The 144179-nt window shown below is 43.9% G+C and overlaps 1 protein-coding gene across 1 annotated transcript; it reads right to left on the bottom strand.

Moving 5' to 3' along the window:
- Positions 1–118057: 118057 nt before the first annotated feature.
- Positions 118058–121865, bottom strand: IGSF6 (immunoglobulin superfamily member 6). The gene is made up of 2 exons (XM_073608846.1): positions 121853–121865; positions 118058–118407 (listed from the first exon to the last, which is right to left on the bottom strand). Exons 1-2 carry the CDS (start codon positions 121863–121865, stop codon positions 118058–118060), a joined length of 363 nt encoding a protein of 120 aa, XP_073464947.1.
- Between the last annotated feature and the right edge of the window lie 22314 nt (positions 121866–144179).

The raw sequence follows: 144179 nt of genomic DNA, 5'->3' as shown, positions 1-144179 counted from the left end.
TTCGGAGGAAGAATGGGTCCCTCCCAAAAGGGCACGGCACTCTGGAAACCAGGATTATATTCCCAGGCCCAGTACCAGCGCTGCCACCACCAATAGGCCCCAGGAACAAATTCCCAGGCCCAGTACCAGCGCTGCCGCCAGCGTTAGGCCCCGGGAACAAATGCCCAGTACCAGCGCTGCCACCACCAATAGGCCCCAGGAACAAATTCCCAGGCCCAGTACCAGCGCTGCCACCAGCGTTAGGCCCCGGGAACAATTGCCCAGTACCAGCGCTGCCGCCGGCGATAGGCCCCAGGAACAAATGCCCAGACCCAGTACCAGTCCTGCCACATCACGCCTGAGTACCAGCACAGGAAATTCCAATCCAACTACTTGAGGTGGAAGGATAAGAGGGACGTGCACATGATGTCCACCATCCATGAAGACACTGCAATTGTGGCACAAAGAAGACAAGGTCCCATTGAAAAGCCAACATGTGTCCAAGATTATAATCTCTACATGGGGGGGGTAGATTTTAACGATCAAATGATTCAGCCCTATTTGTCAATCAGGAGGTCCCGATTCTGGTATAAGAAGGTAGCAATTTATCTCATCCATTTGGCCATTTACAATTCCTACGTAGTCTACACCAAATCCATTGAAAGCCCCGCCCCCTTCCTAAAATTCATAGAAGAAGTTGTCACGTCCCTCATCTATCACCAAAGACCCCCCCAAGAAGACCTTCACTCTGAGGCTGTTTGCCGACTCTATGAGCGCCACTTCCTCTTCAGCATTCCACCATCTGAAGCAGGCCGAAGACGGCAAAAAAAATGTCGCGTGTGCACCAAAAGAGGATTTAGAAGAGATACCAGCTACCATTGTCCCCAGTGTCCCTCCCAACCTGGCCTTTGCATTGGTGAATGCTTCCAAATTTATCACACATCCATAAAATATTAGCCCATATTTTTAACCATTTCCCCATTTTCATCATCTGTGCTGACCATTTTCCATTCTTTCCCAAATAACCATGCCACTGCCTTCTATGTGAACTGACCCTGGCCTGTTTTTTGACTATGCCTCTGCCTACCGTTTGGACTGCTTTCATGTGAACTGACCCTGGCCTGTTTTGTGACTATGCCTCTGCCTACCGTTTGGACTGCCTCCACGTGAACTGACCCTGGCCTGTTTTATCAACTACTCTACTGCCTACCGCTTGGACTGCTTACATGTGAACCGACCCTGGCCTGTTTTATGGACTATGCTTTTGCCTACCGCTTGGACTGATCTGTTGCCCTGCTACTGTAGTACACAGGGGTCTCACATATGTGAGGGGCTCCAGAATTGTTTTTCCGGTTGGAGAAAACAATTATTTTTGTTTTCTCCGGGTTTCGGAATTAGGGTCTGGAGTCCGGAGGCTTCATAGAGATTTGGGTGGGTCGAAGCCTCTACCCCTGTGCCCCTGTGCACAGGTCTTACCTGATTGTGGCCCTCAGCCTGCTGCTGACTTACTGCCACCATGCCCATGCCTGTCGCGGTACAATAATGAGTGTTTGCAGTTAACAGTGTACCAGGACCAATATTATGGCTGTGCTGGTTGTCTCTGCCTGGACAATTTCTATGGACTGTGCTGTGCCGACTATAGACAATATTCCTGCCTGCTGCCTGGATAGTTAATATTGCTGTCGCTAAGCACCTCCCTGCCTGCTGCCTGGACCAGTGCTCTCCTCTGTGGATACTACTAAAAGCACAGGTAATGCTTTTTTTTTTACCCTTTCTGCAATAGAATTTATTTTGGATTGTAATTCTTGGTATGTGCATGCTATGTGTTAGAAATATGAAGGGTTTTCAAAAATGATAGGTTGCCAGGAAATTATATATGTCATTTATGCTCCTAGAACGCCTGATGGTGCTACTTTGATGTTGGGCCTCTGTATGTGGCCAGGCTGTGTAAAAGTCTCACACATGTGGTATCGCCATACTCAGGAGGAGTAGCAGAATGTGGTTTGGGGTGTCATCTTTGCTACGTACATGCTATGTGTTGGAAATATCTGATAAATAGACAACTTTGTGTAAAAAAAAATGCGTTTTCATTTTTTTCCACATTTTCCAAAAACTTTTGGAAAAAAATGAACCGTTCAAAAGACTCATTATGCCTCATAGATTATACGTTGGGGTGTTTGCTTTCCAAAATGGGGTCATTTTGGGTGCAATTCCATTGTCCTGATGCTCCAGGGCCTTCAAAAATGCAATAGGTGGTTGAGAAATGAGATGTGTCATTTATGCTCGTAGATCGCCTGATGGTGCTACTTCAATGTTGGGCCTTTGTATGTGGCCACGCTGTGTAAAAGTCTCACACATGTGGTATCGCTATACTCAGGAGGAGTAGCAGAATGTATTTTGGGGTGTCATCTTTGCTACGTACATGCTATGTGTTGGAAATATCTGATAAATAGACAACTTTGTGTAAAAAAAAAATGTGTTTTCATTTTTTTCCACATTTTCCAAAAACTTCTGGAAAAAAAAGAACCGTTCAAAAGACTCATTATGCCTCATAGATTATACGTTGGGGTGTTTGCTTTCCAAAATGGGGTCATTTTGGGGGCAATTCCATTGTCCTGGTGCTCCAGGGCCTTCAAAAATGCAATAGGTGGTTGAACAATGAGATGTGTCATTTATGATCGTAGATCGCCTGATGGTGCTACTTCAATGTTGGGCCTTTGTATGTGGCCACACTGTGTAAAAGTCTCACACATGTGGTATCGCTATACTCAGGAGGAGTAGCAGAATGTATTTTGGGGTGTCATCTTTGCTACGTACATGCTATGTGTTGGAAATATCTGATAAATGGACAACTTTGTGTAAAAAAAAAATGCGTTTTCATTGTTTTCCACATTTTCCAAAAACTTCTGGAAAAAAATGAACCGTTCAAAAGACTCATTATGCCTCATGGATTATACGTTGGGGTGTTTGCTTTCCAAAATGGGGTCATTTTGGGGGCAATTCCATTGTCCTGGTGCTCCAGGGCCTTCAAAAGTGTAATAGGTGGTTGAGAACTGAGATGTGTCATTTATGCTCGTAGATCGCCTGATGGTGCTACTTCAATGTTGGGCCTTTGTATGTGGCCACGCTCTGTAAAAGTCTCACACATGTGGTATCGCTATACTCAGGAGGAGTAGCAGAATGTATTTTGGGGTGTCATCTTTGCTACGTACATGCTATGTGTTGGAAATATCTGATAAATGGACAACTTTGTGTAAAAAAAAAATGCGTTTTCATTGTTTTCCACATTTTCCAAAAACTTCTGGAAAAAAATGAACCGTTCAAAAGACTCATTATGCCTCATAGATTATATGTTGGGGTGTTTGCTTTCCAAAATGGGGTCATTTTGGGGGCAATTCCATTGTCCTGGTGCTCCAGGGCCTTCAAAAGTGTAATAGGTGGTTGAGAACTGAGATGTGTCATTTATGCTCGTAGAACGCATGGAGATGCTACTTCAATGTTGGGCCTTTGTATGTGGCCAGGCTGTGTAAAAGTCTCACACATGTGGTATCGCCATACTCAGGAGGAGTAGCAGAATGTATTTTGGGGTGTCATCTTTGCTACGTACATGCTATGTGTTGGAAATATCTGATAAATGGACAACTTTGTGTAAAAAAAAAATGCGTTTTCATTTTTTTCCACATTTTCCAAAAACTTCTGGAAAAAAATGAACCGTTCAAAAGACTCATTATGCCTCATAGATTATATGTTGGGGTGTTTGCTTTCCAAAATGGGGTCATTTTGGGGGCAATTCCATTGTCCTTTTGCTCCAGGGCCTTCAAAAGTGTAATAGGTGGTTGAGAACTGAGATGTGACATTTATGCTCGTAGAACGCATGGAGATGCTACTTCAATGTTGGGCCTTTGTATGTGGCCAGGCTGTATAAGAGTCTCACACATGTGGTATCGCCATACTCAGGAGGAGTAGCAGAATGTATTTTGGGGTGTCATCTTTGCTACGTACATGCTATGTGTTGGAAATATCTGATAAATGGACAACTTTGTGTAAAAAAAAATGTGTTTTCATTTTTTTCCACATTTTCCAAAAACTTCTGGAAAAAAATGAACCGTTCAAAAGACTCATTATGCCTCATAGATTATACGTTGGGGTGTTTGCTTTCCAAAATGGGGTCAGTTTGGGGGCAATTCTATTGTCCTGGTGCTCCAGGGCCTTCAAAAGTGTAAATGGTGGTTGAGAAATCAGATGTGTCATTTAGGCTCGTAGAACGCATGAAGATGCTACTTCAATGTTCGGCCTTTGTATGTGGCCAGGCTGTGTAAAAGTCTCACACATGTGGTATCGCCATACTCAGGAAGAGTAGCAGAATGTATTTTGGGGTGTAATTTGTTGTATGCATATGCTCTGAGAGAGAAATAACCTGTTAATATGACAATTTTGTAAAAAAAAAAAAAAATCTTCATTTTGCAAAGAATTGTGGGAAAAAATTACAACTTAAAAAAATTCACCATGCTACTTACTTAATACCTTGGAATGTCTACTTTCTAAAAAGGGGTCATTTAGGGGGTATTTGTACTTTTCTGACTTGTTAGTGTACCAAGAAATGAGATAGACCATCACTACATCTGTGTGATCAGATGTGATCAATTTTCAGTGATTGGCACCATAGTTTGTAGACTCTATAACTTTCACGAAGATCAAATAATTTACACTAATTTGGGTTATTTTTACCAAAGCTATGTAGCAGTATAAATTTTGGCCAAAATTTATGAAGAAAAATTACTAATTTGCAAAATTTTATGACAGAAACAAAGAAAAAGGCATTTTTTTCACAAAATTTACGGTCTTTTTTATTTATAGCACAAAAAAATAAAAAACCCACTAGTGATTAAATACCACCAAAAGAAAGCTCTATTTGTGTGAAAAAAAGGACGCAAATTTCATATGGGTACAGTGTTGCACGACTGAGTAATTGTCATTCAAAGTGTGAGAGCGCTGAAAGCTGAAAATTGGTCTGGGCGGGAAGGGGGTGTAAGTGCACTGTATTGAGGTGGTTAAAGATGGGGATGGCTAATAGATGCCATAGGTGGGGATGGCTGAGAGGTGCCACTTCCAAGAGAGACCCTGTGCTGCCATGTTTAAGTTGCAGGTGATAGAAATAGATGGAATTCGGAAGGTGAAATCTAGATTGTAATCCATGAAGGAGACCAGGACATCATCTTTAAAGATATGTCACAGGTGAGTTAGACATCACATCTGCCATTTGGAAACATACGGCAATTTAGGCTTTTTTACCAAGTTACTTTACTGCTTTTCTGTAAATAGTCTGTATTATGATCATACCTCAGCAGGAGCACAAATAACACAAACAACTAAATGAGCGGGGGAGGCAAGTCCCCTTCCCATACCCTGTGTTAAATATTTAAAATAAAAAATTTATACAAAACAATTACATAAAATATTAATTTATGTACTCATCAACTTCAAAAATTGTTACATTTATTATATTTAACATCAATGTAAACCAGTACAAACAGGTGACATATTCCCACACATAGCTTCACAAGTACATTGTATATCATCACATCTTTCAGAAAGGCACAAAGAGTAATTACATTCTAATAGGCATTCGTCAGTACAATAATGGCATTATTTATGGAACTGTACGGTCCTTTATTAAAAACAAATACTTTGTCACCTTTATTCCCCACCTACATGTATTATATGTACAACTTTGGATTCTATTTTTATAACTTCCATTATGCACATGAGATTAATCAAAGGATTAATACTTTATTGAACAACATTGAACAACAGATCTATCTCTTATATTCATACAGTTAACCCAGGCAACTTAATTAGTAGAGGGAGTGGCCCTTGTACTACACCAGCTTCACCTTCTTTCCTATTTCACAGGGGCTTATCTTTTTTTTACAGACACATTTTCAAAGGATAAATTAATACTTATCAGTAATCAGTGCCATATTAATAGCATCACAGGCCCCTGGGCAAAGTAATGCTCTTTGGCCTCTACCAGGGAGCAGTGGCGTCTCCAGCTTTCATATTTAGGGGGGGCACATGGGGGGACGGGGACAAAAGTAGGGGGGCAACTATAAAATGCAAAAAAAAAAAAAAAATTTATATATATATCTATATATATATATCTATATATATATAGATATATATATATAGATATATATATATAGATATATATATATATCCTGGGGCCCTTTACTACGATCCCACAATGGGCCCTTTCACATGTTCTGCAGTGAGCTCCCTTCCTACTGTATTGGGGCCCCCCAGGGTGGCAGAAAACAAGCGATATATGTCACAAGCATACCAAGAAAATATAAGGGTCCAAAGCAGTGGGAGAACTATCAGGGTTGCAAAGGTTGTCTTGCCACTGGGCCCTGGTGTTCTGCCAATGTGGGGTTCCCCAGCCTCCTCTTGCTGTCCTGCCCCTGCTATTGACAGCGCTGGTCTGGCATCTCTTGGAATTTACAGGCTGGTTCTCCTGTCCTAAGGATGGGAGAAATCAGTCTGTTTTTTCAGTAACTGAGAGTCCTGGTGGAGTCCTTCCTGCAACTCGCTCTTCTCCCTGCCAATGAGGATGCAGGGGAAGGAGCAGATCAGGCGGCTGTGGTTGTGTGAGCGCTCGCATTATGCAGTGTCAGCGAGCAGAGGGAGGGGATAGGAATCACCCTCAGGAGTTGACTGGGGACGCTCTCCCTCTCAATAGAGACTGTGTTACTCCGACAGCGGCCCAAGTAAGATGTGGTGCATCCGCTACGAATGCAAACAAAAAGACATTGCCTTTTTGTAAAAAAAAAAATAATATTTTTTTTAAATTGGGAGGGCACATGGTGGGGCATAGCATAATGTTGGGGGGGTCAGGGCCCCCTCTTGCCCCCCTCTAGTGACGCCTTTGCCAGGGAGATGTGACCAGCAGCACGCTACGTGTGCCGCAGTAAACAATGGATGTGGTTAAACTATGCTACAAATTGGGCATGGCTTTTTAGTCTGATTAGAAGTTTTAGATTGTTTTTTTACAATGATTTGTTTCACAATGCTTTTTGTTGGTGTCTTTGGTGAGCTATCAGGAGTCTAAACAGACCCCTGAAGTGTCACTTTTAAGAAATAGAAAGGGACCGAGTAAACACATTTCCCAGTCCATTTCTTTGCAGCCTCAACTGCACCGAAGATGAATAAACAGGAGACAGAGGCTCCTGTTCATTCATAAATAGAAGCATAGTAAACATAGTTTACTATGCTTCCGTTATGAATGAGCACAGTGAGTGACCGTACTGATCACTCAGTGTATTCATTCAGAAAAGGAAGGGGCCGGTAAATGACATATGACACTCTAAGGCCGGTCATAGAAGAATTTAATCTCGGCTGGCAAAGAAGGGACTGGCCAAAATTCAAACCATCTATGGGCAGGCTGGTTGTACCCATGTCCATCCATCGATGGACTTGGGTACAACCAGCTTGAAGGACCTTTTGCATGTGATTACTGCTTATAGTTGCTAGCAGTTATGATTGTGTTTTGCCAGCTGGGAAGGATCTTCACATCCCACCATCCCCCCCCCCCCCCCCACGAGCAGAATACAATAGCACTACGGTAGGGATTGCTCCATCACCACTGAATGCGTTGATGGGGGAATCAAGTAATATTTTCCTTTTATCCATGGTGGAAGGAAAGAAAATTGAATCATCCATGACTTGCTTTACTGATACATTTGCAGGAGAGCTTATTCTGTTTGAAAAAACAACAGACTTACTGGCCAGATCATCAAGTGAAAATAAAGGAAATATAGCCTAAAAAAAAGAAAATGATAAGCTGCAATATAATAAACGTTTGTTTTTAAATTTAACACCACTTTAAGTAATTCTTTATTTCAGAGGAAACTGGCCTGTTGGTAGCCTCTTAATCAAAGAATCTGTGTGATGACTGCAGCAGCATATTCGCTGCTGTTTCTTTCCTGAAAGTACAGGTGGACAAATATTTGAAGGTTCAGAGGAACTGTTCGGAGTTAGATCAATTTAAAAGGGAATCTTCCACTACACTCTTGGTTTGGTAGGTGCAACATCCTTAAGATGTGCATCCTGCCAAAGTTTCTATACCTCATACAGACCCTTCCGATCCAAATACCCGCCCGCTATTTTGACCAGACCAACGCTTTGTTCCTGGACTTTATATGGGCACACAAGAGACCTAGGATTAATAGACGACAGCTCACCTTACCCAAACTATATGGAGGACTAGCAGTTCCAGATCTTCGCAAATACCAACAAGCAACCCACTTGACCAGACTCATTGACTGGAACCGACACAACACTACCAAGCTATGGACCCAGTTGGAACAAGCCCAATGTACTATACCTTTAGACAGAGCTCCCTGGTGCCATGATTTATTACCTGGGAATATGAAGAACCACCCCCGATAGGAGTAACCACACGAACCTGCTCATCTCTTTTTGCTAGATTACATCTTACATCCCTTAGTTCCCCATTACGCCCGATTCTGGGAACCCCAGAATTCAGTCCAGGATGTACGGATCCAGTGTTCCGTTCCCTACGTAAAGCAGGGTACTCACAAGCATCCCATTACATCACAAATGGAAGATGGCCCTCCATAGAAGGGCTAATGAGATCGGAGGGACCGTTCCATCTAGACTTCTGGAGAGCTTTACAGCTTAGCCACTTCCTCAAGACGTTACCACCTCCTGGAAATTTTGTCCAGGCCTTGACTACATATGAATTACACTGCTCAGGAGAGGGTGCTCTACCTCACGCACTGTCAGCCACTTACCAACTGTTGATTACACCACTAGAGAGTTACCAAATGCCCACCCTCAGGACATGGGAAAGAGATATGCAGTGTAGCTTTACACCACGGCAAAAACAAAACATACTCTACTTCACATTCAAATCCTCAATATGCAGGAAACTAATTATAAATTAGCAGGGGCGTAACTAGAAATAGCAGGGCCCCATAGCAAAATGTTGTATGGGGCCCCCCTGCAAACAGCCCCCCCCCACAGCTTTCCTAATGTCAATGCAGCGTGACCTGTGCCACATACAGCGTGACCTGTGCCCACTGCAGCGTGACCTGTGCCCAATACAGCGTGACCTGTGCCCAATACAGCGTGACCTGTGCCCAATACAGCCCCACCTATGCAGAGGAAGAGGCAAGCCACCCGGATCAGCAGAGAGCGGGATTGCCCGCTGTAATAGCTTTCATTTGAATTTCCTGTCTTCCCGGGGCTGATCATCACATAGCCCCACCTCTTGGCCCGACGCCTTTGATGACGTCACATGTCCCGCATTGGATCGGCGTTCTGTCTATCAAAGACACCGGGCCAAAAGGTGGAGCTATTTGACGTGAGTCCACGGGAACACTGGAAGTTCTAATGAAAGCTCTTACATCGGGCAATTCAGCTCTCTGCTGATACGGACAGCTCGCCTCTTCCTTTCCTCTCTCTTCCCCTGGCTGGGAGACTGTGCCGGCGGTGCTCTTATCCTCACTGGGCCCCACTCAGCTGCGGGCCCCATAGCGCCCGCATGGGTCGCTATGGTGGTAGTTACGCCCCTGTAAATTAGTAACCAGATGGTACAACACTCCAGACAAACTGCAGACATTTTTCCCATCTTCTTTGGGTATCTGTTGGAGATGCGGAGAGGAGAGGGGCACGATTCTTCATGTGTTTTGGACCTGTCAGCGGTTGGAGCAGTTCTGGAAGTCCATACAGCAGACGATACAGAAATTTACGGAACGCCCTATTGTGGCGGACCCTAGTCTCTTCTTATTACATGCTTCTACCATGTCCAGAAAGAAGTATAAAAAATCCCTGATCCAACATCTCCTGGATGCGGCCAAAGCTTGTATCCCCCTGCTGTGGAAGACTACCAGACCCCCAACTGTGGGTATGTGGTTAAAAAAAGTAGAAGATATCAGGAAGATGGAGGATCTTATCCTCACAGCTCGTAACCAAACTGAACAATATAATAAAACCTGGTCGCAATGGCTTATATACATATTTTCCACTGAGGGCCAGCTAGCAAATTCGTGAATTGAAACAGACAGTGGAAGCCAACTGGCAGCAGCTTCTTTCCCGAAATATATGTACCAAGCAATAGATGGGCGCCGCCTCCGTGTTCCCCCCCTCCCCCCCACCCGTGTACCACACTCCTGCCCCTCCACTCTTGGAACTATTATTTCTCTGACTTCTTTCTCCTTCCTTTCTCTCATCTATTATTTTTCTATAACTACTATTTTGGAAAAAAGGAAAATGGTTGGTGGGATAGGGACAAACAGATCTGTTTGAGTTCCAATGCAGGATTGAATCTATTGTACAGAGTGTAATAACATGTATATGACCCTGTAATGGGAAACCATACTGTCATGCCCTCAGTCATGTTGATGTAAGAGGCTGCGTCCTCAAATCTTGTTTATGTTTATGATGATACTGTGGGCCTGTAGCCCTTCCTGCTTTTAAATAAACTTATATTTGAAAAAAAAAGGGAATCTTCCCAAATGTACAGAAGATTTAAAGAGTGATTTTACCCTCATAGTGTCTTGAAAAATGCCAAAGAAGAGCCTTATGTACAGAAAGAAATGGTCTATTACAGGCACAAGAGCTTAACCTGGAGGAGGAAGCTAGGAAAGCAGAACAATTAAGGTTTATAACAATATATGGATCCCAGTGGGAAGAGTTGAGAACTATCATGAAGCGACATTGGAATGTATTAACATCAAATCCCCAACTGGCAGAAATAGTGGGTCCCAAACCACTCATGGTAGCATGAAGAACAGATAATCTGAGGGACATTCTGGTTCACTTACTAGGACCTCACCACAAAGTTGACTTCCTAAGGATCAGGGCATATACCCCTGTGGACACTGTAATGTGTGTCCGTTTGTGGAAAAGACCAAAGTGTTCTCAAATGCAGAAAGATCAAAATCTTATGATATTAAACATTTTATTAACTGTTCAACTAGTAGAGTGAACTATATGATTAAGTGTCCCTGCAAAAAACTCTATGGAGGGAAAACTAAGAGACCACTCGGGGTCCGCATTGGAGAACACCTTTGTATAATTAAGAACAAGAAAAAAAAATCTAGCCAGGAGAACCAGGAGGAGAGGGTTAACCCCATGGTGCAACATTTCAGAGAGATCCACGGTGTTAAAGTAGATGGACTACATTCTAAGTGAATTTTTATTCCCTAAAATAAGAAGAGGTGACTTTTATAGGGTCCTCCAGAGGATAGAAAAGAAATGGATATTTAACCTAGGTTCTTTATCTCTGGGGGGCCTTAATGTGGAACTCAATTTTAGAGTTTTACTGGAAAAATAAATGCATACTATATACATTCCCCCTACCAAGGAAGTTACCTTTATCACTATGCCTATCCCTCTCCTTTCCCTCTCCTTCCCTTCATAGTTGCTATTATTGCTAATTTTATCCGAGTGAAACAAATGTTTCTGAGCAATTCTAAAGAGCAAATCTTCAGCAAGGTGATGTCACGACCTCTATCTATTTGTATATATTGAAAAGTTTCCATTATGGGAATTTCAATGATACTTAAAAATTCAAGTTTGTCAGATTGATGCATTTGTGGGTGGCCTCATTGCATGCCTATGCTGGTGGAACCTGCTGCAGCTTGATGGACTAACAAATTAATTCAAGAAACAGCTTAGGGGCTGCCTTATTTAACAGTTGATTGCAGATCAGCTTGGATGGGATTAGGGAGCTGTGGGATACGTCAGAAAGCTGAACAAGGGTGTGAGGACACTATCCCCTTAACAGTAACTTTTTAACACAGCCCTCCAAGTGACAGGGCATGAAGTGGGCAGCACTGGTACACCAATAGCAAATTTCATAGGCCAGGCAAGCCTTAACTGAGTGTGGCAGAGGTTAGCAGCAGTAGCACCCACAAGGATCCCTCTCTCTGGTCTGTACTCACATTGTCCCCAAACATGGATGCCTCCTTCAGACTCTAGCAGGCAGACTCCTCTGAAGAGTTCCCAGATAAGTTCCCATAAGGTCCTCAGTGGCACTCCTCTTTTGGCTCCCAATGGCTTGTGGCTGGATAGGCCCCCAGCTAAGCAAAGCTGAGATTTCAATGAGCAAGCTGAAACCTTCTCAGGATCTCTCCTCCAGGGAAAAGAACCCTGCTCTGTAAGGCTCCGAACTATTTAATCACTCCTCAACCACCATCTGGGCACACCTCCCTAGGGATTGGCTTGAGTGGCATAAATATTCAGGCTGCTCATTTGATTCTCCCACCCACTATGTTCTGGAAATCTCCAGAAAACAGTAAACTGTGTTCACACCAAAGGACCATATACTAGTTCACCTCCAGCCTTACAGAACGGTAGCAGGCCTTCCAAACAGGAAGCACACACTCCATTGGGACATGGGTGACACCATTACCCTAATGAAGATGTACTTTCTCTTTAGGATAGCATCTGTTAAGAAATTATACTCCCTACCTATTATTTCCCTAAAGGCACAGGCGTCAGGGATTTTCTGTGGTCTGTGCCACTTATATTTGTTTCTGTGATGCCCTGAATTTATCAGGTTATTATGGTTCTGTAGTATGCTGACATTTAGTGACAGTTTAGAGCCACTGCAACTTGTTTACTTATGTCGTTTGGCATCTCCTTCTGTCCTCCCCTATTTAGTGCTAGCTAGTTTAGTAGTAGCGAGACCCTCTTTATTTTTTCCAGATGTAGCATGCTGATGTTTAGGCAGGGTTGCTATCAAATTAAGTTGCCAGGCGCTAGTTGCCTTGGCCAATTGTTAGGAGATCAATTGATTCCTCTCTAAATCTGGACTTGTTGTACCCTTTCTCTTCTGTCACTAGGTGGCACTATGCTAGTGGCATTAGATAAGACAGGGGCTTTGCAAGCTCAGTCATGAATGGATGGGGTGTCTCAGCCAATGGGCAGGAATTTTCTTTGGTCCCTTGGCCTGCTGGGAGAGCCTATTTATTTGGGTGGAGTCAGGTGATCGGGGTTCAGTGCCACCTGGACAGCTGTCTGAGTTGACATGTGTTATGCTGCCTGGGCTGCTAGGCTGGAAGCCTGAGGCTTATCCTGGGGACACCTGGCTGCTAGGCTGTCTGAGGCCTATTCAGGAGCAGGACAAGCAGCGTAGGGCTTGTAGTCCAACCAGAAGTAGTGGTTCAGCTGGATGTGGAACCAGCTATGGCTAGAGGTAGAGGGAAAGCTGTCGCCACTAAGGGGCCATCCACCTTGTGGATACTGGATCTGAAGTCTAGTGAAAGACTGGGAGTTCATCGAGTGAAGATCCACAGCGAATGATTGTGGAGTAAGTGGATAACTGTTTGTGTTGCCAATAGTTGAATACAAATACCGTTAGTAAATGCTACAAGATTATTGCCATAGGAGATAGCGGTCCTACCTATACAGAAGTAGTGTCTGGCTGGAGGCCTTCACCTGTATTTCTGTCTTCCTATAGAAGTCTTGGAGTCTGCTACTTAAGAGTGTCCTGACCCTAACCCTCTCTCCCCCAGTTCTGTTCAAGAGACAATAAATCTCTTTACATTCAAAAAGTGTCTGGCACCCACCATTTCATCTTGCATTACACCAGGTCACCATTAGGCCTCAGGGGCCCCAAGACCTTGCTACACATGTTCCCTCAGTCAGTGTTAGTACCTAAGAAAAGGCATTGTCTTCTTACATGTAGCCATGCCCTCGTAGGGGTTGCTGAATGTAGTGGTTCACCTGTCACCCTGTCCAGCCAGACATCCATCTCACAGACACTCAGAGACACAGAACAGTCCATAACCTTTGTTTTTGTTTTTTTATTGAGGGGATTGAACTTGGATAGGAAAAGGGAAATTATGGGAAATTCACTGCAACTTTCTTGGGACTTCTATATACAGTCCAGTAAATACACTCCAGTCTTCTCTCCAGCACAAGCTCTTGCTTAAGACCTCTTATCCTTCACTCCTCCAGCACTTCACTTGCTGCAGACGATTACTCCACCAGCACTTCCCTTGCTGCAGACTGTTACTCCTCCAGACTAGCTAGCACCATATGGGTAGGCCTGACACTATTTTAGACAGACCTCAATGAACTGCCTTTTGCGGGCAGGGACCTTGGGCCCCTGTGGTGTAGAAATAGTTCAGGTGCTAGCTGTCCTCAGTTCAGCTACCAATCCCAGATAGCTCTCTTCAGGCCCTGCCAGCCAGCCTGGCTGTAATGATTTTTCTCCACTGCCCTTCCCACTGTCCTCTCTTCTGGTTCTGCACTCATCTTAACCACTTCAGCCACGGAAGGATTTACCCCCTTAATGACCAGGCAATTTTTTGCGATACGGCACTGCATCTCTTTAACTGAAAATTGCGCGGCCGTGCAATGCTGTACGCAAACAAAATTGACATCCTTTTTTTCCCACAAATAGAGATTTCTTTTGGTGGTATTTGATCACCTTTGCATTTTTTTTGTGTGTTTTTGCTCTATAAACAAAAGAAGAGCGACAATTTTGAAAAAAAAAACAATATGTTTTAGTTTTTGCTATAATAAATATCCCCAAATTAAAAAAAAAATGTATTCATCAGTTTAGGCCGATATGTATTCTTCTACATATTTTTGGTAAAAAGAAACGCAATTATTATTGATTGGTTTGTGCAAAAGTTATAGCGTCTACAAAATAGGGGATAGATTTATTGCAATTTTTTTAATATTATTTTATTATTATTTTTCTACTAGTAATGGTGGCGATCAGCGATTTTTATCGGGACTGCGACATTGCAGCGGACAGACCGGACACTTTTGACACTTTTTTGGGACCATTGACATTTATACAGCGCTATAAAAACTGATTTTGCACAGTTTATTTTGCATTTTGCACATTTATATCTGCACTCATTTTTACAGAAGAATTATTGTAGTGTCTCAACATTATTTTGCACTTTGCACTTTGGAATCAGTCACTTTACAACCCAACGTGGATATTTTATATATTATTGATCTATTTCTGTTCATTTATCTATTCATTTGCATGTGTACTGCTACCTTTAGCAGTACATTTTTTCATTTTTGACCGGACTACAGAAAAATTATTGTAGTGTTTCAACATTATTTATTTTTCGCTTTGCACTTTCATATTAGTCACTTTACCACACCGTGGTTATTGTTTACACTGTTGATCTGTTTCTGTTCATTCATGTGTAATGCTACCTTTAGCAGTACATTCTCTCCTCTTTTGATCTGATTACTTGGTTCTCCTTTAAACAGTGCAGCACCAGCCCCCATTTGTTTTAATATTTCTAGAATTATTGCTCTCACTCCGACATTTGTTGCGACACCTAACATGTGAAGGAATCATCGTTTATGTAAACGTGCATACCCTACGCACGTTTATTCACATGCAGATATTCAGGTTGGTGGGGATGGTTTTATTTTTTTTATTTATCAATTTTTTCTTTTTTTTTTTACTTAGTGAGAGAATCTGCCAACCTTCTGTGAATCAGAGTGTTCTTTTATTAAGGCTGAATCAGATGTGGAGCTTCAGTTCACTTACTTATCAGCAAACTCAGCAAGTGAACAGAAAAATCGATTTATGTATCGGTTCATTTCAATGAACAGTTCAAAATGAACTTATTCACATAAAAGATCCGAACTTCCCATCACTAATGAAGGCAGGAGGATGTGCTTTGCTGAGAAAACCCCCCTCCAGATGAAAGAAAAAAGATGTTCTGAAATGTCCTGCTTTAATAATGTTGACTTGTCAATGATTGGTCACAGAGATCATGTGGTACAGAGCCACTCTCATTAGCTCTGTACCTTTTGCCTGTGATCTGCTATGTCCAATCACAGTACAATCACAATACTATGAACATGTATTCCTGCACAGAAGCTCAGTTCTGGGAGGATATATTGATATGCTTCCAGTAAATGTTTTACAAATGTAAGACAAGTAAGAAAAGACTAAAAGTAAGACAAGACTAAAGAAAAACAAGAAACATGGCTAGTAACTGCAGAACATTACAACTGTGCCGTGAGTTCTGGTGTTGACTGCATTATGCAAACTTAAAAAAAAAATAGGGGGTTTTCAAACTATTTGATTTGTGAATTAGCCAGTACAAACAATACATGTTAGTTTTATACTAAGTATTATAGTGTATGTCAGAGCAACAATAAAAAAAAAAAAAAAATCAGTACATCTTTGCAATGACAATACATGTACTTTTCCAAGGTGTTATACCTTTAAAAATTCTGTAAATAGAAAATACCTTTTGATCTGCCATAAATCCAGTGTGCTCTTGAAATTCCTGCTGTATTGAAATCTCAAGCAATGTTGTCAGCCATGCCCTTTTAAATTCTGGTGGAGTACTCATCATACCCACAATGTATGGGGTAGGTGTTCTGTAGTCCAGGAGAGGAGAATTTAGGGTTTATAACATTGCTTGTGATTTCAGTGTAGGAGGGATATCAGCTCAACATGTATTTTTATTGTTCTTGCATTGTTTTTGAAAAGACAAAACAGGGGAAAATGTGCATGATGTGCATGTATCATCATGTATAATCAAGCACGTACTGAATATGCTTTTTTTTTTTTTTACCTTTACTTTGTCCAAACATACATTTGAAGCACTGGGGATTTTGCCATGACATATTTCATGCATCAGAATATATTTTGGGTCAGTTAACAATCATGCTGTATAACCATGAAGAAGCAGTGCCATCTGGTGGTGAAGATGATGTAGAGAACAGAAAGTTTTAACATTGCTCCTGAGCAGATATGTAGCACTGTGCACCATCACTCAGAGCACACAGGTACACAGCTGAATCTGACACTGACAGTCCATGGATGGTTAATGTCGTATGATTATCACTGGTCTCTGATTGGAACTTTCCAGGCTCCAATTCTGGGTTATTATTCTTAAAGTAAGATCTACTTTTTGCCCCCTGGTGAAGAATATACTGTATCTGATTAGGATACTGACGATACCAGAACAGGTATGGACCACTGCTACTAATAGAGTAGGTACAGGATAATGTTATTTTTTCTCCAATTTCTCCAAAAAGATGCTGGTCTGTTGAGTTTATAATATATCCATGGACAGAACCTGTAACAGAATAACAAATAATATTAGTTCAGCCAATATTTAATTTTCATTTTGTGTCATTTGTATTGTAGAATAATAAAAAAAATCACAGTGAAACCAGCATTGTAAGAACTGCCCCATACTTACTAGATAAATAAAGTATCAGTAAGGAGTTGAGTAATACAGATGGGATAAAGCTGATCATTGTCTCTGAATGTACAACATACAAGATTGCTGTGTGACTGATGTGTACCAGTGAGGATCCTTCTGAGCTCCTTGATGTATAGTAATGTGGGAAGGATGTGACAGGAACACAAACATCACCGACATCAACACACCCACATGTTGTATGAGGACAGGAACTGGGTGACATGTAAACACATCAGGATGTCAAATATCTTTTCATGAAGATAAGTCTATGATACATACAAGGCTCAATTCACAAAGCTAACATACCAGGATAAAGATCTTCATTTTAGCCAGGTGACTGTAATTTTTTTTATTTTATAGGACTAGCTAAAAATAACTGCCACTTTTTAAAATGACATATTCTTATCCTGATGTTGCCTTTGTGAAATGAGCCAATAAACGAGGATAAAAAAATAAAAAAATATGATAAAGTGCATAAGATTAAAGTGCATAAAGACCAGAATAAATATGGGTGGGTTTAAGTTCCCCATCAGCCATATCACCAAATAAAAAATATATACATAAACATGATTACATTATACCAAAAACATCATCATGTGTATATCGAAAAAAAAAAAGGGGAGGACCCTTAATTGTCCAAAAATATTTAGAAGCGCATGATAGGTATATCAATATTAATAATTTTTAATAAAAATACATATCAATAAAAGAAAGAAAACGGGAGGGGGAATCATCTGTAGAAACTTAATTTCAACTATTATTAATAAAAAGAGGGGAGGATCAACCATAGAAAGATTCCTTCAACTATTGTTAATAAAGCAATTAATATCCCACTCTATGTTCAACCCATTCGGGGCATTGGAACCCAATCTGTAGATCCAGCTGGTCTCGGATCTAGAGATGGTTCTTTTTCCATTACTACCCCGCCAATGGGGAACGTACTTCTCAATACCGATAAACACAGTTCCCTTGGGATTCCTATCGTGTACTGCATCGTAGTGCCTAGAGACACTGTGTTTATCGAAGCCCTGCTTAATATTGGTAATATGTTCCACCAACCTCACATTCAGTTTCCTAACAGTGCGGCCAACATACTCCAACCCACATGGACACCTCAGTAAATATACTACGCATTTGGTTGTGCATGTGATAAGTGATTTGATGGAGTATGTGGCACCTGTACCACTAGAGGTGAATTCCGTTATTCTTCTGTCTCGTAATGAGTTGATACTGCAAACATTACATCTCCTACAAGGGGAGAATCCTTTTAAGTCCCCAAAAAAAAAAGTAGGGCGTTTAGGTGGGACAGGGATATTTGGTGCCAACAAATGTCTAAAACTGGTAGCCCCCCTGAATAAAACTCTCGGTTTATCAGACAAAAGGGGTCCCAAGACTCGATCATTTTTTATAACGGACCAGTGTTTTCTTATGATTCTTTTAATGGCCCAGTGTTGGCTTGAATAGGTTGTGATGAAGGCTAACCCAAAATCCTCCCTATCTTCTACCTGGGGGGGTTTGTCACGCAGTAATTCCTCACGCTCCCTATTCCCTATATCCACAATTAGGGAGTCCAGCGCAGCAGCATCATAACCTTTGGTCAGAAACCTCGATTTCAAATTCAAGGCCTCCCTATGGAACTCATTAACATCAGAGCAATTTCGTCTCAGACGCAGGAACTGGCCCTTAGGCACGGCAGATAGCCAGGACTGATGATGACAGGAGTCAAGTGGTATAAAGCTATTCCTGTCCGTTGTTTTGAAATAAGCCGAAGTGGTAATGGCATCATTAACAATAGTGATAGTTAAGTCCAAAAAATGTATTTGAGTGGAGCTAGCCTCATGGGTAAGTGATATAGCTCTATCATTATTGTTAAGTGCAGATAGAAAGGTGGTCACAGAATTGATGTCGCCGTCCCAAATGAATAGGACATCATCAATAAATCTCCTCCACATGACCAACTGGGGAGGACTGTCCTTCAATACCACATCCTCCTCCCACTTGGCCATGAAGAGGTTGGCCATACAGGGAGCAAATTTAGCTCCCATGGCCACTCCCTTCATTTGTAGATAATGTGTGCCACCATACCAGAAATGGTTATGCTCCATCGAGAAGTCCAGTAGCTCCATCACGAAATTAGATTGCGTGATGGAGATACTGGAGTCTCGATAGAGGAAATGACGCACAGCCTCGTGTCCTAGACTATGGGATATAGAGGTGTACAATGATGCGACATCAGCTGTCACCAGCATATATGTAGCTTTCCACTCCACTTGTTTTAGTATATTAAGGACATGTTTAGTGTCCCTAAGATAGGAGGGAGTGCCCACCACCAGTGGTTGTAGGAAGAAATCGATATACTTCCCAACACGCGAGGTTACCAAATCAATACCACTGATGATGGGCCTCCCTGGTGGATTGGTCAAGGTCTTATGAATTTTCGGTAATATATATATTACCGGTAGCCGGGGGGCTAAAGGGACCAAATACTCCCTCTCCTTTTTATCAAGGATCCCTAAGTCATAGCCTTTCTCAATCAGAACCCTGAGTTCCCGCTTGAAACCAGAGGTTGGATCGGCAGGTAAAGAAGAATATGTATTCGTATCCGAAAGGATTCTCAGAATTTCGTTGTTATAGGAATCATGATCCATGATCACTATCGCTCCGCCTTTGTCGGCGGGGCGTATTACAATATGCTTTCTATTCATCAAGGCCTCCAAACCAACTTTAATATTATGTTGCGTCTGCACTGGCCTAATATTTAAATTGGCCAGGTCATTTAGCACCAAATCCCGAAAAACGGTCACATTCGGTGCCCCAGTACTAGGAGGGTTGAAAAGTGATGCATTTTTTAATCCTGAATGTGTAACCACAGAAGCTTCCCTACTTAGCTGCCTAGCAGGGTTACTTAAAACGTATCTTTTTATATTTAATTTCCGTGTGTATTTATGCACATCTATAAACGTTTGGAATTTGTTAAGATTCCGTGGTGGTACGAACTTTAAACCCTTACTAAGGGTAGAGAGTTCTTCCTTAGAGATTTCCTTGGTGCTTAAATTTATAATGCCACTTATATCCTCCTCCTTTTTGGGGTGAAGCTTCCTCCCCCCTCTGCACCCTCTCTTGCATCTCCGTTTCTTTTGTTCCTTCCCCTCCCGGCCAACTGAAAATCCCGATAAAGACGGTTGTCTCCAGTGTGCCGGTTCTGGGAGGAGTCTAAGGGATTATGATCCCTATTAAGATTTGATGCGTTATTGTTCATACCATCATATAAAGGAGAAAATCTGTTCGCAACATTGACCCCATATTGATCACATGCCTCATCATTATTACGTTGGTTTCCGAGGGCTAAAACTTTACATTTTTGAAAAGATTTACATTTTTTACTCAGGTATATGACTTAAATATTGCAATGCTTAACACTTGTATCTAGCAGATGTAACTTTATGTTTTTTTCTTCTACCAAATGACTTTTACTGCTTTTCTATAAATAACCTGCATTATGATCATTGGAAATAACACTCACCAATAGATGAGCAAGAGGAGGGACAATACCCCTTCCAATACCTTGTCTAAAAGTATATGTGATCCCTCACCTTGTAAAACAACCCAGTCCTTTTAAAATAGAAATACAAAGCAAAGCATATGTCTATTATACTGTATATATAAAATTATAAATACTTTTAGTAATACGTGATCACATAACCTCTGTTCATAGCTGCATAATGGGCTTAGAGGGGTGAGGCTGGACACTGAAGGGGAGGCAGAGAAAGAGAAATACAATGATCTTTCCGGGGGGGGGGCATGTCAGCACAAGTCTTGGCCATTGGAGGACAGGCAGACTCTCTGCCTTTAACACAAGTACATGGTACAACAGATACATGTCAGGAATATGAAATGTTGGGGTAACATACAGTACTGTATTCTTCAATTTTACCCCTCCAGTAAAATGTGGCATCAGGCAAAATCTCCAGATTTTCCAAGACGTTTCTGGAAACAGAAATTCTCAGTTTTATTTACATTTGACATATTTATTATGCCCAATTTTTTAATTAAATAAAGAGATTTTTAGATTACCACCAGGAGGAGCTCTGTATTTAATTTAACATCTCTGCTGAAGTTATGTGTAAAACTTAACAATGAACTGTTCTTATTTGGTCCCTTTTGGCCTGTTAAAGATCTGTTAAAAAACACCTGTTGATCCTGTACTTGTCGGTGTTACAGAGATGTCAACCTAAAGCCTCGTACACACGATCGGATTTTCCGCAGACAAAACCTCAGACTTTTGTCCGAAGGCATGTGCCTGGATTTTGTCTTGCATACAAACGGCAAGGAATTGTCGGCCAACAAACACGAACGTACTGACATACTACTTGGTTTTTCAGCTCCTTAGCACCACCCTTTGGGCTCCTTCTGCTAATTTCGTGTTAGTAGAAGTTTGGTGAGTGTTAATTTATGTTTTTCATTTTGCGCTTTTCATTTTGCGCTTTTCATTTTGCGCTTTTCATTTAGCGCTTTTCAGGTCACGCTTTTCATTTTGTGCTTTTCAGTTTGTTTCTGAATGGCCTTTGTCAACCAGTCATGTTGCGGAATCGGAGGAGATAACGTGTTATTTATTATTGGCCTTGGAGTTATTGCTTTGACCCATGTCCAGTCCAGGAACAGGAGGAGGAGGTTTTCTTGGACCAAAGATTGGTTGCTTTATTAATCGTGACCAATTATGTCATATGCCTTTGCTGCGGGAGCTCCAGGAGAATAATCCAGATGATTTTCGAAATTATCTCAGGATGACGGACCCCTGCTTTCACCAACTCTTGGCACTGTTGACCCCCTATATTAAGAAGCAGGACACATGCATGAGGCTTTTATTTTATTTTTTGGTTGAATAATAATGATTTGATTTGGTATATTTTCTATATTTTTGGATGCATAGAATGTACTTTTTGGTTAAGTTCTATTGGCAGATAGCATGTCTAATTTTATTTGTTTTCTTTTTTTTAATGCACAATAAAAAAATTGTGTAGAATAATACTTGGCTATGTGTTTTACTTCAAATGACAGTTTGGGAGTAGGCAGTTACATTTTCAAAAATACAATGTAAAATTGACAAGGAACACCAACATAGTTGTATCTTTGATCTTAAAAACTACAGGATAATGGTGTTGTGGTAACTTGCCCAATTAAAAAAAAAAAAACATAATAATATTATTCTTGATATCACTATAAAAAAAAGCCTTTGAAAATTTGTTTGCAATAACTCCATCAGTATCACCAGCAAAGCAGCTTCATTATTATCCCATTAAAGAAGAAGAGAATGTGCGCTGCATTTGGAGATTTCATAATTTGCCGCGTCACGAATGTTAATTCTCCATTACGAACGATAGTTTACAAGACCGACCGCTTCTGGCTTGGCCTTACTTCCGAGCATGCGTGTGTGTACTTTGGACTTTTGTCTGACGGACTTGTGTACACACGCTCGGAAAATCCGACAACAGACATTTGTCCGCGGAAAATGTTAAAACCTGCTAGCCAATATTTGTCCGCAGAAAAACCGACAACAATTGTCCGAAGGAGCGTACAAACGGTTGGATTTTCCGCCAACAGCCTGTCATCACACATTTCCCATCGGAAAATCCGATCATGTGTATGAGGCTTTAGGGGAAGCTTACCAGTGTAATGAAGCAATGGCACACAAATAGTGCCACAGTGAAAGGGGGGGGGGAGCATGGCTAATTTAATTAAGGGGTGTAGCAAACTGAAAGAAACTCACATCATGGTATACAATAAATGCTTCAATGCCCCTACAAAGCTTTCCCCATGTATACAATTTTTGTAATAACCAGCAACTCTGAAAGTACAATGCTTACCAAATCCTCTTCTTCAAAGAATAAATGCTGTAGACTTCATCTTTGCCAGCAGCTGCATAGAGACACAATCAGCACTGCATTGACACAGTGAGAAGCATATATACAGTGCCTTGAAAAAGTATTCATACCCCTTGAAATTTACCTCATTTTGTCATATTACATCCAAAAATTGTAATTCTTTTTATTGGGATTTTATATGATAGACCAACACAAAGTGGAACATAATTGTGAAGTGGAAGGGAAATTATAAATAATTTTTTTACAAATAAATATGTGAAAAGTGTGGCGTGCATTTGTATTCAGCCCCCCTGAGTCAATACTTTGTAGAACCATCTTTCCCTGCTATAACAGCTGCAAGTCTTTTTGGGGATGTCTCTACCAGCTTTGCATCTGGAGAGGAACATTTTTGCCCATTCTTCTTTGCAAAATAGCTCAAGCTCTGTCAGATTGGATGGAGAGCGTCTGTGAACAGCGATTTTCAAGTCTTGCCACTGATTCTCAATTGGATTTAGGTCTGGACTTTGACTAGGCCATTCTAACACATGAATATTCCATAGTAACTCTGGCTGTATGTTTACGGTCGTGGTCCTGCTGGAAGGTGAACCTCAACCCCAGTCACAAGTCTTTTCAAAACTCTTAACAGGTTTTCTTCTAATATTGCTCTGTATTTGGCTCTATCCATCCTCCCATCGGCTCTGACCGGCTTCCCTATCCCTGCTAAAGAAAAGCATCCCCACAACATGATGCTGCCACCACCATATTTCACAGTGGGTATGGTGTGTTCAGGGTGATGTGCAGTGTTAGTTTTTTGCCACACATAGTGTTTTGCTTTTAGACCAAAAAGTTCAATTTTGGTCTCATCTGACCAGAGCACCTTCTTCCACATGTTTCCTGTGTCCCCCACATGGCTTCTCGCAAACTGCAAACTGAACTTATGGCTTTCTTTCAACAATGGCTTTCTTCTTCTCACTCTTCCACAAAGACCAGATTTGTGGAGTGAATGACTAATAGTTGTCCTGTGGACAGATTCTCCTACCTGAGCTGTGGATCTCTGCAGCTCCTCCACAACCCTCTTGGCTGATTCTCTGATTAATGATCTCCTTCCCCGCCTTGTCAGTTTAGGTGGACGGCCATGTCTTGGTAGGTTTGCAGTTGTGCCATACTCTTTGCATTTTCGGAAGATGATGGATGATCTGTGAGATGTTCAAAGCTTGGAATATTTTTTTTATAACCTAACCCTGTTTCCAACTCCTCCACAACGTTTTCCTGACCTGTCTGGTGTGTTCCTTGGCCTTCATGATGCTGTTTGTTCACTAAGGTTCTCTAACAAACATCTGAGGGCTTCACAGAACAACTGCATTTGTACAGAGATTTAATTACACACAGTTGGAGCTCCTCTCTACAACCAATCAGGTAGCTCACAGCACACTGACAATCAACAATTGGATACAAACTTACAACAGAGTCAGGAGTACACAGTACACTGAGTCATAGAATCATATGAGTCTCCAGAACAGTTACAGAGTCAAAGAATCATATGAGTCTCAGTTAGAACACAGTACACTGAAAGAATCAAAGAATCATGAGTCACCACCAGTAGAACAATACACTAGATCAATGATCAGGTAGCAGCAGTGATGAGGCACAGACAGCCTTAGGACCAGTTCACACCACATGCAGTCCAGTGCGTTTTTTTTTTCTGCATCCAAAATGCATGGATAGTAGGTTATATGGTTTTCAATTGCATAGTTCATACCAGTGCCGTCAGTTCCAGTGCGGTCAGTTCCAGAAAAACAAATAGAACATGCTGCAGTTTTTTGTCTGCACTGGACTGCACTGGAACGCGGTAAGGGCCAGTTCAAACCATAGAAACGCAGTCCAGATGCGTTCCAGTGCATTTTTTCCCCCTCTTTTTTCTTCACCTTAAATAAGGACATGTGTGTTCCAATCCCTTTTTGGTGCATTTAGGTGCATTTTTGATGTGTTTTAAAGCATTCCAGTACAATCCAGTGCAGGAAAAATGCAGCATGTTCAACTGTATTTTTCTGGAACTGGAACTGCAAGCACTGGTGTGAACTATGCCATTGAAAACCATATAGCCTACTTCCCATCCGTTTTTGATGCAGAAAAGAAAATGCACTGGACTGCATGTGGTGTGAACTAGCCCTTAAAAAGGGAGTTTTTTGTATTATTGTTTTATTATTAAACAGTAAAGAAGCTACCACTCCGATTCTGACTTGGAATGTCCGTGGGGTCCATGACCCATTGAAACGCACTATGATCAACTCCTGTTTGAAAAAATTTCATCCGGCTATAGTGGGCCTCCAAGAGACCTCTTGAAGGATACAGTGGGTTCCCTGTGGTTTTCCTGGGTGGGCAAGGCATACCACTCCACTCACGTGCATAAATCCTTGGCCTACCAGGAAATGGATGCAGTTGTGGATTCACTCGGGAGATATGTCTTTCTGTATTGCAAGGTGTTTACTGTGAGGGTGATATTCGCCTTTGTGTATATACCTCCCCCTTTTTCTAGAGAAATTTTACAGCTTCTCCTGTCTTACCTGGTCGACAAACCTGATGTTCCCATTATGATTATGAGGGATTTTAATGGCTGCCTGGATCCCAGTTTGGATAGACATCCTCCAGCTCAACCTCCATTGGGGGGCAGAGGCACTGTTTTAAGCCGGCTATTGAGAGAGGTGGGATGGATAGATGTGTGGCGAGCCAGGCATCCAACATTTAAACAATTTTCCTGTTTTTCTAAAACGCATGGGTCACTGTCACGCATTGACCTTTGCATAGGATACCCGCAGCTGCTACACATGGTCCCAAAAGTGGAGTACTTCCCTAGAGGGGTATCTGACCATTCACTGCTGGCTGCTCACCTGATTACCCGTCCGGCTTCCTCCTTGCCTAGGGCACTGTGGAAGTTTAACGCCTTCTGGCTAAAACTTTTACCCTCACATGAGCATGTGGTGCAATAGAGAGAACAATACTTTAATGTTAACCAGTCATGTACTAATCCAACCCTGAGTTGGGATGCATTTAAGGCCTGTCTGAGAGGCACTTTTATAGCTGAAATAACTGCCATTAAACACAACTTGTCAGCTTTGTTGGAGCAGGTTGAGGACCAGGTGGGGAAACTGGAGCTCACATTTGTGACTGATCCATCTGATTCCGTGAGGGAGGCATGGATCTCGGGCCAGGACTCCCTGGACCGGTTGAGAACCTCCGCCGCGGAACGGAAAAGGTTTTTCACCAAACAAGCCTTTTATGAAGAAGGGGAAAAAAACTGGCCGACTGTTAGCCAGAGTTGCCAGATCTCAGCAATCGTCCCCTGCTATAGGAGCTATTCGTAGCCCTCAGGGACGGCTGGTGAATACCCTGAGCAAATCATACCAGCTTTCTACACTGACTTATATAAACCTTGTGATGATTACACTGATGAGGAACTACAACAATACATGGACACTGTGGCTCTTCCATCTCTAACTCACCAGGAGTGTGTGGAGATGGAAGCCCCGCTCACTCTTGATGAACTAAAGGAGGTGGCTGCCTCCTTCCCTACATGCAAGGCCCCAGGGAAGGATGGGATCCCTATCGAGGTGTACACTCAGTATGGTGAGGTAGTTTTACCTAAACTACTTGAAGTATTTAACTCATCCTTTAAAACAGGAAAGCTGCCTACAACCATGACGAGGGCCAATATCATACTTTTACTCAAAGCAGGTAAAGACCCCTTAGACCCTAGCTCCTATAGGCCTATCTCGTTGCTGCAAAGTGATGTTAAAATACTAGCTAAGGTGCTGGCCATGAGAGTTAATAATATAATTTTGTCTATCATTCATTCAGACCAGGCGGGCTTTATGCCAAGAAGCTCTATGGCAAGCAACCTTAGAAGGTTATATTTGAATATGCAGACCCCATCAGATTCGGCCGGCCACAGAGCACTGCTGTCTCTTGACGCCAACAAGGCATTTGACAGCGTTGGCTGGCGGTATATATGGGCTGTGCTGACCAAGTTTGGGTTCGGGCCCAGGTTTTTTAGGTGGGTGAGATTGCTATATGACACGCCGCAGGCGGCCATACGCATGTCAGATAGGATGTCACACACTTTCGCACTGGGTAGGGGGACCAGGCAGGGATGCCTCCTGTCCCCCCTGCTCTTTGCTATGGCTATTGAGCCCCTTGCGGCTCAGGTACGGAATTGCCCAGGGGTTAAGGGCTTCCGGTACGGCGAGCTGCATGAGAAAATCATGCTCTACGCTGATGACATGCTCCTTTTTCTGGCAGACGTAGATGACTCTTTGGTTCAGGTTATCTCCCTTATTACGAAATTTGGACGTTTTTCAGGCCTCACTTTCAATTGGTCCAAATCAGCTTTAATGTTTCTGGATGAGACTCCTGGGCCTGACGTGGGGCCCTCATGCCCGGTTCCCGTGGTGTCCTCCTTCAAATAACTGGATATTAATATCTCCCCCATAGTTACTGACTTCTGCAAGCTGAACATCTATTCCCTCTTGACCCGGTTCAGAGATAAAATAACATATGGAACAAACTTAAATTGTCTCTGGCAGGAAAACAAACCTTATCAAGATCAGACTATTACTGTGGCACATTAAACGCCCCAGGATCAAACTGGAACAGCTGCTATACCCGAGGGAGGGGGGGCCTTGCCCTACCCAACCCTTGGATATACTATCTGGCTGCACAGTTACAGCACCTGATAGGAGCCATGACACCCTTGTCTGTGAGCTCATCGGCCAGGTTCATGTTACTTGGCTCGGGAGCCGAATCGGTCCCCGAGGGACTAGAAGTGTAGCAGTTTCAAAAACCCAACAAGAGAATGCCCACATACTCACTCCTTCAGAAAGTGTGGAATAAAGCTAAACAGCTTCAGAATGTGAAGGGGTACACGGTATATAGCCCACTATGGGGAAACAACACATACATTGAGCTAGCCAAGATCCAGCAGGGGCCCAAGTGGCGCCCTCTGGATATAACTCACTTGAGACATGTCTTTCATAATAGGATCCTCCTTTCTTTTAGCGACTTGCAATCTAAATACGCAATACCGTCCAACATGCTATTCTACTACCTACAATTACAACATGCTGTTAGAGCACAAGGGGATGCAGTCCTGATTTTGGGACCCTCGTCCCGATTAAAGCTTGTCCCGATTGTTTTCCCGGGATTTTGGTTTTGTCCCGAGAAAAACGGAAATGTTTTTGGCAAAAAACAGCAACGGCTACACAAAAATGGCCGCCGTCACCTCCACAAGTGTATTTCCCCCTTGTGTTCAGTGCAGAGGAGAGGGGCAGCCAATCGGCTTCTCTCTTCAGTGTACAAATAGAAAATTCTATTGTACACTGAAGCCTAAGAAAAAGGGCTGCAGGGATTGGCGACCCCTCCCCTCTCTCCACTGAACACTAGGAAATGTTCAGTCTCCACATGCCGCCGCCAACCCTCCGCTCCGCCCCGTGTGTCTGAAGAGCTCCACTAATGGAAGGACTGGGGCTCGCTGGTGGGGACAGTGCACTGATGGTCCTGGCTCCCCCCTTGCGATGAGCGGGGGGGGACACAGTCACACTGATGGAAGGACTGGGGCTACGCTGGCTTGGGACAGTGCACTGATGGTCTTGGCTCCCCTTGTACCCTGTCCCCCCATGTCACCACCATACCTGCACCCCCCTCCCCCCATGGCACCACCATACCTGCACCCCCTCCCTCCATGTCACCACCATACCTGTTTCCCCCCTCCCCCTGTGTCACCACCATACCTGCTTCCCCCCTCCCCCCGTCTCACCACCATACCTGCACCCCCCTCCCCCGTGTCACCACCATACCTGCACCCACCTCCCCCCATGTCACCACCATACCTGCACCCCCCTCCCCCATGTCACCACCATACCTGCACCCCCCTCCCCCGTGTCACCACCATACCTGCACCCACCTCCCCCCATGTCACCACCATACCTGCACCCCCCTCCCCCAGGTCACCATCATGCCTGCACCCCCAAATCACCACCATGCCTCCACCCTTCCCCAAGTCAGCCTGTAACACCCCAAGTCACCATGCCTCCACCCACATACCTCTCCCCCTTGTCACCACTCTTGAGGAGATGTAGCTAGACTGCAGCCAACACTCCATCTGCAGCCAACACTCTGCTGGGGACACCTGACGTAAGAGGCACTCCGCTGGGGACACCTGACGTAAGAGGCACTCCGCTGGGGACACCTGGCGTAAGAGGCACTCCGCGGGGGACACCTGACATAAGAGGCACTCCCTTGGGGACACCTGACATAAGAGGCACTCCGCTGGGAACACCTGACGTAAGAGGCACTCCACTGGGGACACCTGATGTAAGAGGTACTGTACTGGGGACACCTAAAGTAAGAGGCACTGTACTGGGGACACCCAATGTAAGAGGCACTGTCCTAGGGACACCTGATGTAAGAGGCACTGTCCTGGGGACACCTGATGTAGGAGGCACTGTCCTGGGGACACCTGATGTAAGAGGTACTGTCCTGGGGACACTTGATGTAAGAAAAACTGTCCTGGGGACACCTGATGTAAGAGGTACTGTCCTGGGGACACCTGATGTAAGAGGTACTGTCCTGGGGACACCTGATGTAAGAGGTACTGTCCTGGGGATACCTGACATAGGAGGTACTGTCCTGGGGGCACCTGGCGTAAGAGGCACTGTACTGGGGATACCCGATGTAAGAGGCACTGTACTGGGGACACCTGATGTAAGGAGGCACTCCGCTGGGAATGCCTGATGTAAGGAGGCACTCTGCTGGGGGCACCTGATGTAAGAGGTACTGTACTGGGGACACCTGATGTAAGAGCTACTTTACTGGGGACACCTGATGTAAGAGGCACTGTACTGGGGATACCTGATGTAAGAGGCACTGTACTGGGGACATCTGATGTAAGGAGGCACTCCGCTGGGAATGCCTGATGGAAGGAGGCACTCTGCTGGGGGCACCTGATGTAAGGACGGACTCTGCGGGGGGCACCTGATGTAAGGACGGACTCTGCTGGGGGCACCTGATGGCATCTGGTGGCAGGTGACAAGCTCAGGGGTCCCACTGATTCTGCATTATGGTGAGTTGAATGATTTCATTCTATATTACAATGTAATATTAGAAATAATGCGCTTCATTCATCCTGACACCATAACAACCATGGTGCCGGGATGATTGAAGCGCTAACACCAGGTGTTTGGAGTATCTTTATCTGCTGATTGATAAACTCTGGAATACACATTGCTATTGTGGTGTAGAATCTAGGTCTGCTGTCCCTCCATCCCTCTCCCTCTACCCCCCTTTCCCCCTTTCCCTCTCCATCCCTCATTCATCTCAGACTCTAACCACACCCCTTTTTGAGCCATGCCCATTTAAGCCACGCTCAATATTTTTCCGTAAACTACGCCCATTTTTTGGCGCGGCGAGCAGGTTTTCTCTTTTCCCTATGCCACGCCTACACACGCATGCCCCGCCCCCAATTATAGTGTGACTCCGCCTACAGCCAAAAAAGTGTCCCGAAAACTTTTTTTACAATGTTGTCAACTATGCAACACATGGGTAAAACACTCATAATGGAAAGATACATATATCAGCACAGGGGGAACGCCGAGAAATTTGAGAGATTATGGGATGCATGGCTTGCTACACCAGGTATAAGCCCTATGGAACTGGTACAGATGAGGTTGTTGAGAGACATATAAATTTTGACATTATAATGGGAGTCATCCGGATGGTATGATGACTGTATGCAAGATGAATAAGGGAGCGTGGGGGGAGGGGAGTGGGAGGCAGGGGGCAGGACTGGTACATGCTATGGAATACACTGAAGGTAATCTACGTGAAGGGAAAATGAGCAAAATGTGTAATGTATATATTTGTTGGTGCAATTAAGACTAGTGAATAGGCCATTTCAATGTCTGAATGCAGTGTATTGTGTTTCATTTCTTTAAATATAAATGTCACTCCTCACGGGACAGAACAGGGATTTGTGTGTTTACACACACACTTCTGTGTTCTGCCTCTCATGTCCGCGATCGCTCGTGGTCGGCGGTCGTCGCGACAGTCGGCCACGTGCATCGGCACCCCCTGCGCGCCTGCTGTCCTGATCCCACGAGCCGACGTATAGCTACAACGGCTCGTGGGATCGTGCCAACCTACTGCAGTACGGCGGCTGGTCGGCAAGCTATTTTATTTGTGAATTAGCCAGTACAAACAATACATGTTAGTTTTATACTAAGTATTATAGTGTATGTCAGAGCAACAATAAAAAAAAGAAAAAATCAGTACATCTTTGCAATAACATTACATGTACTTTTCCAAGGTGTTATACCTTTAAAAATTCTGTAAATAGAAAATACCTTTTGATCTGCCAGAAATTCAGTGTGCTCTTGAAATTCCTGCTGTATTGAAATCTCAAGCAATGTTGTCAGCCATGCCCCTTTAAATTCTGCTGGAGTACTCATCATATCCATAATGTATGGGGTAGGTGTTCTGTAGTCCAGGAGAGGAGAATTAAGGGGTTATAACATTGCTTGTGATTTCAGTGTAGGAGGGATATCAGCCTTAACATGTATTTTTATTGTTCTTGCATTGTTTTTGAAGAGACAAAACATGGGAAAATGTGCATGATGTGCATGTATCATCATCATGTATCATCATCATCATGTATCATCAAGCACGTACTGAATATGCTTCTTTTTTTCTTTACTTTTACTTTGCCCAAACATACATTTGAAGCACTGGGGATTTTGCCATGACATATTTCATGCATCAGAATATATTTTGGTTCAGTTAATAATCATGCTGTATAACCATGAAGAAGCAGTGCCATCTGGTGGTGAAGATAATGTAGTGAACAGAAAGTTTTAGCATTGCTCCTGAGAAGATATGTAGCACTGTGCACCATCACTCAGAGCACACAGGTACACAGCTGAATCTGACACTGACAGGCCATGGATGGTTAAAAACGTACGAGTGTCACTGGTCTCTGATTGGAACTTTCCAGGCTCCAATTCTGGATTATTATTCTTTAAGTAAGAGCTACTTTTTGCCCCCTGGTGAAGAATATACTGTATCTGATTAGGATACTGACGATACCAGAACAGGTATGGACCACTGCTACTAATAGAGTAGGTGCAGGATAATGTTATTTTTTCTCCAATTTCTCCAAAAAGATGCTGGTCTGTTGAGTTTATAATATATCCATGGACACAACCTGTAACAGAATAACAAATTATATTAGTTCAGCCAATATTTAATTTTCATTTTGTGTCATTTGTATTGTAGAATAATAAAAAAAAAAATCACAGTGAAATCAGCATTGTAAGGATCGCACTATACTTACTTGATAAATAAAGTATCAGTAAGGAGGTGAGTAATACAGATGGGATAAAGCTGATCATTGTCTCTGAATGTACAACATACAAGATTGCTGTGTGACTGATGTGTACCAGTGAGGATCCTTCTGAGCTCCTTGATGTATAGTAATGTGGGAAGGATGTGACAGGAACACAAACATCACCGACATCAACACACCCACATGTTGTATGAGGACAGGAACTGGGTGACATGTAAACACATCAGGATGTCAAATATCTTTTCATGAAGATAAGTCTATGATACATACAAGGCTCAATTCACAAAGCTAACATACCAGGATAAAGATCTTCATTTTAGCCAGGTGACTGTAATTTTTTTTATTTTATAGGACTAGCTAAAAATAACTGCCACTTTTTAAAATGACATATTCTTATCCTGATGTTGCCTTTGTGAAATGAGCCAATAAACGGATACCATATCTCTTTTTTATCCCGAGGGCTAAAACTTTACATTTTTGAAAAGATTTACATTTTTTACTCAGGTATATGACTTAAATATTGCAATGCTTAACACTTGTATCTAGCAGATGTAACTTTTATGTTTTTTCTTTTACTAAATGACTTTTACTGCTATTCTATAAATAACCTGCATTATGATCATTGGAAATAACACTCACCAATAGATGAGCAAGAGGAGGGACAACCCCCTTCCAATACCTTGTCTAAAAGCATATGTGATCCCTCACCTTGTAAAACAACCCATTCCTTTTAAAATAGAAATACAAAGCAAAGCATATGTCTATTATACTGTATATATATATATACAAAAAATTATAAATACTTTTTGTAATACGTGATCACATAACCTCTGTTCATAGCTGCATAAGGGGCTTAGAGGGGTGAGGCTGGACACTGAAGGGAGAGGCAGAGAAAAAGAAATACAATGATCTTTTCGGGGGGGGGGGGCATGTCAGCACAAGTCTTGGCCATTGGAGGACAGGCAGACTCTCTGCCCTTAGCACAAGTACATGGTACAACAGATAAATGTCAGGAATATGAAATGTTGGGGTAACATACAGTATTCTTCAATTTTACCCCCTCCAGTAAAATGTGGCATCAGGCAAAATCTCCAGATTTTGCAAGACATTTCTGGAAACAGAAATTCTCAGTTTTATTTAACTTTGACATACTTACTATGCCCAATTTTTTAATTAAATAAAGAGATTTTTAGATTACCACCAGGAGGAGCTCTGTATTTAATTTATCTCTGCTGAAGTTATGTGTAAAACTTAACAATGAACTGTTCTTATTTGGTCCCTTTTGGTCTTTTAAAGATCTGTTCAAAAACACCTGTTGATCCTGCACTTGTCGGTGTTACAGAGATGTCAACCTAAAGCCTCGTACACATGATCGGATTTTCCGCAGACAAAACCTCAGACTTTTGTCTTGCATGCAAACGGTAAGAAATTGTCGGCCAACAAACACGAATGTACTGACGTACTACATGGTTTTTCAGCTCTTTAGCGCCACCCTTTGGGCTCTTTCTGCTAATTTCGTGTTAGTAGAAGTTTAGTGAGTGTTAATTCGTGTTTTTCATTTTGCACTTTTCATTTTGCGCTTTTCATTTAGCGCTTTTCAGGTCGCGTTTTTCATTTCCTGCTTTTCAGTTTGTTTCTGAATGGCCGTTTGTCAACCAGCCATGTTGCGGAATCGGAGGAGATAACGTGTTATTTATTATTGGCCTTGGAGTTATTGCTTTGACCCAAGTCCAGTCCAGGAACAGGAGGAGGAGTTCTTCCCCTGTGGGGAATTCCCATGCCGTTTTTATCAATGAACTTCTATGTGTATTATCGGCAATGCAATAGGGTTTTTTCCTTCGAAATGTCATTTTGCTGTCAGACTGTTCTAAACACAGGAAACATGCGCCCCTTTACAGGCATACTATAGACACTCCCCAGCTACGAAATTTAAAGGGATATTACACTTTTATTGTTTGACTTTAAGCATTATTAAAATCACTGCTCCTGAAAAAACGGCCGTTTTTAAAACTTTTTTTTGCATTGATCCATGTCCCCTGGGGCAGGACCCAGGTCCCCAAACACTTTTTTATGACAATAACTTGCATATAAGCCTTTAAAATTAGCACTTTTGATTATTCATGTTCGTGTCCCATAGACTTTAACGGTGTTCGCATGTTCGAACTAACTTTTTTCCTGTTCGCATGTTCTGGTGCGAACCGAACAGGGGGGTGTTCGGCTCATCCCTACTGAGGACGATAGATTTGCAGCACTTATGCAAGCTATTAATGGCTGTCAAGCCGCACTTAACAATAAAATCGGCTCTTTGCAAATTGAAATGGGACTGATGCGGAAGGATAGTGAGAAGCTCCATAGGCGGATGAACGAGTTGGAGACCCTTGCGGGAGACACGGAGGACATGGTGAGAGATCACACGGCCACCTTACACACGGTCCAGGTCTGGTTGAAACACCTAGAGGCCAAGTCAGAAGATGCAGAGAATCGGTGTAACAACTTACGGATCATCGGTCTCCCGGAAGGGACAGAGGGACCTGACACTCCGGCCTTCACTGAACGCCTCCTTCGCACACTTTTCCCGCAGGCGCCATTCTCCCCACACTTTGTTGTGGAGAGGGCGCATAGAATGCCTCCCACCCGTGGACCCCCCAGAGTGCCACCTTGCACATTTATATTCAAATTGATGAACTTCAGGGATCCTAACCTTATCCTCCGGGAGGCCCGCAAGATGGAGACTATCCGTTATGAAGCCTTATGTTCTTTCCGGATTTTTTCGTGGACACCCAAAAAAGGAGAAAATCGTTCGATGCAGTCAAACAATCCCTCAGATCCTGCAACATCAAATATAGCATGATGTTTCCTGCACGCCTGAGGGTGGCGGATGGAGAATCAGTTAGATTCTTTACCACACCGGAGGATGCAGCACAATGGGTGAACATACTTCCACGTGAGTGATCCGGAGACCCTATGCCAATGGCGTGGGAATCAAGTTTAGACCATGTGAGTTTATTTCTGTGAATTCCGTTGCTTCCCCCTCTTTCTTAAAAATTTTTCTTTTTCTTCTGCCCCTGGAAACTGGGAATTTACTAACAAACGGTATGCCATGTACCCTACAAAAGCTTGTACAGAGGACCTCCGTATGGAAGAATTTACCGCTCACCCCCATAGGCCAAGTTAACTTAGTCAAAATGTCCTTTCTTTATAAATTCTTATATGTCTTTAGGAACACCCCTATTAGCATACCTAACTCCTTCTTCACCAAATTAGAACACACGTTAACATAATTTGTATGGCAGGGGTCGGTACGGAGAGTGGCAAGGTCCACGCTTCAACTTGGACTGTCTGAGGGTAGCCTTGCTTTCCCTAACTTTAAGAAATATTATTGGGCTGCGGTCCTTGTATCGGTACGGTGGTAGCTCACGCAAGGCGGATCCAACCCCTCGGTTAACCTTGAGGCGGCTATATTGGGTTCTTACTCAGAATTAAGTAATATCGTATACAGAGGCCCTAGATCCACCACACAAACTACTATTCCCATGAGAACCACGGTAAAAGTATGGAAGCAGGTCTCAAAACATATAGAGGAACCGCAGACGTTCTCTCCCCATATACCCTTATGGGGCAACCCGTCACTGCCCCACCTGAGGATGGTGCCTGACCCGCAGGTTTGGGCTAGGTATGGAGTGAGGACTCTGAAGGATGTCATGCCGGAGGGGCAGTTGCTTCCTTTCGCAGGACTGAAGAATAAATTTGGGCTTCCCCCATGGATGTACGTTAGGATCTTACAGTTAAGACACGCCCTAAGAGCACAGTTCCCTGATCCTATTAAGATCGAACCACACCAGGTAGAGAGGCTACTTACATCACGCATCATAGACAGGACACTATATGCCATCTATCTTAGACTTACCTGTATGGGTGGCTCAGAGGCAGCTAGGGCCTTTTCGGTATGGAAACGAGATCTTCCACCATTGACTGAGGAGGATTGGTTTTTTTATAACCTAACCCTGTTTCCAACTTCTCCACAACGTTATCCCTGACCTGTCTGGTGTGTTTCTTGGCCTTCATGATGCTGTTTGTTCACTAAGGTTCTCTAACAAACATCTGAGGGCTTCACAGAACAGCTGCATTTGTACAGAGATTTAATTACACACAGGTGGAGCTCTGCAACCAATCAGGTAGCTCACAGCACACTGACAATCAACAACTGGATAAAAACTTACAACAGAGTCAAGAGTACACAGTACACTGAGTCATAGAATTATATGAGTCTCCAGAACAGTTACAGAGTCAAAGAATCATATGAGTCTCAGTTAGAACACAGTACACTGATAGAATCAAAGAATCATGAGTCACCACCAAAAGAACAATACACCAAATCAATGATCAGGTAGCAGCAGTGACGAGGTACAGAAAGCCTTAGGACCAGTTCACACCACATGCAGTCCAGTGCTTTTTTTTCTGCATCCAAAATGCATGGATAGTAGATTATATGGTTTTCAATTGCATAGTTCATACCAGTGCCGTTGTTAAGGAAATGATTAAGAGCTCCAATCGAGCCCAAGGTTATCTGCTGCTGTCTCTAATTTGAAAAGTGTTGATATGCATGCATATAAAAGTAAACACTCTGAGACACGCTCAGCACCGTTACTTTTTACACTTCTAATTTATTCAAGGCGGTGTTAATGTTTTATACACACAAATACGTCATTGCTATGTTAGTTTAATAGGTACATCTCATTGGTTAAGATAGAAAAAGAAAATGGAGAATGTTCATAACGAGGTTTGGCTGTCTCTGGTTTTATCTTCAGTTCCGCGTTCTTCTGATGTGTGGGATGCAGGGGGTACCTGCCATCTTGAGAAAATATAGGAACAGAGCAAACCTGTATACTTATATAATGAGTAAGGAGAAAAATATGTATGCACATAAGAAAATAGACATTTTCAGATTACTATTATTATTATCTACATCACATTCCTTCACAATCCCCCCTAAAATGACTATTTTCTCTTTTCTGTCCCTAATACTAAAGGTCCCACTTTGGCCTGGCCCTTCTCCTCAGCAACTCTTTTAGGCTGTATATAGAATTGGGCAGCAACTGTTCACTTCCCTCCTCGATACAGCTGGAGAGGTGCAGTCAGGCGCTATCTATCCCTATAACCCTATAGGATTGTGAGATTTTGGACAGGCAGTGACTGTAGAGGAGTGAACGGTTTGTCATCTTCCATCATAAGGAGGTCCTCTTCTTCTTGGTGGAGAAATGTAGGTGTGCTATTGTCTACAGCCTTGCTCATTAACTTTTTATGAAAGGTAGAATACAGCATACAATCAGGGCTAAAAGAACCAGGATTATTAATACTGTTACCCGTATCTGGGCGAGCACCTTCTGCCACCCACTCATCCAGCTAAAATATTGGTCCCATGGGTCTGTGATACCTGAGTTCTTCTTCAACTCTAGTGACAGATCTTCTAATTTCTTTATAGCTAGAGTAACCTTACCATTTGGGCCAGTATTATCAGGAATGTATGTACAACAGGTTCCCGTTTTTTTTTTTATTCCTATGATTTTACAAAACACCTCCTTTCCCAGCTAGCACCATGTCTAAGGCCATCCGGTCCTGGAATGTCATGTAGGAAGTGGGGGCTAACTGGTCAGCAATTCGCTGGAGGGCATCTTTAGAGTAATTTACAAATCTCTGTTGGTTATAATATGTGTAGTGTCAGGTCACCTAGAGGCTGGGTGACAGATGCACACCGTTGGGATCAGGAGTGCACCGCAAGGTAGTGGACCCTACGGGTGACTGCTGCGGATTGAACCCTGGGAGGTTCAGGAAGCAGGTCTACTGGATCACTGACACAGATCCCACTGGGAGCTAGAGCATAGATTCCCCAGGGAGCGGAGTCTAAGAGCCAGCAGGTGTTCACCAGAGCCTTTAAAGGTAAGGATGGACTGCGCTGCAGTCTGGCTCCAGGTCGCGGCCCCCAGGGTCTCACAGCTCACGCTCACGGTAGACTACAGGAGAAGAGGAAGGAGGCAGCAGGCTGGAACAACAAGGAAAGTAAGGTACAAGCCAAGGTCGGTAACAGGAATCAGATGTAGGAAACACAGCAAGTACACACAGAGGCTAACACACAGTGGTTGATCAGCACTGCTGGCTTGCAGTGCACAGGTTAATATAGGGTTCCCTGATACTTAGAGGAGAGGTTACAAAAGCAGTCAGGTGAGGGTCAGCTGGTCTCTAGAGATGAACACATGGAGACAGGTATGCTGATCGACAAACTCTATTGCATAACCATGACATGTAGTTAATCCAATCTACATTCTTGCTGACAGTTGTTATGGGGATCAAAGACTCAAAACCAGCTTTTACCTGATCCCTGGCTTTAAACTCATCAGGGACCCCCCTTGTAACCCCTATGACATGTATGTATACATGAGGATCAAAGCTTCCGGAGAGAGCTGCTCGCTTCCTCCTCTGACTGTGTGCTGGGTCAGTGTATGTATCAGGGGTATCTTTGGTTAGGATATGGGGCTTTCTATTTTCATCTTTTTTTTTTTTTTTTTTTGTCTAATGCACTCTGTGGTCGCCCAGTCTGGCCCTGGGTTCCAACCCACTGGCCCCCACAGAAACCACAACTCTGTCCCCAGTAACTGTCTGTGTGGCATACATATATGTCCTTACCATCAGGGATATCACTGTACCAATGGCATCACCATGAAGGGTCAAACGGACTAGGTACTATGTCACAGTAATCTAAGGTAAAGGTGGTCACATGTGTACCTGAAGAGTTACACTAAAACGTAATTATGTTATCATTTTTGTGATGGCCACCTCCTGGGCCCCTCCCCCCTAGATCAAACAGAAAAAGGATATGCAGCACCCGAAAACACGCTCTCCTGCAGTGATAAGCGTGCATTCAGGTGTTCTTCCTGGCCAACTTGACTGAGGTGGCTGTGGTCAGCAAAACTTGGAATGGACCATCATAACTTGGCTCAAGTATCTCCAGACAGTAGTTGGTGTGTTCCTGTATCTAATTCAGGATCTGGAATGGAAGAAAACACCTGGACATGCATTCAGGTTAATTCTCGTGATAATGTGGTTACATAATTAGTCAACACATCAGACTGTAACTGTAACTGTTGTGGAAAGTAACAACCAAGTCTGGGAGCTGAACCAAACAAAATGTCATAAGGGGATAGGGCATGTTTCCCCTGGGGGTGTGTCTGACACTGAACAGGGCAATGGGCTAACTGTCTGGCCAACTCATGTTAGTCTCTTGGGCCATCTTTAACATCCTGTTTTTAGTGTCCCATTCATCCTTTCTACTTTCCCGCTACTTTAAGGGTGGTATGGGATGTGTAGTGCCAACTGAACCCCCAGTGCTGCCCAAATCTCTTTAGTAAGGGTTGTTGTTAGGGCTGGTCCCTGATCTCTCAATATCACCTCTGGGACCCCAAATCTACATACTATCTCACTCAGTAGTTTCTTAGCTGTGGTCCTGGTAGTCATGACCACTTCCACTAGGGCGTATTCGAATCTGCCACTTCTTGGCACTTGAGAATGATCAATTTGCATCCTCTGGAATGGGGTATAGGGCTTTTGCCAGGTGCTTCTTCTGTGCTTCTTCTGTGCTTCTTCTGTGCATCCTGGGTTACATTTGGTGCAGATAATGCATGATCTGCAGAAGCTGTCGGTCAGTGGAGTAACTCTTGGTGCAACACTTGTTGATAAGAGAGTTCATAAAAGTCTTTGTCAAGTGGGCAGCTCCATGTGCCCATTGCACCACTGCTGGGTACATGCTCCTGGGTAGACAAGGCTTCTTGTTGCACTCGAATAGTCCATTTCTAAGAGTTGCTCCTCTCCGTTTACAGCTTTCCTTCTTATCCGCACTTGTTGTTTCCTGTAGTTCTTTTAGATAAACTCTGTCCACTGGGAAAGTCTGTAAGGTAAGCACGGGGTGGTCTTCTTCTACCACCCTGCTGTCCACTTCCCGTGGACCACCAGCTGTCTGTTTGGCAGCTGTATTGGCTCGATGATTGCCTTAAGCTTCCTTTGAGTTCATTTTGTCGTGTGCTTTACTCAGAATAGTCACTTGGGTTGGGAGAAGCAAGGCATCAATCAAGTTTTCACAAGTGTTCCTGCAGCCATCAGGAATCCTCTGTCCTAGATAACACCATAATCATGGGCAATGCTGAAAGCATATCTTGAGTCCATATGAATGTTGGCTCTTTTTCCCTCTGCCCATTTATATGCTGTAGTAAGTGCTTACAGCTCTGCCTCCTGTGCAGACATCACCAGTGGTAAGGCTTCAGCTTGTAGAACAGTGTTTTCAGTGGTGACCGCGTGTCCTGTGTGGTCATGGGGTAACAAGTCAAGACTCTACTCCTCCTCCTCCTTTCCCCCCTCGAGAAGTGGAAGAAGGGTGGTAGGGTTCAGTGTTTGACAACTTAATAGAGTAATGCTGTCCAGTAGGAGGGAACACAGGAGTCTCAAGTGTCTGGTAGTAGACTAGTGTTTCGGCTGGATCTTGGTTGAATATGGCAACAACGTCATGGGGAGCAAGCAGAACGAGGCAGTGTCCGAGGACCAAGTTCAAAGTTTTGTCAAGCAAGGCTTGTGTAGCAAAGCCAGCTCACAGACACAATAGGCCTCCTCTTGCTACCACATCCAGTCGACAGGAATAATATCCTACAGGGCGTAGGCTGATGCCGTGTGATTGGGTGAGTACACCTGCAGCATGTCCCAGACGTTCGGATACAAAGAACTTGAGCGTTTTGCCGTAGGCTGGGAGCCCTAGCGCCGGGGGTGGCGCACTTAAAGGCTTCAAACTTTAGATATTTCTTCAGGAGACATCTGGAAGGGTCTGATTGCAGAGCATCAGTAGGAAGGCTTCTGGAATCCATGCTCTGCACTCGGAAATTAGTCCAAGGAAAATGACAGGTGTTGAGCACCACTGCAATTTGGGCTTTGAGGCTCTGCAGCCCTGGTTGGCAAGATAGCACAACAGGCTTTCTGAGGTGACTTCAACAGGGGGTAAGTCAGCTGCACAAAGGAGAAGGTCATCAACATGTTGGAAGAGAATCACTTCCGGCTGTTCCTCTTGTCATGTGTCAAGGATGATAGCCATAGTTTTTGCAGACTGGCTTGGAAAGTTCTGTACCCCTTGTGGCACAACTGTTTAGGTATGTTTCCGTTTCTTTCCGTGGATGAATGCAAAAAGGTACCAGCAGGAGGGGTGAGGGTGGACACTGAAGAAAACGTTTGTAAGGTCCACCTCTGTGAGGTATTTTGCAGTCAAAGGCATCCACAGCAGGTACCTGGTTCTCCTTTAGGGGTTCTCTTCTTGGGGTTATTGTGGTTTCCGGGGCAATTATGCGCCCTCTTTTAGCTTGACTGAAACTGGTGGCACCTTTAAGTGACCGTTGTCTTCCGGTCCTGTGGACCATAGGCACGCAGGGATTCTGTCAAATACTTCCTGCAGTATTGAACTTGAAGTTTTTTCTTCATTAAGTGTCATCAGGAGAGACAGAGAACACAAGGCAGATGAGTCTTCTAAAGATAGGGGAGTATGTAACTTCATCCCCCCTTCAGGTGTGTCCTGATTGAGGCCTGTAGTCTGGACAACACATCAGCTCCTAGTAGATTCAAGGGACATGTAGAGGACACCACAAATCTGGCAAGCAAATCAGGAAGTGGACTGGAGAGGGGCACCCCATCCATTCCTACGCAGGAAACATCAATAGTGGAAAGGAAAGAACTATTAGGCAGGTTCACCGCCCTCAACACACTTTTGGCTGCACCCCTGTCAATGAGGAAAGTGGTAGGTTTTTCGTCTGGGACATCTTGGGGCTCTGCATTCTTTTCTGAAGTGACCCCGTTTCCCACAGTTGTAACAGGTGATCCTTTCCCTGGTATTGGGCAGTGGTGGTGGACTAGTGTAGGCGGGATCTTCGTCATGGGTTACCATGAGGGGCGTTGGTTTTTTACCTTTTTGATTTTCTATACCTCTGGTCACCAACAATAAATCAGACATTTTCATTGAATGGTATTCAGGGCGGGCCACCATCAGGCCTTTTCTGATATCCTCTCTGAGCCCTGAAACAAAAGCAGTTGATAACATGTGTGTGTGTGCCTTTATGAGTCTAGCATGATACTTCTTCACAGACTCCCCTTTATCTTGGGTAATATCTTGGATTGTGGTCTTCTGATCCGTCAACTTCTCCTTTGCCCAGTCATGGAGTTGTGCACAGAACTCCACGCCTGAGGTGTAGGAAGTGGCACTTGTCAGGCTGGCATCATTGAAGGCCGTCTGCATGACTGGCCAAAAGACATATCCTGCTTTGATTTGGCATAGGCTGATCAAGTCTCTCCAGGCAGCTGAGTAAGTTTCTTGTATCTGCACTATCCTGTGGTAGAAGGGAATTGGCTGCTTCTCTGGGTCAGGGTAGAGTAAAGAGTATAGAGTAAAAGCGTATAGAGTAAAAGCGACATACATCACTGGTGCCCCTTCTGGTAACCGAGACTGTTGTTGGGGCAGGGGCTGGCAAGGGGCACTGTTCTTTACGGTTGCCAGCATGTGTTTGAGATCCTCTCGGAACTGTGAGTCCGGAGCCGGATTGGGGGTTAAATCAGTGGGTGGCCTTGCTGCCTGCTGTTGGGCTTCCCACTCAGACGCTTCTTCATCATTAACATATCCGGCCTGGGAATGATCCGCCCTGGGAATGTGATGCTCCCGTATTGGGGAAGACAGGTGTGTGGTAGGAACCATCTTGGTTTAAAACAGGGAGGGCTGGGTACAGGCTGTTTAAGCTTACTGGGTGTACCAAGATGGCCGCCGGCAGGAAGTGCACTGGACTGGGTAGAAAGTGAAGGCATGGGTGCACTAAGATGGCCGCCGGGCTGAGTTGTCACAGTGGGTTGTGCTTGGGTGGTGAGAAAGGAGTGGTTGTTAGACGGAGGGCAGTGCTGTCCCTCCCCTCCTTTTGTTTCAAGTTCCAACATATCATCAGCTCTGTGATACACATACATAATACAATCGCCATCTTTCTTAACTTCCTTTATCCAATTTTCTTTATCACACAGGATTTTTCTCCCTGTTTCTTCAGCAACATAACTTTCGCCACTTCTTTCAACTTTGTTAACTATTTCAACATCTTCTTCTCTCCTTCTTTACAATATCACTTTCTTTTCTCTCTCTCAACCAAGGGGTTAATATTTTTTCTCAGTGTTCTTATCAACAAATTCCTTCAGTGGGGGCACATAAGACTAATGTACGGTTAATCTCAGAACAAGAACAAACACATCAGGGGTAATAGGGAGCAACGTAGCAAACAGTAAATCACAAATACACTCACGACAGGACATTACACCTGCCACTCTTCGAACTGTAAAATTTCAGCAGGCTAAGATAACCCCAGGGGCAGACATCACCCCCTTCACAATCCAGTTAAAGGCCGTCATTACAGTTACCTCCCAGAGGCCGACAGCACATCTGGGGGTGACACATCTGTAATGCTTTCAGACTGCAACGCCAGCAGCTGAGATTTCCTTTTAAAGATCCGACAAATCCTTGAGTAACCGTCCTATAACCGACTGCCACAATAACCCATCTCATTCCAGAAGCCGACAGCTCGTCTGGAAATGAGAACACACATTCACACATGTAGCACTTTTAGACTGCTGAGTTTCGTAGCCCAAAGAATGGCAGACAGTGAACAAATACAGTCAGCAGAAACCCATTGGCAGGTTCGTTAAACAACCTCAGGCGAGGAAATACCTGCCTCTAAGACAGTCTCAGCATACCGACAGAATCCAGCCGTCAACCGAAAGATAAGAGAGTCGTACAGTGGTAAGAATATAAATCAAACTCACCGGTACTGTTAGGGCTGCGCAAACCCCACTCTCATCAATCAGTTAACGCCCGAATGCTTGTATATATATATAACTATATATATATAACTTCGACTGTAGCCTGAGGTCCCGGGGTCCCGGGTTTCGGCACCATCTGTTAAGGAAATGATTAAGAGCTCCAATCGAGCCCAAGGTTATCTGCTGCTGTCTCTAATTTGAAAAGTGTTGATATGCATGCATATAAAAGTAAACACTCTGAGACACGCTCAGCACCGTTACTTTTTACACTTCTAATTTATTCAAGGCGGTGTTAATGTTTTATACACACAAATACGTCATTGCTATGTTAGTCTAATAGGTACATCTCATTGGTTAAGATAGAAAAAGAAAATGGAGAATGTTCATAACGAGGTTTGGCTGTCTTTGGTTTTATCTTCAGTTCCGCGTTCTTCTGAGGTGTGGGATGCAGGGGGTACCCGCCATCTTGAGAAAATATAGGAACAGAGCAAACCTGTATACTTATATAATGAGTAAGGAGAAAAATATGTATGCACATAAGAAAAAAGACATTTTCAGATTACTATTATTATTATCTACATCACATTCCTTCACACCGTCAGTTCCAGTCCTGTCAGTTCCAGAAAAACAAATAGAACATGCTACACTTTTTTCTCTGCACTGGACTGCACTGGAACGCGGCAAGGGAATAGAAATGCAGTCCAGATGCGTTCCAGTGCATTTTTTCCCCCTCTTTTTTCTTCACCTTAAATAAGGACATGTGTGTTCCAATCCATTTTTGGTGCATTTAGGTGCATTTTTGATGTGTTTTAAAGCGTTCCAGTACAATCCAGTGCAGGAAAAATGCAGCATGTTCAACTGTTTTTTTCTGGAACTGGAACTGCAAGCACTGGTGTGAAGTATGCAATTGAAAACCATATAGCCTACTTTCCATCCGTTTTTGATGCAGAAAAGAAAATGCACTGGACTGCATGTGGTGTGAACTGGCCCTTAAAAAGGGAGTTTTTTGTATTATTATTTTTTTTATTAAACGGTAAAGAAACCATTATGGGACACTTTGTAATAGTTATAACACAAAACTCTATGATCTGATTGATTATAACTCTGATCATACTGATCAAAGCTGATTAAAAAGGAAGAAAAGGGTTAAATACTATATATAGGTGACAATTAAAAAGCCAGTACAGGACATCAGTTTAGAATTAACCATGAATTATATTTCTAGATATATTGCTCTCACTCCGACACCTAACATGTGAAGGAATCATCGTTTATGTAAACGCGCATACCCTACACACGTTTATTCACATGCAGATATTGGGGTCGGTGGGGATGGTTTTATTTTTTTATTTATCAATTTTTCCTTTTTTTTTTACTTAACAAGAATCTGCCAACCTTCTGTGAATCAGAGTGTTCTTTTATTAAGGCTGAATCAGATGCGGAGCTTCAGTTCACTTACTTGTCAGCAAACTCAGCAAGTGAACCGAAGAATCGATTTATGTATCGGTTCATTTCAATGAACAGTTCAAAATGAACTGATTCACATAATAGATCCAAACTTCCCATCACTAATGCAGGCAGGAGGATGTACTTTGCTGAGAAAACCCCCCTCCAGATGAAAGAAAAAAGATGTTCTGAAATGTCCTGCTTTAATAATGTTGACTTGTCAATGATTGGTCACAGAGATCATGTGGTACAGAGCCACTCTCATTAGCTCTGTACCTTTTGCCTGTGATCTGCTGTGTCCCATCGCAGTACAATCACAGTACTATGAACATGTATTCCTGCACAGAAGCTCAGTTCCGGGAGGATATATTGAAATGGTTCCAATAAATGTTTTATAAGTAAGTAAGACAAGTAAGAAAAGACTGCAAGTAAGACAAGACTAAAGAAAAACAAGAAACATGGCTAGTAACTGCATGACATTACAACTGTGCCGTGTGTTCTGGTGTTGACTACATTATGCAAACTTTCAAAAAAACAAACAAACATTGGGTCATTGCGATTCGGCACTGCGTCGCTTTAACTGACAATTGCGCGGTCGTGCGATGCTGCACCCAAACAAAATTGACGTCCTTTTTTTTCCCACAAATAGAGCTTTCTTTTGGTGGTATTTGATCGTCTCTGCGGTTTTTATTTTTTTGCGCTATAAACAAAAATTTTGTATTTTTTGCTATAATAAATATCCCCAGTTTTTTTTTTAAAAAAAGCACATTTTTTCTCAGTTTAGGCCGATGTGTATTCTTCTACATATTTTTGGTAAAAAAAATCACAGTAAGTGTATATTGATTGGTTTGCGCAAAAGTTATAGCGTCTACAAAATAGGGGATAGATTTATAGCATTTTTATTATATTTTTTACTGGTAATGACGGCGATCTGCGATTTTTATCGGGATTGCGACATTATGGCAGACACATCGGACACTTTTGACACATTTTTGGGACCACTGGCATTTATACAGCGATCAGTGCTATAAAAATGCATTGATTACTGTAAAAATGTCACTGCAGGGAAGGGGTTAACACTAGGGGGCGATCAAGGGGTTAAATGTGTTCCCTGTGTGTGTTTCTAACTGTAGGGGAGGGGACTGACCTAGGGGAAATGAGAGATTGTGGTTCCTAGCTATTAGGAACACACGATCTGTCACTCCTCACAGGACAGAACAGGGATTTGTGTGTTTACACACACACTTCTGTGTTCTGCCTTTTGTGCCCACGATCGCTCATGGCCGGCGGTCGTCGCGACAGTCGGCCACGCGCATCGGCACCCCCGCCTGCCTGTTGTCCTGATCCCACGAGCCGACGTATACTGTAGCTACAACGGCTCGCGGGATCGTGGCGACCTGCTGCCGTAAAATGACGGCGGCTGGTCAGCAAGCGGTTAAGCTATTTTATTTGTGAATTAGCCAGTACAAACAATACATGTTAGTTTTATACTAAGTATTATAGTGTATGTCAGAGCAACAATAACAAAAATAAAATCAGTACATCTTTGCAATGACAATACATGTACTTTTCCAAGGTGTTATACCTTTAAAAATTCTGTAAATAGAAAATACCTTTTGATCTGCCAGAAATCCAGAGTGCTCTTGAAATTCCTGCTGTATTGAAATCTCAAGCAATGTTATCAGCCATGCCCCTTTAAATTCTGCTGGAGTACTCATCATATCCATAATGTATGGGGTAGGTATTCTGTAGTCCAGGAGAGGAGAATTTAGGGGTTATAACACTGCTTGTGATTTCAGTGTAGCAGGGATATCAGCTCAACATGTATTTTTATTGTTCTTGCATTGTTTTTGAAGAGACAAAACATGGGAAAATATGCATGATGTGCATGTATCATCATCATGTATAATCATCATGTATCATCATCATGTATCATCATCATGTATAATCATCATGTATCATCATCATGTATCATCATCATGTATCATCATCATGTATAATCATCATGTATCATCATCATGTATCATCATCATGTATCATCAAGCACGTACTGAATGCTTCTTTTTTCTTTACTTTTAGGCCTCATACACACAGGCTGTTAAAATAACGTTATGAAAATGCCAGTATCTTTGCAGTGATTTTTTTTAACTTTTTTCAGCGTTTTTGCAATAGCGTTTTTTAGCGTTTTTGAGCGTTTTTCCGCGTTAGCGTTTTTTAGCGTTTTTTAAATTTTTTTTTCAATGGATCAAAATGGTTAAAATACGTTGGTTGGTTCAGCGTTTTTGAGCTTTTTTCAGTGTTAGAGCGTTTTTACAGCTGAAAAACGTCTCTCAGAACCCACTGGTCCTGGGTTTTTTTTACAGCTTAAAAACGCCTATGCCACTTGCAGCTCAAAAACGCCTAGGTGGGCATGAAGCCATAGACTAACATAGACAGGCCTTTTTAGGCTGCAAAAAAAGCTCAAAAAAGCAGCTGTAAAAATGTCCGTGTGCATGAGGACTTACTTTTACTTTGCCCAAACATACATTTGAAGCACTGGGGATTTTGCCATGACATATTTCATGCATCAGAATATATTTTGGTTCAGTTAAAGGGGTTGTAAAGGTATTTTTTTTTTTTTAAATAACAAACATGTTATACTTACCTCCACTGTGCAGCTTGTTTTGCACAGAGTGGCCCTGAACCTGGTCTTCTGGGGTCCCTCGGTGGCTGTTTCAGCTCCTCCCCGCAAGAACTAAACACCTTCATGCGTGCTCTCTCGCATAGTGATTAGTTTTTGCTGGTGCGCTCCCATGATACAGCCGGCGGCTATAGCTGCTGACTGTATCACTCGGTCCCGCCCCCCGGTGCACCGCATCATTGGATGTGATTGACAGCAGTGCGAGCCAATGGCTGCGCTGCTTTCAATCCATCCACTTTAGCCACTCAACGGCCAGGCTGAGCGGCGAAGAGGAAATCGGGGGCGAGCGCAGCAGGTGAACGGGCTCAGGTAAGTAAATTGGGAGGGCTGGGGGGGGGGCGGTATTGTCGGATGTTTTTTAACCTTAATGCATAGGATGCATTAAGGTGAAAAAACGTGAACCTTTACAACCCCTTTAGCAGTCATACTGTATAACCATGAAGAAACAGTGCCATCTGGTGGTGAAGATGATGTAGTGAACGGAAAGTTTTAGCATTGCTCCTGAGCAGATATGTAGCACTGTGCATCATCTCTCAGAGCACACAGGTACACAGCTGAATCTGACACTGACAGTCCATGGATGGTTAAGGTTGTATGAGTGTCACTGGTCTCTGATTGGAACTTTCCAGGCTCCAATTCTGTGTTTTTATTTTTGATGTTAGAGTAACTTTTTCCCCCCTGGTGAAGAATATACTGTATCTGATGAGGATACTGACGATACCAGAACAGGTATATAGTAGAGCTACTAATAGAGTAGGTACAGGATAATGTTATTGTTTCTCCAATTTCTCCAAAAAGATGCTGATATGTTGAGTTTATAATATATCCATGGACACAACCTGTAACAGAATAACAAATTATATTAATTCAGCCATAATTAATTTTCATTTTGTGTCATTTGTATTGTACAATAATAAAAAAAAAATCACAGTGACATCATCATTGTAAGGATCACATCATACTTACTAGATAAATAAAGTATCAGTAAGGAGGTGAGTAATACAGATGGGATAAAGCTGATCATTGTCTCTGAATGTACAACATACAAGATTGCTGTGTGACTGATGTGTACCAGTGAGGATCCTTCTGAGCTCCTTGATGTATAGTAATGTGGGAAGGATGTGACAGGAACACAAACATCACCGACATCAACACACCCACATGTTGTATGAGGACAGGAACTGGGTGACATCAGACTGTTGAATATCTTTTCATGAAGATAAGTCTATGATACATACAAACCAAAAAATATGTCCCAGACAGATGGGGACCAAGAGAACAGCGGGGCTTATTGGAAAGGCAATGAAAAGGATGTATATATCAAAAGAAATAATTTATTGTGGGTACACAGTAGAAAAACATGAAAACATAAATTTCTGGCTCTCCTAGCAACCATTTTGGGACTGGGTCCCACTATCTGAGCTATACCTGGGGTGTTGGTAAGTATACCCCAGTGTTTCTCTAAGATAGTTTTGACTGTGTCCCATTGGGATCCAAAATCTGTGATAATTCTCACCGGTTCTTGGGTCGGGGGTGAGGTAAAGGTAGGTCGTGGGTTTTTAAATTGTCTGCCATCCAGGAGGGAGGGGCGTTCTCTACTTGCTGCCTTGAGTTTTGCCCTCCTAAGCTGTTTATGTGAGTACCCACGCTCCCGAAAACGTTTATAGAGCTCGTCACTTTCCCTCCTGTAGTTTTCTTTATTGGAACAGTTTCGCTTGATACGGAGGAATTGGCCCACGGGGATACTGTCTTTAAGCCATTTTGGATGGTGACTATCTGCTCTGAGGAGTGTGTTTGCAGAGGTCTCCTTGCGGTAAGTCTGTGTCTCCAACAAAGAGCCCCTTCTGCTGATAAATAGATCTAGGAAGGAGATTTTGTCATGGTCCCATGAGTATGTTAATTTGATATTGCGTTCATTGATATTGAGAAAATCAATGAACTGTACCAAGGTGTCATGGTTGCCCCTCCAGATGACAAACACATCGTCGATGTACCTGAGCCACGTATGTACATGACAACAGCATAGCTGTATACTACTTTGAATCCTGGTTATCACAACCCATCTATTTCACATGGAAGGCCGGCATATTTTCGCCATTTACATCAATTGATGTCCTAGGACTCTTCCCGGCACCCCAGCCCACGGTCATTAACCTCTCTCCCCCACAGCCCTCGCCCCTTCCCTACCCATTCCACCACCCCTCCCCCCCTCCTTCCCCACCCCTACCCCACTATTTGAGCCACCCCTCCCCCGGGGGTATTGATGTCTGCTCCAGCAAAACCTCATTCAGCAATTGCTGTATACTCCTCACTGTGGGTTTGCGCAGACATCAATAAGCTTTGACGTCCGGACGGTGGTTTTTTGTATGTCTTGTTATCTGTTCCCCATGTCTGTGTGTCTTTCGTTTTTTGATCAATCTAGGCTTTGGTCATATTTTACTAGGGCAAGGTCACTCTATGGTGAAGCTACTGTATATTTCTTCATGTTTTTCTACTGTGTACCCACAATAAATTATTTCTTTTGATATATACATCCTTTTCATTGCCTTTCCAATAAGCCCCGCTGTTCTCTTGGTCCCCATCTGTCTGGGACATATTTTTTGGTTTGCTGACTATAGGGGTTGGTAGGCAACCACAAGGTTTAGGTCACGGTATTATATACATGTCTCAAGACAAGCCTCTATATTTATTCATTGTTATATGTATGATACATACAAGGCTCAATTCACAAAGCTAACATACCAGGATAAAGATCTTCATTTTAGCCATGTGACTAATTTTTTTATTTTATAGGACTAGCTAAAAATAACTGTCACTTTTTAAAATGACATATTCTTATCCTGATGTTGCCTTTGTGAAATGAGCCAATAAACGGATACCATATCTTTCTTTTATCCCGAGGGCTAAAACTTAACTTAAAGATTTACATTTTTTACTTAGGAATATGACTTAAATATTGCAATGCTAAACACTTGTATATAGCAGATGTAACTTTTATGTTTTTTTCTTTTACCAAATGACTTTTACTGCTTTTCTATAAATAACCTGCATTATGATCATTGGAAATAACACTCACCAATAGATGAGCAAGAGGAGGGACAACCCCCTTCCAATACCTTATCTAAAAGTATATGTGATCCCTCACCTTGTAAAACAACCCATTCCTTTTAAAATAGAAATACAAAGCAAAGCATATGTCTATTATACTGTATATATAAAAATATACATATATATGTAAATACTTTTAGTAATACGTGATCACATAACCTCTGTTCATAGCTGCATAATGGGCTTAGAGGGGTGAGGCTGGACACTGAAGGGGGAGGCAGAGAAAAAGAAATGCAATGATCTTTCCGGGGGGGGGGGGCATGTCAGCACAAGTCTTGGCCATTGGAGGACAGGCAGACTCTCTGCCTTTAACACAAGTACATGGTACAACAGATACATGTCAGGAATATGAAATGTTGGGGTAACATACAGTACTGTATTCTTCAATTTTGCCCCCTCCAGTAAAATGTGGCATCAGGCAAAATCTCCAGATTTTGCAAGACGTTTCTGGAAACAGAAATTCTCAGGTTTATTTAAATTTGACATACTTACTATGCCCAATTTTTTAATTAAATAAAGAGATTTTTAGATTACCACCAGGAGGAGCTCTGTATTTAATTTAACATCTCTGCTGAAATTATGTGTAAAACTTAACAATGAACTGTTCTTATTTGGTCCCTTTTGGCCTGTTAAAGATCTGTTCAAAAACACCTGTTGATCCTGCACTTGATCGGACTTTTTGACAACAAACATGCAAATTAGCTGTTTTGGAGCAACATCCGACCGTGTGTACACTCCATCGGACAAACTTTTTCTGTTTCCATCGGGCTTTTGTTGGCTGTGCGAACGGACAAACTTTCCGGCTACAAAAGTCCGATGGAGCAAAGTCCGATCGTGTGTACACAAAAGCATCGGACTTTTGTACAAACTGCAGTACGCGGCCGCGAGAATGTTTCCAGCACGAACCCATCGCGCTGGTTCTCGGCGACAGGGTACTGTACATCTTGCGCTGGCTGCAATAGGAAAAACACATTTTCCTATTGCGGCGAGCGCGAGAGGGAATTCCCCTCTGGTGGCATACCAGGCCCTTAGGTCTGGTATGGATTTTAAGGGGAAACTCTACGCCGAAAAAAACGGCGTGGGGGTCCCCCCAAAATTTATACCAGACCCTTATCCGAGCATGCAGCCCAGCCGGTCAGGTAAGGGAGTGGGGACGAGCGAGCGCCCCCCCCTCCTGAGCCGTACCAGGTGGCATGCCCTCAGCATGAGGGGTGGGTGCTTTGGGAGAGGGGGCGCCCTGGGGGGACCTACCCATTCACCTAGGGAAAAAAGTGTCAATAAAAAAACACACTACACAGGTTTTAAAAGTAATTTATTAGGCAGCTCCGGGGGTCTTTGGTCTTCTTCTGACTTCGGGGGTCTTCTTCCTACTTCGGGGGTCTTCTGCCGACTTCGGGGGTCTCTCAAGCCTCTTCTCCCTCTCTCCGGTGTCGTCTCCGCGCTCTCTGGTTCTTCTCCGGTGCCTTCCTCCTTCTGCCGGGCTCCTCCGCTATCTTCTGCTCTTTTGCCGCTCTTTTGCTAGCGGAGGAGTCCGGTCTTTTCAGACATCTTCTTCAGTCTTCTCTTCCAGAGATGTTGACACGATGCTCTCTCTGGCTGTAATGCTGTCTGTGCGCTCGGCTATGATTTATATAGGTGGTGACCCCGCCCCCCTATGACATCACAGCATGCCCCGGGACTGTGAGGTCATAAGGGGGCATGGTCATCTCATCCTATGAAAATGCCCCATTATCACCTCACAGTCCCAGCATGCCCCGGGACTGTGATGTCATAGGGGGCGGGTCACTGCCTATATAAGTCATAGCAGAGAGCACAGACAGCATTACAGCCACGGAGAGCGTCATGTCAACATCTCTGGAAGAGAAGAGGAAAGAAGACGATCCAGATGTCCGGGCCACCACTAGCAAAAGAGCGGCAGAAGGTAGCGGAGGAGCCGGCAGAAGATCCAGACACTGGGAGAAGACGCCGGAGAGACCCCCGGAGTCGGAAGAAGACCCCCAAAGTCGGAAGAAGACCCCCGGAGTTGGAAGAAGGTCCCCATAGCGGCCTAATAAATTACTTTAAAAACCTGCGTACTGTGTTTTTTTCTTGACACTTTTTTCCCGAGGTGAATGGGTAGGGGTACGATGTACCCCATACTCATTCACAAAGGGGGGGGCCGGGATCTGGGAGCCACCTTATTAAAGGGGGCTCCCGGATTCCGATAAGCCCCTCGCCCGCATACCCCGACAACCAACGGCCAGGGTTGTCGGGAAGAGGCCCTTGTCCCCATCAACATGGGGACAAGGTGCTTTGGGGTGGGGGGGCCGCAGGGCGCCCCCCTCCCCCAAAGCACTTACCCCCCATGCTGAGGGCATGCGGCCTGGTACGGCTCAGGAGGGGCGGGGGCGATAGCTCGTCCCCACTCCCTTTCCTGACCGGCTGGGCTGCGTGCTCGGATAAGGGTCAGATATGGATTATAGGGGGGGCCCCTACACCGTTTTTTCGGCGCAGGGGGTTCCCCTTAAAATCCATACCAGATCTAAGGCCTGGTATGCCCCTGGAGGGGAACCCATGCCGGTCTTTATTTAAAATTTGGCGTGGAGTTCCCCCTCAAGATTCATACCAAACACAGTGCCTGGCATTGGCGGGGATCCAAGTCGGATCCCCGCACCAGTGTGAACCCGGCTCGCCTCACCAATAAAAGTGGCAAGATTGACACAATATCAGACAACAATACAGAAGTTGACCAAAGGGTGGTGGTAAAGAGCTGAAAAACCACATGATTTGGTGAAAGTTGCCTGGAAAGGTCCTGCCGTCTGTATGCAAGACAAACTTCTGGCCAACGCCCTTTGTACAAAAATCCAAGGGAAAGTTTGTACAAAGTCCTATCGTGTGTATGGGGCTTAACAGAGATGTCAACCTAAAGCCTTGTACATACGATCAGATTTTCCGCAGACAAAACCTCAGACTTTTGTCCGAAGGCATGTGCCTGGATTTTGTCTTGCATATAAACGGCAAGGAATTGTCAGCCAACAAACATGAACGTAGTGACATACTACGTGGTTTTTCAGCTCTTTAGCGCCACCCTTTTGGCTCCTTTTGCTAATTTCATGTTAGTGGAAGTTTGGTGAGTGTTGATTCGCACTTTTCATTTTGTGCTTTTCATTTAGTGCTTTTCAGGTCGCGCTTTTCATTTCGTGCTTTTCAGTTCGTTTCTGAATGGCCGTTTGTCAACCAGACATGTTGCGGAATGAAAGGAGATAACGTGTTATTTATTATTGGCCTTGGAGTTATTGCTTTGACCCAAGTCCAGTCAAGGAACAGAAGGAGGAGGAGTTCTTGGACCAAAAATTGGTTGCTTTATTAATCGTGACCAATTATGTCATATGCCTTTGCTGAGGGAGCTCCAGGAGAATAATCCAGATGATTTTCGGAATTATCTCTGGATGACGGACCCCTGCTTTCACCAACTCTTGGCAATGTTGACCCCCTATATTAAGAAGCAGGACACATGCATGGGGCTTTTTTTTATTTTTTGGTTGAATAATAATGATTTGATTTGTTATATTTTCTATATTTTTGGATGCATAGAATGCACTTTTTGGTTAAGTTCTATTGGCAGATAGCATGTCTAATTTTATTTGTTTTTGTGGAGAATAATACTTGGCTATGTGTTTTACTTCAAATGACAGTTTGGGAGTAGACAGTTACATTTTCAAAAATACAATGTAAAATTAACAAGGGACACCAACATAGTTGTATCTTTGGTCTTAAAAACTACAGGATAATGGTGTTGTGGTAATTTGCCCCAAAAAAGCATAATAATATTATTCTTGATATCACTAGAAAAAAAAAGCCTTTAAAAATTTGTTTGCAATAACTCCATCAGTATCAGCAGCAAAGCAGCTTCATTATTATCCCATTAAAGTAGAAGAGAATATGCGCTGCATTTCGAGATTTCATAATATGCCGCGTCATGAATGTTAATTCTCCATTACGAACGCTAGTTTACAAGACCGACCGCTTCTGGCTCTCCTTGCTTCTGAGCCTGTGTGTTTGTACTTTGTACTTTTGTCTGACGGACTTGTGTACACACGCTCGGAAAATACACACGCTTGGAAAATCCGACAACAGACATTTGTCCGCGGAAAATTTTAAAACCTGCCATCCAACATTTGTCCGCAGAAAAACCGACACCAATTGTCCAATGGAGCATACAAACGGCCAGATTTTCCGCCAACAGCCTGTCATCACACATTTCCTGTCGGAAAATCCGATTGTGTGTACAAGGCTTTAGGGGAAGCTTACCAGTGTAATGAAGCAATGGCACACAAATAATTCCACAGTGAAAGGGGGGGGGCATGGCTAATTTAATTAAGGGGTGTAGCTAACTGAAAGAAACTCACATCATGGTATACAGTAAATGCTTCAATGCCCCTACAAAGCTTTCCCCATGTATACAATTTTTGTAATAACCAGCAACTCTGAAAGTACAATGCTTACCAAATCCTCTTCTTCAAAGAATAAATGCTGTAGACTCCATCTTTGCCAGCAGCTGCATAGAGACACAATCAGCACTGCACTGACACAGCGAGAAGCATATATACAGTGCCTTGAAAAAGTATTCATTCCCCTTGAAATTTACCTCATTTTGTCGTTACATCCAAAAATGTTAATTAATTTTATTAGGATTTTATGTGATAGACCAACACAAAGTGGAACATAATTGTGAAGTGGAAGGGAAATGATAAATAATTTTTTTACAAATAAATATCTGAAAAGTGTGGTGTGCATTTGTATTCAGCCCCCCTGAGTCAATACTTTGTAGAACCACCTTTCCCTGCTATAACAGCTGCAAGTCTTTTTGGGGATGTCTCTACCAGCTTTGCACATCTAGAGAGGAACATTTTAGCCCATTCTTCTTTGCAAAATAGCTCAAGCTCTGTCAGATTGGATGGAGAGTGTCTGTGAACAGCAATTTTCAAGTCTTGCCACAGATTCTCAATTGGATTTAGGTCTGGACTTTGACTGGGCCATTCTAACACATGAATATTCCATAGTAACTCTGGCTGTATGTATACGGTCATTGTCCTGCTGGTAAGGTGAACCTCCGCCCCAGTCACAAGTCTTTTGCAGACTCTAACAGGTTTTCTTCTAATATTGCTCTGTATTTGGCTCCATCCATCTTCCCATCAACTCTGACCAGCTTCCCTGTCCCTGCTGAAGAAAAGCATCCCCACATCATGATGCTGCCACCACCATATTTCACGGTGGGTATGGTGTGTTCAGGGTGATGTGCAGTGTTAGTCTTTTGCCACACATAGTGTTTTGCTTTTAGACCAAAAAGTTCAATTTTGGTCTCATCTGACCAGAGCACCTTCTTCCACATGTTTGCTGTGTCCCCCACATGGCTTCTCGCAAACTGCAAACTGAACTTCTTATGGCTTTCTTTCATCAATGGCTTTCTTCTTGACACTCTTCCATAAAGGCCAGATTTGTGGAGTGAATGACTAATAGTTATCCTGTGGACAGATTCCCCCACCAGAGCTGTGGATCTCTGCAGCTCCTCCAGAGTTACCATGGGTCTCTTGGCTGCTTCTCTGATTAATGATCTCCTTCCCCAGCTTGTCAGTTTAGGTGAACGGCCATGTCTTGGTAGGTTTGCAGTTGTGCCATACTCTTTCCATTTTCGGAAGATGATGGATGATCTGTGAGATTTTCAAAGCTTGGGATATTTTTTTATAACCTAACCCTGTTTCCAACTTCTCCACAAGTTTATCCCTGACCTGTCTGGTGTGTTCCTTGGCCTTCATGATGCTGTTTGTTCACTAAGGTTCTCTAAAAAACCTCTGAGGGCTTCACAGAACAGCTGCATTTGCACTGAGATTTAATTACACACAGGTGGACTCTATTTACTAATTAGGTGACTTATCTGAAGGCAATTGGTTCCACTAGATTTTAGTTAGGGGTATCAGAGTAAAGGGGGCTGACTACAAATACATGCTACACTTTTTTATATATTTATTTGTAGAAATTTTTGAAAACCATTTATCATTTTCCTTCAACTTCACAATTATGTGCCACTTTGTGTTGGTCTATCACTTAAAATCCCAATAAAATACAATTACATTATTGGTTGTAGCATGACAAAATGTGGAAAATTTCAAGGAGTATGAATACTTTTTTCAAGGCACTATAGACAGAGATACAATCAGTTCTCAACTTTTTGGCTGTTTTTGCCCCATCTCACAAAAACCCAATAAAAAACTTCACTATCCCTTTAATTGAGTTCAGCCACAAGACTTTTGCTCTGTGTGTCTCTCCCTGCCTGTGTGTGCAGCGCTTGGAACACTTCACATACAGTTGTAGCAAAGAGCAGGAGCTTGTATATAGAGGGGGCTCCTATGGGACTTCATGAGTCCCGGTGGCACAGGGCAATATGTAGAATGGGAAGTGTTTCAGCATGGCTGGGGGGACACATCCAAAAAGTAAAAGCAGATTAGGATTTTTCTTTAGAAAAAAAAAAAACTGAAAATAAATGTATGTTATATGATTATGACCTGTTTTATGAGAAAAAAAAATACTTTAAGTCTAAGTCTGGCATCATTAATCTGATTGCTTAGCAAGTATTTAAAGTGGAACTAACCTGTATCTGACCACCACAAACTGAAAATGATACTTTTCATTTTTCATTCATTTTTCATATTTACAACAAACTCACCCATCCATCCATGTGTCCTTGCTTTATTTTGTTGAGAAATTACTTTGAAAAACACCCCCTAGCATTTCTAGCTGCCGCCACCTTGTGTAAGGGCAGAAGAAACATGTAACATTAATTTCCTGGAATCCATCTGCCCTAAGCTCAGGCATGCAGGGAAGGCAGGAGGATGTGCTTTGCTGAGAAAACCCCCCTCCAGATGAAAGAAAAAAGATGTTCCAGCTTTAATAATGTTGACTTGTCAATGATTGGTCACAGAGATCATGTGGTACAGACCCACTCTCATTAGCTCTGTACCTTTTGCCTGTGATCTGCTGTGTCCAATCACAGTACAATCACAGTACTGTGAACATGTACTCCTGCACAGAAGCTCAGTTCCGGGAGGATATATTGATACAGTTCCAGTAAATGTTTTACAAGTGTAAGACAAGTAAGAAAAGACTACAAGTAAGACAAGACTAAAGAAAAACAAGAAACATGGCTAGTAACTGTACAACATTACAACTGTGCCGTGTGTTCTGGTGTTGACTGCATTATGCAAACTTTCAAGAAAAAAAAATTTGGGGAGTTTTTTAATCACTTCAGCCCCGGAAGATTTGGCTGCTGAATGACCGGCCATTTTGTGCGTTTCGGCACTGCGTCGATTTAACTGACGATTGCGCAGTCATGCGACGCTGCACCCAAACAAAATTAACGTCCTTTTTTTCCCACAAAGAGCATTCTTTTGGTTTTTTTTGGTATTTGATCGCCTCTTCGGTTTTTATTTTTTGCGCTATAAACAAAAAAAGAGCAACAATTTTGAAAAAAACACAATATTTTGCATTTTTCGCTATAATAAATATCCCCATTTGTTTTTTTTAAAAAAGCACATTTTTTCTCAGTTTAGGCCGATGTGTATTCTTGTACATATTTTTGGTAAAAAAAAATCACAATAAGCGTATATTGATTGGTTTGCGCAAAAGTTATAGCGTCTACAAAATAGGGGATAGATTTATAGCATTTTTATTATTTTTTTTTACTAGTAGTAGTGGTGATCTGCGATTTTAATCGGGACTGCGACATTATGGCGGACACATCGGACACTTTTGACACATTTTTGGGACCACTGGCATTTATACAGCGATCAGTGCTATAAAAATGCATTGATTACTGTAAAAATGTCACTGGCAGGGAAGGGGTTAACACTAGGGGGCGATCAAGGGGTTAACTGTGTTCCGCGTGTGTGTTTCTAACTGTAGGGGGAGGGGACTGACCTAGAGGAAATGACAGATCGTGGTTCCTAGCTATTAGGAACACACGATCTGTCACTCCTAACAGGACAGAACAGGGATTTGTGTGTTCATGCCCACAATCGCTCGTGGCTGGTGGTCATCGCGACAGTCGACCACGTGCATCAGAACCACCGCACGCCTGCTGTCCCGATCCCAGGAGCCGACGTATAGCTACGACGGCTTGCGGGATCGTGCCGACCTGCCACAGTAAAACGACGGCAGCTGGTCGGCAAGTGGTTAAACTATTTTATTTGTGAATTAGCCAGTACAAACAATACATGTTAGTTTTATATTAAGTATTATAGTGTATGTCAGAGCAACAATAAAAATAAAAAAATCAGTACATCTTTGCAATGACAATACGTGTACTTTTCCAAGGTGTTATACCTTTAAAAATTCTGTAAATAGAAAATACCTTTTGATCTGCCAGAAATTCAGTGTGCTCTTGAAATTCCTGCTGTATTGAAATCTCAAGCAATGTTGTCAGCCATGCCCCTTTAAATTCTGCTGGAGTACTCATCATATCCATAATGTATGGGGTAGGTGTTCTGTAGTCCAGGAGAGGAGAATTCAGGGGTGATAACACTGCTTGTGATTTCAGTGTAGGAGGGATATCAGCTCAACATGTATTTTTATTGTTTTTATTGTTCTTGCATCATCATCATGTATCATCAAGCACGTACTGAATATGCTTCATTTTTTTTACTTTACCCAAACATACATTTGAAGCACTGGGGATTTTGCCATGACATATTTCATGCATCAGAATATATTTTGGGTCAGTTAACAATCATACTGTATAACCATGAAGAAACAGTGCCATCTGGTGGTGAAGATGATGTAGTGAACAGAAAGTTTTAGCATTGCTCCTGAGCAGATATGTAGCACTGTGCACCATCACTCAGAGCACACAGGTACACAGCTGAATCTGACACGGACAGGCCATGGATGGTTAAAGACGTACGAGTGTCACTGGTCTCTGATTGGAACTTTCCAGGCTCCAACTCTGGGTTTTTATTCCTGATGTTAGAGTAACCTTTTCCCCCCTGGTGAAGAATATACTGTATCTGATGAGGATACTGACGATACCAGAACAGATATGGAGAATTGCTACTAATAGAGTAGGTACAGGATAATGTTATTTTTTCTCCAATTTCTCCAAAAAGATGCTGATCTGTTGAGTTTATAATATATCCATGGACACAACCTGTAACAGAATAACAAATTATATTAGATCAGCCAAATTTAATTTTCATTTTATATCATTTGTATTGTAGAATAATAAAAAAATCACAGTGAAATCATCATTGTAAGGATCGTATCATACTTACATGATAAATAAAGTATCAGTAAGGAGGTGAGTAATACAGATGGGATAAAGCTGATCATTGTCTCTGAATGTACAACATACAAGATTGCTGTGTGACTGATGTGTACCAGTGAGGATCCTTCTGAGCTCCTTGATGTATAGTAATGTGGGAAGGATGTGACAGGAAGACAAACATCACCGACATCAACACACCCACATGTTGTATGAGGACAGGAACTGGGTGACATCAGACTGTTGAATATTTTTTCATGAAGATAAGGCTATGATACATACAAGGCTCAATTCACAAAGCTAACATACCTGTAATTTTTTTTATTTCATAGGACTAGCTAAAAATAACTGCCACTTTTTAAAATGACATATTCTTATCCTGATGTTGCCTTTGTGAAATGAGGGCTAAAACTTTACATTTTTGAAAAGATTTACATTTTTTACTCAGGTATATGACTTAAATATTGCAATGCTTAACACTTGTATCTAGCAGATGTAACTTTATGTTTTTTTTTTTCTTTTATCAAATGACTTTTACTGCTTTTCTATAAATAACCTGCATCATAATCATTGGAAATAACACTCACCAATAGATGAGCAAGAGGAGGGACAATCCCCTTCCAATACCTTGTCTAAAAGTATATGTGATCCCTCACCTTGTAAAAAAAAAAAAAAAAAAAAAGTATATATATATATATATATATATATATATATATATATATATATATATATATATATAAATACTTTTTGTAATACGTGATCGCATAACCTCTGTTTATAGCTTAGAGGGGTGAGGCTGGACACTGAAGGGGGAGGCAGAAAAAGAGAAATACAATGATCTTTCCAGTGAAGAGCTGTGTAGGGGAGGCATGTCAGCACAAGTCTTGGCCATTGGAGGACAGGCAGACTGTCTGCCTTTAACACAAGTACATGGTACAACAGATACAGTGGGGCAAACAAAGTATTTAGTCAGCCACAAATTGTGCAAGTTCTCCCACTTAAAAAGATGAGAGAGGCCTGTAATGGGGCGTACACACGGTCGGACTTTTCGTCTACAAAAGTCCAACGGACGCCGACGGACTAAAGCTGGCTGGTAATCCGATCGTGTGTGGGCTTCTCCGGACTTTCAGCAGACTTTTTCAGCCTCAAATCCGACGGACTTTAGATTTGAAACATGCTTCAAATCTTTACGTCGTAACTACGACGGACCCCGAAATCCGCTCGTCTGTGTGCTAGTCCGACGGACAAAAACCCATGCTAGGGCAGCTATTGGCTACTGGCTATGAACTTCCTTATTTTAGTCCGGTGTACGTCATCACGTACGAATCCGTCTGACTTTTGTGTGGTCGTGTGTAGGCAAGTCCGTTCGTTAGAAAGTCTGCTGCAAGTCCGCCGAAAGTCCGCCGGAAGTCTGTCGGACAGGCTGTCGGACTTTTGTAGACGAAAAGTCCGACCGTGTGTACGCCCCATTATTGTCATCATAGGTATACCTCAACTATGAGAGACAAAATGTGGAAACAAATCCAGACAATCATATTGTCTGATTTTTGAAAGAATTTATTTGCAAATTATGGTGGGAAATAAGTATTTGGTCAATATCAGTTCATCTCAATACTTTGTTATATATCCTTTGTTGGCAATGACAGAGGTCAAAGGTTTTCTGTAAGTCTTCACAAGATTGTTACACACTGTTGCTGGTATGTTGGCCCATTCCTCCATGCAGATCTCCTCTAGAGCAGTGATGTTTTGGGGCTGTCGCTGGGCAACACGGACTTTCAACTCCCTCCAAAGGTTTTCTATGGTGTTGAGATCTGGAGACTGGTTAGGCCACTCCAGGACCTTGAAATGCTTCTTACGAAGCCACTCCTTCATTGCCCGGGCGGTGTGTTTGGGATCATTGTCATGCTGAAAGACCCAGCCATGTTTCATCTTCAATGTCCTTGTTGATGGGAGGAGGTTTGCACTCAAAATCTCACGGTACATGGCCCCTTTCATTCTTTCATGTACACGGATCTGTCATCCTGTTCCCCTTGCAGAGAAACAGCCCCAAAGCATGATGTTGCCACCCCCATGCTTCACAGTAGGTATGGTGTTCTTTGGTTGCAACTCAGCATTCTCTCTCCTCCAAACACGACGAGTTCTGTTTCTACCAAACAGTTCTACTTTGGTTTCATCTGACCATATGACATTCTCCCAATCCTCTTCTGGATCATCCAAATGCTCTCTAGCAAACCTCAGATGGGCCCAGACATGTACTGGCTTAAGCAGGGGGACACGACTGGCACTGCAGGATCTGAGTCCCTGGCGGCGTAGTGTGTTACTGATGGTAGCCTTTGTTACGTTGGTCCCAGCTCTCTGCAGGTCATTCACTAGGTCCCTCCGTGTAATTCTGGGATTTTTGCTCACCATTCTTGTGATCATTTTGACCCCACGGGGTGAGATCTTGCGTGGAGTCCCAGATCGAGGGAGATTATCAGTGGTCTTGTATGTCTTCCATTTTCTAATTATTACTCCCACAGATGATTTCTTCACACCAAGCTGCTTGCCTATTGTAGATTCAGTCTTCCCAGCCTGGTGCAGGTCTACAATTTTGTTTCTGGTGTCCTTCGACAGCTCTTCGGTCTTCACCATAGTGGAGTTTGGAGTGTGACTGTTTGAGGTTGTGGACAGGTGTCTTTTGTACTGATAACAAGTTCAAACAGGTGCCATTAATACAGGTAATGAGTGGAGGACAGAGGAGCCTCTTAAAGAAGAAGATACAGGTCTGTGAGAGCCAGAAATCTTGCTTGTTAGTAGGTGACCAAATACTTATTTTCCACCATAATTTGCAAATAAATTCTTTCAAAAATCAGACAGTGAATCAGATGTGATTGTCTGGATTTGTTTCCACATTTTGTCTCTCATAGTTGAGGTATACCTATGATGACAATTACAGGCCTCTCTCATCTTTTTAAATGGGAGAACTTGCACAATTGGTGGCTGACTAAATACCGTATTTATCGGCGTATAACACGCACTTTTTTCCCCTTAAAATCAGTGGAAAATAGTGGGTGTGTGTTATACGCCGATCCCCTGCCGATTGTGAGCCTTTTGGGCGTTCACATCGGCTTTTGGCCGTTCTCTGCCGTTCTCGGCGGCTTTCGGCCACTCTCGGTTGTTCTCGGCGGCTTTCGGCCACTCTCGGTTGTTCTCAGCGGCTTTTGGTGGCTCTCGCAGTCCCGCATGAGCCACCGAGAACAGCCAAGAGCAGCCCAGAGCCGCCGAAAGCCACCGAGAGTGGCCGAGCGCCTCCGAGATATACAGGACATCCGTCTCTGTATTTCGGCGGCGCCATTTTTAAATGGCAAGGTACTGACAGTACAGACTGTCTGCAAATGCACAGGGGCAGGGCTGCAATTGACACTGACAAGGATGCAATGATGGACACTGACAAGGATGCAATGATGGACACTGACAAGGCTGCAATGATGGACACTGACAGGACACTGACAAGGCTGCAATGATGGACAAGGCTGCAGATGGACACTGACAAGGCTGCATTGATGGGCATTTAAATGTAAGTTTTTTTTTCCTTAAACTTCCCTCCTAAAAGTTTTTTTCCTTAAAATTCCACCCTAAATTTGGGGTGCATGTTACACACCGGCGCGTGTTATACGCCGATAAATACGGTACTTTTTTGCCCCACTGTACATGTCAGGAATATGAAATGTTGGGGTAACATATTCTTCACTTTTGCCTCCAGTAAAATGTGGCATCAGGCAAAATCTCCAGATTTTGTAAGAAGTTTCTGGAAACAGAAATTCTCAGTTTTATTTAAATTTGACATACTTACTATGTCCAATTTTTTAATTAAATAAAGAGATTTTTAGATTACCACCAGAAGGAGCTCTGTATTTAATTTAACATCTCTGCTGAAGTTATGTGTAAAACTCAACAATGAACTGTTCTTATTTGGTCCCTTTTGGCCTGTTAAAGATCTGTTCAAAAACACCTGTTGATCCTGAACTTGTCGGTGTTACAGAGATGTCAACCTAAAGCCTCGTACACACGATCGGATTTTTCGCAGACAAAACCTCAGACTTTTGTCCGAAGGCGTGTGCCTGGATTTTGTCTTGCATACAAACGGCAAGGAATTGTTGGCCAACAAACGTACTGACTTACTACGTGTTTTTTCAGCTCTTTAGTGCCACCCTTTGGGCTCCCTCTGCTAATTTCGTGTTAGTAGAAGTTTGGTGAGTGTTAATTCACGTTTTTCATTTTGCGCTTTTCATTTAGCGCTTTTCATTTAGCACTTTTCAGGTCACGCTTTTCAGTTTGTTTCTGAATGTCCGTTTGTCAACCAGACATGTTGCGGAATCGGAGGAGATAACGTGTTATTTATTATTGGCCTTGGAGTTATTGCTTTGACCCAAGTCCAGTCCAGGAACAGGAGGAGGAGGAGTTCTTGGACCAAAGATTGGTTGCTTTATTAATTGTGACCAATTATGTCATATGCCTTTGCCGCGGGAGCTCCAGGAGAATAATCCGGATGATTTTCGAAATTATCTCCGGATGACGGACCCCTGCTTTCACCAACTCTTGGCAATGTTGACCCCCTATATTAAGAAGCAGGACACATGCATGAGGCTTTTATTTTACTTTATTTTACTTTTTGGTTGAATAATAATGATTTGATTTGGTATATTTTCTATATTTTTGGATGCATAGAATGTACTTTTTGGTTAAGTTCTATTGGCAGATAGCATGTCTAATTTTATTTGTTTTCTTTTTTTTTAATGCACAATAAAAAAATTGTGTAGAATAATACTTGGATATGTGTTTTACTTCAAATGACAGTTTGGGCGTAGGCAGTTACATTTTCAAAAATACAATGTAAAATTAACAAGGGACACCAACATAGTTGTATCTTTGATCTTAAAAACTACGGGATAATGGTGTTGTGGTAACTTGCCCAAATAAAAAAAAAAAAAAGCATAATAATATTATTCTTGATATCACTAGAAAAAAAAAGCCTTTGAAAATTTGTTTGCAAAAACTCCATCAGTATCACCAGCAAAGCAGCTTCATTATTATCCCATTAAAGAAGAAGAGAATGTGCGCTGCATTTGGAGATTTCATAATTTGCCGCGTCACGAATGTTAATTCTTCATTACGAACGATAGTTTACAAGACCGACTGCTTCTGGCTCGTCCTTGCTTCCGAGCATGCGTGTTTGTACTTTGGACTTTTGTCTGACGGATTTGTGTACACACACTTGGAAAATCTGACAACAGACATTTGTTCGTGGAAAATTATAAACCTGCTATCCAACATTTGTCCGCAGAAAAAACTACAACAATTTTCCGATGGAGCGTACAAACGGTCGAATTTTCTGCCAACAGCCTGTCATCACACATTTCCCATCGGAAAATCCGATCGTGTGTACGAGGCTTTAGGAGAAGCTTACCAGTGTGATGTAGCAATGGCATACAAATAGTTCTACAGTGAAAGGGGGGGGGCATGGCTAATTTAATTAAGGGGTGTAGCTAAATGAAAGAAACTCACATCATGGTATACAGTAAATGCTTCAATGCCCCTACAAAGCTTTCCCCATGTATACAATTTTTGTAATAACCAGCAACTCTGAAAGTACAATGCTTATTAAATCCTCTTATTCAAAGAATAAATGCTGTAGACTCCATCTTTGCCAGCAGCTGCATAGAGACACAATCAGCACTTTACTGACACAGTGAGAAGCATATATAGAGTGCCTTGAAAAAGTATTCATACCCCTTGAAATTTACCTCATTTTGTCGTTACATCCAAAAATTTTAATTCATTTTATTGGGATTTTATATAATAGACCAACACAAAGTAATATATAAATAAATAATTGTGAAGTGGAAGGGAAATGATAAATATTTTTTTTTACAAATAAATATGTGAAAAGTGTTGTGTGCATTTGTATTCAGCCCCCCTTTTGTAGAACCACCTTTCGCTGCAATAACAGCTGCAAGTCTTTTTGGGGATGTCTCTATCAGCTTTGCACATCTAGAAAGGAACATTCCCATTCCTCTTTGCAAAATAGCTGAAGCTCTGTCAGATTGGATGGAGTGCGTCTCTGAACAGCAATTTTCAAATCTTGCCACAGATTCTCGATTGTATTTAGGACGGGGCTTTGACTGGGCCATTCTAACACATGAATATTTCATAGTAACTCTGGCTGTATGTTTACGGTCGTTGTCCTGCTGGAAGGTGAACCTCAACCCCAGTCACAAGTCTTTTGCAGACTATAACAGCTTTTCTTCTAAGATTGCACTGTATTTGGCACCATCCATCTTCCCATCAACTCTGACCAGCTTCCCTGTCCCTGCTCAAGAAAAATATCCCCTCAACATGATGCTGCCACCACCATATTTCACAGTGGGGATGGTGTGTTCAGGTTGATGTGCAGTGTTAGTTTTTTACCACACATATTGTTTTGCTTTTAGACCAAAAAGTTCAATTTTGGTCTTATGTGACCAGAGCACCTTCTTCCACATGTTTCCTGTGTCCCCCACATGGCTTCCCGCAAACTGCAAACTGAACTTCTTTTGGCTTTCTTTCAACAATGGCTTTCTTCATGACACTCTTCCATAAAGGCCACATTTGTGGAGTGCACGACTAATAGTTGTCCTGTGGGCAGATTCTGCCAACTGGGCTGTGGATCTCTGCAGCTCCTCTACAGTTGCTATGGGCCATGTCTTGGTAGGTTTGCAATTGTTCCATACTCTGCATTTTCGGAAGATGATGGATGATCTGTGAGATGTTCAAAGCTTGGGATATTTTTTTATAACCTAGCCCTTAAACTTCTCCACAAGTTTATCCCTGACCTGTCTGGTGTATTCCTTGGCCTTCACAATGCTGTTTGTTCACTAAGGTTCTCTAACAAACCTCAGAGGGCTTCACAGAACAGCTGCATTTGTACTGAGATTTAATTACACACAGGTGGACTCTATTTACTAATTAGGTGACTTCTGAAGGAAATTGGTTCCACTAGATTTTAGTTAGGGGTATCAGAGTAAAGGGGGCTGAATACAAATGCACACCACACTTTTCAAATATTTATTTGTAGAAATTTTTGAAAACCATTTATCATTTTCCTTCAACTTCACAATTATGTGCCACTTTGTGTTGGTCTATCACATAAAATCCCAATAAAATACAATTACATTATTGGTTGTAACATGACAAAATGTGGAAAATTTCAAGGGGTATGAATACTTTTTTCAAGGCACTATAGACAGAGATACAATCAGTTCTCGACTTTTTGGCTGTTTTTGCCCCATCTCCCTAAAACCCAATAAAAAACTTCACTATCCCTTTAATTGAGTTTAGCCCCTAGTCTTTAGCTCTGCGTGTCCCTCTCTCCCTGCCTGTGTACGCAGCGCTTGGAACACTTCACATACAGTTGTAGTAAAGAGCAGGAGCTTGTATATAGAGGGGGCTCCTATGGGACTTCATGGGTCCCGGTGGCACAGGGCAATATGTAGAATGGGAAGTGGCTGGGGGACACATTTAGAAATAAAAGCAGATGAGGATTTTTCTTTAGAAAAAAAAAAAACAGAAAATAAATGTATGTTATATGATTATGACCTGTTTTATGAAAAAAAAAAATACTTTAAGTCTAAGTCTGGCATCATTAATTTGGTTGCTTAGCAAGTATTTAAAGTGGAACTAACCTGCATCTGACCACCACAAACTGAAAATGATACTTTTCATTTTTCATTCATTTTTGATATTTACAGCAAACTCACCCATCCATCCATGTGTCCTTGCTTTATTTTGTTGAGAAATCACTTTGAAAAACACCCCCTAGCATTTCTAGCTGCCGCCACCTTGAGTAAGGGCAGAAGAAACATGTAACATTAATTTCCTGTAATCCATCTACCCTAAGCTCAGGCATGCAGAAGACAGGAGGATGTGCTTTGCTGAGAAAACCCCCCTCCAGATGAAAGAAAAAAGATGTTCTGAAATGTCCTGCTTTAATAATGTTGACTTGTCAATGATTGGTCACAGAAATCATTTGGTACAGAGCCACTCTCATTAGCTCTGTACCTTTTGCCTGTGATCTGCTGTGTCCAATCGCAGTACAATCACAGTACTATGAACATGTATTCCTGCACAGAAGCTCAGTTCCGGGAGGATATATTGATACGGTTCCAGTAAATGTTTTACAAATGTAAGACAAGTAAGAATAGACTACAAGTAAGACAAGACTAAAGAAAGACAAGCAACATGGCTAGTAACTGTATGAAATTACAACTGTGCCGTCTATTCTGGTGTTGACTGCATTATGCAAACTTTAAGAAAATTTATTTTGGGGGGTTTTTAACCACTTGCCGACTGCCTTACGTCGATATACGTCGGCAGAATGGCACGGGCAGGCAGAGCAACTTACCCATACATTACTACCCTCCCGCGGGAGGAGTGGATTAGCCAGTACAAACAATACATGTTAGTTTTATACTAAGTATTATAGTGTATGTCAGAGCAACAATAAAAAAAAAAATAAGTACATCTTTGCAATGACAATACATGTACTTTTCCAAAGTGTTATACCTTTAAAAATTCTGTAAATAGAAAATACCTTTTGATCTGCCAGAAATCCAGAGTGCTCTTGAAATTCCTGCTGTATTGAAATCTCAAGCAATGTTATCAGCCATGCCCCTTTAAATTCTGCTGGAGTACTCATCATATCCATAATGTATGGGGTAGGTGTTCTGTAGTCCAGGAGAGGAGAATTTAGGGGTGATAACATTGCTTGTGATTTCAGTGTAGGAGGGATATCAGCTCAACATGTTTTTTTATTGTTCTTGCATTGTTTTTGAATAGACAAAACAGGGGAAAATGTGCATGATGTGCATGTATCATCAAGCACGTACTGAATATGTTTTTTTTTGTTTTTTTTTACTTTGCCCAAACATACATTTGAAGCACTGGGGATTTTGCCATGACATATTTCATGCATGAGAATATATTTTGGTTCAGTTAACAATCATACTGTATAACCATGAAGAAACAGTGCCATCTGGTGGTGAAGATGATGTAGTGAACAGAAAGTTTTAGCATTGCTCCTGAGCAGATATGTAGCACTGTGCACCATCACTCAGAGCACACAGGTACACAGCTGAATCTGACACTGACAGGCCATGGATGGTTAAAGTTGTACGAGTGTCACTGTTCTCTGATTGGAACTTTCCAGGCTCCAATTCTGGGTTATTTTTCTTGATGTTAGAGTAACTTTTTGCCCCCTGGTGAAGAATATACTGTATCTGATGAGGATACTGACGATACCAGTACAGGTATGGAGTAGTGCTACTAATAGAGTAGGTACAGGATAATGTTATTGTTTCTTCAATTTCTCCAAAAAGATGCTGGTCTGTTGAGTTTATAATATATCCATGGACACAACCTGTAACAGAATAACAAATTATATTAGTTCAGCCAAATTTAATTTTCATTTTGTATCATTTGTATTGTAGAATAATAAAACAAAATCACTGTGAAAACAGCATTAAAAGAACTGCCCCATACTTACTTGATAAATAAAGTATCAGTAAGGAGTTGAGTAATACAGATGGGATAAAGCTGATCATTGTCTCTGAATGTACAACATACAAGATTGCTGTGTGACTGATGTGTACCAGTGAGGATCCTTCTGAGCTCCTTGATGTATAGTAATGTGGGAAGGATGTGACAGGAACACAAACATCACCGACATCAAGACACCCACATGTTGTATGAGGACAGGAACTGGGTGACATCAGACTGTTGAATATTTTTTCATGAAGATAAGGCTATGATACATATAAGGCTCAATTCACAAACCTAATATACCAGGATAAAGATTTTCATTTTAGCCAGGTGACTGTAATTTTTTTATTTCATAGGACTAGCTAAAAATAACTTTTTAAAATGACATATTCTTATCCTGATGTTGCCTTTGTGAAATGAGCCAATAAAAGGATACCATATCTTTCTTTTATTCTGAGGGCTAAAACTTTACATTTTTGAAAAGATTTACATTTTTTACTCAGGTATATGACTTAAATATTGCAATGCTTAACACTTGTATCTAGCAGATGTAACTTTATGTTTTTTTCTTTTACCAAATGACTTTTACTGCTTTTCTATAAATAACCTGCATTATGATCATTGGAAATAACACACACCAATAGATGAGCAAGAGGAGGGACAACCCCCTTCCAATACCTTGTCTAAAAGTATATGTGATCCCTCACTTTGTAAAACAACTCATTCCTTTTAAAATAGAAATACAAAGCAAAGCATATGTCTATTATACTGTATATATATATATATATATATATATATAACAAATATATATATATATATATATATATATATATATATATATATATATATATAAATACTTTTTGTAATATGTGATCGCATAACCTCTGTTCATAGCTGCATAAGGGGCTTAGAGGGGTGAGGCTGAACACTGAAGGGGGAGGCAGAGAAAGAGAAATACAATGATCTTTCCAGTGAAGAACTGTTCTTATTTGGTCCCTTTTGGCCTGTTAAAGATCTGTTCAAAACACTTGTTGATCCTGTACTTGTCGGTGTTACAGAGATGTCAACCTAAGGAGAAGCTTACCAGTGTGAGACTGTAAGAAACTCACATCATGGTATACAGTAAATGCTTCAATGCAATGGCGACCCTAGGGGGGGGCCAGAGGGGGCCCTGACCCCCCCAACATTATGCTGTGCCCCACCATGTGCCCCCCCAAAAAAAAAAATTTTTTTTTTTTTTTAGAAAAAATCAATGTCTAAGAGGGAGAGAGTCCCCAGTCAGCTCCTGCGGGTGATTCCTCCCCCCTCCCCTGCTCACTGACACTGCATAATGTGAGCGTTCACATAACCACGGCCACCTGATCTGCTCCTTCACCTGCATCCTCATTGGCAGGGAGAAGAGCGAGTTGCAGGAAGGACTCCACCAGGACTTTCATTTACTGAAAAAACAGACTGATTTCTCCCGTCCTTAGGACAGGAGGACCAGCCTGTAAATTCCAAGAGATGCCAGACCAGAGCTGTCAATAGCAGGGGCAGGACAGCAAGAGGAGGCTGGGGAACCCCACAGTGGCAGAACACCAGGGCCCGGAGGCAAGACAACCTTTGCAACCCTGATAGTTCTCCCACTGCTTTGGATCCTTATATTTTCTTGATATGCTGGTGACATATATCTCTTGTTTTCTGCCACCCTGGGGGACCCCAATACAGTAGGAAGGGAGCTCACTGCAGAACATGTGAAAGGGCCCGTTGTGGGGTCGTAGTAAAGGGCCCCAGGATATATATATATATATATATATATATATATATATATATATATATATATACATTTTATAGTTGCCCCCCTACTTTTGTCCCTGTCCCCCCATGTGCCCCCCCTAAATTTGAAAGCTGGAGACGCCACTGCTTCAATGCCCCTACAAAGCTTTCCCCATGTATACAATTTTTGTAATAACCAGCAACTCTGAAAGTACAATGCTTACCAAATCCTCTTCTTCAAAGAATAAATGCTGTAGACTCCATCTTTGCCAGCAGCTGCATAGAGACACAATCAGCACTGCACTGACACAGCGAGAAGCATATATACAGTGCCTTGAAAAAGTATTCATACCCCTTGACATTTACCTAATTTTGTCATGTTACATCCAAAAATTGTAATTCTTTTTATTGGGATTTTATATGATAGACCAAGACAAAGTGGAACATAATTGTGAAGTGGAAGGGAAATGATAAATCATTTTTTTTACAAATAAATATGTGAAAGTGTGGCGTGCATTTGTATTCAGCCCCCCTGAGTCAATACTTTGTAGAACCACCTTTCGCTGTAATAACAGCTGCAAGTCTTTTTGGGGATGTCTCTACCAGCTTTGCACATCTAGAGAGTGACATTTTTGCCCATTCTTCTTTGCAAAATAGCTGAAGCTCTGTCAGATTGGATGGAGAGCATCTGTGAACAGCAATTTTCAAGTCTTGCCACAGATTCTCAATTGGATTTAGGTCTGGATTTTGACTGGGCCCTTCTAACACATTCCATTGTAGCTCTGGCTGTATGTTTAGGGTCGTTGTCCTGCTGGACTATGAAGTTATGATATAATAAAAGAGTTATGAATTATTACATTGTTTAAAACCAATAAAAGGTGCCGCGGCCAATTTCTTGCCAAAAAGATGGATGTTTGTGTATTATTTATTTAAATTGTATCTGGGGAAAGTGTTTTGTGGGTGGGTGTGGCCTACAATCTCATGAAAAAGGGGGCGCAATATGGGTCCACTTTCTTGAGGTTGTGGCCTCCCCACCACATTTAGATTATTTAATTTAACAGCTTTAGTTATAGGTTATTTAGGGCGGCTGCCCCTTTAAGGAAGCTGAGCTAAGGTACCTGGGAAGAACCAATCAGAGCTCATGGAAAGTGTTGGAAGTAGGGATAGGCTATAAAAGGTCAGCAGGAAAGAGGCTTTTCCTCTTTCCCACTGGACCAAGAAGGAAATTGAAGCTCTCACAAGTAAGGCTCTCTCTTACCCCACTTATAATGGAGTCCCTGGTGATGCAGCTCCTTGAGAAAGCTGGCAGTGCAGGAGGGGAGACATGGCTGAGGCGCCGTCTGGAGCTGTCCTCACAGGAAGAAAGCTTACAGCCTGAAGAGGGAGGTGGAGGCAGCTCAGCAGTGGGTGGTATGCAGGCGTATCCACAAGATGCGGGGCGGAGACAGCAGGTGCCATCACTGAGAGAGAGAGTGAGGAGGAACGCGCCTGCGGAGCGAAGCATAGAAGCTCCGGAGGTTACCGAAGAGACTCGGGAACAGCTGAGAGGGACACAGGAGGATGGCGGCGGCGTGTCATCTCGGAGCCGCCGGAACACAAAGAAGAGGCGGACTTGTTCACAGTCGCCAGCAGGAAGAAGAGGACAGCGGGGACAGTCCCAGCAGCTCACAAGTGACTCTAGGGGAAGGCAGCACACCATACAGTCTCCTTGTCAGCAAACAGCTGAAGCAATGCAGCAAGGCACTCGGTGCGCAGAGGTTCCTGGGCAGGCTGCTCAAGTCCCGGACCCTGAAGTGCTGCTGGAGGCTGAGGTACAGCAAAATATGGTACAACCTCCAGCAGCTGGTGAGTTAGAACAATTAAATGTGTTATCTGGTTTAGTGGGATCTCTGTCCTCCCTTGTTCAATCACTGTTTCATAAAATCTCAGTTCCTGCTGTTTCTCCTATTCTGTCTTCTATGCCTGTTAACCCTCAAACTGCTGTACTTTCTACTTCTCCTGTCAGTTTAGCACAGCACAGTTCTTTGACTGATTTTAGCATTGGTATGCAGAATGCAAATGTAGTCCCTGAGCCATTGCACACCAGCTGCGCCTGTCCAGGTTAATGTCCCTGAGTCCTGCATGAAAGATGCTATGCCCTGCAAGATGTCTCCTTTGGGGTATCATTTGAGCATAGTAGTTAAAGAAAAAATTTGGAAGGGAGAGTACTTAGATATTCTTTCTCTCCTGCCGGCTCATAAAGAGTTTATGGTCAGAACAGAAAAGAGGGGAGAAGAGAGGAGCGAGGATGACAGGCGTAGGCCGGTGGCCAGGTCATTCAATAATTGGTTGCAAGCTTATTGCATCTATTCTGGCATAATGGCTGAAAAGCACCCAGAATTGTGCGGGGGCCTTTTTCAGCATCTTGACCATATCCTAGAGGCTTATAAGAATTTTGGTGGCCTAGGCTGGTTTTATTATGATGAGTCTTTCCGTCAGAAATTGTCCATACACCCATCACTTAGGTGGGGAATGAAGGACGTGGGGCTTTGGCTCAATTTAATACTACCCCAGAAGCAGGTAGTTCCTAAACAGCCCATGGCTAACCCTTCCAATACAGCTTTTAGTAAAGGATGTTGTTTTGCATTCAATGATGGCCAATGTCGCTGGAATGCAGCGTGCAGGTATAAATATGAATGTTCTTTTTGTGCTGGAGCGCATCCAGCAGCAAAGTGTTTTAAAAGGATTGCGGCGGTGGGTTCTGGTCCAGCACAAAGGGATATTTTTTCTAAAAGCCTGCACGCCTGTGAGGCTGGAAAGAATGTGCCCGTGGCTGGACAGATACCCAAACAAGGTGACAGCGGGTTTGCTCATTGAAGGATTTTCCAACGGTTTTCCCTTACCTTCATTTTTGGGCACTGGGTGAAAAATGGTTGAAAATCTGAAATCTGTTCAATTATTTCCACAGGTGGTGAGGGATAAGTTGGCCAAGGAACTTGCGGTAGGGCGAATTGCGGGGCCTTTTGAACATCCGCCTTTTAGTAATTTCCGTATTTCCCCATTAGGAGTGATTCCTAAGCGGGAACCTAACGCATTCCGCATCATACACCATTTGTCTTTCCCGAAAGGGGAATCATTGAATGATGATATTGATGGGAGTTTGTGTTCGGTTTCGTACGCGACATTTGAAGACGCAGTTCGGAAAATTAGATCATTCGGCCCTGGAGCATTGTTGGCAAAAGCCGACAAAAAATCAGCTTTTCGCCTCCTGCCTATTTCCCCATCAGCTTTTAATTCCTTAGGTTTTTTTTTTCTTTGAAGGTCAATATTTCTTTGACAAATGTCTCCCAATGTGATGTTCGCTGTCATGTTCTTTTTTTTTGAGGCGTTTTCCACGTTTTTGCATTGGTGTCTTTGTGTTCAATCGTGTATGGATAGTGTAGTTCACTATCTTGATGACTTTTTATTTGTCGGGCCAGCTGACTCTTCAAGTTGCTTGGAGTTGTTATTGTCATTTCAGACTATGTCTCGAGATTTTGGTGTGCCTTTAGCGGATGAAAAGACTTGCTTGCCCAGCACGACGATGGAATTCTTGGGCATCGAAATTGACACGTGTATGATGGAGTTTCGTTTGCTTGAAGTAAAATTGAAGAAATTGAAGTGGCTGATTATGCAGGTATTGAAAAAGAAGAAAGTTCGGTTGAAAGAGATGCAATCGCTGTTAGGAATTTTGGCTTTTGCTTGTAGAATTATGCCGGTTGGCAGGATTTTTTCTCTGCGCCTTTATCTGGCAATCTCTGGTATGAAATCTCCTTTGGATCACATTAGACTGACTACCCCTCTTAAAGAAGATTTGATGGTCTGGGCTAGCTTTTTGGAATGTTATAATGGGAGGTCCTTTTTCCAATCTGAATTTGTGATAGCCTCAGATTTCCGTTTGTTTACGGATGCGGCAGGATCCAAAGGCTTTGGTGTTATCTGGAGAACACATTGGTGCTGTGCAGTTTGGCCTGAGTTGTGGTTTCAGACAGGTGTCACCCGTAACGTTGTGTTGTTGGAGTTGTTCCCGATTCTGGTGGCCTTGGAGTTATGGGGCCCGAATTTTGCAAATAGGCGTATTCTAGTGGAGACTGACAACAAGGGCATGTGATATGCGGTTAATTGTCTTTCGTCTAATTCATTGCTAGTGATCAAAATACTAAGACAAGTGGTCTTTAGATGCCTCAAATTTAATGTTTGGTTAAAAGCTAGGTATACTCCTGGGATCCTGAATAACATTGCTGATTCTTTATCCCGGTTGCAGATGGACCGTTTCCGGAGTTTGCTTCCAGAAGCAGATGTGACAGGCATCCCGTGCCCAGACTACCTGTGGGACGTGATTTGAGTGCTGTAGCAGAAGCTATTCAAGGTTCCTTGGCGCCCAAGACTTGGTCCAGTTACTCTGCGTCCTGGGGAAGCTGGTTGTCCTTTGCAAGCGCTGAAGGTTTTAGTTTCAGCGAACCATCTGAAGCAACTGTCTTGGCCTTCTTATCCCAGTTAATACAGCAGCGTTTTTCCTTTAGTTATGTGTCAAAAACGCTGGCTGGCATTTAATTTTTCTTTAGGCTATTAGGTTTGCAACCTTGCACGTCTTATTTTTCCGTTAAACAGGCACTGAAGGGTTACAGGAGGTTGACTTTTGTTTCAGACAGTAGACGACCTATCTCCTTGGACATCCTTCGTGGCCTTTGCAAGGTTACTGCAATAGTTTGCTTCTCTAAGTATGAAGCGCTGCTTTTCAAAACGGCTTTCGTGTTAGCCTTTTTTGGTGCTTTCCGTATCTCGGAACTAGTACCAGCAAATAAACAAGGGACTTCAGGAATTCGATTTGAGCAAGTAGTGTTTGACCAATTGGGAGTGCATATTTGGCTGCAGCAGTCTAAAACGGATCAATGCGGCAAGGGCAGGTGGGACAATTTGTGCGTACAGGACGGAATTGTGTGCCCTGTAGAGGCAGTTAAACAATTTATGGGGATTAGACCTTTAGGTAAAGGGTTTTTTCTTATTCATGCTAATTCAATGCCACTTAGGAAATTTCAGTTTGATGCAGTTTTTAAGAAATGCTTGGTGCATTTGGGATTAACCAACTTGAAATTTTCCTCCCACTCATTTAGAATAGGCGCAGCTTCTGAGGCGGCCCGGGTAGGGTTACCATTTCTGACATTAAAGAAATGGGGAGGTGGAAGTCCCATTGTTTTCGTTTATATGTTAGGCCTAATTTGTTAATTTGAATTTCAGGTTTTCAGCACAGTTTGGATTCTGGGACACTCTTTTATATACTGGGCACGAAAGAGAGCGGCTCAACGCAGTTACTCAACGAATTTGTCCCTGCAGCCGGACTCTTTTAAGTTATATTGGCAGGGCATAAGAGGCCTTCAGTGGCACCAACTTTATTTTCACCTAAAAAGGTTGTGTCAAGTATGGCCCATGCCATCCATTTTGGTTATTCACTTGGGTGGCAATGATTTGGGAAAAGTTAAGACTTTAGATTTGTTGTTCATGATTAAACAGGATCTCCAGCGCTTTTGTATCACTTCCCCAGGTACAACTTTAGTCTTTTCAGAGATAGTCCCTCGGCTTTCGTGGCTCTCCTTAGATCAGAGGAGGGTCATGGAAAAAATGAGGAAAAGAGTCAATAGGGCTCTTGAAAAATGTATGCCTCTGATTGGTGGTTTATCCTATCGGCATGTGGACCTTGAAGGTGGTTACCCGGGTTTGTACAGGCCTGATGGAGTCCATTTATCAGAGGTTGGGCTGGATATATTCAATCTGGGTCTGCAGTACAGTATAGAAAGTGCCGTGGCCGCGGCGGTGGGGGGGGGGGGGCCGGGCTTGATGTTCAAGCCCGCCGTGTGGGCTGTTGTTTTTATTTTAATTCTGCTACTGCTCGAGTTCTAATAACTGAGCAGATGGAAATATGTTTGGATTTATGAAGTTATGATATAATAAAAGAGTTATGAATTATTACATTGTTTAAAACCAATAAAAGGTGTCGCGGCCAATTTCTTGCCAAAAAGATGGATGTTTGTGTATTATTTATTTAAATTGTATCTGGGGAAAGTGTTTTGTGGGTGGGTGTGGCCTACAATCTCATGAAAAAGGGGGCGCAATATGGGTCCACTTTCTTGAGGTTGTGGCCTCCCCACCACATTTAGATTATTTAATTTAACAGCTTTAGTTATAGGTAATTTAGGGCGGCTGCCCCTTTAAGGAAGCTGAGCTAAGGTACCTGGGAAGAACCAATCAGAGCTCATGGAAAGTGCTGGAAGTAGGGATAAGCTATAAAAGGTCAGCAGGAAAGAGGCTTTTCCTCTTTCCCACTGGACCAAAAAGGAAATTGAAGCTCCCTCCTGCCCCAGTCGCGAACACCTATTATGTGGTAGGGTCACCCCGGATTCTCGAGTTCTAATAACTGAGCAGATGGAAATATGTTTGGATTTATGAAGTTATGATATAATAAAAGAGTTATGAATTATTACATTGTTTAAAACCAATAAAAGGTGTCGCGGCCAATTTCTTGCCAAAAAGATGGATGTTTTTGTATTATTTATTTAAATTGTATCTGGGGAAAGTGTTTTGTGGGTGGGTGTGGCCTACAATCTCAGGTGAACCTCCGCACCAGTCACAAGTCTTTTGCAGACTCTAACAGGTTTATTTCTAAGATTGCCCTGTATTTGGCACCATCCATCTTCCCATCAACTCTGACAAGCTTCCCTGGTCCTGCTGAAGAAAAGCATCCCCTCAACATAATGCTGCCACCACCATATTTCACAGTGGGTATGGTGTGTTCAGGGGGATGTACAGTGTTAGTTTTTTGCCACACATAGTGTTTTGGTTTTAGACCAGAGAAAATTGAGTACTGTCCGTGATACTTTTTTTATTTGCACTAACATACAATTTTTCAGGACAAGCTTTCGGGGTATGTCCCCTTCTTCAAGGTCCAAGTTCAATTTTGGTCTCATCTGACCAGAGCAGCTTCTTCCACATGTTTGCTGTGTCCCCCACATGGCTTCTCCTAAACTGCAAACAGAACTTCTTTATGGCTTTTGACTCGGTTAAATTGATGATAGGCAACTCCTATCCTCATATTGATTAGTGGTTCCAAATTAATAATAACTACTGCAGTAGGGAACAGACACAAAAGATACGCTCAGCATCTTTCCAAATAACTGTTCTGCTTTATTATGACGCAATTGAAGGTTTTTATGCACATGATTACGTAGGTATTGTGAAGGAATGTGATGTAGATAATAATAGTAATCTGAAAATGTCTATTTTCTTATGTGCATACATATTTTTCTCCTTACTCATTATATAAGTATACAGATTTGCTCTGTTCCTATATTTTCTCAAAATGGCGTGTACCCCCTACCTCCCACACACAGAAGAACGCGGAACTGGAGATAAGAACAAAGAGAGCCAAACCTCGTTATGAAAATTATCCATCTTCTTTTCTATCTTGACCAATGAGATGTACCTATTAGACTGACATAGCAATGACGTATTTGTGTGTATAAAACATTAACACCGCCTTGAATAAATTAGAAGTGTAACAGTAACGAAACTGAGCGTGTCTCAGTGTGTTTACTTTTATATGCATGCATATCAACACTTTTCAAATTAGAGACAGCAGCAGATAACCTTGAGCTCGATTGGAGCTCTTAATCATTTCCATAACATAAGTTCTGTATATAATTGTATTGTATTTTGTATGTATTGCACACTGCCCTCACTCTGCACACAGCACTAATAATGTTTTCAGTAAATGTTTACATTCTTTCGAGTCCTGATTAGAATTAGCCTGCCTATGTAATGCCCCTTGTTACCATAAATGTACAATTGTAATATTAATGTGATACTGTTATGGAAATGATTAAGAGCTCCAATCGAGCTCAAGGTTATCTGCTGCTGTCTCTAATTTGAAAAGTGTTGATATGCATGCATATAAAAGTAAACACACTGAGACACGCTCAGTTTCGTTACTGTTACACTTCTAATTTATTCAAGGCGGTGTTAATGTTTTATACACACAAATACGTCATTGCTATGTCAGTCTAATAGGTACATCTCATTGGTCAAGATAGAAAAGAAGATGGATAATTTTCATAACGAGGTTTGGCTCTCTTTGTTCTTATCTCCAGTTCCGCGTTCTTCTGTGTGTGGGAGGTAGGGGGTACACGCCATTTTGAGAAAATATAGGAACAGAGCAAATCTGTATACTTATATAATGAGTAAGGAGAAAAATATGTATGCACATAAGAAAATAGACATTTTCAGATTACTATTATTATTATCTACATCACATTCCTTCACAATCCCCCCTAAAATGACTATTTTCTCTTTTCTGTCCCTAATACTAAAGGTCCTACTTTTTAGCCTGGCCCTTCTCCTCAGCAACTCTTTTAGGCTGTATATAGAATTGGGCAGCAACTGTTCACTTCCCTCCTCGATACAGCTGGAGAGGTGCAGTCAGGCGCTATCTATCCCTATAACCCTATAGGATTGTGAGATTATGGACAGGGAGTGACTGTAGAGGAGTGAAGGGTTTGTCATCTTCCATCATAAGGAGGTCCTCTTCTTCTTGGTGGAGAAATGTAGGTGTGCTATTGTCTACAGCCTTGCTCATTAACTTTTTTACAAAAGGTAGAATACAGCATATAATCAGGGCTAAAAGGACCAGGATTATTAATACCGTTACCCGTATCTGGGCGAGCACCTTCTGCCACCCACTCATCCAGCTAAAATATTGGTCCCATGGGTCTGTGATACCTGAGTTCTTCTTCAACTCTAGTGACAGATCTTCTAATTTCTTTATAGCTAAAGTAACCTTACCATTTGGGCCAGTATTATCAGGAATGTATGTACAACAGGTTCCCGGTTTTTCCTATGATTTTACAAAACACCTCCTTTCCCCACTAGCACCATGTCTAAGGCCATCAGGTCCTGGAATGTCATGTAGGAAGTGGGGGCTAGCTGGTCAGCAATTCCCTGGAGGGCGTCTTTAGAGTAATTTACAAATCTCTGTTGGTTATAATATGTGTAGTGTCAGGTCACCTAGAGGCTGGGTGACAGATGCACACCGTTGGGATCAGGAGTGCACCGCAAGGTAGTAGACCCTACGGCTGACTGCTGCGGATTGTACCCTGGGAGGTTCAGGAATCAGGTCTACTGGATCACTGACACAGATCCCACTGGGAGCTAGAGCATAGATTCCCCAGGGCGCGGAGTCTAAGAGCCAGCGGGTGTTCACCAGAGCCTCTAGTGGTGAGGATGGACTGCGCTGCAGTCTGGCTCCAGGTCGCGGTCCCCAGGGTCTCACAGCTCACGCTCACGGTAGACTACAGGAGATGAGGAAGGAGGGAGCTGGCTGGAACATCAGGGTCACAGGCAAACAGGGATGGTCGGGAACAGGCCAAAGTCGGTAACAGGAATCAGATGTAGGAAACACAGCAAGTACACATAGAGGCTAACACACAGTGGTTGATCAGCACTGCTGGCTTGCAGTGCACAGGTTAATATAGGGTTCCCTGATATGGCCTGGGGTGGGGCCATGCTTAGAGGGGAGGTTACAAAAGCAGTCAGGCGAGGGTCAGCTGGTCTCTAGAGATGAACACATGGAGACAGGTATGCTGATCGACAAACTCTATTGCATAACCATGACATGTAGTTAATTCAATCTACATTCTTGCTGACAGTTGTTATGGGGATCAAAGACTCAAAACCAGCTTTTACCTGATCCCTGCCTTTAAACTCATCAGGGACCCCCCTTGTAACCCCTATGACATGTATGTATACATGAGGATCAAAGCTTCCGGAGAGAGCTGCTCGCTTCCTCCTCTGACTGTGTGCTGGGTCAGTGTATGTATCAGGGATATCTTTGGTTAGGATATGGGGGCTTTCTATTTTCATCTTTTTTGTCTAATGCACTCTGTGGTCGCCCATTCTGGCCCTGTGTTCCAACCCACTGGCCCCCACAGAAACCACAACTCTGTCCCCAGTAACTGTCTGTGTGGCATACATATATGTCCTTACCGTCAGGATATCACTGTACCAATGGCATCACCATGAAGGGTCAAACGGACAAGGTACTATGTCACAGTAATCTAAGGTAAAGGTGGTCACATGTGTACCTGAAGAGTTACACCAAAACGTAATTATGTTATCATTTTTGTGATGGCCACCTCCTGGGCCCCTCCCCCCTAGATCAAACAGAAAAAGGATATGCAGCACCCGAAAACACGCTCTCCTGCAGTGATAAGCGTGCATTCAGGTGTTCTTCCTGGCCAACTTGACTGAGGTGGCTGTGGTCAGCAAAACTTGGAATGGACCATCATAACTTGGCTCAAGGATCTCCAGACAGTAGTTGGTGTGTTCCTGTATCTAATTCAGGATCTGGAATGGAAGAAAACACCTGGACATGCATTCAGGTTAATTCTCGTGATAATGTGGTTACATAATTAGTCAACACATCAGACTGTAACTGTAACTGTTGTGGAAAGTAACAACCAAGTCTGGGAGCTGAACCAAACAAAATTTCATAAGGGGATAGGGCATGTTTCCCCTGGGGGTGTGTCTGACACTGAACAGGGCAATGGGCTAACTGTCTGGCCAACTCATGTTAGTCTCTTGGGCCATCTTTAACATCCTGTTTTTAGTGTCCCATTCATCCTTTCTACCTTCCCGCTACTTTGAGGGTGGTATGGGATGTGTAGTGCCAACTGAACCCCCAGTGCTGCCCAAATCTCTTTAGTAAGGGTTGTTGTTAGGGCTGGTCCCTGATCTCTCAATATCACCTCTGGGACCCCAAATCTACATACTATCTCACTCAGTAATTTCTTAGCTGTGGTCCTGGCAGTCATGACCACTTCCACTAGGGCGTATTCGAATCTGCCACTTCTTGGCACTTGAGAATGATCAATTTGCATCCTCTGGAATGGGGTATAGGGCTTTTGCCAGGTGCTTCTTCTGTGCATTCTGGGTTACATTTGGTGCAGATAATGCATGATCTGCAGAAGCTGTCGGTCAGTGGAGTAACTCTTGGTGCAACACTTGTTGATAAGAGAGTTCATAAAAGTCTTTGTCAAGTGGGCAGCTCCATGTGCCCATTGCACCACGGCTGGGTACATACTCCTGAGTAGACAAGGCTTCTTGTTGCACTCGAATAGTCCATTTCTGAGAGTTGCTCCTTTTCTCCATTTCCAGCTTTCCTTCTTATCCGGACTTGTTGTTTCCTGTAGTTCTTTTAGATAAACTCTGTCCACTGGGAAAGTCTGTAAGGTAAGCACGGGGTGGTTTTCTTCTACCACCCTGCTGTCCACTTCCCGCGGACCACCAGCTGTCTGTTTAGCAGCTGTATTGGCTCGATGATTGTCTTAAGCTTCCTTTGAGTTCATTTTGTCGTGTGCTTTTACTCAGAATAGTCACTTGGGTTGTGAGAAGCAAGGCATCAATCAAGTTTTCACAGGTGTTCCTGCAGCCATCAGGAATCCTCTGTTCTAGATAACACCATAATCATGGGCAATGTTGAAAGCATATCTTGAGTCCATATAAATGTTGGCTCTTTTTCCCTCTGCCCATTTACGTGCTGTAGTAAGTGCTTATAGCTCTGCCTCCTGTGTAGACATCACCGGTGTTAAGGCTTCAGCTTGTAGAACAGTGTTTTCAGTGGTGACCGCGTGTCCTGTGCGGTCACGGGGGTAACAAGTCAAGACTCTACTCCTCCTCCTCCTTTCCCCCCTCGAGAAGTGGAAGAAGGGTGGTAGGGTTCAGTGTTTGACAACTTAATAGAGTAATGCTGTCCAGTAGGAGGGAACACAGGAGTCTCAAGTGTCTGGTAGTGGACAAGTGTTTCGGCTGGATCTTGGTTGAATATGGCAACAACGTCATGGGGAACAAGCAGAACGAGGCAGTGTCCGAGGACCAAGTTCAAAGTTTTGTCAAGCAAGTCTTGTGTAGCAAATCCAGCTCGCAGACACAATAGGCCTCCTCTTGCTACCGCATCCAGCCGACAGGAATAATATCCTATGGGGCGTAGGCTGATGCCGTGTGATTGGGTGAGTACACCTGCAGCATGTCCCAGACGTTCGGATACAAAGAGCTTGAGCGTTTTGTCGTAGGCTGGGAGCCCTAGCGCCGGGGGTGGCGCACTCAAGGGTTTCAAACTTTAGATATTTCTTCAGGAGACATCTGGAAGGGTCTGATTGCAGAGCATCAGTAGGAAGGCTTCTGGAATCCATGCTCTGCACTAGGAAATTAGTCCAAGGAAAATGACAGGTGTTGAGCACCACTGCAATTTGGGCTTTGAGGCTCTGCAGCCCTGGTTGGCAAGATAGCACAACAGGCTTTCTGAGGTGACTTCAACAGGGGGTAAGTCAGCTGCACAAAAGAGAAGGTCATCAACATGTTGGAAGAGAATCACTTCCGGGTGTTCCTTTTGTCATGTGTTAAGGATGATAGCCATAGCTTTTGCAAACTGGCTTGGAAAGTTCTGTGCCCCTTGTGGCACAACTGTTTAGGTATGTTGCCGTTTCTTTCCGTGGATGAATGCGAAAAGGTACCAGCAGAAGGGGTGAGGGTGGACACTGAAGAAAACGTTTGTAAGGTCCACCTCTGTGAGGTATTTTGCAGTCAAAGGCATCCACAGTAGGTACCTGGTTCTCTTTTTAGGATTCTCTTCTTGGGGTTATTGTGGTTTCCGGGGCAATGAAGCGCCCTCTTTTAGCTTGACTGAAACTGGTGGCACCTTTAAGTTACCGTTGTCTCCCGGTCCTGTGGACCATAGGCACGCAGGGATTCTGTCAAGTACTTCCTGCAGTATTGAACTTGAAGTTTTTTTTTTTTTCTTCATTAAGTGTCATCAGGAGAGGCAGAGAACACAAAGCAGATGAGTCTTCTAAAGATAGGGGAGTATGTAACTTCATCCCCCCTTCAGGCGTGTCCTGATTGAGGCCTGTAGTCTGGACAACACATCAGCTCCTAGTAGATTCAAGGGACATGTAGAGGACACCACAAATCTGGCAAGCAAATCAGGAAGTGGAAAGGAAAGAATTATTAGGCAGGTTCACCGCTCTCAACACACTTTTGGCTGCACCCCTGTCAATGAGGAAAGTGGTAGGGTTTTCGTCTGGGACATCTTGGGGCTCTGCATTCTTTTTTGAAGTGACCCCGTTTCCCACAGTTGTAACAGGTGATCCTTTCCCTGGTATTGGGCAGTGGTGGTGGACTAGTGTAGGTGGGATCTTCGTCATGGGTTACCATGAGGGGCGTTGGTTTTTTACCTTTTTGATTTTCTATACCTCTGGTCACCAACAATAAATCAGACATTTTCATTGAATGGTATTCAGGGCGGGCCACCATCAGGCCTTTTCTGATATCCTCTCTGAGCCCTGAAACAAAAGCAGTTGATAACATGTGTGTGTGTGTGCCTTTATGAGTCTAGCATGATACTTCTTCACACACTACCCTTTATCTTGGGTAATATCTTGGATTGTGGTCTTCTGATCCGTCAACTTCTCCTTTGCCCAGTCGTGGAGTTGTGCACAGAACTCCACGCCTGAGGTGTAGGAAGTGGCACTTGTCAGCCAGGCATCATTGAAGGCCATCTGCATGACTGGCCAAAAGACATATCCTGCTTTGATTTGGCATAGGCTGATCAAGTCTCTCCAGGCAGCTGAGTAAGTTTCTTGTATCTGCACTATCCTGTGGTAGAAGGGAATTGGCTGCTTCTCTGGGTCAGGCAGACTTGTCACTAAGGCCGCTGCTTGTGATAGAGTAAAAGCGACATACATCACTGGTGCCCCTTCTGGTAACCGAGACTGTTGTTGGGGCAGGGGCTGACAAGAGGCACTGTTCTTTACGGTTGCCAGCATGTGTTTGAGATCCTCTCGGAACTGAGAGTCTGGAGCCGGATTGGGGGTTAAATCAGTGGGTGGCCTTGCTGCCTGCTGTCGGGCTTCCCACTCAGATGCTTCTTCATCATTAACATATCCAGCCTGGGAATGTGATGCTCCCGTATTGGGGAAGACAGGTGTGTGGTATGAACCATCTTGGTCTAAAACAGCGAGGGCTGGGTACAGGCTGTTTAAGCTTACTGGGTGTACCAAGATGGCCGCCGGCAGGAAGTGCACTGGACTGGGTAGAAAGTGAAGGCATGGGTGCACTAAGATGGCCGCCGGGCTGAGTTGTCACAGTGGGTTGTGCTTGGGTGGTGAGAAAGGAGTGGTTGTTAGACGGAGGGCAGTGCTGTCCCTCCCCTCCTTTGTTTAAAGTTCCAACATATCATCAGCTATACATACATAATACAATCGCCATCTTTCTTAACTTCCTTTATCCAATTTTCTTTATCACACAGGATTTTTCTCCCTGTTTCTTCTGCAACATAACTTTCGTCACTTCTTTCAACTTTGTTAACTATTTCAACATCTTCTTCTCTCCTTCTTTACAATATCACTTTCATTACAATATCACTTTCTGTTTCTCGGCTAACGTCTTGAGAGGGGAATACATACAACCAAGGAGTTAATATTTTTCTCAGCGTTCTTATCAGCAAATTCCTTCGGTGTGGGCACATAAGACTAATGTACAGTTAATCTCAGAACAAGAACAAACACATCAGGGGTAGTGAGGAGCAACGGCCCGCGACCCAACAGATCTCCCGGGCAGCCCCCCTCCGACTTTAACCAGTCCCCACCCCCTCTCGTGTATATAGCAAACAATAAACCACAAATACAATCACGACAGGACATTACACCTGCCACTCTCTGAACCGTAAAGCCTCAGCAGGCTAAGATAAACGCAAGGGCAGACCACCCTGCAAAAATAAACCCGTTTATAGACGTTTTTCTACAGCTCTACACCAAGAGGCCGACAACTCTTCTTGGGGTGAGTCCTCTGTAACGCTTTCAGACTGCAAAGCCAGCAGCTGAGATAACCCTCAAAGGTTCCTTGAACCTAGAGTACACCTGTCTATAAACGACTGCTACAAAAAAACTATCTCATCCCAGAGGCCGACAGCTCGTCTGGAGATGAGACCATACATTCACGCATGTAGCACTTTTAGACTGCTGAGCTTCGTAACCCAAAGAATGACAGACAGTGAACAAAAAAATACAGTCAGCAGAAACCCATCAGCAGGTTCGTTAAACAACCTCAGGCGAGGAAATACCTGCCTCTAAGACAGTCTCAGCATACCGACAGAATCCAGCCGTCAACCGAAAGATAAGAGAGTCGTACAGTGGTAAAAATATCAATCAACTCACCGGTACTGTTAGGGCTGCGCAAACCCCACTCTCATTAATCAGTTAACGCCCGAATGCTTGTCGCGGTATAACTTCGACCGTAGCCTGAGATCCCGGGTTTCGGCACCAACTGTTATGGAAATGATTAAGAGCTCCAATCGAGCTCAAGGTTATCTGCTGCTGTCTCTAATTTGAAAAGTGTTGATATGCATGCATATAAAAGTAAACACACTGAGACATGCTCAGTTTCGTTACTGTTACACTTCTAATTTATTCAAGGCGGTGTTAATGTTTTATACACACAAATACGTCATTGCTATGTCAGTCTAATAGGTACATCTCATTGGTCAAGATAGAAAAGAAGATGGATAATTTTCATAACGAGGTTTGGCTCTCTTTGTTCTTATCTCCAGTTCCGCGTTCTTCTGTGTGTGGGAGGTAGGGGGTACACGCCATTTTGAGAAAATATAGGAACAGAGCAAATCTGTATACTTATATAATGAGTAAGGAGAAAAATATGTATGCACATAAGAAAATAGACATTTTCAGATTACTATTATTATTATCTACATCACATTCCTTCACACTTACAAATTTCCATTACATTTTCTTTCAACAATGGCTTTCTTCTTCTCACTCACATAAAGACCAGATTTGTGGAGTGAATGACTAATAGTTATCCTGTGGACAGATTCTCCCACCTGATCTGTGGAACTCTGCAGCTCATCCATAGTTACCATGGGCCTCTTGGCTGCTTCTCTGATTAATGCTCTCCTTGCCCGACCTGTCAGTCTAGGTGGACGGTCATGTCTTGGTAGGTTTGCAGTTGTGCCATACTCTTTGCATTTTCAGATGATGGATTGAACAGTGCTCTGTGAGATGTTCAAAACTTGGGATATTTTTTTATAACCTAACCCTGTTTCCAACTTCTCCACAACTTTATCCCTGGCCTGTCTGGTGTGTTCATTGCCCTTCATGATGCTGTTTGTTCACTAAGGTTCTCTAACAAACCTCTGAGGGCTTCACAGAACAGCTGCATTTGTACTGAGATTTAATTACACACAGGTGGACTCTATTTACTAATTAGGTGACTTCTGAAGACAATTGGTTGTACTAGATTTTAGTTAGGGGTATTTATTTGTAGAAATTTTTGAAAACCATTTATCATTTTCCTTCAACTTCACAATTATGTGCCAATTTGTGTTGGTCTATCACATAAAATCCCAATAAAATACATTTACGTTTTTGGTTGTAACATGAGAAAATGTGGAAAATGTCAAGGGGTATGAATACTTTTTTCAAGGCACTATAGACAGAGATACAATCACTTCTCAACTTTTTGGCTGTTTTTGCCCCATCTCACAAAAACCTAATAAAAACTTCACTATCCCTTTAATTGAGTTCAGCCACTAGACTTTTGCTCTGTGTGTCTCTCCCTGCCTGTGTGTGCAGCGCTTGGAACACTTCACATACAGTTGTAGTAAAGAGCAGGAGCTTGTATATAGAGGGGGCTCCTATGGGACTTCATGGGTCCCGGTGGCACAGGGCAATATGTAGAATGGGAAGTGTTTCAGCGTGGCTGGGGGACACATTCAGAAATAAAAGCAGATGAGGATTTTTCTTTAGAAAAAAAAAAACTGAAAATAAATGTATGTTATATGATTATGACCTGTTTTATGAAAAGATAAATACTTTAAGTCTAAGTCTGGCATCATTAATTTGGTTGCTTAGCAAGTATTTAAAGTGGAACTAACCTGTATCTGACCACCACAAACTGAAAATGCAATTTCATTTATTTGTGGTATTTTAGGCAAACTTACTTATCCTTCCATGTCCCCATGCTTTTTTTGTTGGAAAATCATTTTGAAAAACATCCACTAGCATTTCTAGTGTCTGACATCTGGTGGACTGATGATTAATGTAGCATTAACTTCCTGGAATCCATCTGCCCTTAGCTCAGGCATGCAGACAGGAGGGTGTACTTAGCTGAGAAAATCCAACCTCCAAATGAAAAAATGTCCTGAAATATCTTGCGTTAATAATATTGACACCTCAATGATTGGTCACTACGATCATGTGGTAGAGAATATACTGTATTGGTATTAATAATATTATGATTTTTTTGGCCTATATTCAGATACCTGCATTAGTAATCTTAAAATATATAATGACTGGATACCTTGATGCTTGATACTGCTCTGTACTCTTTTGTTTTAGACGGCTGCACATCCACCCCAGTAAAGTGATAGTCACTGACCCATAGCCATTTTTTGAATATATTGAACTAAAAACTACTGACACTGCACGGACATTTGAATAGGGATGAGTAAGTTCGACTCGAACATCACTTGTTCGCCTGTTCGCCAAATAGCGAACAATTTGGGGTGTTCGCGGCAAATTCGAAAGCCGCGGAACACCCTTTAAAAGTATATGGGAGAAATCAAAAGTGCTAATTTTAAAGGCTTATATGCATGGTATTGTCATAAAAAGTGTTTGGGGACCTGGGTCCTGCCCCAGGGGACATGTATCAATGCAAAAAAAAGTTTTATAAACGGCCGTTTTTTTGGGAGCAGTGATTTTAATAATGCTTAAAGTGAAACAATAAAAGTGAAATATTCCTTTAAATTTCATACCTGGGGGTGTCTATAGTATGCCTGTAAAGTGGTGCATGTTTCCTGTGTTTAGAACAGTCCGAGAGCAAAATGACATTTCTAAAGAAAAAAAAATCATTTTTAAGTACTCGCGACCAGTGGCGGCCTATCCATAGGGGGCGCCTGGGCGCCGCACCCCCAGGCAGTCAAAAAAAAAATTTAAAGCTGGCCCTTTAAAAAAAAAAATACAAAAAACGGTCCTTAAGTGCACTGTGTTCAGACGCCAGACACAGTGCACTTATAGGAAGCACCACGTCTATGCAATCACGAGATTGCAGACGTGGCGCTGCATTTGCGGCGCTTTGTTAAGCGCCGAGTAGCTTCCGCCCGGCCCTAGTATCTATTACTATTGCCGGGCGGTTTGATTGACATCTGAGTATGATGCCACTTCCTGCTTCTCTTTCTCTCGAGGAAACAGGAAGTTTGAGAACAACGGAGCTCTGCACAGGAGACACCGCTGGAGAGGACAACACATAGCAAGGTAAGTAACGGGGGGAGGGGGGTTTGGTGATGACACACGCTGCTGCAATTTGGGGACACACACTGCTGCAATTTGGGGACACATACTGCTGCAATTTGGGTACACACTGCTGCAATTTGGGGACATATACTGCTGCAATTTGGGGACACATACTGCTGCAATTTGGGGACACACACTGCTGCAATTTGGGGACACATACTGCTGCAATTTGGGGACACACACTGCTGCAATTTGGTGACGCATACTGCTGCAATTTGGGGACACATACTGCTGCAATTTGGTGACGCATACTGCTGCAATTTGGGGACACATACTGCTGCAATTTAGTGACACATACTGCTGCAATTTGGGGACACATACTGCTGCAATTTAGTGACACTGCTGCAATTTGGGGACACATACTGCTGCAATTTGGGGACACACACTGCTGCAATTTGGAGACACATACTGCTGCAGTTTGGTGACACTGCTGCAATTTGGGGACACATACTGCTGCAATTTGGTGACACTGCTCCAATTTGGGGACACATACTGCTGCACTTTGGTGACACTGCTGCACTTTGGGGACACATACTGCTGCAATTTGGTGACACATGCTGCTGCAATTTGGTGACACATACTGCTGCAATTTGGTGACAAATGCTGCTGCAATTTGGTGACACATGCTGCTGCAATTTGGTGGTGACACAGACTGCTGCAATTTGGTGACACAGGCTGCTGCAATTTGGTGATGACACATGCTGCTGCAATTTGGTGGTGACACAGGCTGCATTTTATGTGACACAGGCTGCATGTAAGGAGGGACTCCGCTGGGGGCACCTGATGTAAGGAGGGACTCCGCTGGTGACACCTGATGGCATCTGGTGGCAGGCGACGTGGCTAGTGACACACTTGGGGCTCCCACTGATTCTGCATTATGGTGAGTTGAATGATTTCATTTTATAATACAATGTAATAATAGAAATAATGCGCTTTAATCATCCTGACACCATAACAACTATGGTGCCGGGATGATTGAAGTGCTAACACCAGGTGTTTGGAGTATCTTTATCTGCTGATTGTTAAACTTTCTAGAATACACATACCCTGTTTCCCTGAAAATAAGACCTAGCGTGATTGTCGGTGATGGCTGCAATATAAGCCCTACCCCCCCAAAAATGGCCCTAGTTAAAGTCCTTGTAGGTCTTATTTTCAGGGTAGGGCTTATTTTCGGGGAAACTGAGTAGGGCTTATTTAGGGGGTAGGGCTTATATTGCAGCCATCACTGACAATCACGCTAGGTCTTATTTTCGGGGAAACAGGGTATTTCTATTGTTGTGTAGGATCTGGGCCTGCTGTCCCTCCATCCCTCGTTCAACTCAGACACTAACCACACCACCTTAAGAGCCACGCCCACTATTTAGCTGAAACCATGCCCATTTTCACCAAGTGGGAGGGGTCAAAAAGGAAGGGTGGGGCCCGGCGCCCCCCATCCTAAAACGTCACCAGCCACCACTGCTCGCGGCTATAATGAATTGTCTGTCCCGGCAATACACATAAAAGTCATTGAAAAAAACGGCATGGGATTTCCCCACAGTCCATTATTATCTGGTATGAATATTAAGGGGAACCCCGAACCAAAATGAAAAAAAAAATGCATGGGGGTCCTCCCAAATTCCATACCAGGCCCTTCAGGTCTGGTATGGATATTAAGGGGAACCCTGCGCCAAAATTTAAAAAAAATGGTGTGGGGGGTCCCCCTCAAAATCCATACCAGACCCTTCAGGTCTGGTATGGATTTTAAGGGGAACCCTGCGCCAAAATTAAAAAAAAATGGCATGGGGTCCCCCCAAAAATCCATACCAGACCCTTATCCGAGCACGCAACCTGGCAGGCTGCAGGAAAAGAGGGGGGACGAGAGATCAGCCCCCCCTCTCCTGAAACGTACCAGGCCACATGCCTTCAACATGGGGAGGGTGCTTTGGGGTAGTGGCCCCCCTCATCCCCACAACCCTTGCCCGGTGGTTGTGGGGGTCTGCGGGCGGGGGGCAGGGGGCTTATTGGAATCTGGAAGCCCCCTTTAACAAGGGGACCCCCAGATCCCGACCCCCTCATGTGAAATGGTAACGTGGTACAAATGTACCCCTACCATTTCACAAAAAATGTGTGAAAATGGTAAAAAAAACACAAGACACGGCTTGGGACAAGTCCTTTGTTAAAAAATCAAAAAATAAGTGTACCACAAAGTCTATTCATCTTCTTTTGCTCCGACAGACCAAAAAAGAAATTAAAAAAAAAAGCCGCACGCCGCCACTGATCTGCCTCCATGGGAGGCACCCGCCGTAATGACCGTCCTCTCAGGTGACAGCTCTTTTATAACTAAGGGCAGAGCCACACGATGACGTCGCCGGGTGACTCCACCCCCTCTGACACACAGGGACATCCCTATGGCTTTCCCGTTGCATCAGAGGGGGGCGGGCCACCCGGTTACATTCTTTCATTTGGAGGGCGGGATCTGGTATAGATTTTGAGGGGGACCCCACACCATTTTTTAAAAAAATTTTGGCGCGGAGTTCCCCTTAATATCCATACCAGACCTGAAGAGCCTGGTATGGAATTTGGGGGGACCCCCACACATTTATTTTTTTTAATTTTGGTTCGGGGTTCCCCTGTGGGGAAATCCCATGCCGTTTTAATCAATGAACTTTTATGTGTATTGTCGGACCGACGATTCATTACAGCAGCGAGTAGTTTTAAATGACTTTTTTCCTTTGAAATGTCATTTTGCTGTCAGACTGTTCTAAACACGGGCCCCTTTACAGGCATACTATAGACACCCCCCAGGTTAAAATCACTGCTCCCGAAAAAACGTCCGTTTTTAAAACTTCTTTTTACATTGATCCTTGTCCCCTGGGGCAGGACCCAGGTCCCCAAACACTTTTTATGACAATACCAAGCCTTTAAAATTAGCACTTTTAATTTCTCCCATAGACTTTTAAAGGGTCTTCCGCGGCTTTCGAATTTGCCACGAACACCCCAAGTTGTTCGCTGTTCGGCGAACCGGCGAACAGCTGATGTTCGAGTCGAACATGAGTTCGTCTCTAACTCAAAGCTCATCCCTAGTTGTCAGTCTAAACAGGACTTTCAAGACCACACTGCATTTCTTAAAGGTATAATACTTTGGAAAAAGTACATGTATTGGCATTGCAGAGATGCACCAAATATATATATTTTTTATTGTTGCTCTGACAACAAGAAGATAGAAGAAGAAGCCGAAAGAAGAAGCCACCCGGTGACCCCACCCTCCTCTGATGCACGGGGACTTCCCTATGGCATTCCCCGTGTTGTCAGAGGGGGCGGGGTCACCTGTTTACGTAACCGGGTGACCCGGCCCCCTCTGATAACACGGGGAAAGCCACAGGGAAGTCCCGTGAATTCCCCGTGCGTCAGAGGAGGGCGGTGTCACCGGGTGGCCCCGCCCTCCATTATATAAGAAATGTCAGAAGAAGCGAAGCGTCACACGGCTTAAGACTCCCACTGAGGCGGATCGTGCGGATGGAGCGGAGAAGAAGCCTGGAGCAAGATGCGGGACGAGAAGAGCGGAGGAAGAAGAAGATGGAGAAGAAAAAGATGAAGAAGAAGATGGAGGAAGAAGAACACCGAAAGAACACCAGAAGAAAGAAGATGGAAGAAGAAGCCGAAAGAAGAAGAAATTAATAAAGGACTTGTCAAAAACCGCCTCTTTTGTATTTTTTAACCTTTTTGACACTTTTTTGTGAAATGGTAGGGGTACATTTGTACCCCATTACCAATTCACACGGGGGGCCGGGATCTGGGGGTCCCCTTGTTAAAGGGGGCTTCCAGATTCCAATAAGCCCCCCACCCGCAGACCCCCACAACCATCGGCCAAGGGTTGTGGGGATGAGGCCCTTCTTCCCATCAACATGGGGACAAGGTGCTTTGGGAGGCTACCTCAAAGCACCCACCCAATGTTGAGGGCATGTGGCCTGGTACAGTTCAGGAGGGGGGGCAGCTCTCTCGTCCCCCACTTTTTTCCTGTGGCCTGCCAGGTTGCGTGCTTGGATAAGGGTCTGGTATGGATTTTTGGGGGGGCCCATGCCATTTTTTTTTTAATTTTGACGCGGGGTTCCCCTTAAAATCCATACCAGACCTGAAGGGCCTGGTATGGAATTTAGGGGGACCCCCCACGCATTTTTTTTTTAAATTTTGGTTCGGGGTTCCCCTGTGGGGAAATCCCATGCAGTTTTTATCAATGAACTTTTATGTGTATTGTTGGGCCGACAATTCATTACAGCAGCGAGTAGTTTTAAATGACTTTTTTTCCTTTGAAATGTCATTTTGCTGTCAGACTGTTCTAAACACAGGAAACATGCGCCCCTTTACAGGCATACTATAGACACCCCCCAGGTACGAAATTTAAAGGAATATTACACTTTTTTTGTTTCACTTTAAGCATTATTAAAATCACTGCTCCCGAAAAAAAGGCCATTTTAAAAAATTCTTTTTGCATTGATACATGTCCCCTGGGGCAGGACCCAGGTCCCCAAACACTTTTTATGACAATAACTTGCATATAAGCCTTTAAAATTATCACTTTTGATTATTCATGTTCGTATCCCATAGTGTTCGCGTGTTCGAACAAATGTTTTGCCTGTTCGCAAGTTCTGCTGCGAACCGAACCGGGGGGTGTTCGGCTCATCCCTACTGACAACACAATGCTCCTGCTGTATTGAAATCAAAAGCAATGTTGTCAGCCCTGCCCCTTTAAATTACTCATCATACCCAGAATGTAAGGGGTAGGTGTTCTGTAGTCCAGGAGAGTAAAATTTAGGGGTGATAACACTGCTTGTGATTTTAGTGTAGCAGGGATATCAGTTCAACAGGTACCGTATTTATCGGCGTATAACACACACTTTTTTCCCCTTAAAATCAGGGGAAAATCACGGGTGCGTGTTATACACCGATCCCCCCGCTGACTGAATCGAGCGATTGCCGATCGCGATTTGAAAATGGCACCGCCGGCGCCGAAATACACAGAGCCGGTCCTCGGCTCTTCTCGGCTAGGTTCGGCTAGCTCCGCTCACAGTCACGCCCATCCCGGGCGGGACTACGAGTGGAGCCGAAAGTGGCCGAAAGTGAACGAGAGCCGCAGAGAAGAGCCGAGGACCGGCTCTGTGTATTTCGGCGCCGGCGGCGCCATTTTCAAACTGCAGTGACACTGACATGTCACTGCAGTTTAACTGCAGCCTGGGCAAGGCTGCAAAAGGACAGACAAAACTGCAGATCGGCACTGGCAAAGCTGCAAGGCTGCAAGGCTGCAAATGGACACTGATAAGGCTGCAAATGACACCAAGGCTGCTGACTGCAAGGCTGCAAATGACTGCAAGGCTGCAAATGACACTGGACAAGCATGCAGATGGACGCTGTGCAAGGCTGCATTGATGGGCATTTAAATGTAGGTTTTTTCCTTAAAACATTTTTTTCCTTATAATTCCCTCCTAAACTTGGGATGCGTGTTATACGCCGGCGCGTGTTATACGTGGATAAATACGGTATTTTGATTGTACTTGCATTGTTTTTGGAAAGACAAACATGGAATAATGTGCAGTTTTGTTTTTTTGGCTTTTTTTTTTTTTACTTTGTCCAAACATACATTTGAAGCACTGCTGATTGATTTTACCATGCTGTATTATTGCATGCATGAGAATATATTTCAGTTTTGGGTATTATGGTAATCATACTGTATAACCATGAAGAAGCGGCACCACCTAGTGGTGAAGATGATGTAGTGAACAGAAAGTTTTAGCATTCCTCCTGAGCAGATATGTAGCACTGTGCACCATCACTCAGAGCACACAGGTACACAGCTGAATCTGACACTGACAGGTCATGGATGGTTAATTCCGTATTAGTGTCACTGTTCTCTGATTGGAACTTTCCAGGCTCCAATTCTGGGTTATTTTTCCTGATGTTAGAGTAATCTTTTGCCCCCTGGTGAAGAATATACTGTATCTGATGGGGATACTGACGATACCAGTACAGGTATGGAGCTGTATCACTAGTGGAGTAGGTACAGGATAATGTTATTGTTTCTCCAATTTCTCCAAAAAGATGCTGATATGATGAGCTTATATTATATCCATGGACACAACCTGTAACAGAATAACAAATGATATTAGTATTTGTATTGTACAAAAACAAAAGATGACTGTTAAACCAGCATTAAAAGAACTGCCCCATACTTACATGATAAATAAAGTATCAGCAAGGAGGTGAGTAATACAGATGGGATAAAGCTGATCATTGTCTCTGAATGTACAACATACAAGATTGCTGTGTGACTGATGTGTACCAGTGAGGATCCTTCTGAGCTCCTTGATGTATAGTAATGTGGGAAGGATGTGACAGGAAGACAAACATCACCGACATCAACACACCCACATGTTGTATGAGGACAGGAACTGGGTGACATGAAAACACATCAGGATGTCAAATATCTTTTCATGAAGATAAGGCTATGACACACATAGGACTCAATTCACAAAGCTAATATACCAGGATAAGGATCTTTGTTTTTTGTGACTGCAATGTTGTAATCTCATAGGAATCAGCTGAAAATACCCATAAAAATTTCTTTCTTTTTTTTTTATTTTTTATCCTGAGGGCTGAAATGTTACGTTTTTTAGAAAGTGCTTTCATTTTTTAGTTAGGTGTAGGAATCAAATATTGCAAATGAAAGCTTACCACTTGCATCCAGCAGGTGGAACTTTAGGCTTTTTTTTCTTTTTACCAAACAATTTTGACTACTTTTCTGTTAATAGCCCCCTTCCAATACCCTGTAAAAATGTTTGTTTGTAAAATAAATCATTTATACAAAACAATAAAATAAACATGAATTCATAAACTTAAACTTCTAAACTTATTTAAACTTATATTTACCATTATATTTACCATCTTTGTGAACTGGTAAAACCAGGTGACATATTTCCACACAGAGCTTCACATAAAGATTTATATACAGCATGACATTATTCAGACAGGCATGAAGAATAGTTACATTCTATTGAGCGTTCACCTAAACAATAATGACATTATTAGTAAAACTGTCTTTTATTGAAAACAATTCATTTGTCAGCACTATAACCCCTCTACATACTGTATAAATAATGCACCACTCTGCATTTTATCACTTGATATTAAAATAAACAACAACTAAAATCTAACTTCCACTATGCACTGTGAGATTATTCCCTTTATCATATTATAGTAAATATCAAATTAATAGTGTATTGAACAACATTAGACAGCTCCGTCTCTTATTTCTGTAGCCAAGAGCTGGCTACTAGTACCTGCATTCAGGAGACACTGTGCAGCATCACTGCTGTTAAGCTATTTTCTCCTAGTGTTCAGCCTGAACTCTGTGCTGTCACTTTCTGAATATAGAGTGACTGAGCTCCAAGGGTAAGGCAAAGTATCTTGGGACATGTAGTCTATGTAGCCAAGATTTGCATTCAGCTGGACTGACTTGAACTACAAATACCAGCTGGCTGAGAGAGAAGAACAGGATGCTAGGAGAGGAGATAAAAGGCTTGTGAGCAGGGTGGGATCTCTCTCTTCTGGATTTGTAAGCAAGGACTCTGTGTCAGGTGGTGCTGTGGCCGAGCCGCGGCCTGTGCAAGAGGGAGAGAGTCATCGCATGTGCATTCAAGGGGCATCCCGTGTCAGCCTCATCTGGTTGTTTGGTGGCAGCCTGGAGGCTGCTTCTGCTCCATCCACACCAGATCCAGCTGGGCCGTGGCACTGCGCAATGTGAGGTCGGACGCCATCCTCTGAGCCAAGACCCTGAGGGAGTCGCTGCAGAGCCGTCACACCCTGTCTTCGACACCACCAGTCACAGGGATTGGTGAGCGGGCACCTGCCCATCCTCTCCTGATAAGAGACACTGCATACAGACAACATTGTCTTTCTTTCTGCCTATACCTGTAGAACTCTGTGCCACACTACACAGCTACAGTGTTCATTTTGTGTCAGAATATCACAGCACACTTTCCATCCCCTGCTTGCCAGGATACACAAGCGTAATTTGTCTTACTCTGCTATTCAGGACATCTTCAGACAAAAAACACCTAAGTGCTAGCTGAACATTCAAGGGCCTCTTTTCTTCAAAAGCACTACACCTAATTCCCCCTTCACAAGGGATTGATATTTTTAGTGCCAGAAAGGCCTTGTTTTACCTGGGACTCTACGTCTTAAAGGAGCAGGTTAAAGTTTTACAGGTTAAGCCTTTTGTGTTGGATTGCATACAATATTACATTTTATTTGGACCTGTGAGTTGAGGTACAGAAGGGAGTGGCTTGACATATTGTCCCTGTCATCAGCAGTACGTTTCAAGAGGTTCTACTATAAGAAACAAGCTTAAGTCATTAAACTTTAATGTCTTTATTGCCTTAGTAAACAAAGTTCAACTGTTTTACCCGATTATTGTATGTGGATTCCCCCATCCACATTAATTGTGTGGATGGGGGAATGGAGCAATTTTCTTTTGTTCAACCCGCTGACCATTCAATCTTTTGGGGGTCATTTGCCACTGGTAAGCTCTCTTTGATGACCCCGTGGTTGTGTGTATTCACTGGGAGGATTGTCATTACAAAGGAGAACACAGAAGTTTCACTTGCACTTTATTAGACTTTAATTTGTGTTTTGATTCACTGTATGGTAGTTTGATGTAAACATGCATCTTTTTATATCCAGTACGTTATATGCACTGAGTAGAACACTTCTGGGCACTAATTTCATTTTTTTTGGCACACATAGGGGGTTATTTACGAAAGGCAAATCAACTTTGCACTACAAGTGCAAACTACAAGTGCAAAGTACACTTGAAATTGCACTGAAAGTGCACTTGGAAGTGCAGTCGCTGTAAATCTGAGGGGTAGATCTGAAATAAGGGGAAGCTCTGCTGATTTTATTATCCAATCATGTGCAAGCTAAAATGCTGTTTTTTTTCTTCCTTGCATGTCCCCCTCGGATCTACAGCAACTGCACTTCCAAGTGCACTTTCAGTGCAATTTCAAGTGCAATTTGTACTTGTAGTTTGCACTTGTAGTGCAAAGTGGATTTGCCTTTAGTAAAAAACCCCCATAGTTAATTTATCTAATAGAAATAGCGTTGCATATTTTTATTTTAGTTTTTATATCAGTGCAAATTGATTTGATGTAGAGATTGGGCTGGCATAGCAGGATAGCCATTACATATGTAGTGGCATTGTACTGGGTATGGATGTGTTGGGCTGGCGTTGCATACCACCTTGCCATACATTTATAATTCATCTCGGCCGTTTTTATATCCGCCGCTGAGCTATGGGCCAAAAATAACATTTTATTAATCGTGCTCGTGTCTTTTTGTGTTCCCAATTCCTTTTCCCATTTTTTGATGTATGTGGGTACCTCTGCTTCTTCTTCCTTCAATATTAATTTATATAGCTTAGATATTGTGTTTTTTGTTTTTTCCGAACAACATAATTTTTCTAACGCTGTCAAGTTTTCTCCGGATCTTATCGGTTGAGGTAAATTTTTCACGAAGCGGTCTAATTGCATGTACCTCCATTCATCTATCACCCATGTGTCAGTGTTTTGTTTCAATTCAGTGATTGTGACAATTTTCCCTTTTTTAAGTATTTCTCTAAGCTGTACTTTGTCTTTTTTTATCCAGTTCCCACCTATATCTCTTTTCCCTGGTGCAAAAAACTCATTCTCCTTTAATTCTATCAGGGGAGAATTATAAATCTTATCTAACTGTTTATATACTACCTCCCATGTCTTTAAAACTATTTTTGTCAAACCGTGCGTTCCCTCATCTACCGTTCTGTGATTCGGAGGGTTCCAAATAATAGATCCTAAACGTGTTTTACTATAGTAATTCTCTATATTCACCCATCTTTTTTCTTGGTTATCCCTAGCCCATTCTATTGCTCTTGATAAAATTATTGTTTTATAATATTTTAGGATATCCGGGACCGCAAGGCCCCCTTTGTCTTTATCTTGTTTTAGGGTCTTGAGAGATATTCTTGATCTTTTGTTTTTCCATATTATATTAGAGATTATTGACTTCAGTTTTCTAATATATTCTTGTGGGAGTTTGATAGGTAACATTTGAAATTTATACGTGATCTTAGGTAAGAGGACCATTTTTATGGCGTTAATACGCCCCATCCATGAAAGAGGTTTTGTCTGGAGTTTTTTCCCTTCCCTCTTTATTTCATCCAAGAGATGGATATAGTTTTTTCTATATATTTTTTCCGGGGAGTTCGATAGCATTATTCCCAGATATTTGATCTCTTTTTTCCAGCAGAATTGGAAATCTCTCTTCAGTTTTTCCTCCTCTATTTTACTCACGTTTATCTTTAGAATTTCCGATTTCCCCATATTGATCTTAAAATTTGTTATTTCGCCATATTGTTTTAATATTTTAACCAATCTTGGTAATGTATTTCCGGGATTACTTATATAGAAGAGCACATCGTCCGCATAAGCGGCCAATTTGTGCTCCTCTTCTCCCACCTTAAATCCTTCAATGTCCGGGTTATTTCTAATTGTTGCAAGGAGGGGTTCTAGGGCCAACACGAAGAGAAGGGGGGACAGGGGGCATCCCTGTCTTGTCCCTCTCTTCATCTCGAAAGGTGACGACAGGGTTCCATTGATCTTGATGGCCGCCTTGGGTTTTCTATAAAGTGCTTTGATCCGTCCTATCATCTTTGGGCCTATTCCTATTATTTCTAGGGTTCTAAACAGGAACTCCCAGCCCACCCTGTCAAATGCCTTTTCGGCATCACTTGACAAGAGCAGGCCTGGGAGTCCCTCCTCCCTTCTCTTCTGGAGCAACAATAGGGTTCTCACCCCATTGTCTCTTCCCTCCCTTCCTGCTATAAAGCCTACTTGGTCCGGATGAATCACCCCATTCATCAATTCTTTTATCCTCGTGGCCAGTACCTTTGAATATATTTTTGTGTCTACGTTAATCAATGATATCGGTCTATAACTAGCGCATAAAGTCGCGTCTTTGGCCTCTTTGGGGATTACGGTGATTGTAGCAAAAAGCGCCTCACTACTTAGTTCAAACTCATTTCCCACCCCGTTCATGTACTTACACATTTTCGGAACTAGTATGTCTTTAAATTTCTTGTAGTAATATGTGGTGAACCCATCCGGACCCGGGCTTTTCCCCTGTGTACTATCTGCTATTGCTCTATATATCTCCTCCTCTGTTATTGGTTTCTCCAAGGCCTCTCTAGAATTTTTTGTAATCTTGGTTAATTTGGCACATTTTAAGAATTCCTCTATCTTCCTGTTTTTATTTTCCTCACTTATCTGGTCTCCATTAATCTCCTCCGTATATAGTTCACTGTAGTAGTTTTTAAATACTTCACCAATCTCTTTGGTTTCATAAACCATCTTCCTATGTTTATCCTGTATCTTTCCTATAAAGTTTAGGGCTTTTTTTTTCCTGAGCATTCTGGCTAAATGTTTTCCCGCCTTATTTCCCCACACATATCTTTCTTTAGCTATTTGGTTAAATTTTTCCTTTGTTTCTTGTTCCATCAACTTTTTTAGTTCATCCCGTTTATTGATCAGTGCAAGGTATGTTGTTTGGTGGTGTCCTCTGTGTTTTTTATGTTCTTGTTCTAAGTAAAAAATTTCTTTTATAACATTTCCCATCCTATTTTTCCTTTCCTTCTTTCTCTTTGCTCCCTCTTTTATTATTATTCCCCTTATGTAGGCTTTATGTGCTTCCCATGTCACCGATCCCGATGTATCTCCTGTTTCATTTGTTGCAAAATAATATTTTAGCTCTCTCTCTATTTTTTTGGAGATATCTTCGTTTTGCAGTAGGTCTTCATTTATTCTCCACAGTGATTGCCTCCCTTGAGCCCTGTATATCTGCATCTCCATCTCAATAGGGGCATGGTCTGATATTGTGATTATTCCTATTTTTGAGCCTACTATCCTGTCTAAAAGTCTATGGTCTACTAAGATGTAATCAATCCTAGAGTACGTCCGGTGCACAGGGGAGTAAAACGTATAGTCTCGTGTTTTACCATTCATGATCCTCCAAATGTCTACCAGTTGATTTTTATGTAGTTCCTGTTTTATCTTCTTCATCTGTCCGTTATTCGTCCCCTGTGCCCCGGACGTACTATCGATCTCTGGTTCCAAGCACATATTGAGGTCACCCATTACTATAAGTTCCCCCTTCCTAAAATCCATTAATTTCTCCAATGTGTCCTTCAGAAACCTTACTGGGTTTTTGTTAGGGGCGTATATGTTGGCGAGGGTGCATTCTATTTCTCCAAGTATTCCTCTGATGAATAGAAATCTCCCTCCTGGGTCCTGCATCATACCTCCTAATTTAAACTGTACTCCTTTAGCCAATCCTATCGCTACTCCCCTTGCTCTTTTCGATATTGCATCTCCATAGAACCAATTTGGGAATTCTTTTGATCTTAATCTAATATTTGATTCATGTGTTAAATGGGTCTCCTGCAGGGACACCACCCCTGCTCCATAGGTTTTAAGTTCCCTCAAAATTTTATGCCTTTTTAAGTTTGAGTTTAACCCTTTTACATTATAGGATAGGAATTTAAATGCTGTCATTTTTCTGAGTTTGCTATCTTTTGTACCTCTGGCCTACCTTGAATTACCCCTTTTTCTATCAATGCATATGCACAAATTACCCCCCCTACTCCCCATTCCCCTTCCTCCCCCCACCTCCCTCTATCTATCCTCCCCCCTCCCCCCTCCTCCCCTCCTGGCCCCAAGTGGGTCCCTAATTTTCTCCATGCCCCGAACATCAGGGCAACCAACAGACCTGTTTGTACCACAATATGGGGCTCAGTATCCCCTCTCCCCCCTCCCCCCCCCTCCCCTTCCTCCCCCCCTCCCCCCTCCCCTTCCTCCCTCCATCCCCACCCATCCACCTTCCCCCTCCTCTCCCCACCTGGCCCTATATGAGCCCCTAGTTTGTCCGGCGCCCTGAGAATCAAGGCGTCTGACAAACCCACTTGTCCCAAGGTGTGGGACCCAGTGTAGCCTCTCACCCCTTCGTTAGATTGAAAATTTGAAGGGGTGTTAATCAGCCATCCTCTATTTTTAATGATCTGTGCACTCTATTTTTAATAATCCTCCTCCCCTCTCCCCTAAACATGTAAAGCTTCTCCCCTCATTTCTTTTTTCTTTTTTTTTTTTTTTTCTCCCTTTTTCCCCTCCCCCTCCCCCCTAGTCCCCCCCCATCCAACCCGGTATATCTGGTATCTGTAAGTCCAGTTTTCTACAGAACTCTTCTAGATCTTCGGGGAAGCGCAATTTCACTGATCTCCCCTCTTTGTATCCTATCAGGCAGGCTGGGAACCCCCATCTGTATCTGATGTTTTGTTGTCTCATTTTTTCTAAGAGGGGTTTGAGGCATCTTCTTCTTGTCAGGGTTTCTTGGGATAGATCGGCATACACCTGTAACTCCGCTCCTTCATATGTCAAGGGTGGTTTTCCTCTTAATTTTCTCCAAATCTCCATTTTATCCTCATAAAATCTAAATCTAATAATAATGTCCCGTGGTCTCTCTTCTGAGTTTCGCCGGTATCCAACCCGATGTATTCTTTCTATTCTTAGGGGTTCTTCATCCTTTTTGTCTATAAGGGGGCCTAGCAATATTATGCACATTTTCCTCAGATCTTCTCCCTCTTTTTCTGGGACTAATCGTAACCTCATATTCTGTCTTCTATTTCTATTTTCCTGGTCTTCCAGCTTATAGAGAATTTCCTTCTGGGTTTGTTGTGCTATTTTCATTTGCTGTTTAAGGGTTTCTAGTTCTTTCTTTTGATTTTCTACTATTTTTTCTGTTTCTTCTACCCTATCCAGGAGGCTTCCCAGATCTCCTCTCATCATATTGATGTCTGCTTTAATCGACTTTTCTAGTCTCAGTAACATCTCATTCATCTCTCCTTTTGTGGGGGGGAGAGACTCGGATGGTCTCCCCTCTATCCTACTGCTTTCCGACTCCCCTTCTGATATAAAATCTTCCCTGGAGTGTTCTGGAGTCTCACCCGCCTTCTTATCTGTCCCTTTTTTATTTTCCACCTTTGCTTTTCCCTGCTTCTCCGCTTCCATATTTCTTGGGCTGGCTCCTTGTGTCATATAATGCTTCAATGTACTAACCCCTGGTTTGTCTTTTGGAGATTTAGGGGCGCCTCCTCTTGTTGTTTTATTTGTGCTTTTACTCATCTTTGCCCTTCTTATCTCTCTAATCCGTTTACCCAGCCTTAATTCCCTGCTCTCCCTTAATTAGGGGGGAGCAGTATGTCTTACTGGAGCAGGGGGTACCGAGAGAGGTTTATGGGGATGGGTAGTGGAGGTAAAAGGTAAGAGAGCTGTTCCAGGGTTTACCTCTATCTAGGGATATCCCATATGTCAATCCTGTTGTGTTTTATAGTAATTTAGATGTTTTCCCAGCTGATTATGTTTATTTATTTATTTATTTTTGGATGTTATACTTCTGGTGGTTTGTTGGTTCTTCCTGATCGTAGTTCTCCCTCTCTCTTCTACCCCTCCCCCACCACAGCTCTAATACAGATTTTAACCATTTATCTCTTAAGCCAGTATGTATTCCTTCATCATCCACAACTCAGCTACTTTATGCTTACAACACTAATGAGCTGATGATCACATATATTCCTTTATACTTCCCTGGCGTTTTTAAATGCAGTCCCTTGATGTTTTATCACAATTACCAACTTTCTCAATGATGTTCAGTTAAGTTATTTTCACTCAGAGTTTAAACTTCAGTATCTCCAGAATACACTTGACTTCTGTCCTTCAAGACTTTCACTTCTCATGCTGTTAATCAGTTCTCTCTCATCCATCCACCTCTCACCCTCTCCACTCTCCACTCTTACAGGTTCTGTGTCTCAGAGAAAAACTTCCTTTGATTCCTCCAGTGCTCATGGCTGAGGACTACTGCAGACAATAAATCCTCTAGCCAGCCGTTTGGGAGACAGGGGCGACGAGGGGGAGGAGGGGGGGAACGGGATGCCGAATCCCACAGCTATTTCACAGACATCCAGCCGTTCGTAAGACAGGGAAGACGAGGGGGAGGAGGAGGGGCGGGATGCCGGGGCTTACAAGCTGTTTCACAGATCACTTTCGGTTTACACTTATCTTATTGCTCCGGCCGTTCCTAAGTGTCCTGGGATGTTTCTCCAGCGGTATCTTTTCTTTTCATGTAGCTGTCATCTTCCCTGCTGACAAGCAGAGGTTCTCCTCTCTTTGTGATGTATACACCGCGGCTTCACAGAGCGTTCCTCGAGGCGGCTTCCTGCTGCCACACTGGGACCCCTCCCTCCGTGACGGACGCTACGTTCTCAGGTGTGCTTAACTTCTCATCAGTAAACAGTCTTAACAGGGGGGCTGCTGGAGGAATCCCCCCTCCCTCTTTCCTCACAGCAATACACATCCTGTGATCCAAGGCAGACAAACACAATAGAACATTGGAATACAGCCCCACCCCAAACTAGCACAGCAAACAGTACACATTATATATACACATATATACAGCATTGAGTCTTTGACTAGCACAGATCATAGTGGGGTTCTCATTTACCCTGTGCCCCTATTAGTGACTCCCGTCACATGGCTCCCTCCTTGTGGAACACTCCGGCAGACCCAGCTTGATCCTTCTCGGGTCAACTTGGGGATGTCCGGAACTAAGAGGCCGGAGTGACGTCGGTTTGCCGGGACAACCCATCAGCATTGCCATTTTGCTTACCGGGTCGGTAGCTGATGGTGAAATTGTAAGGTTGCAGGGCTAAGCTCCACCGCAGCAATCTGCCATTGTCTCCTGAGACCCGGTTAAGCCAGACCAACGGGTTGTGATCAGTGACTAATGAAAATTCCTGTCCATACAAATAGGGGTTCAACTTTTTAAGGGCCCAAACCAGGGCCAAGCACTCTTTCTCCACTGCTGCATAGCTCACTTCCCGGGGTAATAGTTTTCTGCTCAGGTATGCGACAGGGTGTTCTCTTCCATCCTCCCCGATTTGGCTTAGCACAGCCTCAAGTCCAAACATGGATGCATCTGTGTGGACAAGGAAACGTTTGTTAGGTACTGGGGCAGCCAAGACAGGGGCATTTACAAGTGCTTGCTTGAGGGCTAGAAATGCGGCTTCACAAGCTGGAGACCACAGGACCTGCCTAGGTAAATTCTTTTTCGTCAGGTCAGTCAGGGGCTTGGCAATAGCACTGTAATCAGGGACAAAACGCCGGTAGTACCCGGCAGTCCCCAAGAAGGCTAATACCTGGGTCTTAATACGGGGTGTGGGCCAGTTAGCTACTGCCTCTACCTTGGCTGGCTCTGGTCTCTGGTTCCCACACCCTACTCGGTGTCCCAGGTACTGCACCTCCGCCATACCTAGATGGCACTTGTCTGGTTTCAAGGTCAGGCCTGCGGCCCAAATCTTGTCCAGAACCACCCCTACGTGAACCAGGTGCTCCTCCCAAGACCCACTGTAGATCGCAATGTCATCCAGGTATGCACATGCAAAATCCTGAAAGCCATCGAGGAGCCGATCCACCATACGTTGGAAGGTAGCCGGGGCATTTTTCATCCCGAATGGCATGACCTTAGACTGGTACAGGCCAAATGGGGTAACAAATGCCGACTTTAGGATAGCATCCTCGGCCAGGGGAATCTGCCAATAGCCCTTACACAGGTCTATTGTAGTTAAATAATGTCCCCTGGCTATACGATCTAGAGTTCTTCTACCCTGGGCATTGGGTAGGCATCAGTGGTGGTCTTCTCATTGAGTTGCCTGTAGTCCACGCAGAACCGGGTAGTTCCGTCTTTCTTAGGCACCAGGACTACAGGCGAGGCCCAAGGGCTGTCAGAGGGCTCAATGACTCCTAACTGAATCATCTCCTGTATCTCCTTCCGCATTCCTTCTCGGACTGCTTCAGGGATACGGTAGGGGGGCTGACGAAGGGGTGCTTGTCCAGGGGTCTCTACCTTATGCACAGCCAGGACCGTGTAGCCCGGTTTTTGGGAGAAAGTCGCCTGTTTCTCGCACAGAAGCTGCTTAGCCTGTTCCTTCTTTGTGGGGCTTAACTGGTCCCCTAGCTGTACGAGGCTAATGAGGTCAGTCTGGGGGTCTCTCTCTAGTAAGTCAGGGAGGGGTAAACTTTCAGAGTCGTCCGTAGCAGGGGCACATACTGCAGCCACATCCTCCTGCCGTTCCTGATACTCCTTCAGCATGTTCACATGAAAGGTTCGCTGGATTCTTTCATCTGCACAGCTGGCAATAACATAGGTAGTATCACATACCTGGGCTACTACTTTATATGGGCCCTGCCAAGATGCCTGCATCTTGTCGGTCTTCACAGGCTTGAGCACTAAGACCTTCTGCCCAACCTGGAAGATACGCTGTCGGGCCCCCTGATCGTACCATCTCTTCTGTCTCCCCTGGGCCGCCTGGAGATTCTCCCTTACCATCAGAGACAGTTGCGCCATGCGGTCCCTGAGTTCCAGAACATAGGGCACTTCCACTCTGTCTCTCCCTCCCAGTGTCCTCTAATGAGATCGAGGGGTCCGCGGACCCTTCTCCCATAGAGTTACTCGAAGGGAGAGAACCCAGTAGATTCCTGGGGTACCTCTCTGTACGTAAATAACAGGTGAGGCAGGAATTTCTCCCAGTCTCTGCAAGCGTCCGAAAAGGTCCTCAGCATTTGCTTGAGGGTCCCGTTAAAGCGCTCGCAGAGACCATTAGTCTGGGGATGGTAGGGTGAGCTCAGCAAGGGCTTAATATTGCATACCTTCCATAACTGCTGGGTGAGCACAGCGGTAAACTGGGTTCCCTGGTCAGAGAGAATCTCCTTAGGGAAACCCACTCTAGTAAATATTTTAACCAGGGCATCAGCTACTGTCTCTGCTTCAATGTTGGACATAGCTACTGCCTCTGGGTAACGGGTGGCGTAGTCCACCACGGTGAGAATATACTTCTTCCCGGATGGACTAGGCCTGGCCAAGGGACCCACAATGTCAACGGCTATGCGGTAAAAGGGCTCCCCAATAATAGGCATGGACATAAGTCTGGCCTTAGGGTGGTCCCCCCGCTTACCTACCCGTTGACATGTGTCACACGTTTTGCATTACTGTCGCACATCCTGGTTAAAATTGGGCCAGAAGAAATTCTGTGTAATTCTATGGGCTGTGCGGCGGGACCCTAGATGTCCTGCTAGTGGTACATCATGCCCAATTCGCAGAATCTCCAGCTGGTATTTCTTAGGTACCACCAGCTGTCGTTTCTGCAAAAGGACTTGACGGGACTTCCCTGTGACGTCAAGGGGAATGCCACAGGGAAGTCCCGTCATGTCCCGTGCGTCAGAGGGGGGCGGGGTCACCGGGTGGCCCTGCCCCCCATTATTTAAGAACCATCAGACGAGGAGACGCCTTCACACAACGGGAGCCTCCCTCCATGCCAGCATGGATGCGGAGCGGCCCGGAGAAGAAAATGAAGAAGAGAAGAAGAGAAGAAGGAAGAAGAGAAGAGGATGAAGAAGAAGATGAAGAGAAGAGCGGGAGCCTCCCCCCATGCCATGGGTGCGGAGCGGCCGAGGAGAAGAAGATAGAAGACGCCGCGGAGGAGATGCTGGACGAGAACGCCGGAGGAAGAACCAGAAGAACCAGAAGAAGAAGAAGATGAAGGAAGATAGAAGAAAGAAGAAACATTTAAATAAAGGAATTGTCAAAAACTGTCTCTTGTCATTTTTAACATTTTTGACAGTTTTTTAGTTAAATGGTAGGGGTAAGTACCCCCTTACCATTTCACACGGGGGGGGGGCGGGATCTAGGGGTCCCCTTGTTAAAGGGGGCTTCCAGATTCCGATAAGCCCCCCGCCCGCAGACCCCCACAACCACCGGCCAGGGTTGTGGGGATGAGGCCCTTGTCCTCATCAACATGGGAACAAGGTGTTTTGGGGAGCTACCCCAAAGCACCCTCCCAATGTTGAGGGCATGTGGCCTGGTAAGGTTCAGGAGGGGGGGGGCCGCGCTCTCGACCCCCCTCTTTTCCTGCGGCCTGCCAGGTTGCGTGCTCGGATAAGGGTCTGGTATGGATTTTTGGGGGGGCCCCACGCCGTTTTTTTTTTTTTTTTTTTTTGGTGCGGGGTTCCCCTTAAAATCCATACCAGACCTGAAGGGTCTGGTATGGAATTTAGGGGGAACCCCACATCATTTTTTTTTAAATTTTGGCCGGGTTCCCCTTAATATCTATACCAGACCTGAAGGGCCTGGTATGGAATTTAGGGGGACTCCCACGTCATTTTTTTTTTTAAATTTTGGTTTGGGGTTCCCCTGTGGGGAATTCCCATGCCATTTTTATCAATGAACTTCTATGTGTATTGTCGGCAATGCAATAGCCGCGAGTAGTTTTAAATGGGTTTTTTCCTTCGAAATGTCATTTTGCTGTCAGACTGTTCTAAACACGAGAAACATGCGCCCCTTTACAGGCATTCTATAGACACCCCCCAGCTATGAAATTTAAAGGGATATTACACTTTTATTGTTTGACTTTAAGCATTATTAAAATCACTGCTCCTGAAAAAACGGCCGTTTTTTTGCATTGATCCATGTCCCCTGTCCCCAAACACTTTTTATGACAATAACTTGCATATAAGCCTTTAAAATTAGCACTTTTGATTTCTCCCATAGACTTTTAAAGGGTGTTCCACGGCATTCGAATTTGCCGCGAACACCCCAAATTGTTCGCTGTTCGGCGAACTTGCGAACAGCCAATGTTCGAGTCGAACATGAGTTCGACTCGAACTCGAAGCTCATCCCTACTCAGGGACTTTGGTTTTTTGTTGTGGCTTTTGGCGTGTGAAATGCATTTGTGTTGGTCTGGGCATGCTCAGGGACTTTGGGGGGTTTTTTTTGTGCTTTTTGTGCGTGAACAGTACTTGGATTTTTCTGGGCATGCTCAGAGAGTGTGTTTTTTGGGTTAGTAATTTAACCGGTTCCCGACCGGTGCACGCCGATGTACGTCGGCAGATTGGCACGGCTGGGTAAATGGACGTACACGTACGTCCCTTCGAATTTGCCGCCATGCCATTGTGTGGAGCTCCGTGAGTCGGGGCGCGGGTCCCGTGGACTCGTTCGCTGCGGGGATACCCGCGATCGCCTCACGGAGAGGATGAATGGGGAGATGCTAAAGTAAACAAGCATCTCCCCGTTCTGCCTAGTGACAGTGTCACTGATCTCTGCTCCCTGTGATCGGGAGCAGAGATCAATGATGTGTCACATGTAGCCATGCCCCCCCAGAGTTAGTAACACATCCCTAGGACATACTTAACCCCTCCCTAGCCCCCTAGTGGTTAACCCCTTCACTGCCAATGTCATTTACACAGGAATCAGTGCATTTGTATAGCACTGATTGCTGTATAAATGACAATAGTCCCAAAAATGTGTAAAAAATGTCTGATGTGTCCACCATAATGTCGCAGTCATGATAAAAATCAGTGATCATTACTAGTAAAAAAAATAAATTAATAATAAAAATGCCATAAAACTATCTCCTATTTTGTAAACGCTATAACTTTTGCGCAAACCAATCAATAAACGCTTATTGCAATTTTCTTTAACCAAAACTATGTAGAAGAATACGTATCGGCCTAAACTGAGGAAAAAAAATGTTTTTTTAAATATTTTTTTGGGATATTTATTATAATAAAAAGTAAAAAATAATGCGTTTTTTTCAAAATTGTTGCTATTTTTTTGTTTATAGCGCAAAAAATAAAAACCGCAGAGGTGATCAAATACCACCAAAAGAAAGCTCTATTTGTGGGAAAAAAAAGGATGTCAATTTTGGTTGGAAGCCACGTCGCACGACCGTGCAATTGTCAGTTAAAGCAACGCAGTGCCGAATCGCAAAAAACGCACTGGTCAGGAAGGGGGAAAATTCTTCCGGGGCTGAAGTGGTTAAGGATATCCTTAACAGGTGTACCCACTTTGAAGTTCTGTCTCTACACTGAGTGAACATGCATTTTGTGTGTTTCATGGACTGAGCAATGAGCATTTTTCAATTGCCTCATTAGCACACAAAACTAAGCTTGCAGATAGCATTCTTTACCTTGCCCTGAAAAGAGGCAAGTGTGTGTGACATTTGGGTGTCCTTATAGAGTTTGTAACACATGTATTTTCTCTTTGTATTTTGTTTGTTATGTCTTTGCAAAACGGATGTGTTTTAGAGAAAGTATTTTTTACTTTTTTTTTGTGGGGGGGATATTTTTCACAGAAATATTTTTTTAATGTTGTCAATCTGTGTTGTTTGTAGGTTGTTAGTTTCACTTTGATTTAATTGTCTGTGCTGCTTTATTTTGCAAAATCTTCCTCAAGCTGTTGTGACTACTAAATGTTTAAATCCTTCAGAGACTGTCCGTTTGTGGGCGCAGTCCTTTTAACTCCTGTTAATTTCCTCTGCAAAATGGTCAGACCTCCAAATCATATTCTGTTAGTGTCTCAAATTAACATACATGTGTTTTTTGTTTTCCTTGCTCTTTTCCAAGTCCTGTTTTGTTGACCAATAAAATTTGTAGCAAATTGTGTTTTGTTAATCATTTGTTTTGCAGATGCATGCTCAATCCAAGTAATGCATTTTACACTCTCTCCCCACCCCCCACCCCCCTAAACAATTTTCATGCAACATATTTCCCAGCTGCAGATTAACTAGGCTGGTTGCCATGGCAAAACAAAAAAATGGTGTGATTTGCCTAAAAGCTACTTTCCTGGTGCCTTCATGGCAGCATATGCATGCGTATGCTGCCATGGATAGGCACCAGGAAAGGAAATTTACAGAGAGGTAAGTATTCAATTTTCCATTTCAGTGGTTCTTAGCCTCAGTCCTCAAGTACCCCAGACAGGACATGTTTTGGAAATTTATCTTAGCTAAATAGCTGTCGAAAATACCAAGCAATTGACTCATTTATAGGAAAACCTGTAAACATGGCCTGTTGGGGGTACTTGAGGACAGGGTTGAGAACCACTGATTTAGAGCACTGAGCACTATTCTAATTGTGTGCGTATTTATGGGAAACCAAGTGAGTGTTATAACCCCTGCTTGTCTTTGTTGGGTTGGGCTTTGTATTCCTTTTCTGAAAATTGGCTTCACTTCCTGTCACATAGCCAAACAGGAAGGATGTCTTTGCCTTTTTATTTTTTTTTATTAAATTTTAACTCAATTCAATTATTAGGTATTTTGGGGTTTATTAAAGGCAAATCCACTCTGCAATACAAGTGTACTTGCTGTAAATCTGAGGGGAAGCACTGGTGGTTTTATTATCCAATCATGTAGAAGCAAAGATGCTATTTTTTTTTTTTTTCCTTGCATGCCCCCCTCGAATCTCCAGCAACTGCACTTCCAAGTGCACTTGTAGTGCAAAGTGGATTTGCCTTTAGTAAATAAACCCCAAAGTCCAAGATACCTAATAATTTGGGGTATACACAACAAAATGCTAGAGTGCAATTTACCTAATGGGGAAACTATTTAGATTGACCTGTGTGTCCCCAAGGAAAGACATTGGTAGGGTTTTACCCTCACTTCCTGTTTGGCTATGTGACAGGAAGTGAATAAATTTGAAGGAGAAACTAGCAAAATTTGGGAGGTGTTTTCACTCTATCAGGGGTGCAGACATCCCCAAAAACTGACAAGACTTCTAATCCCTCTTTACGCTATCCCCAAGCAAAAATAAAAAGGATTTCATTTAGTTTAACTTTGCAAAGACACATTTCTAAGTTCAACTGTGATGCATGTCAATGGCCCATTTAGACCTTGTTTAATAGAAATCACCAGTTGCCTTTCACTATAAACATTTGTTAGTCCAGTCGTGGAAATCTGTATCTGCTTTACTATTAATTTTCATAAAAATTGAGTTCCTGCAGCTAGATGGGCCAAATGAATCTAAATGCGTGACCGCTGTGTATGTGAGATGCGCAACTGCTGTGTGGGCGGCGGTATGTACCCGTGGTGCATATCTGGTTCCCGGAAGCATGGCCAGCACACAGGAATGACATCACGCCCCTCCAGGAAGTTGCTTGTACTGCTGCTAATTTCTTCCCACCACCATGCCCCGCTCACTGTTCTCTGAGGAGGAGATGATCCTTATTTGCAAATTAAGATAATTTTGTATTTATTTTTACATGGGGTGGTGTTTGTGTGGGTCATGTGTGTATGTCTAAATGATTTGGCCTCAAAACACACACCTACTTCCTGTGTACAGATTCACTTCCAGGCCAATGTACATTGCTTCCTGCTTCAGTGTGTGTGTGTGGATATATAGATATATCTATAGATGTAGGTTCTTGTGTCCACCAGCAGAGAGAAGTTGGGTAGATGTCACACTCCCAATTCTGGAGGCATAATAATGGTCTAGCACAGGGGTCTTCAAACAATGGCCCTCCAGTTGTTCAGGAACTACAATTCCCATCATGCCTAGTCATGTCTGTGAATGTCAGAGTTTTACAATGCCTCATGGGATTTGTAGTTCCGCAAAAGCTGGAGAGCCATAGTTTGAAGATTCCTGATCACTCTAGCATGTCTTGAAAAAAGGTGGTTTTTCGTGTGCCTTGTATAATGCCCAAGAAATATCATTAGGAAAATACAAGTGGGTCATGGCACATCTACATTTCAAATTTGGCACTTAAGATGGTCATGCACTATGCAATCTGATTGGCCAGTCATTGTACAAGTCAATATTTAGGCAAAATAGGTAAGAGGAAGACGCACTTGAACAATTAATTCAAAATATAGGAAATCAAACAGGCTCTTGCACTAAATCTAATTTATTTAAGATCTAACTGATTGCAGTGTATGGTCACCTTTAAAGATCAAGATCTGAAAATATTAATTTATTTTATTTTTTATTTCATGTACTTATTTAGCGCCATCAATTTATGCAGCGCTTTACATATACATTGTACATTGTTTGTAGCCTAAATACTGAAATTTGCACTTAAAGCGGAGTTCCACCCAAAAATGGAACTTCCGCTTTTCTGGTCCCCCCCGGTGTCACATTTGGCATCTTTCAGGGGGGAGGGGGGAGCAGATACCTGTCTAATACAGGTATATTGCTCCCACTTCCGGGCATAGATACCCGAGCCACCCTCGGGTATCTACGCCACTTCCCCCCCCTGGTTCCCGCTGTATTCTGGGAGACACACGGGTCCCAGAAAACAGCAGGGACCAGTGGGATAGCGCAGCGCAAGTCACGCATGCGCAGTTGGGAAACAGGAAGTGAAGCCGCAAGGCTTCACTTCCTGATTCCCTTACCGAGGATGGCGGTGGGAGCACCCAAGAGCCAAGGAACAGATCGGCTTCGGGTGCCCACATCGCGGGCGCCCTGGACAGGTAAGTGTTCATATTTTAAAAGTCAGCAGCTGCAGTATTTGTAGCTGTTGACTTAAAAAAAAAAAAAAAAAAAAGCGGAACTCCGCTTTAATGCTGAAATATTATAACTTTTGGAAATGCCTGTAAAAACTTAGCTGTGCCAGTAAATTTTGGGTGTTGACTCAGTAAATTTCAATCTGTTAGTTTGGCAACACTGCAGCTAGTGGCTGCAGCACTGATCAGTATATTGACAGGGGGGGGGGGAGTCCCCTCTGTCAGAATACAATAGCAGAGTGGGAGAGATCACATCACTTGTGTGGATGCAAAAATATGTCCCCCCCCGTCTGATCATTTGAATAATTGCCCAGTCTATTAACATTACCAAAGTGGCTGCTATGTTACCACAAAAACAACTTGCATCCAGGAATAATCATCTGTCCCTACGTAAACACTCCAGCTTTGGCCGTTGTCATTGCTTTGTACAGGCTGAGCAGCGGCAACTCTGAATCCACCCAGAGGAATACGCTGGCTTCTTGCCACAGCTGCCATAAATGCTGTATGAATGAGTCCTAAGATGTTCAACACTGACAGCATACCTCCCAACTTTTTGAGATGGGAATGAGGGACACCTATCAGCAAAAGTATGCAGGTATAGGACACACCCCTTGTCATGCCCCCTTAACCACTTCCCGACCGACGTACGCCGATGTACGTCGGCAAAATGGCACGGCTGGGCAAATGGGCGTACCTGTAAGTCCCACTGAATTCCCCGCCGTGCCATTGCGTGCGTGCCACCGGCGGCACGCGCGCACGCCGGCCGGGAGCTCCGTGAGTTGGGTCGCGGGTCACGCGGACTCGATCGCCGTGGGGATACCCGCGATCGCCCCACGGAGAGGATGAACAGGGAGATGCTGATGTACACAAGCATCTCCCCGCTCTGCCTAGTGACAGTGTTACTGATCTCTGCTCCCTGTCATCGGAAGCAGAGATCAGTGACATGTCACAGCTAGCCCATCCCCCTTACAGTTAGAAAACACTCCCTAGTACTGACTTAACCCCTCCCCGCCCCCTAGTGGTTAACTCCTTCACTGCCAGTGTCATTTACACAGGAATCAGTGCATTTTTATAGCACTGATCTCTGTATAAAAGACAATGGTCCCAAATATGTGTCAAAAATGTCCAAAGTGTCCGCCATAATGTCGCAGTCACAATAAAAATCGCTGATCGCCACCATTACTAGCAAAAAAAAAAAAAAATTTATAAAAATGCCATAAAACTATCCCCTATTTTGTAAACGCTATAACTTTTGCGCAAACCAATCAATAAACGCTTATTGTGATTTTTTTTTTTACCAAAAATATGTAGAAGAAAAAGTATCGGCCTAAACTGAGGAAAAAAAATGTTTTTTTAACCACTAAGCCACCGCCCACCGTCATATGACGGCGGGACGAGGCTTCTGTTGTTCTGGGAGGACGTCATATGACGTCCTCGCCTTCCCGAGCCACTAGGGGGCGCGCGCGCGGGACGCGGTGCGCGTGCCCGGTGGCCGTGATGTCCCCCGGGCACCCGCGATTGCCGAGTAACAGAGCAGGAGTGTGGATCTGTGCATGTAAACACAGATCCACGTCCTGTCAGAGAGAAGAGGAGACCGATGGCATGTCCCTTGTACATAGGGACACCGATCGGTCACCTCCCCCAGTCAGTCCCCTCCCCCCACAGTTAGAATCACATCCTTAGGTCATACATTAACCCCTCGAGCGCCCCCTAGTGTTAACCCCTTCCCTGCCAGTCACATTTGCACAGTAATCAATGCAATTTTATAGCATTGATCGCTGTATAAATGTGAATGGTCCCAAAAATGTGTCAAAAGTGTCCGATGTGTCCGCCGCAATATCGCAGTCACAATAAAAATCGCAGATCGCCGCCATTACTAGTAAAAAATAAATAAATAATAAAAATGCTATAAATCTATCCCCTATTTTGTAGACGCTATAACTTTTGCGCAAACCAATCAATATACGCTTATCGCAAATTTTTTTTTACCAAAAATATGTAGAAGAATACATAATGGCCTAAACTGAGGAAAAAAATTTGTTAAAAAAAAAAAAAAAATGGATATTTATTATAGCAAAAAGTAAAAAATATTGTGTTTTTTCAAAATTGTCCCTCTTCTTTTGTTTATAGCGCAAAAAGTAAAAACCACAGAGGTGATCAAATACCACCAAAAGAAAGCTCTATTTGTGGGGAAAAAATGATAAAAATGTCATTAGGGTGCAGTGTAACATGACCGCGCAATTGTCATTCAAAGTGCGACAGCGCTGAAAACTGAAAAATGGCTTGGGCAGGAAGGGGGTGAAAGTGCCCTGTATTGAGGTGGTTAATTATTTTTTGGGGATATTTATTATAGCAAAAAGTAAAAAAATAATGCGTTTTTTTCAAAATTGTCCCTTTTTTTTGTTTATAGCGCAAAAAATAAAAACCGCAGAGGTGATCAAATACCCCCACAAGAAAGCTCTATTTGTGGGAAAAAAAGGACGTCAATTTTGTTTGGGAGCCACGTCGCATGACCGCGCAATTGTCAGTTAAAGCGACGCAGTGCCGAATCGCAAAAAGGGCTCTGGTAAGGAAGGGGGTAAATTCTTCCGGGGCTGAAGTGGTTAAAGGAGAATTGTACAAAAAAAAAAAGATTGGTTAAACCCACAAATGCTTTTTTTACCACTACTATTCCTTTATATTGGCATTTGGAATTTACAAATGCAGCAATTTGGAAATTGGATGAAAGGTTTAGCACTGGGAAACACTTTTTGATAGATAAAAAGTGCACTTTATATACATCTATATAGATCAAACCAAAATGAGGGACAAATGAGGAGGAATGAGGGACAGAGGGACATTGCCCCAAATCAGGGACAGTCCCTCGAAATCAGGGACAGTTAGGAGCTATACTGACAGTTCTGATGCATCCTCACAATGCACAATTAGACTTTACATTTACTACTATACACTGTATAGCATAACCACACAGAAACATGAAACAGCATCGCCACCTGTTGGTAACAGAGTTTTGGTTCACAGAGGGTTTTAATACTGAACCTGAATTCTTTTACAGCACTGTGCACCATCACTCAGAGCACACAGGTACACAGCTGAATCTGACACTGACAGGCCATGGATGGTTAACGTTGTATGAGAATTGTTGGTCTCTGACTGAAACCTTCCAGGGTCCAGTTCTATGTTATTACGCTGATAGTTAGCTTGAGTTTTAGCTCCTTGGACAAGAATATACTGTATCTGATGAGGATACTGACGATACCAGAACAGGTATGGACCACTGCTACTAGAGGAATATGTACAGGATAATGTTATTGTTTCTCCAATTTCACTATAAAGATGCTGCTCTGTTGAGTTTATAGTATTTCCATGGACATAACCTGAAATGAAAAATAAACATATTTTGGTTTAACGTCATAGTTTAATTCCTTTCAAATTGTAACACTAAAATAAAGGAAAAATATGAGCGCATTATACTTACTAGATAAATAAAGTACCAGTAAGGAGGTGAGTAATACAGATGGGATAAAGCTGATCATTGTCTCTGAATGTACAACATACAAGATTGCTGTGTGACTGATGTGTACCAGTGAGGATCCTTCTGAGCTCCTTGATGTATAGTAATGTGGGAAGGATGTGACAGGAACACAAACATCACCGACATCAACACACCCACATGTTATATGAGGACAGGAACTGGGTAACATGAGAATGAGAATAAGATCAAAATTACATTATTCTATTAATAAATACATAAACTGACAAAGCTAAATTATAAATATTAAAAATGAAAATATTTCTGTGCTGTGGAAAATTATAGCACACACTTGGATGTGGGATTATACACTTTTTATTATGTTGGACATTGCACCTGAATTATGAACATTTATCTGTTCACTTCATGAATTTGGCCTTTTGTTTTTAGTTTGTATTTATTGCACTTCAGATTTTTTTTAGGATTTGGTTATTGTTTTTTTTTTTTTTTTATGTACACTATATGTGTGATTATATAATTTCATGCTGGAGATTACATATGAATTATGAATTTTTATCTATTTCCACTTTTTCACTTTATGAATTGAGAAATTTTAGTTTCATGCACATTCGGTTTTGTGGATTTTCGGTCAGGATTTATTGATCTAGCGCCACACTATTTGTTTGGCTTTAATTATAAATGTTGGTTATTTTATCACGCAATAGGGACATTCTTGTGTTTTAACAATTTCTTTTGGAATATTATTTTCAACGTAACATAAAAAATTATATTAAAAAAATCATACCGGTATATTGTTTACCTAGTAAACATAAAATATTGTTTTATGAATAATTAACCCTTACAACTTCTGACCAGGTGGCAGAAAAAAAAAAAAGATTTGCTACAGACAGAGTCGGGTCAAAGTACAATTTCATTTTTATGGTCTGATTATTATCATTTCCAATGAAAAGGTTGGGTGATACCAGGCAAGGAGTGACAGTGCCAATCTCCAGAGTGGGGTTGAAGGTAAGGATCTGTGATGTGTTGCAAACATAACATATCTACAAGAGCAGATTGTCAAAAAGAAATAAATTAAAAGTTTTGAAAAGCATCACTGCCTACTGATGTGTGTTTTCATGAGATATTTTCACATTGATGTGCTTTTGATGCATTCCCATTGACTTACAATGGAAGGTGCTTTTTTGGTGCGCTTTGGAAACACTGCACCAAAGATGCAGCATGCAGGCCTTTAAAGCACAGCATACAGTGGGGACGGAAAGTATTCAGACCCCCTTAAATTTTTCACTCTTTGTTATATTGCAGCCATTTGCTAAAATCATTTAAGTTCACTTTTTTTCCTCATTAATGTACACACCACACCTCATATTGACAGAAAAACACAGAATCGTTGACATTTTTGCAGATTTATTAAAAAAAGAAAAACTGAAATATCACATGGTCCTAAGTATTCAGACCCTTTGCTCAGTATTTAGTAGAAGCACCCTTTTGATCTAATACAGCCATAAGTCTTTTTGGGAAAGATGCAACAAGTTTTTCACACCTGGATGTGGGGATCCTCTGCCATTCCTACTTGCAGATCCTCTCCAGTTCTGTCAGGTTGGATGGTAAACATTGGTGGACAGCCATTTTTAGGTCTCTCCAGAGATGCTCAATTGGGTTTAAGTCAGGGCTCTGGCTGGGCCATTCAAGAACAGTCACAGAGTTGTTTTGAAGCCACTCCTTTGTTATTTTAGTTGTGTGCTTAGGGTCATTGTCTTGTTGGAAGGTAAACCTTCAGCCCAGTCTGAGGTCCTGAGCACTCTGGAGAAGGTTTTCGTCCAGGATATCCCTGTACTTGGTCGCATTCATCTTTCCCTTGATTGCAACCAGTCGTGCTGTCCCTGCAGCTGAAAAACACCCCCACAGCATGATGCTGCCACCACCATGCTTCAGGGTTTTTTTTAGCAAACTCCATGCAGGCTTTCATGTGTCTTGCACTGAGGAGAGGCTTCCGTCGGGCCACTCTGCCATAAAGTCCCGACTGGTGGAGGGCTGCAGTGATGGTTGACTTTCTACAACTTTATCCCATCTCCTGACTGCATCTCTGGAGCTCAGCCACAGTGATCTTTGGGTTCTTCTTTACCTCTCTCACCAAGGCTCTTCTCCCACGGACGGTTTGGCCGGACGGCCAGCTCTAGGAAGGGTTATGGTCATCACAAACGTCTTCCATTTAAGGATTATGGAGGCCACTGTGCTCTTAGGAACCTTAAGTGCAGCAGAAATTTTTTTGTAAACTTGGCCAGATCTGTGCCTTGCCACAATATTGTCTCTGAGCTCCTCAGGCAGTTCCTTTGACCTCATGATTCTCATTTGCTCTGACATGCACTGTGAGCTGTAAGGTCTTGTATAGACAGGTGTGTGGCTTTCCTAATCAAGTTCAATCAGTATAATCAAGCACAACTGGACTCAAATGAAGGTGTAGAACCATCTCAAGGATAATCAGAAAAAATGGACAGAATCATATATGAGTGTCACAGCAAAGGGTCTGAATACTTAGGACCATGTGATATTTCAGTTTTTCTTTTTTAATAAATCTGCAAAAATGTCAACAATTCTGTGTTTTTCTGTCAATATGGGGTGATTTTAGCAAATGGCTGCAATATAACAAAGAGCGAAAAATTTAAGGGGGTCTGAATACTTTCCGTCCCCACTGTACCTGCAGTGTCAACAGTTACAAAGAATTTAATGGGGAATAAAGTGCAAATTAGAAATCTATAACACTCATTTACACCCCTTTCCTAAAGTGCAACAATATAAAAACCTTTGTTATTAGTGCCAAATAAATTTTGAAGGTGCAAGTAATGCCACTCTGTGCCAAAAAACGCTATAAAACTGAAAATTTCCTATCAAATACTTACTGTAATTTTCCTTTCCTGATGGACTCTGTGGCAACCTACGTATGGGTTAATCCCGTCTCTCATACCTCATGGGACCCCACTCCCATAAATATTTCCTTCTAGTCAGAGATCGTGTTCCGTAACTTAGCCTACTCCAGCAAATGGGAGGAACTCCTGCTGCCATGGAGTTCACCAGGAAAGGAAAATTACAGTAAGTATTTGATAGGAAATTTTCAGTTTTCCTGACAGACTCCATGGCAGCCTACGTATGGGAAATAACTAGCCATACACACCTGGGTGGGCAATTGCTGGTCAAAGAAAAAAGGTTTAATTGGCACCATCAACAGACAAAATATGCAGACCAAAATTAACCAAAGACAAAGAGGCCGGTTCAACGCAGTAGTGCGTCATGAACGTAATAATGGATGACCATGAGGACGCTTTGCAAATTACTTCCGGGCGACATGTTGAGAGGCCACCCATGATGTAGAGATGCTCCTGGTAGAATGAGCGGAGGAGCCAAACCCTTAGACTTATAAGCCCACTGAATTGCCTGAACAATTCACGCTGTGATGGTTCTGGAAGAAGCACGCAATCCTTTGTTTTTCCCATGGAAGAGAACGAACAGATGTTCAGACTGGTGAAAAGAAGCTGTGGCTTCTAAATATTGCTTCAAAACTTCTCCAACATCTAGAGGGTGAACACTAGAGTCATCAGTTGACCTGAACGTTGGAAGAACAGTCTCCTGATTCTTGTGGAAGACAGATGTTACTTTGGGATTTGATCCTAGCATAGGAATCAAGACCACTCGATCAGGAAAGAAAGTTAGGAATGGCTCCTTGAATCCTAAAGAACCAATTTCTGAGACCCTCTTAGCCGATGTTATGGCCACCAGGAAGACAACTTTGAGAGAAAGTTCCTTAATAGATAACTGATCCATGTGTTGCATTTCTCTTCCAGAGAAGAAATCTAGGACAAGGGGAAGGTCCCACTTGGAAAACCTCGGCTTTCTTTGAGGTCTGAATCTTATGGCTCCTCTGAAGAACTGCCTTGTAAGAGGGTGTCTAGCCCAGGATACACCTTTGAAGGCAGAAATTGCAGCAACCTGAACCCATAAGGAACTATCTGACAAGGACAGATCCAGGCCTGTTTGTAGAAAACCTAGGATATCCTGTATCTTTGGATCATTACAGGAACCATCAGTGGTGGAAACATAGTCTGCAAATTTCGACCAAATCCTTTGGTAGACTCTGTTGGTACCAGAGGAAAAGCATAGGCCTTGTGGAATCTCCACTGGTCCGTCAGGGCATCCACTCCGAAGGCCTGGGGACAACGACATCTCGTGTAATACCTCCTCAGTTTGAAGTTGCACGTGGAGGCAAACAGGTCTACCTCTGGTATAATTCCCAGAGACAGGACCCAATTGAAGACCTCGGTATAGTGAGACCATTCGTTGTTGTCCAGGGATACTCTTGAAAGAAAGTCTGCCTGGACGTTCTGAGTTCCGGGGACATATACAGCTGTCAGATTTGCCAAGTTCGTCTGGGCCCAGGATATGATCGGCTCTACTTCCTTCAGCAGGGAGAGACTGCAAGTACCTTCCTGCCTCTTGATGTATGAGACTGCTGTTGTGTTGTCCAATCTTAGGAGAACTGAGGCTCCCGATGTCAAGTGGGGAAATGCTTGTAGAGCACAGAAGGCTGCTCGGAGTTCTAGAACATTCGACACTACCCTTCTGGATGGGAAATCCCATTTGCCTTGAGTTACCTCCATCAGACAGCAAGCACCCCAGCCTCTGTTGCTGGCATCCGTTGTGACTGTGATCCAGGAGACGGGTGCTCTGGAATGACAATTGAGGGGATTCTTCCACTGCAGCCACCAGGGAAGGCTCTCCCGCATGGAAGGGATTATCCGGACAAATTGGTCTCGAGACCCCGGATCCCACTGTTGGAGGAAACCCTTCTGAAAGGGCCACATCTTCCATTGTGCCCATTTCACCACAGGGGCTGTGGCTACCATGGTGCCAATTATCTTGAGACACTGTTAGGCCCTGAGAAGAACAGAAGACGTTGCGAGACAAATTCTGTCCCGGAATTTTCTCCAGCGGCAAGGAGATGGTGTTCTTCAGAGTGTTGAATTGAGCCCTGAGAAATATCAGGGACTATGTAGGTTCCAGATGGCTCTTTTCCTTGTTCAACAGCCAACCAAACTCGGTCAGAGTGGAGATAACTTGAGATCGGTGTATTAACAGCTGCTCCCTGTCTCGAGAAGGTAAAAGTAGATCATCCAGATAGTGATGCAACTGGATACCTCTGCTCCTGATTAGTGCCACGACAGCCAATAAGAGTTTCGAAAATACCCGAGGCGATGTTGTAAGCCCAAACGGGAGACATGTAAATGAAGGTGGACTTGGTCCACTGCAAACTGGAGATGCTTCTGGAACTCCTCCGCTATCGGAACATGGAAATAGGCATCCTTCAGATCTATGGACACAAGCCAGTCGCCTGGCTGAATTGCCTGACGTATTGTGAGCAGCGTCTCCATCTTGAATTTTTCCTTCTTGATGAAAGAATTCAGGTGGGCCTCCAGGAGCCATTCTTTTTGAGGACCATGAAAAGAGGGGAGTAGACCTCTTGAAATCTGTCATCGGTTGGAACCTGAATGGCGGCGCCTTGAGCCACTAGAGAGTCTGCGTATGATAGAAGAACTTGCTTCTCCTCTTCCGAGTGAGGCAAGACTGTGGGTACAAACCGGTGTGTAGGCAGGGACGATCCTGGCCGGGGTGCACGGGGTGCACCGCACCCGAGCGCTGGATTTCTTTTCAGAAGAGGGGCGCCGAGCTAGAATCGCCGGCCGCTTGGCCGGCGTCTAGCTGTGGAACAGAGAGTGACGTCACTCAGGGATGCCGCGGCTGCCCCAGCATTCAGAGCGCGCCACGGCCGCCGCGGCATTCCTTGCACGCCGCCTCCGCGGCTAGTAAAGAAGCTGGGACCTGAGAGCTCCGCCCACCTCAGCCATCTTCTCAGACAGCGTGAGCGTGGCTAAGAGGTAGCGGAGCCGGAGCGGACTAGACTAGTTGCCTGGCTGGCTGGCTGGTCTACCGTCTGAAGAAGACAGAGAGAAGAGAAGACAGAAGGAACAGGAAGAAATCCTCCCGGAGAGAGCAGATCTGCGGCTGCCTGCCTCCCTGTCCCTGCACTGCACCAGGCGTCCAGGCCAGGCAAGGAAGGAAGTAAGTAGTCTGTGCTGCCCATCAAAACACAGCTACTGTTGTGCCCATCAAAAGCTGCCACTGCCCATCAAAAACTGCCACTCTGCCCATCAAAAGCTGACACTGTGCCCATCAAAAGCTGCCACTCTGCCCATCAAAAACTGACACTGTGCCCATCAAAAACTGCCACTCTGCCCATCAAAAGCTGACACTGTGCCCATCAAAAACTGCCACTCTGCCCATTAAAAGCTGACACTCTGCTCATCAAAAGCTGGCACTGTGCCCATCAAAAACTGCCACTCTGCCCATCAAAAGCTGACACTGTGCCCATCAAAAACTGCTACTCTGCCCATCAAAAGCTGACACTGTGCCCATCAAAAGCTGATACTGTGCCCATCAGACACAGCCACTGTTGTGCCCATCAAAAACTGCCACTCTGCCCATCAAAAGCTGCCACTCTGCCCATCAAAAGCTGACACTGTGCCCATCAAAAACTGCCACTCTGTCCATCAAAAGCTGACACTGTGCCCATCAAAAACTGCCACTCTGCCCATCAAAAGCTGACACTCTGCCCATCAAAAGCTGCCACTGTGCCCATCAAAAACTGCCATTCTGCCCATCAAAAGCTGACACTGTGCCCATCAAAAACTGCTACTCTGCCCATCAAAAGCTGATACTGTGCCCATCAGACACAGCCACTGTTGTGCCCATCAAAAACTGCCACTCTGCCCATCAAAAGCTGCCACTCTGCCCATCAAAAGCTGACACTGTGCCAATCAAAAACTGCCACTCTGCCCATCAAAAGCTGACACTGTGCCCATTAAAAACTGCCACTATGCCCATCAAAAGCTGCCACTCTGCCCATCAAAAACTGCCACTCTGCCCATCAAAAGCTGCCACTGTGCCCATCAAAAGCTGCCACTGTGCCCATCAAAAGCTGCCACTGTGCCCATCAAAAACTGCCACTATGCCCATCAAAAGCTGACACTGTGCCCATCAAAAACTGCCACTCTGCCCATCAAAAGCTGACACTGTGCCCATCAAAAACTGCCACTCTGCCCATCAAAAGCTGACACTGTGCCCATCAAAAGCTGACACTGTGCCCATCAAAAGCTGACACTGTGCCCATCAAAAACTGCCACTCTGCCCATCAAAAGCTGACACTGTGCCCATCAAAAACTGCCACTCTGCCAATCAAAAGCTGACACTGTGCCCATCAAAAATTGCCACTCTGCCCATCAAAAGCTGACACTGCGCCCATCAAAAACTGCCACTCTGCCCATCAAAAGCTGACACTGTGCCCATCAAAAGCTGCCACTCTGCCCATCAAAAGCTGCCACTGTGCCCATAAAAAGCTGCCACTGTGCCCATCAAAAGCTGACACTCTACCCATCCAAAGCTGACACTGTGCCCATCAAAAGCTGACACTGTGCCCATCAAAAACTGCCACTCTGCCCATCAAAAGCTGACACTGTGCCCATCAAAAACTGCCACTCTGCCAATCAAAAGCTGACGATCCTGGCCGGGGTGCACGGGGTGCACCGCACCCCAGCGCTGGATTTCTTTTCAGAAGAGGGGCGCCGAGCTAGAATCGCCGGCCCCTTGGCCGGCGTCTAGCTGTGGAACAGAGAGTGACGTCACTCAGGGATGCCGCGGCTGCCCCAGCATTCAGAGCGCGCCACAGCCGCCGCGGCATTCCTTGCACGCCGCCTCCGCGGCTAGTAAAGAAGCTGGGACCTGAGAGCTCCGCCCACCTCAGCCATCTTCTCAGACAGCGTGAGCGTGGCTAAGAGGGAGCGGAGCCGGAGCGGACTAGACTAGTTGCCTGGCTGGCTGGTCTACCGTCTGAAGAAGACAGAGAGAAGAGAAGACAGAAGGAACAGGAAGAAATCCTCCCGGAGAGAGCAGATCTGCGGCTGCCTGCCTCCCTGTCCCTGCACTGCACCAGGCGTCCAGGCCAGGCAAGGAAGGAAGTAAGTAGTCTGTGCTGCCCATCAAAACACAGCTACTGTTGTGCCCATCAAAAGCTGCCACTGCCCATCAAAAACTGCCACTCTGCCCATCAAAAGCTGACACTGTGCCCATCAAAAGCTGCCACTCTGCCCATCAAAAACTGACACTGTGCCCATCAAAAACTGCCACTCTGCCCATCAAAAGCTGACACTGTGCCCATCAAAAACTGCCACTCTGCCCATTAAAAGCTGACACTCTGCTCATCAAAAGCTGGCACTGTGCCCATCAAAAACTGCCACTCTGCCCATCAAAAGCTGACACTGTGCCCATCAAAAACTGCTACTCTGCCCATCAAAAGCTGACACTGTGCCCATCAAAAGCTGATACTGTGCCCATCAGACACAGCCACTGTTGTGCCCATCAAAAACTGCCACTCTGCCCATCAAAAGCTGCCACTCTGCCCATCAAAAGCTGACACTGTGCCCATCAAAAACTGCCACTCTGTCCATCAAAAGCTGACACTGTGCCCATCAAAAACTGCCACTCTGCCCATCAAAAGCTGACACTCTGCCCATCAAAAGCTGCCACTGTGCCCATCAAAAACTGCCATTCTGCCCATCAAAAGCTGACACTGTGCCCATCAAAAACTGCTACTCTGCCCATCAAAAGCTGATACTGTGCCCATCAGACACAGCCACTGTTGTGCCCATCAAAAACTGCCACTCTGCCCATCAAAAGCTGCCACTCTGCCCATCAAAAGCTGACACTGTGCCAATCAAAAACTGCCACTCTGCCCATCAAAAGCTGACACTGTGCCCATTAAAAACTGCCACTATGCCCATCAAAAGCTGCCACTCTGCCCATCAAAAACTGCCACTCTGCCCATCAAAAGCTGCCACTGTGCCCATCAAAAGCTGCCACTGTACCCATCAAAAGCTGCCACTGTGCCCATCAAAAACTGCCACTATGCCCATCAAAAGCTGACACTGTGCCCATCAAAAACTGCCACTCTGCCCATCAAAAGCTGACACTGTGCCCATCAAAAACTGCCACTCTGCCCATCAAAAGCTGACACTGTGCCCATCAAAAGCTGACACTGTGCCCATCAGACACAGCCACTGTTGTGCCCATCAAAAACTGCCACTCTGCCCATCAAAAGCTGCCACTCTGCCCATCAAAAGCTGACACTGTGCCCATCAAAAATTGCCACTCTGCCCATCAAAAGCTGACACTGCGCCCATCAAAAACTGCCACTCTGCCCATCAAAAGCTGACACTGTGCCCATCAAAAGCTGCCACTCTGCCCATCAAAAGCTGCCACTGTGCCCATAAAAAGCTGCCACTGTGCCCATCAAAAGCTGACACTCTACCCATCCAAAGCTGACATTGTGCCCATCAAAAGCTGACACTGTGCCCATCAAAAACTGCCACTCTGCCCATCAAAAGCTGACACTGTGCCCATCAAAAACTGCCACTCTGCCAATCAAAAGCTGACACTGTGCCCATCAAAAACTGCCACTCTGCCCATCAAAAGCTGCCACTGTGCCCATCAAAACTGACACTTTGCCCATCAAAAGCTAACACTGTGCCCATCAAAAACTGCCACTCTGCCCATCAAAAGCTGCCACTCTTCCCATCAAAAGTTGCCACTCTGCCCATCAAAAGCTGCCACTCTGCCCATTAAAAGCTGCCACTCTGCCCATCAAAAGCTGCCACTGTGCCCATCAAAAACTGCCACTCTGCCCATCAAAGCTGACACTGTGCCCATCAAAAACTGCCACTCTGCCCATCAAAAGCTGCCACTCTGCCCATCAAAAGCTGACACTGTGCCCATCAAAAAACTGCCACTCTGCCCATCAAAAGCTGACACTGTGCCCATTAAAAACTGCCACTCTGCCCATCAAAAGCTGACACTCCGCCCATCAAAAACTGCCACTCTGCCCATCAAAAGCTGCCACTGTGCCCATCAAAAACTGCCACTCTGCCCATCAAAAGCTGCCACTCTGCCCATCAAAAGCTGCCACTCTGCCCATCAAAAGCTGACACTGTGCCCATCAAAAACTGCCACTGTGCCCATCAAAAGCTGACACTGTGCCCATCAAAAGCTGACACTCTGCCCATCAAAAGCTGCCACTGTGCCCATCAAAAGCTGCCACTGTGCCCATCAAAAACTGCCACTCTGCCCATCAAAAGCTGACACTGTGCCCATCAAAAACTGCCACTCTGCCCATCAAAAGCTGACACTGTGCCCATCAAAAGCTGACACTGTGCCCATCAGACACAGTCACTGTTGTGCCCATCAAAAACTGCCACTCTGCCCATCAAAAGCTGCCACTCTGCCCATTAAAAGCTGCCACTGTGCCCATCAAAAACTGACACTGTGCCCATCAAAAACTGACACTGTGCCCATCAAAAGCTGCCACTCTGCCCATCAAAAACTGCCACTCTGCCCATCAAAAGCTGACACTGTGCCCATCAAAAACTGCCACTCTGCCCATCAAAAGCTGACACTGTGCCCATCAAAAACTGCCACTCTGCCCATCAAAAGCTGACACTGTGCCCATCAAAAACTGTCACTCTGCCCATCAAAAGCTGACACTGTGCCCATCAAAAGCTGCCACTCTGCCCATCAAAAGCTGCCACTCTGCCCATCAAAAGCTGACACTGTGCCCATCAAAAGCTGACACTGTGCCCATCAGACACAGCCACTGTTGTGCCCATCAAAAGCTGCCACTCTGCCCATCAAAATCTGCCACTCTGCCCATCAAAAGCTGACACTGTGCCCATCAAAAACTGCCACTCTGCCCATCAAAAGCTGCCACTCTGCCCATCAAAAGCTGACACTGTGCCCATCAAAAACTGTCACTCTGCCCATCAAAAGCTTACACTGTGCCCATCAAAAACTGCCACTCTGCCCATCAAAAGCTGACACTGTGCCCATCAAAAGCTGTCACTGTGCCCATCAAAAGCTGCCACTCTGCCCATCAAAAGCTGCCACTGTGCCCATCAAAAACTGCCACTGTGCCCATCAAAAACTGCCACTCTGCCCATCAAAAACTGCCACTCTGTCCATCAAAAGCTGCCACTCTGCCAATTAAAAGCTGCCACTGTGCCCATCAAAAACTGCCACTGTGCCCATCAAAAACTGACACTGTTCCCATCAAAAACTGACACTGTGCCCATCAAAAGCTGCCACTCTGCCCATCAAAAACTGCCACTCTGCCCATCAAAAGCTGACACTGTGCCCATCAAAAACTGCCACTCTGCCCATCAAAAGCTGACACTGTGCCCATCAAAAACTGCCACTCTGCCCATCAAAAGCTGACACTGTGCCCATCAAAAACTGCCACTCTGCCCATCAAAAGCTGACACTGTGCCCATCAAAAGCTGCCACTCTGCCCATCAAAAGCTGCCACTCTGCCCATCAAAAGCTGACACTGTGCCCATCAAAAGCTGACACTGTGCCCATCAGACACAGCCACTGTTGTGCCCATCAAAAGCTGCCACTCTGCCCATCAAAATCTGCCACTCTGCCCATCAAAAGCTGACACTGTGCCCATCAAAAACTGCCACTCTGCCCATCAAAAGCTGCCACTCTGCCCATCAAAAGCTGACACTGTGCCCATCAAAAACTGCCACTCTGCCCATCAAAAGCTTACACTGTGCCCATCAAAAACTGCCACTCTGCCCATCAAAAGCTGACACTGTGCCCATCAAAAGCTGTCACTGTGCCCATCAAAAGCTGCCACTCTGCCCATCAAAAGCTGCCACTCTGCCCATCAAAAACTGCCACTCTGCCCATCAAAAACTGCCACTCTGTCCATCAAAAGCTGACACTGTGCCCATCAAAAACTGCCACTCTGCCCATCAAAAGCTGCCACTCTGCCCATCAAAAGCTGCCACTGTGCCCATCAAAAACTGCCACTCTGCCCATCAAAAGTTGACACTGTGCCCATCAAAAACTGCCACTCTGCCCATCAAAAACTGACACTGTGCCCATCAAAAACTGACACTGTGCCCATAAAAAGCTGACACTGTGCCCAACAAAAGCTGCCACTCTGCCCATCAAAAGCTGCCACTCTGCCCATCAAAAGCTGCCACTCTGCCCATCAAAAGCTGACACTTTGCCCATCAAAAGCTGACACTGTGCCCATCAAAAACTGCCACTCTGCCCATCAAAAGCTGACACTGTACCCATAAAAAAATTGCCACTCTGCCCATCAAAAGCTGACACTGTGCCCATCAAAAACTGCCACTCTGCCCATCAAAAGCTGCCACTCTGCCCATCAAAAGATGCCACTGTGCCCATCAAAAACTGCCACTCTGCCCATCAAAAGCTGACACTGTGCCCATCAAAAACTGCCACTCTGCCCATCAAAAGCTGCCACTCTGCCCATCAAAAGCGGCCACTCTGCCCATCAAAAGCTGCCACTCTGCCCATCAAAAACTGCCACTCTGCCCATCAAAAGCTGACACTGTGCCCATCAAAAACTGCTACTCTGCCCATCAAAAGCTGACACTGTGCCCATCAAAAGCTGATACTGTGCCCATCAGACACAGCCACTGTTGTGCCCATCAAAAACTGCCACTCTACCCATCAAAAGCTGACACTGTGCCCATCAAAAACTGCCACTCTGCCCATCAAAAGCTGACACTATGCCCATCAAAAACTGCCACTCTGCCCATCAAAAGCTGACACTGTGCCCATCAAAAGCTGCCACTCTGCCCATCAAAAGCTGCCACTGTGCCCATCAAAAGCTGCCACCGTGCCCATCAAAATCTGACACTGTGCCCATCAAAAGCTGACACTGTGCCCATCAAAAACTGCCACTCTGCCCATCAAAAGCTGACACTGTGCCCATCAAAAACTGCCACTCTGCCCATCAAAAGCTGACACTGTGCCCATCAAAAACTGCCACTCTGCCCATCAAAAGCTGACACTGTGCCCATCAAAAACTGCCACTGTGCCCATCAAAAGCTGACACTGTGCCCATCAAAAGCTGACACTGTGCCCATCAGACACAGTCACTGTTGTGCCCATCAAAAACTGCCACTCTGCCCATCAAAAGCTGCCACTCTGCCCATTAAAAGCTGCCACTGTGCCCATCAAAAACTGCCACTGTGCCCATCAAAAACTGACACTGTGCCCATCAAAAGCTGCCACTCTGCCCATCAAAAACTGCCACTCTGCCCATCAAAAGCTGACACTGTGCCCATCAAAAACTGCCACTCTGCCCATCAAAAGCTGACACTGTGCCCATCAAAAACTGCCACTCTGCCCATCAAAAGCTGACACTGTGCCCATCAAAAACTGCCACTCTGCCCATCAAAAGCTGACACTGTGCCCATCAAAAGCTGCCACTCTGCCCATCAAAAGCTGCCACTCTGCCCATCAAAAGCTGACACTGTGCCCATCAGACACAGCCACTGTTGTGCCCATCAAAAGCTGCCACTCTGCCCATCAAAATCTGCCACTCTGCCCATCAAAAGCTGACACTGTGCCCATCAAAAACTGCCACTCTGCCCATCAAAAGCTGCCACTCTGCCCATCAAAAGCTGACACTGTGCCCATCAAAAACTGCCACTCTGCCCATCAAAAGCTTACACTGTGCCCATCAAAAACTGCCACTCTGCCCATCAAAAGCTGACACTGTGTCCATCAAAAGCTGTCACTGTGCCCATCAAAAGCTGCCACTCTGCCCATCAAAAACTGCCACTCTGTCCATCAAAAGCTGACACTGTGCCCATCAAAAACTGCCACTCTGCCCATCAAAAGCTGCCACTCTGCCCATCAAAAGCTGCCACTGTGCCCATCAAAAACTGCCACTCTGCCCATCAAAAATTGACACTGTGCCCATCAAAAACTGCTACTCTGCCCATCAAAAGCTGACACTGTGCCCATCAAAAGCTGATACTGTGCCCATCAGACACAGCCACTGTTGTGCCCATCAAAAACTGCCACTCTGCCCATCAAAAGCTGACACTGTGCCCATCAGACACAGCCACTGTTGTGCCCATCAAAAACTGACACTCTGCCCATCAAAAGCTGCCACTCTGCCCATCAAAAGCTGACACTGTGCCCATCAAAAACTGCCACTCTGCCCATCAAAAGCTGACCCTGTTCCCATCAAAAAGTGCCACTCTGCCCATCAAAAGCTGACACTGTGCCCATCAAAAGCTGCCACTCTGCCCATCAAAAGCTGCCACTGTGCCCATAAAAAGCTGCCACTGTGCCCATCAAAAGCTGCCACTCTGCCCATCAAAAGCTGACACTGTGCCCATCAAAAGCTGACACTGTGCCCATCAAAAACTGCCACTCTGCCCATTAAAAGCTGACACTGTGCCCATCAAAAACTGCCACTCTGCCAATCAAAAGCTGACACTGTGCCCATCAAAAACTGCCACTCTGCCCATCAAAAGCTGCCACTGTGCCCATCAAAACTGACACTTTGCCCATCAAAAGCTGACACTGTGCCCATCAAAAACTGCCACTCTGCCCATCAAAAGCTGCCACTCTTCCCATCAAAAACTGCCACTCTGCCCATCAAAATCTGCCACTCTGCCCATTAAAAGCTGCCACTGTGCCCATCAAAAACTGCCACTCTGCCCATCAAAAACTGACACTGTGCCCATCAAAAACTGACACTGTGCCCATCAAAAGCTGACACTGTGCCCATCAAAAGCTGCCACTCTGCCCATCAAAAGCTGCCACTCTGCCCATCAAAAGCTGCCACTCTGCCCATCAAAAACTGCCACTCTGCCCATCAAAAGCTGACACTTTGCCCATCAAAAGCTGATACTGTGCCCATCAAAAACTGCCACTCTGCCCATCAAAAGCTGACACTGTACCCATAAAAAAATTGCCACTCTGCCCATCAAAAGCTGACACTGTGCCCATCAAAAACTGCCACTCTGCCCATCAAAAGCTGCCACTCTGCCCATCAAAAGCTGCCACTGTGCCCATCAAAAAATTGCCACTCTGCCCATCAAAAGCTGACACTGTGCCCATCAAAAACTGCCACTCTGCCCATCAAAAGCTGTCACTGTGCCCATCAAAAGCTGCCACTCTGCCCATCAAAAACTGCCACTCTGTCCATCAAAAGCTGACACTGTGCCCATCAAAAACTGCCACTCTGCCCATCAAAAGCTGCCACTCTGCCCATCAAAAGCTGCCACTGTGCCCATCAAAAACTGCCACTCTGCCCATCAAAAATTGACACTGTGCCCATCAAAAACTGCTACTCTGCCCATCAAAAGCTGACACTGTGCCCATCAAAAGCTGATACTGTGCCCATCAGACACAGCCACTGTTGTGCCCATCAAAAACTGCCACTCTGCCCATCAAAAGCTGACACTGTGCCCATCAGACACAGCCACTGTTGTGCCCATCAAAAACTGACACTCTGCCCATCAAAAGCTGCCACTCTGCCCATCAAAAGCTGACACTGTGCCCATCAAAAACTGCCACTCTGCCCATCAAAAGCTGACACTGTTCCCATCAAAAACTGCCACTCTGCCCATCAAAAGCTGACACTGTGCCCATCAAAAGCTGCCACTCTGCCCATCAAAAGCTGCCACTGTGCCCATAAAAAGCTGCCACTGTGCCCATCAAAAGCTGCCACTCTGCCCATCAAAAGCTGACACTGTGCCCATCAAAAGCTGACACTGTGCCCATCAAAAACTGCCACTCTGCCCATTAAAAGCTGACACTGTGCCCATCAAAAACTGCCACTCTGCCAATCAAAAGCTGACACTGTGCCCATCAAAAACTGCCACTCTGCCCATCAAAAGCTGCCACTGTGCCCATCAAAACTGACACTTTGCCCATCAAAAGCTGACACTGTGCCCATCAAAAACTGCCACTCTGCCCATCAAAAGCTGCCACTCTTCCCATCAAAAACTGCCACTCTGCCCATCAAAATCTGCCACTCTGCCCATTAAAAGCTGCCACTGTGCCCATCAAAAACTGCCACTCTGCCCATCAAAAACTGACACTGTGCCCATCAAAAACTGACACTGTGCCCATCAAAAGCTGACACTGTGCCCATCAAAAGCTGCCACTCTGCCCATCAAAAGCTGCCACTCTGCCCATCAAAAGCTGCCACTCTGCCCATCAAAAACTGCCACTCTGCCCATCAAAAGCTGACACTTTGCCCATCAAAAGCTGATACTGTGCCCATCAAAAACTGCCACTCTGCCCATCAAAAGCTGACACTGTACCCATAAAAAAATTGCCACTCTGCCCATCAAAAGCTGACACTGTGCCCATCAAAAACTGCCACTCTGCCCATCAAAAGCTGCCACTCTGCCCATCAAAAGCTGCCACTCTGCCCATCAAAAGCTGCCACTGTGCCCATCAAAAACTGCCACTCTGCCCATCAAAAGCTGACACTGTGCCCATCAAAAACTGCCACTCTGCCCATCAAAAGCTGCCACTCTGCCCATCAAAAGCTGCCACTCTGCCCATCAAAAACTGCCACTCTGCCCATCAAAAGCTGACACTGTGCCCATCAAAAACTGCTACTCTGCCCATCAAAAGCTGACACTGTGCCCATCAAAAGCTGATACTGTGCCCATCAGACACAGCCACTGTTGTGCCCATCAAAAACTGCCACTCTACCCATCAAAAGCTGACACTGTGCCCATCAAAAACTGCCACTCTGCCCATCAAAAGCTGACACTGTGCCCATCAAAAACTGCCACTCTGCCCATCAAAAGCTGACACTGTGCCCATCAAAAGCTGCCACTCTGCCCATCAAAAGCTGCCACTGTGCCCATCAAAAGCTGCCACCGTGCCCATCAAAAGCTGACACTGTGCCCATCAAAAGCTGACACTTTGCCCATCAAAAACTGCCACTCTGCCCATCAAAAGCTGACACTGTGCCCATCAAAAACTGCCACTCTGCCCATCAAAAGCTGACACTGTGCCCATCAAAAACTGCCACTCTGCCCATCAAAAGCTGACACTGTGCCCATCAAAAGCTGACACTGTGCCCATCAGACACAGCCACTGTTGTGCCCATCAAAAACTGCCACTGTGCCCATCAAAAGCTGCCACTCTGCCCATCAAAAGCTGACACTGTGCCCATCAAAAACTGCCACTCTGCCCATCAAAAGCTGACACTGTTCCCATCAAAAACTGCCACTCTGCCCATCAAAAGCTGACACTGTGCCCATCAAAAGCTGCCAGTCTGCCCATCAAAAGCTGCCACTGTGCCCATAAAAAGCTGCCACTGTGCCCATCAAAAGCTGCCACTCTGCCCATCAAAAGCTGACACTGTGCCCATCAAAAGCTGACACTGTGCCCATCAAAAACTGCCACTCTGCCCATCAAAAGCTTGCACTGTGCCCATCAAAAACTGCCACTCTGCCCATCAAAAGCTGACACTGTGCCCATCAAAAACTGCCACTCTGCCCATCAAAAGCTGCCACTGTGCCCATCAAATCTGACACTTTGCCCATCAAAAGCTGACACTGTGCCCATCAAAAACTGCCACTCTGCCCATCAAAAGCTGCCACTCTTCCCATCAAAAGTCGCCACTCTGCCCATCAAAAGCTGCCACTCTGCCCATAAAAAGCTGCCACTCTGCCCATCAAAAGCTGCCACTCTGCCCATCAAAAGCTGACACTGTGCCCATCAAAAGCTGACACTGTGCCCATCAGACACAGCCACTGTTGTGCCCATCAAAAACTGCCACTGTGCCCATCAAAAGCTGCCACTCTGCCCATCAAAAGCTGACACTGTGCCCATCAAAAACTGCCACTCTGCCCATCAAAAGCTGACACTGTTCCCATCAAAAACTGCCACTCTGCCCATCAAAAGCTGACACTGTGCCCATCAAAAGCTGCCACTCTGCCCATCAAAAGCTGCCACTGTGCCCATAAAAAGCTGCCACTGTGCCCATCAAAAGCTGCCACTCTGCCCATCAAAAGCTGACACTGTGCCCATCAAAAGCTGACACTGTGCCCATCAAAAACTGCCACTCTGCCCATCAAAAGCTGACACTGTGCCCATCAAAAACTGCCACTCTGCCCATCAAAAGCTGACACTGTGCCCATCAAAAACTGCCACTCTGCCCATCAAAAGCTGCCACTGTGCCCATCAAAACTGACACTTTGCCCATCAAAAGCTGACACTGTGCCCATCAAAAACTGCCACTCTGCCCATCAAAAGCTGCCAGTCTTCCCATCAAAAGTCGCCACTCTGCCCATCAAAAGCTGCCACTCTGCCCATCAAAAGCTGCCACTGTGCCCATCAAAAGCTGCCACTCTGCCCATCAAAAGCTGCCACTGTGCCCATCAAAAGCTGCCACTCTGCCCATCAAAAGCTGACACTGTGCCCATCAAAAACTGCCACTCTGCCCATCAAAAACTGCCACTCTGCCCATCAAAAGCTGCCACTCTGCCCATCAAAAGCTGCCACTGTGCCCATCAAAAACTGCCACTCTGCCCATCAAAAGCTGCCACTTTGCCCATCAAAAGCTGCCACTCTGCCCATCAAAAGCTGACACTGTGCCCATCAAAAACTGCCACTGTGCCCATCAAAAGCTAACACTGTGCCCATCAAAAGCTGCCACTCTGCCCATCAAAAGCTGCCACTGTGCCCATCAAAAGCTGCCACTGTGCCCATCAAAAGCTGCCACTGTGCCCATCAAAAACTGCCACTCTGCCCATCAAAAGCTGACACTGTGCCCATCAAAAACTGCCACTCTGCCCATCAAAAGCTGACACTGTGTCCATCAAAAGCTGACACTGTGCCCATCAGACACAGCCACTGTTGTGCCCATCAAAAACTGCCACTCTGCCCATCAAAAGCTGCCACTCTGCCCATTAAAAGCTGCCACTGTGCCCATCAAAAACTGCCACTCTGCCCATCAAAAACTGACACTGTGCCCATCAAAAACTTACACTGTGCCCATCAAAAGCTGACACTGTGCCCATCAAAAGCTGCCACTCTGCCCATCAAAAGCTGCCACTCTGCCCATCAAAAACTGCCACTCTGCCCATCAAAAGCTGACACTTTGCCCATCAAAAGCTGACACTGTGCCCATCAAAAACTGCCACTCTGCCCATCAAAAGCTGACACTGTACCCATAAAAAACTGCCACTTTGCCTATCAAAAGCTGACACTGTGCCCATCAAAAACTGCCACTCTGCCCATCAAAAGCTGCCACTCTGCCCATCAAAAACTGCCACTCTGCCCATCAAAAGCTGATACTGTGCCCATCAAAAATTGCCACTCTGCCCATCAAAAGCTGACACTGTGCCCATCAAAAGCTGACACTGTGCCCATCAGACACAGCCACTGTTGTGCCCATAAAAAGCTGCCACTCTGCCCATCAAAAGCTGCCACTCTGCCCTCAAAAGCTGACACTCTGCCCATCAAAAGCTGCCACTCCGCCCATCAAAAGCTGACACTGTGCCCATCAAAAACTGCCACTCTGCCCATCAAAAGCTAACACTGTGCCCATCAAAAACTGCCACTCTGCCCATCAAAAGCTGCCACTCTGCCCATCAAAAGCTGACACTGTGCCCATCAAAAACTGCCACTCTGCCCATCAAAAGCTTACACTGTGCCCATCAAAAACTGCCACTCTGCCCATCAAAAGCTGACACTGTGCCCATTAAAAACTGCCACTCTGCCCATCAAAAGCTGCCACTGTGCCCATCAAAAGCTCCCACTGTGCCCATCAAAAGCTGCCACTCTGCCCATCAAAAGCTGCCACTGTGCCCATCAAAAACTGCCACTGTGCCCATCAAAAACTGCCACTGTGCCCATCAAAAACTACCACTCTGCCCATTAAAAGCTGACACTGTGCCCATCAAAAACTGCCACTCTGCCCATCAAAAGCTGACACTGTGCCCATCAGACACAGCCACTGTTGTGCCCATCAAAAACTGCCACTCTGCCCATCAAAAGCTGCCACTCTGCCCATCAAAAGCTGACACTGTGCCCATCAAAATCTGCCACTCTGCCCATCAAAAGCTGACATTGTGCCCATCAGACACAGCCACTGTTGTGCCCATCAAAAACTGCCACTCTGCCCATTAAAAGCTGCCACTGCCCAAACACAGCCACTGAGCCACTTTTTCTGATACACTTTTTGATTTTCATGCACTTGACACAGGATTGTCAATAAATAAAACATTTATTTTGACTTGTCAAAGCCGTTAACTAAGTTATTGTCAAAGCAAAGTGGTGGGGCTTACAGATGGAGAGGTGGAGTTGTTGCCATAGAAACATTAGTAAAGGGGAGGAGTTAGTGAGATGACCATGCCCATGTGGGGGCGCCAGAAATATTTCTGCACCCAGGCGCCTGTGACCCTAGGATCGGCCCTGTGTGTAGGTGGACTGCTGAATGTCCAAGTATGACCTGAGGAGACCGTTTTGACGGTCCAGTAATCATTGATCAAGGCTGCCCAGACGTGTTGAAAATGGAGTAAACGGGCCCCAACTTGCTCCGCCTGAAAAGGCCCTATATCAAATGGACTTAGAAGCTTCACGTCCCCCAGAAGATGCTGTCTTTGAGGATTTCTGGCCAGAAGGCTGGTTTCTCTTCCAGTTCCTCCTGAACTCACGGCCAAGTCTGTAGCGGTGAGCGTCTCTAGCATGCTCCAGGTCTTGCTTGGGTTGAGCTCTCCTCTGAGCCAGCAGGCGATGATTCTGGGGTAAGAACCCTGACTTGCCCCCCGTGGCACGGGTGATGGCACTGTCTAGCTTATTCCCAAAGAGGGAGGAGCCCTCAAAGGGAATCCTGCACCATGCCTGCTTAGAAGCAGGATCAGCTACCCACGGGCGCAGCCACAAGGCATACTTAGCCATGACTGAAGAGAGCATGACGCGAGCCACCAGGCGAATAATGTCAAGGGATGCTTCCCCCAGAAAGACTGATGCCAGTCTCAGTTCATGTAACGGTGAGTTCCTGGCCATCTCTTCAGAGACGCTTCCTAAGGATGCATCCACATCATCCGTCCAGGCCTCCATCTCTTTGGATAAAGCTGCAAGGGCCAAATCTGGTTTGCAGGCCATACCTGCTGTAATAAAAATGCGCTTGAGATCAGTATCTTGCTCTCCAAGCCATCCTTGAAAGAAACAGTGTCCTCCAGAGGGAGTGTGGCATGCCTAACCAACCTCATCAGGGCTGCATCAATGAGAGGAGCCGACTCTAGATGCTTTACATCCTCACTTTTGAATGGGTACACTTTTGCTATTGTGGAAATTAGCAAATTTTTTCTCTCAGCGCCACTCCATTCATCTGAAATAATCTCGCCGCGTTCACCAAGGAAAGGGAAGTTTGGGCGCTCTGTCTTGAGGTGTTTCAAATACTTACTCTGTTTAGAGGGTGCTTCCACTGGCTCTTCTCATCTCAATGCTTCCTTGACCAACTGTGGCACCAGGATAAAATCAAAACCCGCGCCAGGGTCATCCACCTCCGCCTCGCTGTCAGAGGCTCCACTTAAGGAATGGCTATGGCGAGAGGAACCCGGAGTCTCAGGGTTGTCCCCCGCCAGGACTGATGTTGGGACAACAGGAGGGTTGATGGTACGGTCAGAATGCGTTTTGCTCAGGGATTCCTGAACCACTTTTCTGACCAGTGCTTCCACTTGATGGTCTCCGCCTCCTCTTTCCCTCACAGTGAGGAGTACAAAGACAAGTGTGTCTTGCCTACAGTCAAGCATTGTGGTGGGAGTGTCATAGTCTGGGGCTGCATGAGTGCTGCCGACACTGGGGAGTTACAGTTTATTGAGGGAACCATGAATGCCAACATGTACTGTGACATTCCAACATGATAACGACCCAAAACACACCTTCAAGACGACCACTGCCTTGCTAAAGAAGCCAATGGTAAAGGTGATGGACTGGCCAAGAATGTCTCCAGACCTAAACCCTATTGAGCATCTGTAGGGCATCCTTAAATGGAAGGTGGAGGAGCGCAAGGTCTCTAACATCCACCAGCTCTGTGATGTCATCATGGAGGAGTGGAAGAGGACTCCAGTGGCAACCTGTGAAGCTCTGGTGAACTCCATGCCCAAGAGGGTTAGGCAGTGCTGGAAAATAATGATGGCTACACAAAATATTGACACTTTGGGCCCAATTTGGACATTTTCTCTTAGGGGTGTACTCACTTTTGTTGCCAGCGATTTGGACATTAATGGCTTTGTGCTGAGTTATTTTGAGGGGACAGCAAATTTACACTGTTATACAAGCTGTACACTCACTACTTTACATTGTAGCAAAGTATCAATTCTTCAGTGTTGTCACATGAAAAGATATAATAAAATATTTACAAAAATGTGAGGGGCGTATTCACTTTTGTGAGATACTGTATCCCCGCTTCTAGGGGATAGGAAGCTATATGTTGTTATATGATTATGTATGTTCACTTCCTCTGTGTTTATATACATTCAACACAGGTGTGAAACCATAGTGCATGGAATAAAACCATGAAGAAGCGACTGTTTTGGTTGTGAAACATGTTGGCAATATCCATGTAAACACCTTTGGATGTCATATTATATATACAGTATATGTAATTTTATAATGTTGGGGCTTATTTGATAGCCACTCTTTTTGATACATGGATGTATGTCTTTTTCTATGTTTGAATAAATATTCATTTTTATTGATATATGTGTACCATTTAACGCCCAGTTCCCCAACCTTTCCTTTTTACACATACTTTATATATAGGGCTGGTGCTCCCTGATAGATGGCTAAGTTATTATAGCGAAGGGCCTTGACTATTTATCCTCCCAATACGAGATCCTCCTTTAGATCTATGTAGTGCAGTAGCCTGCCTGATTTGATACAAATTGAATGGATTGTTCAGGTGGGCCCTCCTATTATATAGTTTTGGTAACTATAAAGGAAATTGTACAGAGATTGTACAATCAAATTGCATAGTGTATTTCCAGCTTGATGAGATGGCCTGGCTTGCAGTCTCTGCTCTAATTCATCCCAAAGGTTTTCTTTAGGGTTGAGGTCAGGACTCTGTGCAGGCCAATCAAGTTCCTCTACCCTAAACTCGCTCATCCATGACTTTGCGGATCTTGCTTTGCACACTGGTGCGCAGTCATGTTGGAACAGGAAGGGGCCATCCCCAAACTGTTCCCACAAAGTTGGGAGTATGAAATCGTCCAAAATGTCTTGATATGTTGACACCCTAAGAGTTTTTTTCAGTGGAACTAAGGGGCCAAGCTCAACCCCTGAAAAACAACCCCACACCATAATCCCCCTCCACCAAATGATTTGGACGAGTGCATAAAGCAAGGTTCAAAAAAGAAATGGATGAGCAAGTTTGGGGTAGAGGAAAGTGACAGGCCTGCACAGAGTCCTGACCTTAACCGTATAGAACACCTTTGGGATGAATTAGAGCAGAGACGACGAGCCAGGCCTTCTCATCCAACATCAGTGCCTGACCTCACAAATGCGCTGCTGGAAGAATAGTCAAACATTCCCATAGACACACTCCTAAATCTTGTGGACAGCCTTCCCAGAAGAGATGAAGCTGTTATAGCTGCAAAGGGTGGGCCAACTCAATATGGAATCCTACAGAATAAGACTGGGATGGCATTAAAATTAATGTGCGTGTAAAAGCAGGTGTCCCAATACTTTTAGTAATATAGTGTATGTGACATAAAATAATGTGAAAGCAGCACCATCTGCTGGTCAGGAAAGAGAAATCACAAGGAGTTTTTACCATTACAGCTGGGTAGATATATAGCACTGTGCACCATCTCTCAGAGCACACAGGTACACAGCTGAATCTGACACTGACAGGTCATGGATGGTTAATGTCATATTTGTGTCACTGGTCTCTGATTGGAACTTTCCAGGCAGCAGTTCTGCGTTATTATTCTTGAAGTTGGATTGACCCTTTGCTCCATGCACAAGAATATACTGTATCTGATGAGAATACTGACGATACCAGAACAGATATGGATAATTGCTGCTAGTGGAGTAGGTACAGGATAATGTTATTGTTTCTCCAATTTCACCATAAAGATGCTGCTCTGTTGAGTTTATAGTATTTCCATGGACAGAACCTGCAACAGAATAATAAACATGGGGTCAAACATACTGTATTTTGTATATCATTACATAATAAAAAATGTAATTCTGCTGATTGCATATCATGAATTCATTATACTTACTAGATAAATAAAGTATCAGTAAGGAGGTGAGTAATACAGATGGGATGAAGCTGATCATTGTCTCTGAATGTACAACATACAAGATTGCTGTGTGACTGATGTGTACCAGTGAGGATCCTTCTGAGCTCCTTGATGTATAGTAATGTGGGAAGGATGTGACAGGAACACAAACATCACCGACATCAACACACCCACATGTTGTATGAGGACAGGAACTGGGTGAAATGAGAATAAGAATCAGCTTGGCAGAGAGACATGGCTATGACACATAAGTGACGCCATAAATGGCATTATTCTAAATATGTTTTATTAATACAGTAAAACCTTGGTTTGAGAGTAACTTGGTTTGAGAGCGTTTTACAAGACAAGCAAAATTTTTAAATACATTTTGACTTGATATACAAGCGATGTCTTCATATATAAGTATTGTCATGTCACAACTGAGTATAAATGAGAAGAGAGGCGCCTCTAAGTGTAGCAATATGGTTACATTTAATGAAGGTACATTTAGCAAGATATTGTTACACTTAGAGGCGCCTCTCTTCTCTTTCATACTCTGTGGCTCCTGCTGGATTTTGCTTCTAATCCCCTTGTGGAGGCTGCCATTTGTGGATGGACATTTTATGGTTACACAACCTGGTCACATTGCTATATTCTTTTTATATGGACCATAAACTATTAACCTATGAATAAATGTTTGTGGAACGAATCATTTGAGTTTTCATTATTTCTTATGGGGAAATTTGCTTTGATATACAAGTGCTTTGGATTACAAGCATGCTTCTGGAATGAATTATGCTCGCAATCCAAGGTTTTACTGTAAATGCATAACTACCAAAGCTAAATTATACATACTGGTAATTGTATCACACAGTAGGGCATTATTGTGTTGAACATATTTAAACTGTAAATTTAAAAAAAAAAATGATTTGTATACATATTTTACCTAGTTAACATAAAATATTGTTTCATGAATCATTAACATTCAAAGCTTTGACCAGGTCGCTGGCTAAAAAGATTTTCTACAGACAGAGTCGGGTCAAAGGACAATTTCATTTTTATAGTCTGATCATTATCATTTCCAATCATAAGGTTTTGTGGTGCCAGGCAAGGCTGCACAGTGAAGATCTCCACAGTAGGTTTGAAGATGAGGTACAGTGTTGCATGACTGAGTAATTGTCATTCAAAGTGTGAGCTGAAAAATGACCTGGTTAGGAAGGGGGTATAAGTGCCCAGTGGGCAAGTGGTTAAGGTAATAACTACCCCACCCCCCACCCCTTCACTTACCATTGGCTCTCACCCTCCACACTGGACATGGAGGCAGTTAATGAAATCATTGCCCATCAATCAAAGCCTATGAAGAGAGATGGGGGGGGGGGGGGGGGGCAGAGCCAGAGCAGGTAAGTATGTATGTATTAAGTGTTTGGTAATAGGACACAGTGCATAGCAGCTATATCTTTGC

The sequence above is a fragment of the Aquarana catesbeiana genome, linkage group LG01 (assembly GCF_042186555.1).
Source record: "Aquarana catesbeiana isolate 2022-GZ linkage group LG01, ASM4218655v1, whole genome shotgun sequence".
Lineage (NCBI taxonomy): Eukaryota > Metazoa > Chordata > Amphibia > Anura > Ranidae > Aquarana > Aquarana catesbeiana.
The sequence above is the reverse complement of the archived record's forward strand: the minus strand, read 5'-3'. Positions and strand labels throughout refer to the sequence as shown.